We start from the raw sequence: 126,187 nt of genomic DNA on the forward strand, positions 1-126,187 counted from the left end.
TCACCAAATTGGTGGTTTAGATCTCTATGTTTCTCACCTTTTTTTTCTTCTCTGTTTTGTAATGTTAGAGTCTACGCTGATAATGTGTTGAGAGTAAATAAGATTGAGAATGAAATCCGTGTGTGATTCATTGACGTGGTGTTGCATATATACAATTTTAAGAGATGCATGCACAGGCGTCCGTAGTTTGAGCACAGGCGCCCGTACGAGAGAAAGGCAGGGGAAAGACGTGGGAAAAAGGAGGAGGCGTTGGTTGCTAATCAACCGTAATTACGCTCAATTAAAACGTGGTTAAATTAATTGATCACATGCTAAAACTAATCTTAAAAATTTATAGGATCACACCTTTCTTTCTAAGTTTTTTTTCACAATTTTCCTTGCAGGAATTTTCCATCGACTAAAACCTCTTAATTTGTCTTTCTCCTATGGTACAATTAAACGACATTTGGTGCAAACTCAATAATGTAGGAGGTGGTCGTGACATTGCAATTATACTCATATCTTGTCCGGCATATGGTATAGGAAGCTTCTCAAAACAGGCTAAGATTCGCTAAATATCAGCTTGGATCAGCTTGAAATTACCAAAAAAAAAATGTTTTTTTGAACGCACAGTATTGCCTAATTGCACCAAAGTTGTGGCGGTCAATTTTTTTCCCCACTTGTTCTTCTTTTTTTACTTGCCACAGCATAAAAGTACGGCAAAAAAAAACTGAGACAGGCATGCCCTTGGAAAACTTGATTTTCAACTCATATACTGTACATTCCCTGGAGAAGAAAAGAGCAATATAACTAAAACCAACCCGCAAAAAAATATATATAACTAAAACCTGCAGAAGAAGAGGACCATGGAAGCATTATAACTAAATCCACAAAAAAAAATTCTGAGATGAAATCCACATTTTCTAGCACCGTCTTTTCCTAAAAAAAACATTTTCTAGCACCGGCATCGAGGAGGCATATTAGCGCATTAGCCACGTCACAGCTAACACGTGAAAAGTTCCGGTGAGACGGAAGTTCGTGAACGACTTTGGACCGACCTGACGTGAACCTCGTCGAGCTGCACAACACGGATGGGGAGGCAGAACCCGCGGAACGTGCCACGCGGCCGGAAAGAAGAAGAAGAAGACGGCGTCTTCATCTTTTTTTTTCCCAAAGAAAGACGTCTTCATCGTCCTGTCCGGAACGCGTCGACAAAAAGACCGTGTGGCAGCTCTGCTCATCGATGACCCGGAAACGCGTAGAGCGCCGCCGCCGGCGAGCAGCTCCGGTGACACAAATGCACACGTGGCTAGCTGGCCTAAACGAGCGTGTTGTTGTTGGGTGATTGGGTCTTAGTTAAAGAACCGAACGGTCTGAACCTACTTCCATTCCATGGGAGACCAGCGTATTGACTGACTGATAATCGATCGATTCGGCAGTTCAAACAGAACATGCTTAATAACCACAAAACATGCAGCTTAGTTTAGTGGACGGACGGACGGCCAGCCGATCGATCGAACTGGAAGTTAGGTCAATTTACCTACATTTGGTTTCCACACGCCGAAAATGGACCGAGAATGTGCAGCGTGTGTGCACGACATTCTGAACTGAAATACTGATGACCCACTGGGAATTGTTTAATCGAGACTAAGGTGGTAACTGAACGTTGTGCAGTTTTTCGCCTGTTTGATTTTGTTTCTTTGTGGCCTATGTGACCTCTGAGATGATCAATAAGAATTCGGAGCCGTCATTTTTTATTCCAATTCTTCTGGAACGAGAGAATGTCTAGAAAGAAAGAGTCGCAATTTTGAGATAGAATGAGAATTTTTAATAAGTTTCTTGTCCCCGGATCTTGGAAAGCGGTAGTACTGAAGATTGTGCTTTCATTTTCGCTTGTTAGATCTTCAGGGTGAGCGGTAGGTATATTCGTAGTCTTTCCCCGGTATGCTTCTAGAATGAGAACGTTCTCAGAAAATGGCATCACCCAGAGAAAACTGCTATCGAGGGAGCACATGGATTCATGCATGGCAGTAAGTAGTAACCCAGTCGTCTAAAAAAAGAAGTGGTAACTCAGATTTCTTTGCAGATTTGTGGTGTTTATTTACCTCTGTCCTCTGATCACACTTGTGTTTAAACATACCAGTCGAAAGCATGGGATGGAATACTGCAAAAATAAGGTTGCTGGCATTTTCTCTATATAGGTTACTTGCTAACTTAAAATTAGATATCTGAAGCTAAAGTCAAAATATGTAATTGTCAGATTGCAAGGAAATACACTCTTTTGTCTTTCACTGCGCCTTCTGACATGATTTTCATCAGTCTGAACATCCAGTATACTCACTATTTTTCATAAAAGTTCGCGTATTTAGTTTTTTTAAGACAAGATTTTGACGGGCAATATGAGTAGTACAGTTCTTTTTCAACGTCTTTTTTTCCTTTATGATTTGCTAAAACATACTCCCTCAAATGCACTAAAACCACGATAATTATCTAGGAACGGAGAGAGTACAAGAAAACTCAGTGCTGTGAGCTTTAATTAATCGTCCGTTTTTCTAAATACTTGTCGTGGTTTTAGTGAAAATTTGTACTAAAAGCACGACAAGTATTTAGGAACGGAAAGATTACAAGCGAACTCAGTGCTGCGAGCTTTAATTAATCGAGTTACTTTCAGGCAATCCATCCATATCGGCAGGAAAAGTATTGCCCTTGTCTGGTCCTGGCAGGGTCTCTCCGGACGGGAGGTCCGGTAGCACCTGTGTTTTGACCTATTACTAGTACCAGTTTCTAGACTAGCTCGCTTGGTTTGAGTCATTCCTGGTGGCTAGTGTGCAATGTAATAAGTTGGAATAAGTTGATGGGAATTCACCACAAGTTACTGCTCGCAATTGGCACGCAATTTTTATAAGTAAATGACGTGCTCTCGTTCACGATTCTTCAGGAGATCGGCAAGTGACGAAACAAATCGGGCCGTAGGACTCGTGTCTTGCAATTCAAAGATGACGATTGAAGGAACCCCGGGACGCAAAGTGCTGAGTTATTCGGAGCAAACGAGTAATCTTTTTTTCTTTTTTTTTGAAACCAGCAAAACGAGTAATCGGAGTTGAAGTTTTCCAAAGACATCCTCTTATTTTACCATCGGAGTTTTCAGCTTCCGAGAAAAAAAAATGAATGCCCTGGTTTCAATACAAGTGTGATGAACAAAATTTGTCCTAGTCAACAGTTTGAAATATTTACGAAAGCCACAAATGGTGATTTTTCTAAGTACACACAATACTCAGCTTTGCTACGTGCTAAACAAATTGCATTTTTTTAATTAAAAAATCAGAGAAATCCTTAACTTCTGCATCGATTGATGCACATCACGCTGATATACAGGTTCAATAAATCATATGCGAGTATATCCAAAAGGTTTCACCCCGAGTTCATACAAATTTCACATCTTCACACCTTGCAGTAGGGATCGATTAGGGATCCGATTGGACAATATATGGATAACCTGCAACGAAAATGAATATTTTATTACTATTTGTTGAACAAGCGACTGGAATCCATTCGTACTTGCAACCATGTTTACAGTCATTGCATGGAGGCTGAAGATGAACGGACCATCACCACCAATGTGATCTTTAAAGGACTAAAATCGGTTTTGTTGTATCAAAGTCGTCTGATTTTTGGTTACACATAAGTCGACTCATCAGTTGGATATGGTTTGTGATCTAAGATTCAGAACAACGATATAAAAGAGAAGAGTGGAATGACATCCAGATACAAATTTAACAGCTCTAATAAGACGACCGAGGATTTGAACATTTTACTTAAAAATCATGCGCGTAAGCATGGGCAGATCCACCATGGGGCTAAGGGCATCCACAATCTTTAGAGGTAGTTTTACCTCTAAGCTGGGACCTATCCCCTACCTCTTACCTTGTCACCAAACGCTGCAGTCTTTAGAGGTAATTTTACCTCTAAGATGAACCCCACGTTTGAGGATAAAGTATTTGGAGTCTCTCTCATGATCTATAGTCTCTCTTTTATTTTACATGCATTACATTACTTAGAAGTTATCTCCATGAAAGAAGGCTACCTCTATAACTTACAGGCAGAGAGCTGCAATGCTTAGAGGCTGCCTCTAATCCTTAGAGGTATCTATAGAGACAGTATTTCTAAAGAGTGTGGATGCTAATGCCTCCACTCAATTATGTCATACCAAAGTAAATCTTAAATTTTCACCATTGATGGCCCCCTAAAATTATTTATATCTACTTAAGAGTGTCTAATTGCTCCCTCTTAACTTCTTTTCATGGCTCCGCGGCTAAGACATAGTTACACCCAACTAAAATATAGAAAAACTGTAATAAAGGAAATATATATAACTTCCCTCTCCTTCTATACTCTCTTAAAGCTATGATGTGAACAACATCGGGACAGGCAGATCACAATTATGGTCAATACACATACTCAAGAGAGATAACGCAAAATTTATGTGACACTTTATAGTTAAACTACACGTATGGCGTGTGTATTCTGTGTGTGTACATGTACTCCCAGAAGAAGAGAGAAAAAAAAGGCCAAACAAGTACTCCAGATCACCGCGGTACCTTAAAAAACGCACGCAAGTAGATCATCACAGCGTTAAGGCATGAGCAACCCGACCGTTTCCTCCCAACCCCGCGGCTTTGTACACCCTTTTTCATTCAAACGTTCAATTCAACGTCAACCTTCCGATTCAAACCCTTTACCCTTCCGTTCCTTCTTCTTCCCTCCCTATTTGAACCCTTCCTTCCCACCACTCCAGTCTTCGCATTCAACCCTTCACACCCCCACCCAGCTGCCACACCACACGCGCCCAACACAACACGTCTGCCGACTGCTCGTCTCCAAGAACACATCGAACCACCGCCTAGCTAATCCCTACCTACTTCCCAATCAAAAATCATTCTTCGCGTCCGGCCGATCAAATCCATCTAATGGCACTGCTGGCGCGGAGGGCGGCTAGGAGGTCAGCGGCCAGCACGAAGGCGGCGGCGCCGCCGGCCGCAGTGGCGGTGGAGCTGTCGATCCCGGCGCACTTCCGGTGCCCGATCTCGCTGGACCTGATGCGCGACCCGGTGACGGCGCCCACGGGCATCACCTACGACCGGGAGAGCATCGAGGCGTGGCTGGACACGGGCCGCGCCGCCGTGTGCCCCGTCACGCACGCGCCGCTCCGCCACGAGGACCTCGTCCCCAACCACGCCATCCGCCGCGTCATCCAGGACTGGTGCGTCGCCAACCGCTCCCGCGGCGTCGAGCGCATCCCCACCCCCAAGATCCCCCTCACCCCCGTCCAGGCCTCCGAGCTCCTCTTCGACCTCGCCGAGTCCCGGGACACGGCCGCCGCCATCGCCAGGGTGAGGGCGCTGGCGAGGGACAGCGAGCGGAACCGCCGCTGCCTCGTGTCCGTCGGCGCCGGCCGCGTGCTTGCCTCCGCGCTGGCATCACTCGCGGCGGACGGCGAGACGCCCGCGGCCGCTCTCGAGGACGTGCTGGCGGCATTGGTCTGCATGACGCCGTTGGACGACGAGGCCGCCAGGATCCTGGCCACGCCGACCTCGCTGGGTTCTTTAGTCGCCATCGCCGAGAACGGGAGCCTGGCGGGGAGGCTGAACGCGGTGCTGGTGATCAAGGAGATCGTGTCGTGCATCCAGCTAACCGGGAACGTGGTCGAAGAGCTCGTGGACGCGCTGGCGAAGGTCATCAAGGCTCCCATCTGCCCGCAGGCGACCAAGGCCGCCATGGTGGCCACCTACCACCTGGCGAGCTCCTCCGAGCGCGCCGCGGCGCACGCGGCCGGGGCCGGGCTCGTGCCGGTGCTGGTCGAGTCCCTCGTGGGCGCCGACAAGAGCGCGGCCGAGAAGGCGCTGGCGGTGCTCGACGCCGTGCTCGCGTCGGAGGAAGGCCGCACCAGCGCGCGAGCGCACGCGCTCACCGTGCCGGTCCTCGTCAAGAAGATGTTCCGCGTGTCCGACCTGGCCACCGAGCTCGCCGTCTCGGCCATGTGGCGGCTCGGCAGGGGCGCCAAAGAAAGCGAGGAGGGCGAGGCGACGAAGTGCCTGGTCGAGGCGCTGCGGGTCGGCGCGTTCCAGAAGCTGCTGCTGCTCTTGCAGGTTGGCTGCAGGGACGCGACCAAGGAGAAGACCACCGAGCTGCTCAAGATGCTCAACAAGCACAAGGGCGTCGGGGAGTGCGTCGACGCCATGGACTTCAGAGGGATCAATAGGCTGTCGTGAACCAAAAACTGCTGAAAGAAACGTTGTAACATACTAGATGGATGTAAGCAGATCGATAGCGTAGTTTTTGTTTTGTTTTCACAGCAGATTGGTAGCGTAGTTAGCTGTTAGATGGAAACATTTTATTTACTTTGACTTAGACTGAAAATACGTTTTCATCCCAAGAGAGTGTGCTGTGCTCTCGTTATATTTCAAGAAACCCGGAGGTTCTACAAAATTATGAATAATATATGCTACAACATGCAAACCTGCAAATTTCATCCAAAAATATTAAATATGGTCGGTTATGTCATGCACACAAGACATCAGAGCCAAAATGCAACAAGTTTTCTTTTCCTTTGCACGTGGGTGCACATGGTCATATTCTTTTTTTTTTTGCAGATTTTTGCATATTGTACCATGCATCGCATGTCTACATTCATGATTTTTCTTCTTCGTAAATTTAAAGACTTTTAGGTGCATCCAAACAAGATAAAAGCCCACACATCAAGAGTGTAAAACATTTTTGACACTAAATCAAACACTACTCATTTACCCAAGCAACAACTAAAAACAAGGTTAGCTTCAAAAGCAGGCTTGCTCCTTGTTCCAAAAAAATGCTTCAAAAGCACGAATGGTTTTGCAAAACTCATCCAAAACTTGTTCACTTGTCTGCCTAACACACATGTTAAAGCCTCATGAGAAAGATAAATAGGAGATTTCATTGGACATTATGCTACTTCCTCCGTTCCATAATTCATGTCTCAAATTTGCTCCAAAATAGATGTATCTATTTCTAAAAAGCGTTTAGATACATGTAATATTTCGACAAGAATTATGAAACGGAGAAAGTATTTTCTTCACCCCTATTTGTCCAAACATCTAAAATAGACAAATTTGGGCTCATCCTCGAAGATCCCTGGTTCATGAAAGAGGAGGATGCCTTAGCTTATGGTCAGTGAGAAGCTTGTATACCAAGGTAATGACAATCTAAATCATCTGATATAGTACAAACGCATGGCATTAACCGATAAACCGAAATTAGTTTCAAATCAATTAAATGATGACCTGCAATTTCCTGCAAATAATTGTGTCAGTTAGTCACGTACGGTCTCGTTTTCTTCGTCGGACAGCGCAAGAGAGGAAACAAAATGTTGCTCAACAAAATATATTCTGACTTTGGTCGATTTTCATCATAAATTTTTGACGTGAAAAATTAAAGACGGATCCAGCTCCAGCTCTCCATTCGTCGAGTGGCTCACAAAATCAAGGCATGAACTTGGAATATTCTGCAGTCAGGACCGGGCGGTCCATTCCACCTGGATGCAGATGCAGGCAGGGGTACCAGTTCTGATACGCCTTTGAAACTTCAGTTCAGGTTTGCGCAGAAGTAGTTAATTAAAAGGGCGTGACGACCCGGTAGTCGGACCCACTCTCCACGCTCATTCTGAAATTTGACCCCTGCCGGCTGCCGCGGCGCGGATAAAACCGAGAGACCGTGACAGCGACAAAACTGGATGATGCAGAAGCCAGAAGGCGAGATCTTCTAGCTGCTCGGCCGGCCGCTCGTCGTCCTCGCTCCTCAATCCTCAGGCGCGTACGCAGGTGTGGTACCGGGCGTCCGGCCGAGCCGGAACTTGAGAATTCCGGCCGCGATTACGGTGGAGTTTGGGCCGGTATAGTTGGCCGGGTCGGGTACTCGGGTGTGATATGTTTGCGTGCAGGGGGGCAGCGGTGCCATGCTACACGAGTAACGCGACACGGTACTGGTGGCTCGTCTAAGGTTGCTGAAATAGGCTACTTTGCTGGAGTTATTTATAATCTGATGTAATGTAGACATGTCATATGATGGGGGTCTGACATTGTAGTTTCTTACTACTGTACTAGCTAGCACCCGGGGAAGATTTTGAACTTCTTAGATGACCGCATCCCCCAAAGTTGATGAGCCATGATCCTTTTTGTGTGATAAGTGATAAACTTTGACGGGACATCGAGGAAAAAAAGATCGAAACGGTGCCAAAGTCGGTCGACACTATTTTGTGTTGATACAAGGATTGACTAGTACGGCACAACACTATAAGTACTAGGGCAGCTCAGCATTCCTGAGGCGGGTGAGGCGAGAGAAATAGGCACGATAGGCAACCTATGCCGGTCCGGGCCTGAATGCCACACCTATCATTTGTTGTCAAACACACATAAAAAGAGAGTCCTTCTTCTCCAAACACAAGTAAGAAACATTCACTCTCCCCTAGCGTACGATGAAATCTCGCCCTCTCCGCCGTATCCTCTCTTGCTATTTTGGTTATTGGCTGGTATGTTTGGTTGCCTACCATGCCTGCTCCCTTCCCTCGGTAAATCACTTTACACCACACAAGAGATATAGCTTTGTCCATTGCATTATGCTTTTTTTTTAGAATCACATAAATGCAATACAAAGTAAAAATGAAAATTTAATAAAAATCCCATCCGATAAATAGCCAGCAAATTTCCATGGTTATTACAAATTCCAGTCTTACAGATAAGTAGCTGGCCAATTACTTGCAAATACTGGTATCCTAGGGTAAAAAAAAATAGAGATCCAATGCATTCATCCTCTTCTTTTGTTTTTTAAATCCTCCTGCGAAGTCTATGTTCAATTAATGCCCATTTTAATTGTGCTGTGCTAAACTTCTTCCATGATATGCTGTAAAAAAGTACTTCCTTTGATTCTAAATTTTGGATTCAAATTTGTCAAAATATGGATGCATCTATTCTTAAAAAGTGACTAAATACATGTAATATTTTAACAACAATATTATTAAAAAGCGTGTAGATACATGGAGTACTACATACACACGAAAACAGACACAAATTTAGTTACTTCCTCCGACCCATATTACTTGTCTCAAATTTGTCCAAATATGAATGTATCTATGTTTAAAAAACGTCTAGATTAATGTAATAAGTATTTCCGGCCGGAGGGAGTAGTTAGATTTAAATATTTTTTTTTTAATCATAATCCATAACTCAACCGAAGTTACCACGGCGAGTCCACGGCGGCCGGCCGCGGCGCGCTGATTCGACCCGAGGCATGACCGGCCCGTGTCGTGCTGGTCCGACTGTCCGACCCGGCCCAACTCCCAGCACTGATCGGAGGGCTATACGAGGAGGATCGGACGGTGGAGTAGGAACGCTAAAAAGAATTTTTAGGAGGTCGATCTGGAGACCATCTTCATATCGCGCGGTCGACCACCAGGCAACCAACCCTATCCCCTTCCTCGCTCCCCCGGCCCTATCCCCCGGCGCTCCCCCTCCACCTCCACTCCCGACTTCCGCCGGCCTCGCAGCTTCACCCAGCCGGCACACCATCTAGATCCGCTCCTGCAGAATTCTCCGGTTGCGTCCGCGTGTTAGGGAGAAGGAAGAACCCGATCGAGATGGCGACGCCGATACCCCGTGAGTGGGTAGGGCTGCAGCAGTTTCCGGCGGCCACCCAGACTAAGCTGCACGAGCTCCTCGGCAAGCTTAAGGAGGAGGTACCTCACGTATATTCAACCCTGCTTACCGTCTCTTACTTCCTTATTGTGTTCGCGTTGTTACGAATTGACGGTAATTGTGTGTTTTCCTTATGTTGCGATGTTAAGAATGTGAGCACATTGACGATTCTGGTGATGGGGAAGGGCGGTGTGGGGAAGTCGTCCACTGTCAACTCCATTGTCGGAGAGAGGGTCGCTAATGTCAGCGCCTTTCAGGTTTCACCTCTTACCGGCCTCTTTGCTGGGTTATACCTATGTGGGAAACGCGATTTTGAGTGTTGTTTCTATGCAGTCTGAGGGTTTGAGGCCTATGATGTGCTCCCGCACCAGGGCCGGATTCACCTTGAATGTTATCGACACTCCTGGTCTGATTGAAGGTGGATACATCAATGAGCAGGCTGTTGAGATCATCAAGAGGTAGGTGTATGTTTAGTTGTAGCCATACTCGTGTATAAATGATGGAATTGGCTGTAGATAGCCTAACCAGCGTTTAGTAATATAGCAGTTTAGATGTCGCTATGGCCTGACCTAGGTTGCCATTTTTGACTTAGACAAGAGAGAATTATTTCATACTGAATTGGATGATCCTATTTATGTAGTCGAACTGGCAAGGCCGTTTACATTTGATATAATGTTATTTTAGTATGAATCACTGCACTGCTAATCCTCAGATGCTATGTAAAAACCAACTCTATGAGGAAATTTCAGTATTTTTATATAGGCCCTACAGTTAGGTCATTTTTATTGTGCACAGGGGTCACATTGATCCGGAGTAACTTATTGCTAATATAATGTCCATAAAGAATGGTAAATGCTTGGGTCTACAACTCTGCATCAATATATTGATTTGTTCCAATAGTCTGAATAGGTAGACTGTAAAAAAGTGAGATATTTTTATTTCTGTCAAAACTGAAATCTTGTGTTCCTAAAACATGCCTGTCCACGCCCTTACCGCTGCTCTCCTTAAATCATTACTGCTATTTTGCTCGAATCATGTCCTCTAGTCCTTGCTGTATGATACTGGATCCAATACTTTTAAAAGTTTAACTTCAATAATTTGCTCTGGAAGTGTTCAACTCTTATAGTCTATGCAGCTATATTAATTTTAATCGAGCACTGTTTCATCAATGTCCTGAATAGCATATAGTGCTTAGCTAACAGTCACCCCACCTTAACCTTAAGCGCATCATATGATAGATATGTGTGTTAATGGCCTCAATGTGCAGAGTGGTTGGTTCACCTGAATGCTGTAGTGGGTGCATCTGTACCAATGATTTGTTGATTTTGTATATCCTGTTTGAGGTTTCCCTTCAGCCTTTGATTTCTCACACACTTCCCAGGTTAACAGCTAATGCATGTGTGCTTACTGCTTCATATACTAAATGCTTTTATCTTATTTGGTTCCATCTTATACAGATTACTATGCTCAACTTGCATTTGACTAAGTTCCCCCTTCTCTGTAACTGTTTATTTATGTATTAGCAATTGTAATCAAAACATAAAATGTGTTGTAGTTCATTGAATTGGCCTCTTCTTTCATAGTTGTCATCAGTGTTGTCAACTTGTCTTGCAATATGTATATATAATATTTAATTACTATGCTTCCATCTTACATGTTATCATTGATATTTCAGGTTTCTTCTGGACAAGACTATTGATGTCCTCCTGTACGTGGATCGCCTGGATGCGTATAGAATGGATACATTAGACGAGCAAGTTATAAGAGCCATCACTAATTCATTTGGAAAGGACATATGGCGAAGAACATTGGTTGTTTTGACCCATGCCCAACTCTCGCCGCCTGATGGACTTGAATACAGTGATTTCTTTACAAGAAGATCAGAGTCACTTCTGCGATATATCCGTTCTGGTGCAGGAATCGGCAAACGAGAACTTGCGGTAATGAGCATCTTCACTTGCTAATTGCTCTATAATCATTTCCATCATACTTTATGGAATATCAGTATGCCTTCAACTATTTGCAGTTCCAATTTGCATGGGGCTTCCTGTTTGCCCGATCTCCACCTTTTCTGCTGTTTTTTATGTGCACATATTTCTATGGAAATACTTTCAGTTTCTATTCTATTATTTATATTCTTGGTTTCTCTCTGCTCTGGAATGAACATCAGAAGTCTAGAATGCATACTAGCTGCTACATGAAGACACGCCTCTTTTCCATCCTATTTTCTTATAATTTTGTTTTTTTTCTGCATTACCAAATTTATTCTCTTGAGTTCCTCCGTAATTCAAGTTCTGACATTCAGCTCTGTTAAACATTTTTTGTGGATTATGATAATACCGTTGTGTTGTACCGCTTCTATAAATTGAGTGTTTCATTCTGCTTATGTTTTAATCAATTTGTAAATGGATAGTCATGGAACATATCAGATGAAATGTGAGAGGACAAACAGTAGTCAGCTGGATTTATCTACATTTGTTATGATATACAAAAAATAGCAATATACTATTTGTGAATTCTTATGTGCAGCAGCTTACAAAACAAGCACATCACAACACTGTTCAGCAACTACAAACTGAGCCTAGTCTTTGCATTATGAAACTGAACCTGCTTTGTAATGGGAATTTTGGTGACGTGTTTTAGTCAACGATACTCTTGCAAGTGGTGCTGTGCTGAGTGTGCTCTGCCAAAAAAAGAAAAGAAACTTTCAATAAAAATTGAGTGCTCTAGCTGTAGGGGTTTCCCCTACAGTTTCCAGTCAAAAAATAAAATAAAATTGAGTGCTCTACTTTGACCATGTTGTCTATAATTGTTCAGGGTGCCATGCCATGATTTTCAGCTCTTTACTTTACAAAATACAATCCAGGATTTGCAACTCTTTGTTTACAGTTTTCATTGTGCAATTGTGCTATTATTTACACCCATTAATGTGTTTTATCAGGCATATATGTCTTCCAGGAGTTTTCATTAACTTCCTCAGTTATGCTTCATTCTCATATGCTTCAGTCTTGGCTAGTTAACAGCATGTCAATTGGATTTGTCAGTATATCATATGGCAGACCATGTCCATAAGCAATCTTACATATTGAATATTTGTCTTTTTTATGGATATTAATTTATATTGGAATCACAATAGTCTTCTCCTTCAGGATTTTCCCTTGCCGTTAGCACTGGTGGAGAATAGTGGCAGGTGTAAGACCAATGAGAACGGGGAGAAGGTTTGTCTGTTTCATGCTGTATTTGACTTGCATTTGGTTGTGCCTAGCTTCCTGTTTTAATTGAGGATTTCATACAACTATGTCCAGATTCTTCCTGATGGAACCCCATGGGTTCCTAACTTGATGAAAGAAATTACTGTTGTGGTCTCAAATGGGAGCAAGCCCATTCATGTTGATCAGAAGTTGATCGATGGTCCAAATCCCAACAATCGCTGGAAGATGTACATACCTCTCATCCTTGCGGTGCAGGTTAGCTCTTCACATGCCATCACATTAGTTGTAAACTCAGCATAAGATTGTCAATTTATATGTAGAAACATGATGCTTCACTTGTATCTTTATACTCCTCTACAGTACTTTTTCGTGGTAAAAGGAATCCGAAGGGCAATTCATTCTGACATTTCGAATGGGAAGCTGGATGACTGGGAGCAGCGTTATAGAGACTTGGTTGGAAGCGGTAACCCTGTAGACCAGAGAGTTTCATCATCCCGCAACCCGAAGGCCTGAGTGTAAACTCAGGCCGGTCTCTGCACCATGGTCTATTTAGCTCTTAGCAATGTTCTTTTCCTGCACCTAATTCCAGTGGTCTGTTTTGGGGACTTTATAGAGTGCTCTGGGACAACTTGAATAAAGTTGCTAGCGTTTTGGTTGCTAAGAAAATGTATTCCATTTTGTTATGCTCTCGCAATTTTGCAGATGTTATTATCTAAATTAAGGTATTTGAATTTCTTGTGTAGCCTGTATATTTGGAGTTGAATGTGGTTGATTACCTGATGTGAGAATCGGGTGCCCCTTAGCTATGCAGTAGGCATAATGGTCATTTGGCGATTGGCGATATAGTTTCTGCACTGGCACCGGGGAAAGATTTTGAACTTCTTGACTGCTATTTTTAGATGACCGCATCCCCAAAGTCGATGAGCATCTTTTCTTGTGATTAACTTTGATGCTTTTCCCTACTGTAGCTGAGTTTCTAATGCTGTGTCATAAAGTGGTTCTTCAACGATAATTTGCCGATAATTTTGACGATGTTTTTGACCAATTTGGTAGAAGTCAGCGTCCCCCTCCCGGACATGCGTTCTCCAAGTGAAAGTATAGAAGAATTATCATCAATATGATCTTGCGATTGGGTTGCTCTCGTGCATCAGCACAGAGCTTCAGAATCTACTTGATCCAACGCTCTGTACGACAGGGATCTACGATAACTTGATCCAACAGTCTGCCTTGACTCTCCTGCGTGCAAACTGCAAAGACAGTGGTAATGGCTGACATGCGGCTGTGGCCTGTCGGACGAAATTGTAGTACGCACAGCACTGTTGTGCAAAATTAATCACTAGTCAAGATGTGAGAATGCAAAACTAGTCATTAGCTATGATTTGAGAAGCATGGACCTTTTAGAGTATACAAATTAAGTTCTTTTGTCACGCTAATTATTTTTTCTTGCTACTTTAACCATTAGAAAGTGTGAAAATAATAAAGAAACTTGAACGAAGCCACAGCAACAAAAGTAAGAAACATGCAGCACTCGACCTGACAAAAAAGCTTGTCTTTGAATTGTTTGGCCATAGTGAGCCAATGTGAACAAAAATCACTTTAAATGGTGCATGGTTAAATAAACAGAATATAATCTGCCATGATAAAGGATTTTCTTGTATTTCAATTACCACGTCAAACATGAAGATACCTCCAAAAGGCAAACATTATACAGGAAAAGCTAGTTAATTACCAAGCGATGCCTCTGATATTACAAGCGCCGCCCATAAATGTTGCACCTAAACATCATATTGAGTGAAATTCCATTGAACATGCCCAAACGGAAAGTGACAAGCGCTGTCGATACGAAAAAGGTTTGAATGCTGAAAATAAAGTTAAACTGCAACCCTGGTTAACGCTGAACTGGATGCAACTGTTAGTTGGTCAGGTTAGATTGCTTGGAGGTCATACAGATAATGCTTGAAGGTGGTCACTAAAGGAGCCCAGCGGCTGTGGTATTTGAGGATTGTTACCAGATGTCTACTGAGTTTGTTAAGATAAGCTTCAAACACTGTCCTCATGAAACGAAGCGTGGCGCCACACTGGTTAGCTAGTAAAGCAAGAGAAGACCCTGCTGGGGCTTGGCTTGATAATCTTCCTAATTATATCATCCCCGTAATGGCAAATGATGTAAAGCTTATTTGCTAGCTAATAGAGTCCAAATTCATATATAAAAAGCATGTGTTCGAAAAAACACAATGATGGCCGCAAATGTTGTCAACGTCACATGTGTTGTGCTAACAGTGGAAGTAACAGTTGAATTCCGGAAATAAAAATGACTTCTATACTACATCTCAGCATAAGCACTGTATAAAATAACATGACAGAAAACTTAACGGTATGCCAATGTATATAATTTGAACAATATTCTTCAAATCCTAACACCTTTTTAAATTCTAGTGCAGGTCAGCCTACCACATCTCACTCCCAACACTATGGCATCGTCACCTTAATACATGAATATGCATACAAAATGTCCCAAAGGCAAACAGCACAGAATGACGATGTCAGGCCAAGTACCTTTTTTTAGAGAATCCTATCAGGCCAGGTCAGGTACCTGAGAGCGGAAATTACCAGTATGCCTTTTCTCAAAAAATTGCATGCTAATTGCATAGAAATATACAACACCTGCTAGAGTCGAACAGAGCATGGAAGGCCATTATGGCAGCTTTTGTATTTCATGGGAGCTACAGAAATCTTGGTATGGCTTGAAATTGTTTTGCCATGTCAAAAACTGCTTCTTCAAGCATTTGTATATTCTTGCCTCGGCAGGCTGAATGTTTATGTCTGTGGAATCAAAATCCATCCTCACTGGGCTGAAATCAAACAAATCAGACATGGGTTGTTCAGATCCAGAATCAGGACTCACAACTTTTCCACAAACAAATTTCATGAAGTTTTCATCTTTGTATGGTGCTGCAGACGTTTGAAAACATGCATCACCCCCTACCTTTTGCTTTTCTTTTTCCTTCTTTCTAGCAGTTTCATCATGAGTGAATTTATTTTCAATCTGAGGCTCGTAAACAAAATATGATTTCTTGTCATTCAACTTTTGTGGAGCTGACCATCCATCACAGTTGTCTGCATCAGCAATGGATATTTCAGGAACAAAGGCATCAAGAATTTCACTAGTTTGTTGGCTTAACAAGTCAGTTTCTGCAGTTTCTCCTTCTGAGAGGCTGCCTATGCCCTTGCTCATCAGTTCCATTGCAAGTAGGACATGTAAAGGGAGCACCGGTCCAACAAAAGCATTTTGAGTTAACACTTTGCTAGTCAGCTTCTCACCTGTGCTTGATGGTTTTGCTAACAGGAAAGGTCGAGGTTTATTACTTGGCGGGCAGCTAGGAACTTCTAAATATTCTAACAAGCCTTCTTTCGTACATGATAGCATGTCCTTGTATTGAGAAAAGGTGACCTGAAGGATATTTGAAGGTAGGCTGTTCAATATGCTTTGACATGCAATTTCGAAAATGCTCATGGGGACACTAGCATTACATAGAAAATCTGAAACTGGTCGCGAACTGAATTTAGAGTTATCCTCTGCAAATGCTGATACATCTTCACTAATGACTAATCGCCCACTCTGTTTGTTAACACTAGTATCATGCTTCGCCAATGCACTGCACAGCTTGCCCTTTAGATGTTCAGATAGGAAATGCAGCTTCAGGAATCTATATCTTGTTGAGAAATTTTCTTCCTCAGTGTTAAGAGAAAGGGATGAAGTAATATTTCTGGATGCATGTCCTGATTCATCACATGGGGTGTCATCATGCAAATCTCTGAATGCAAGATACTGTTGCATTTCTAGCTTTCTGGATGCTGTCAGCCGGACCAAAGTAAATCCGACAGACGTTGCCTCCAACATCGAGAGGTCATTTGGAAGCACATAGTAGCCAACAATGGAGTCCGCATTGTGCTGGGAAGCATAGTTGCCATATCCTGAAGCAGGCGTTGAGAATACCTCTTTCATGATTCTATTGCTGCAGTAACACTGACCTGTCAGAGAAAGCCACGAAGGAGTATCCCAAGCATATAGATGAGAATTTTCTGGACAACCTTGCTCCTTAGGCCCATAACAGAACAAGCCGCACTCCCCGTTCGAGAATGAACCAACCAAAATGGCAAAACCTGAATTTGAAGCCCATTCATAATCCTCCAAAGGCCTAAGTTCAGATAGCCGAAACATAGTAACATGATTTGGGCTCTCAAGCCCATGCTGCCAAGCCAATACAGGTGTCAACGGCTGTCTTACATCAAGGAGAATTAAGTGACGCTCTGTTACCAGGGATATATGAAATTCATCAAATCCAGCCTTGCAGAATGCAAGATAATGCTCAGTCCTGACAAAAGGATCAGTTTCAAACAACCCTGGCAACCCAACTTTTGCTATAACCTTGTATTCACCACTATCCACGGACCTCAAATCAACCAAGAGGACAGCCTTTGTGCTTGCGATAATTACCACCCACGGTTGCGCCCCATAGACACAGCTCAGCCAGTGACCACAATCATCATCATCGGTCCCAAAACCAAGTCTCGTCTTGCCTCCACACCGTGTATCCAGATCAAACCAACACAATTCCCCGCTCTCCAGCAGCACGGCGCATTGTGATGGCAAATGCTTGTTCCAGCACGCATGCACGACAGCAGCGTCAAACCCCTGCTTGGCCACCGGCACGAGCATGTGGGAACCTGAGTCTTGAGTCTTGACGCAGAACCAACTGACTGAGTACAACGTAGCAGCAAGCAGGAAGCCCTCGTCACAGCTGTGATCTGGCTCCGGTGACCAGGACGACCGAGCAGGAATGGCAGCAAGCTGCTGTATGCGGTGCCCAGGGTGCATGAACCCATCACTCTGAACGAAGAGCAGCGAGACGGGCGTGGTGGTCGTCGCAAGGGGTAAGTCCACGGGCTTGAGTGCAACCTTGTCCGCGTTCTCGCCGTACGGAAAGAAGAGGATGAGAGAGCCAGAGGAGCGGGCGCGGAGGGCGGCGAGCAGATTGGAAGGCGCCGGGAACGGCGTCGACGGCGCGGCGAGGAGGTATTCCGAGAGGGAGTCGAGGTCGGAGGAGGGGAGGAAGGAGGTGGAGTCGACGAAGGAGCGGAGGGCGTGGCGGAGGCCACTGGTGGTGGAGGCGTCAGTGAGGGGCGGAGGGAAGGGGAAGGGGAGGGAGAGCAGCGGGGTGCGCGACGGGGCAGGGGAGAAGAGGAGGGGGCCGCGCGAGGCTGCTGCGGATGGGGCGAAGGACGGCGGCGCGAAGACGGAGGAGACGGGGAAGACGAAGCGCCAGTCCTCTGATAGGTTCATGGAGGGCACGCGGAGACGGCGACCGTGCCGGCGCCGAAGTAGAGTCCAGTGGGTCGGGACAACGGGCCGGTGCTAGAGGAGGATTGAAGGCGTCCGCGCGCCGGCTTAGAGCAAGCTACGGGAAACGGCGGCGGGGCTACGGTGGTGGAAGGCGGCGGCAAGTTGGGGCGGACGAGGTTTTGGGGGTTCTTTGGGCGGTCTTCTGGTCTCCTCCGCCACGCCCTAAAGCATAGGCCGCCGTAATTGGGACAGGGTTTGAAGATGATTTTCACAAATTATTTACTCCCTCCGGTAGTCCGGCGTGGAGTAGGCTTACATTGCTTAATATTGAGTTTTTTTTTCGAATTGAGCGATCTCCATTTTCCATTTCATCGAAACGGAAACAACAAATTTCAGTGCACTACAGAAAGTAAGCACAGAAGAAAAAGCGGAGACAAAATGACTCGTGCACCAGCAGCAAATTCAGTGTATCCCAACCGACTCGGTTAGAACTCGGTTAGAACACTAGGGGGGAAACCTGTAGCCACCAAACTTAAACTATCCTAAAACAAGTCATCAGTGTGATCAAAATTTGCATGTGTGTTGAACATTATTGTCGTGATGGTGTCTCCCTTACTAAATATAATATATCATGTCAAAACTGACGTTGTTGTTTTCTTATAAATAAGTTTGTACGTGGTGTTTGGTATGATTGCATCGAGACCCAATTACCGAGAAAGATGATCTTCATCAAGTGAAGCAATCCATTTTGTGCACACTTTTTTTTTGTGTTTTCTCTTGTTATCGGGGGCTCGTTGTGGCAGTCTTTTGGTCCCTTTCTCTCTCCATTGTTTAACACACCCACACACCCACACACACGCACACCAACCTGTTGTGCATGCAATGTCGTCATTTGACGACCTAAATCAGGCTATCAACACCACAAATAGGCACTCCTAGCCATAATCTTGCTCGCCTCATCCATGTTCGTTAGTGCCACCATGACTAAGTACAACCTTTGCATTTTGGTTTTCATTGGATAACTAGGATACAATTTATTGAAATACTTGTATAATATGTTGTTGGTAAGTAAAACAAAAACGCTAATTTGGCATTGGGAGACGAGTGGAACCACGGATTAACATCTGTCAAGTAGTTTGCGTACCTCTTTTGTGAGTTTTTGTGTTTTTTTGACGATGTCCTCCGGCTCTGTTCTCGTTCTAGTGTAGTCTACTCCATGGAGCTAGTGGATCTTGCGGTTTGTACTTTCGTTATTTTGATCTTCTTACTTGAAGGTTTGGCAACGAATTAGCGATTCAACAACCTATCTTGCAATGGGTGTGTCCCCAACCACAGTGCGTTCAACAATTTTAGATTATCATATTTTGGATGAGTGACTCGTGTAGCTATTCAAAATCTATAAGGTTACTAGTTAAGTGTCCTTGCGTTGTAACGAAAAAACAAAATACGAGTAAAACACAATGTGTTTCTATGAACAGATGAAAACAATTCCGTATGTATAGAAAAGTTTTTTGTGTGAGTTGTAGCTTTTGAAATTCAAAAGGATCCAAAAAAATACGCAAAAAAAAGTCAAGTCATTGCACAAAGGACTTTTGGTTAGACCACACAAAAATATTTTCACACTATATATTGTTTCTTTTATATGGTAAAGATGGCTTCCATTCCATGATCAAATATCAAAACAATACAATCTTTGAAAAGAGGTACAAACGAAATTTGGAGCTACTCTCCTATTCAAGGTACATAAGTTAATTCAATATAGCCAGCCTTTGCTTAAATATGAAGTAATGTACTACCTCTGTTCCTAAATTCTTGTCGTGGTTTTAGTTCAAATTTGTACTCCTTTCGATCCTAAATTGTTGTCAAAATATTACATGTATCTAGAAACTTTTTAAGAATAGATACATCCATATTTGGGCAAATTTGAGTCAAGAATATAGGATCAGAGGGAGTACTTTTTAGTTCAAATTTGTACTAAAACCACGACAAGAATTTTGGAACGGAGGGAGTACATGCTTAATTTGCAGTCTTACGAAAACAGTCAACCTAATGACAGTTCTTGTGAATGACACGGGTGGGTACCGTGCATTGCGATGGAGAAAAAACATACATTAAGAAGGCATGTTACAACAACCAGAAGACTCGTGACATCCTTACAGTTTGGTTCACAATAGCACTCTATTCCCTATCTTTCTCCAACATCGATTCACTTCATTGTCATTTTATTTCATAACATCTTTCTTTCTCCCTTTATATTGACTCAGCCCCATCTCCTTCCGCCAGCACTACATGCGTTGCTACGGGAAATGAAATAGAAGAGAAAACTCAAAACCTTCTCTAATGAAAAATAATACTACACAATGAGCAAGGATGATTCATACAAAAATACAACGAAAACACAGTTGTATGACTACAGAAAACAAAACTCTCCTTGACGCAATGAACAAATAAAAGAAATGATCAGGAGGCTAATACACATGTACTTCATCCACATTGTTGTTTTAGAAGACTAATTATGTTTTTCTGCTCTGGCCAGCTGAACAAACCTCCAATTCTTCTATTAGTCGCGTTCAATAAAACTCATAGCTCCTACTAAGTACATATCCTTCTGGCACTTGCCACTCACCCTACACCAACGCCCAGACAACAGCGAAATCACACATCAAAATTCGAATCAAAACCAACCCAGCTGAGACAAGGAAGCCAAGGGTGACGCTACCGAGCCGACCAACTCACTCGCTGGTGACGAAGGAGATGAACTCGGAGACGCACTCCTGCAGGGTCTCCTTGGCGTCACCGGCATGCCTAGCTTGTCAATATCTCCTAGTGCATTTGCCAACAATCTATTCAGCGTCGACCATAGAAATCATAACCCATACTACTTGCAATGAAAATAAAGCAAGCAATCATGTAAGCCCATCTTTAGTTCTAAGACGTGATTTTATATGCCAAATACTGAACATCGAGTAAGGAAACAAAGAAGAGGAAATTTTCAAAAGCATAAATGAAATGCTGAAATTAGTCTTCGTTTTTTTAATCGCCTGCCATATATATGGATGTATCTATGTTTAAAAAATGTCTAGATACATGTAATGTTTCGACAAGTAATTACGGCCGGAGGGAGTACAATTTTTCAATATTGAAACAAAGCTTATCTAGCTGCACAGATCGCTAACAGCCCCAGTACCTGCTTCTAGTGTCATAGATATCATCATCTTTTATTTCTGCTACCAAAACATAAAGAACTGTGATTACTTGACAAGTAAATGACATTAAAACAACTTATTGCAATCCCTTTCCGGATGCTAAACTCATAACACAATGAATCAAACGTCACATAAAGAAAAGAAAGCAGAGCAAATCAATGATTACAATGACAGAAAATGGATCGGTGTCACTTGCATATTTCTGACCAGAATAACAATGACTGAACCCCATATTTCAACACTCCCTAACCATGCACATAACAATGTCCAAAGAGCATATTTGCACATATCACATATGTTGTGCAGACTCACCTTGGCTCGAGCTTGCTGATATTGATTGCAGTCTCGAGCCAGTGTACCACTCCACTCGTGTTGATCCCCCGACAACATGTCTATGTTAGAGAAAAAGAGTGATCAAGGGCACTATAAAAAGTGTACAGAGATGATAAAGCCACCAAGCTCACCTGATAATGCCGCCCATGAGCTTGTTCAAGTTTGCCTTCTCTTTAACCCAAGGCTGTGGCCGCCAATCCTGGCTATGCATTTTGTCAAACACCTTTGGTGCAGTGTGCAGATAAGTACAGAGACCACCTACAGAGCAGCAACAGCAGGGCTAGGGGCGGCTGGGCTGGAGATGGACCAGAGGGGGCTCGGGCCAGCAGCAGGCGAAGGGAGCAACGGCAGGGGCAGGAGGGCGCGCTGCAGCAAGGAGACGGGGAGCAGAGGTGGACGGGTGGCTGGACAGGAGAGGGGCTCGGCGGCAGGCTCACAGCGGTCGACGGCGGGTGCTTGCGACGGCGTGGTCGCGGGTGATGCGGCACGCTGGAGAAGGAGCGCGACAATGGGCAGTCAACGGCAAGGGGAGGCGCTCGCGAGGGCGGATGGACTCGCCCTAGAGCACGGCGGCGGCTGGCGGACTATGCGGGAGGAATCCATCGTACGGCTCGGTGGGTTGTTTTCTTGAGTGCCCGTGCAGGCGAGGGAGGAAGATGCGGTGGGAGGGGATGGCCAAGCGATTGATCGAATCAGCCTGGAGGCCCACGAACCGATCCGAGGAGGCGGCGGCGAATTCGGTCTTCACGAAATCACGGCGATAGGCTTTTGGGATGGCGAGCGGTGGTCTTTCCGAACGCGCGTGCGGGCAGGGGAGGACGTACGATGGACTAACGTAACTGTGAATTAAGGAATAATAAAAATTAGTCCTGCTTGCGCAGGTTTTGTCGTGTGCAGTTTTATCATCAAAGACTTTGAGAGATATCAAGATATAGATACGGATCTAGCAATTTTGACTTGGAAGAATTTTGAAATGATTTTTAGTTCTGTAAGGATCTTTGTTACTCCCTCCGATTCTCAATTCTTGTCTCAAATTTGTTCAAATATGAACGTATCTTTTCTTAAAAGGTGTCTAGATACATGTAATATTTCGACAACAATTTAGGATCGGAGGGAGTATTTTTTTTAGTTTTGTAGACCGTTTGCACACTACATTTCTTAAGTATCTTAAATAAATCATTATAAAGTCGAATGTTTCTAAAAAACCCAACGCACAAACCATGTGAGATGTCATGAGCTATAGCCCAACCCGGCTCAATTAAGACACATCTCTATCACTGTTCCCTCAAAAAAGTCTATCACCGTGTCACACCCCACCATCCGGCCATACCCTATGTCGTGGCAACAACGTGGACGGACACAGCTGTGACGAAGGAAGAGATAGGGCCACCTGTCGGCGCCTAGGTGGGTGCGTGAACCAGGTCCACGATGCAAGGGCCGGTCAGTGCGTATGCTATTGGTTCTCCAGGTGTTGGGCTGGTCTGAACTCTCATCTCTCGCTGCTCTCATCTCCTTTCTGTGCGATCTCCCCCCAAATCCTGCGCCGAACCGTGCAATCCCCTCCCTCCCCTGAGATCGGCCCATCACGCGCCGCCGAGTCGCCGACGCGTCCACAAACCGCCGCCCCACGCGCGTCTCCGCCGTCGCCGTTCCCGTTCTTCCTCGCCGGGACGTCGCGGCGTTCCTGCTGTTTCCACCCCCGTCCGCAGTCGACTTTCGCCATTGGGTTCTGAGGTACGAGGTTGTCTCCATCCAGCGATCTAGCTTGTTAAATCCCACTGACCTTTCACAATTTCCTTCGCGCGGCTGCTTCCGCCCGAACGTGAGAGTATTCAGTGCGTCCGATTGATTTCTGATTGGGACGTTGGGAGGCTTGGAATGGTAGCCGGTTGTGTTTTTTGCATATTGGGCTGGACGAATGGGATAATTGGGGAGAAAACGGAGAGGGAGTTAGGGAATAAGGAGTCAGCTACTTGGTTGAAGTCCTTTTCGAATTATTGAACGTATTTTAGAGTAGCATATATGTATATTATACATACATAATCAATTTTGTTTGCATAAGCTAGTGGGTATATGTACAGTTGTACAACTTGTACCGCTGTAACTCTACCCGTGTATAGTCTGTATCCCTTTGACATGATGTCAGCGTTACAGTACTTAAATATGAATACCATGTTGTTGTGTGAATACCGGGCAGTTTTGAGTGGGTTAGTCGCAGTCACAAAGAACTCATGTCTTTATTGAAGGAGTCAAGTTGGCTACTTTGCCAGAGAAACTTTGTATACTTAGTACTCACCCTGTTCAAAACAGGTTCCTATCTTAGAATGCAACTATTCAAACTATTTGAACGTTGACCACTAATACACCAAAGGTTTTTAGATTGTAAGAATTCGCTCTGTAGCGCTGAAATATCCCTGTTTTAGCAAAATAACACCAAATCGTTCTGGTCCATTTTAGTAAAACAAAAATGTGTGCCAGTTCCTAAGCATCATCATCGCCTGCCTCAATTCTCACTGGCGGCATCCAAAAAGAGCAAGATTGATTCATCACATCAGATCCTCCTTTCCCTTCCTGAGCGATTGGTTCAATGCTAGATTGTTCCATCTCTCATTCTCACCTCAATAACTTCTTGCTTGGTTCTGGTTCAAACATATCTGGTGAGTCCAAGATCCTCTCGGGGAGAGCTTACTGCTCCAGTTTGTTGCTTGGTTTGGTATTCTTTGTTGCTTCTTGGATCGCCTATTCATCAGAATTGGATGGTTCAAGAACTGTAGCCTGTTAGGTTCTGTACCTTAATTTGAATCCAGGAATTTGGTGGGAAGATGTGATGTTTATGGATATATGGAAATAAATTAATCAAATTCAAGAAGCTAATTCAATTATCTGGGAGTTCTCTGTGTGCAACACAAGGATAATTCATTTTCAGGTTGGGTCTGGTCTACTAGTACTACTTGCTGATAAAGTTGTTGAGTTGGTCTTGGATTCTTTAGCACAGGGACAGCATGTTTGTGTATCTTGTCCACATGTGATAGGGTGACGGCCCCATTGTTGTCTTGCTTTGTGACATGCCACCATGTTGTTGTCGAGGCCCCTTGCTGCTGAGTGCGGTGGCTGCATTAGTCAGCCCCCCACGAACTGTGTGCTGGATGGTGATGGCAGCATAAGTTGTTACCCTTGCGTGATGAATTATGGCAGACACCTTAATGCTAGATGCATCTCGCTGCATATGCTGGATGGTGATGTCACCATAAGTTGTTACCTTTCCATGAGCAACTACCAATTATACCTGTATCTCCTTGCCACATGTTGAATGCTCACAATATCCATTTAATCATGCAATGGATGCAGATGTTTCATGTGCATTTGTTTTTGAGCAAAAGTTATTAATATATCATGATATTTATTTGTACTTTAGTGAAGAAGAAAACCTCTGTGGCGTCCAGGACTGCTCGCTCGCGCGCTCCCTTTACCAACAAAATATAAAAGAAAAGGTGCCTGTTGGTAGGAAGCTTATACCTTTTCTGTATATGTTCACCGTCTACTTGATGGGTTTGTTTCATGTATGTTTTTTTTTTAGTTTCGATGCACTTTTGGACTATGCTATGTGACAAAGTTATATCTTCTTTTAAATGGCTGTATCACAATGATCCAGCCTCCTTGCTTGCATAATCATTAATTTTTTACTTCCATTAATATCATGGTAGATCTGATTTAAACACTATGAAAGATATAATTGAAGATGAAACTTTTAAGGTGAGTGATTTAAGATCTATATTCCGAATGTTTTGTTTGCTATGTAGTGCACTTTGTAGAGTAATTCTTGTGAACATGTACTCGTACATGATGGACAGTAGTTACGCAATATAGATCGAGCAACCAAAGTCCTTTCCATGAACAACTGCATGCATACGGTCTTAGTGGGAGGGGGGGGGGGGTGTTGAACCAATGTGGTGTTGCAGTTTTGCTATTATTTGTGTTGATGTGTTAACTTTAATATATCAAAACAAGAACTAACCTCTTTTGGGCTCCCAAATCTCACAAAATGAACATGTAGTGATGAATAAATAAAAGCAAATGTTTACAAACTCTTGTTGAAAGTAACACTAATTAAGTATTTCAATTTTAACGGTGAGTTTACCTTAGATTCCTCAATTTTGTCCATTATAGTCGCCTCTTAAACCATTTTTTTCGTGATTGGTTGAAAAACTAAATAGCACCTGTCTTCTGCCTTCTGAGTATAATGTGGTAGGATACACACCTTTCTTGTAAAAAGTAGAATTTCCAGTCATGCCATTTATTGGGGTTGGACATCACTTTCCAGATGTGACCTTGGTTGGTAGTATATAGGGTGTTGATTTTACCCTCTCTTGAGTTTTGACGGTGCTTATACTTCCTTTCCATACGTTAGACCTGGAGTATATCCCTGATTGATGTTCGTTAGGATAGTGCCATTCTCCATTTTTCTTTGTTCATACAATAGGATATGATGCTAATTCTAGTCTGCGTCCCTGATTCGGAAAATTGTTCTCGTGGACTCTATTTTGTGTTGTTTATACTTACCCAAGTTGATTCCTCTGGCTTTAAAGTGTAAACCTTGCCTTACTTTTTGTAACTTAGGCAGTGAAAGTAAGAGGACTAGACAAGAAGAAATAAGAATGGGAAAGGGAGATGGGACCACCAGGTCCAAATCTCAGAAATCGTCAGCAACACAGGTTTGTATGAACATTCTGAGACTGCAAGAGTAATTATTGGCATCCTCTTACCTTATTGTACTTGTTTCAGAATGAACAGAGTACACCTACTAATCCTCCTACAGCATATCCTGATTGGTCTCAGTTTCAGGTTCATAAATAGAGACTATCTTCCATCCCTTTTGAATTTATCTAGTATCTTTATTTTATAAGAATAGTATAAACCTGCAGGCGTACTATAATGTCCCTGGTACAGCTCCAATGACCCCACCGGCTTTTTATCATTCAGCTGTGGCCCCAAGTCCTCAGGGGCACCCGTACATGTGGGGTCCACAGGTACATTCTCTATAGCTCGAGTGTTTGATTACTGCTATTTCAACACAATGTTGTAACCAGTGACTGATCGACTGCTATTGCTTCATATGTTCGGCAAGAATCTCATAAAATTGTTATGGACCTTGGTCAACAACGGGGTAAATTTGGGTAGATTAGAGGTCCGAAGACCAGGGATAGGGCACTCACCCTCTACTTTCTGACAATTGGGCTTGTTCCTGACGTGGAAGAGAGGCAGCTCTGAGGCTTATGGAACTTTTGTTACACATTAGTCCTTTATATCGGATGGCTAACTTGATCCGCAAATCAGATATCAGCAAGAACTCTTGACGGAACCACAACTCTACCTTTCTAATTTGGTTTCACTCTACTTAATTTAAAGGACACGATTGTATCCAACTTGGATATTTATAAATCTTCCTGTTTCTAAATATAGTAATATACTTTATCCTATACCTTCGAATAGAAACATGTCTATTACTCTTGCGGGCTTGCCGCATGGCTGCTGCACATAGGACTCAACGCCTGTAAGGCTGTAACATCTATACTAAGTAGTGTAAGTGACTGTTGATGAGTAGATATTAGAATGAACCTTTCCGTGAGCATGCGAGTTAGGCAGATCTTTTAACCTTTAGTCATAGGATTTGCTACTAATTTGTTTTATACAAAGGATGGTATTAGCTGGTATAACCCCTGAAGACTGGGGGAAACCAGTGTGTTAACATGTGATGTGAATTTATTTGCTGGCAGATGATGCCTCCTTACGGGACACCACCACCATACGCAACTATGTATGCTCAAGGCACACCGTATCAGCAGGCGCCTATGCCACCGGTAGTCCTCTCTCTTGTATTTTACTTGGGTTTATACTTCTGTCATGCTTCTGTATGGCTCTAACTATTTCCACCTCAGGGTTCACACCCATACAGTCCTTATCCTGTTCAAGCATCAAATGGGACAGTTCAAACTCCTGTAAGTCATTGGCATCTCTTAGCTGCTCTATTGCTCAGAGATCATAAGAGGAATTTCACCTCATACTTTATAAAAGTTTATTCTTTGTCTTTCTTTTGTGTATTTGCAGTTCCAGTGACATTGCTGTCAAATTTTTTACTTTTACTACTGTTATTTAATTACCATACTATATAGGAATCTATTTGTTTAAATTTTTTCCCTTCTGTTTCATCTTATTAGCCATCTGGTGCTGGCGGATCAGAGACAGACAAGTCTAGCAAAAATAAGCGGAAGACTCCTTTGAAGAGATCCAAAGGAAGCTTAGGTAGTCTGGATGTAGTTACAGTGAAAAACAAAATGTCACCTGCGAAACCTTTAGCTTCATCCTCAAATGAAGGTTCCTCACAAAGGTAATTCCCTTTATTGCTTCATGTGTTGCGATTGGATGAGTGATGAATCCTCGAAATCTGATATGCAGCGAGAGTGGAAGTGGAAGTTATTCTGAAGGAAGCAGTACAAATTCCAAAAGTGTATGTCATCCCATCATATTTACCGTTTTATATTTTATCTTCATTAAGCTCATTAGTAGCTTGGTAGGAAATCCAAAACAGTGGCATGAGTAACCACTGAACATTCCAATATTTTACTATTGGAGTTGCTGTTTGGTGGGGTTGCACACTGATTCTTTATACAAGCGAAGCAGGAAACCCACCAAACCAGCCAGGTTTTGGTTCTGACCTGGGTCCAGGTTATTTGCAAAATTCAGAAATTTGAATACTGGTTAAGAGGATCCTGGCCAGTTATTCTCCAGCTCCAGTTTCTTGGAATCTTCAAAAAACAAACATTCTGTCTATTTCATTCTAAATATCCTCAGCCCACCATGCGCACAAACCAAGTAAGCACTAAATTTAAAAGAAAATTAAGGATCATACATACCTCTTGATAGATTACAACCACATAACCTCTTTCAAAGCATTTAAGCAAGGACATGCGTTGGCAATATAGCAACAACTACACTCTTTATTTCTTCAGTGGGCTAAATATTCTGAAACAGGTCATCCCTAGGCTGGGATAGCTATAGTGAGACAGACGTAGTGCCCATTTTATTTTTATTAAAGTCGTTACTGTTGCCCATGCCCAGCACATCTTTGCAGCTGTTCTAATTCTTCTTACATCAGTCACTATCCTTGACATTTTTTGACTTTTTGTTAATATAAGTGCCGATATATTTTTGTGAAGTTCATCGGAACCTAATTTCTTGCATAAGATGCTTCACAGTTTGTGAATCTCTTATGTTGCATGCATCTATGGTAGTTGTAGCTTATTTGTAAGATGCATCCACGTTCTTCATGTTCTTCGAACATATTATTAACCTGCGAGCCTCATTCACATGAACCATTCGACATTAACTAGATGGATGCATGATACCCTCTACTTTCTTGTCATGTATTCTGGATATAACCATTATAATGCTAATCTAAGACCGATATAAATGGATATTTTCCGTGCAGGGTTCACGGACAAAGGATGAGCATGGCCAGGGTAACGGTAGGACTTAAAATTCCCTCTACTGTAATATTTCAATTGATTCTCAGCGCCTCACTGGTGACTGATAAGTGGGCAGGAAAGGATTGAGGAAACACTAATGGTTTTTGTTATAAAAAGTATTATATTAGGTACCAAGTTTTCCTCATTTATTAGGAAACGACTATGATCTAATTGCCTTTTTTTGGCTAGATGCTAGCAACAAAGGAGCCACTGCTAGCTCTGCAGTTGAGCCCACACAGGTGTCTTCTGGGCCGGTTGTGCTTAACCCTATGATGCCATATTGGCCTGTTCCCCCTCCCATGGCTGGCCCAGCTGGCCCAGCAACTGGTGTAAACATGGGGATGGATTACTGGGGTGCTCCTACTTCTGTACCCATGCATGGTAAAGTTGCTGCAGCACCAACGTCAGCTCCTTCGTCAAATTCACGTGATATTATTCTCAGTGATCCTGCCATAAAGGTCTGTTACTATTCAGGCTTTGCTTCTCCTAGTTCTTATTTTATTCCAGGACCCTGCCTTGAACTTAGGGTTGCTTCTTGTCAATGTAGGACGAGCGAGAAGTAAAGAGGCAGAAACGAAAGCAATCAAATAGAGAATCAGCTCGCCGTTCAAGATTGCGCAAGCAGGTCTGTAATTTTTGCATCATTCACATGAACCATAACCATTTGACATTAATTGTGAGAGCCCAAGTTGCTGGAGTAAAGAACCCGTTGGTGATGGTTCTCTAATTCAAGACTGCAATATATATAACTTATTAAACCACTTCTCCATTGCAAAGTTACGACACCTATCAGATCTGGTGTCCAATTTCTCTACCATAGGATGCAGGTGAACTATTTGAACTGACTGCATGTGAATTATTCTTGATTATGCATGACAGCATGACCAGCTCTTGCATGCACGTGTACCTGGAAACTTTGCCAGGATTCTAGGATAGTGCTGGTGTTTTCTGTAGTAACCAGCTATCTTCTATGGATATACCCTAACCAAAATTCTAATTGAACAAAAATCTATGCAAAAAAAAAGGCTGAAAAACTGTGGTTGTCGAACCAGGATCTTAGAGAGAATAGATGCAAAACTACCTATATATTTTGTAGGGCTAAAAAGATTTACTTGATACATCTTCAGTAGGCACCGCACATTTGTTTCTGTTTTCTGAAGTCGTGCATATGGAAGAAAACATAATGGACTGCCTCCTGATACAAGTTTAGGTTGACTGCATATCCATTTGGTTATCCCTAGCTGTAATATTGCATGATTGGTTTGTAGGTTGGTATTGTAATCATGCATTCTGCTAGTATACCAAGTTATCTACTTTCCTGCTGGGTATTGGAAACTGTTGCACACCTTGCTATGTTGGGTGTACATGGCCCAAATTAATGGAAAATTAGTATTTTACGTCAGACGGTGACGCCCGTGGGTCCTGTGGCCCCCCTTTTAGGCATGGGTGAGGCTTTCATATTCTGCCTCGAACCCAGGTGAAAACCCTAAGTTACAAGTCAGACATCGAACCAGGCGGCACTTCGGTGTCGTGGGCTTCCTGTAGAGGCCGCCTTGAGGATGAGTTTCTACTACCGAGTTGCAGCGTGCCGGCAGACTGGTGGCAACTTGACCTGATTATGGTGATGGCACCGGAAGTTGATTTCTGGCTTGGAGGCTTCTTGTGCAGGACGATGGTTGCAGGCAGTGGCGGATTAAGTAGTGATATGTGGGGTAACTTGAGTGATCAAGTTTTATGATGACCTCCCTAAGTTACTAAACTAGTGCAGCTTTGGATGCTGGCCCCTCCTACTTTTTGGTGCAAGCTCCATCACTGCCTTGCAGGCTATGTAATTATTAATTTCATGCTCTATGTAACTTGACACTTCCCTTTGCGTGCACTTTGTTTTTATTTGTAATAATATGGTTGTGTGCATCTTAGGATACAGAGGTCAAGGGAGATCTCTCTTCCATTAAAAGAAATTCTTATTGTACATGTTGCCTAATAACTGGTGTTATTATACTACAGGCTGAATGGGAGGAAGTAGCCAATCGAGCTGACTTGCTAAAGCAGGAGAACAGTTCACTTAAAGAAGAATTGAAACGACTTCAGGAGAAGTGTGATAGCTTGACCTCAGAAAATACATCTCTGCATGTAAGCTGTAAACTTTGCCTTTTGTTTTTATCCATACTTTCTCACAGCTGTTCAGTGTTGACTCACGGATTAGTAACATAGGTCTACAGTCCACTGTTGAATCATCTAAGCCTGCACACTTCTGGGCCCAGCACATTATGCTACCAATTCTGTAGTTCGTAGGCACACTGTTGTAGAACTTTGGAGCTAATGTTATACTCTTCACTTTGAGAAATATATGTGAGACGTTCCTAATGGTGCAGGAAAAGCTTAAAGAGCTTGATGGTGAGAAATCAAATGGAAATTCGTGTAAACAGTGAAGGCTGTGGCTTCACTTTCTGACTGCTGATGTAAGGCATAATTACTTGGCGGTTGCCATTAACATTACAGAATACAAGATCTAATATTTCTGCCATAATTTCCTTGCACTTTTCAGATAAATTGGAGGTGACATGATAGGTCCGACAATTAGGAGGTATTCATATATGCTATTAGATTTTTGGCTGAGATGGTAGGATTGTATCATAGGATTCGACGTGGTGTCTACAGATTCTTCTTCCAGTTGCCGCAGCTGCTGTGATGTATGCCTGTTCTGTTCTTGTGTGAGATGCTACCTAGCACTATGTAAAGATCCCCAGGTGATGTTTGAAACTTTGGGGGAATAGCTTACATCACGAGTGCTTGTTGTAGAGCTGCTCATTAAGCTTGTTGACTTGAACTGATGAGTGTTATAGTTATAATTTATCCATTAAGAGGTACTAATTTGTATACTGTACTGGTGACTAATATCAAAGGAACTCTGTTGCATTCTGCACTCCTGCTTGCATCGTTCTTTGGTGAATGGAAGCTAAACATTCTGAAAGTTGGCATTGTTGTTCTCACCCGGAATACCATAAATACCATCATGTTGTTGCGCAAATGCACCATCGATAGCAAGTAGCAACTTTGCAAATTTATGTGAAAATATAAGTTCACTTTTGTACCAGTCTCAAGCCAATTATGCCATAAACGTTGACCCCATCCGTAGCTCCAGTCCTATCACATCATCTGACCTGTTTCTTCTCTCTCTTTGTATATAGTCCTGTTGGCCTCCAAGCTCAGCTAGCCTGCTTTTAGCCGTCCATAGCCTAGGAACAAAAGGCCATCCTCCTGTTCAAACTTGAAAAAGGCCTACTAGTTGCCTTTTAATCCCTTCTCGTCACAACCAATCTCGTACTTTTGTCCATCACGTGGAGGATGGCCTCCTTTCTCTTTTCATCCTGTTTGTGAGCTGGTAGAGCATTTCGATGTCGTGGGTCGTGACCAAATGGAATGAATGATGTGTGGCAAACACCGGAATTTGGATCAAAAGAAACAAGTGGTCCTGTTTGTTCAACTCATTATCTGTGTGACCAGCGTATGATTGTCTTTAATCGCAAGAGTTTCCAAAAAGAAGAGATAAAGCAGCTGGATACATTTTTGCAATCGATTTTAGCGTGAGCTGCTGCCATTAGAATACTACATGCACTGATGCAGACTTCTTTCCGACATGAATTCCAGATCACACTGTCTACTATCCTGTATAGGCTTGTAATTTTTTACTAGATGTCAAGTTCTTAACTACATACGATAGCAAAACCTTGTCAATCATTTTGACTGAAAAACTAGCCTTAAAGAAAAACTCCCAAGACTCTTTTTTAATATCAATGCCATCATCAGAGGACGATCTTTCCAGTTTTCCTTTCCCAGGCCTGTCCCCCTTCCAACCATCCAAAGGGGCGGCATGGCAGGCACGCATACACACACGCAAACACACAAACACACAGGCATTGCATGGGATCCATCAGAGAACAGCAGAGCATAGCAGAGGCAAAGGACAAGGGCAGTGGAGTTAACTTGCAGGCAGGCATGTTGTGGCAGACGCAGACGACGGAAAAGAAAGAGAACGCAAAAGCTACACTCAAACTGCTTTCTGATAAGAAAAATAACTCACGCACTGCTCAATACCACCGGCACCAAAACCACTAGTACACTAAATTGATAAACACACCCAATACCCAAGTAAAATTAATCGCATGCGCATGCTAAACTTCATTACAGCAATGTGCAAGAGTATGAAAAAAAAAAGGGCACAATCCTGGCTCACCCTTCCTGACTAAAGTATCATGGCACCTTCTGGTCCCCTACGACTCCAACTTGCACACACGCGAGCATCCTTTTCATCTCATCTCCTTTTTCTTTTTGGTTTTTCTTCTCTTTTTGGTCCGAATATAACTACAGGGAGAGAGATGTGCACTATACCTGTGTAGATGGAGCACACTTAATCTAATCCTCCTAGGCTAGGATCGATAAACAATTGCTGCTAGACCTGGAATGAGCAGCTCGATGGTCTCCTAACTGCGTGCACTTTTCAATTGCTTTTGTTGGATGGTGGTGGCGATGGTACATGAGAAAGAAGAAGAAGCAAAAAAATAAGGAAAGCCGGATGTACTGCCAACATCCTTGTGTGTATCTTTAGTGCAGATACATCCTTTTCCCGTACCACTTCTGAACGCGGGTCTGTCTGTCTCGTATCCCTACCACACCAGTAATTTACCAACCCTCTGCATTCCATAATTAAACGCCACAGTGGGGATGCCGCCACCACTTTAACTGAAAGACCACATCGCACCACTCCCCACTTTGTGTTTCTCTACATCTCTATCTCGCCCCCCTCCCTTCCGTGAGCACAAGGGACGGACGATCTTGCCCAGGAGCCATGGCCTGACCACCTCCTTGTTTGGTTTCTTCAAGCTTTCTTCAGTGGAGCTAGCAGGACGTACGGTGCAGGGTTCTGCTCCTTGGTGTTGGAGGTAATTCGGTTGTTTTCCTTGTAGAAGAAGTGATCCTCATCTTGATTGGTTTTCTTCCTCTTCTTGAAGAATATATCTGGTGTTTTTTAGTTACGTTGGTGGGTTCTTGATCCTGTGGGTGGTTCTTTGTGTGCATGATCCATCTAGTGGGCTAGAGGAGGAACTACTATACTTCACCAGAATTTGGGTCCAGATTAGTATGGTGGTTCCTTTCTGGACTTGTGGCTAGTTAAGATCTTCCAAGTAATTCAAGCCTGGGTTTTTCAAGTTAAAAGATGTTGCAGTCGGAAATTCTCTTATGAATCTAGTTCGTGTGTACTCCATGGCCTGGCCTGGCATGCTGAATTATGTTTGGCGGTGGTTAGCACGTCGCTCTATCAGGTTTTTTTGTCCTCGTAGTTCTTTATGGTGCCAGATGCATCTGATGGGATTGGCGATCTCTTCCCTGGATAATTATGTTTTCTTGCTTCCTATGTGTTTGCCAAAATTGTGTCCTGGAAAAAATATTTTACCAAAATTGGCAAATCTCCTGGTCCATGTGAATATGTGCCCTAAATAAGTAGTACTAATACAGTAATACTAAGCGGTATAACAGTAACCCCCCTAATTAATTGCATGAATTGTTCTGGATTAATATCATTCATAATTCCACCTTGAAGAGATGATGATGATGCTTTAGCTTGTTAGTGCTCCACTAGTAATCTTTTATGTTTGCAATGGCATGGACATTAAATGTCCCATCTTTACTGATTAGTATTAGATGAATCTTGTAGCACATGGAAAACACCTGGGAAGTCTTGCTTGTTAGTCTTCTAAAGGAAGCTAGTCTTCTTTGTTGGCTTAGTTATCCAGCATTTACATCTCTGGTCTCATGTAGTGTGATTTAGATATTCAGAACATCATGATTAACTGCAAGGGGTTTAGATGGGAACACCAGAGCTTGCATCTTTTCATGACAACAACTGAATGTGCTATTCTTGGAATTTTTCTATCAGATAAGGTTCCGGTTTAGAGATTCCCAGACCAGAAAAGAGGCCGTGCTTTTCATCTGTTTGTCCTCAAATTAATTTGGCATCAAGCGGTAGCATATCCAGGGCTTAAGAATGAATCAGATGCTTCTCTTGAATGACACTTTTCCCTGCACTGCACTCAGCTGCATTCAATTATTATTCAGCAAACATGACATGTGTCTTTTCCGAGATTATTAGCTCCAACAATTCTGTTATACTCAATGAACAGCCTGCTCTAGTCATCTGGTGTACTATATGTGATTAGTCTGAAATTATTTCCTTAGTTTCCTGCATTAACAGCATAATAATCAAGTGTCATATTCAGAATCACGTAAACCAGAAGCAATTTCGGACCCAAGAGTGTCAGTTCAGACTCCGTAGTGGTTATCCACAAGGCTATCTAACAGTAACTGCAGACCCATCTTTAAACATTCAGTTTGTCATGATCACCCCACACTGACAAGAACAACACATGCTATTTTATCCCTGTACACTAGTACTACTCATGACTTATCTGCTGTACTCTGGTGAGTCAGTGAATTGAGTGCAACTGAGACTAGATACAAACACAGAGTATCCTTCTCAGTTTCTGCATCAAATCATCCCAACCACATGCACTTGCTTACACATGAGCCGGGGTTGTTCTCTGTATGCATGCAGGTGACTTGGAGATAGGCAAACAAGGATTGAGATTTGAGAGAGATTGTTCAGGCATGAAGAGCAGCAACAGCTTCCTGCGGCAACAAGAGCCATGTGACGATCAGCTGTCCCTGTCCGACATCAGCAGCCAGGCGGCGTCCAACTCTTCCTCCGCCGGCCCGCCGCTCGCCCTCGACCTCTCGCTCGCCGCCGCCGCCGCCACGGAGTCGAGCACCACCGACAGCAACGGCAGCGGGGGCTCGAAGGCGGCGGCGGCGACGGCGGGGGCGCGGGAGCCGACGCGGGTGTTCACGTGCAACTACTGCCAGCGGAAGTTCTTCAGCTCGCAGGCGCTGGGTGGCCACCAGAACGCGCACCGGCGGGAGCGCACGCTGGCCCGGCGCGCCGTGCACCACCGCCTCGACGCGTTCCCCTATGGATACGCCGACGTGGCCTCCCTCCCGCTCTACGGATCCCCCGGCCTCTACCACCCCATCGGCATCCAGGCGCACGCCTCGGCGCACCGCCAAGGTCTACTGGCCTCGGCGGAGCGGCAGCAGCATCAGCAAGAAGTTGTCGTGGCCGCCGCAGCCGAGGCGAGGCCGGGACGGGCGCTGCTGGGCCCGATGCCGTTCCTCGTGGGGGGAGGAGAAGAGGAGGCCAGCTGCTTCGGGACGTGGCCGGGGAGCTTCAGGGCGCCGGCCGGCGGCGTGCTCTTCACCCCCGACGCGCGTGCCTTCCACTCGGGCTCCTCCAACCTTGGCGGCGGCGGCAGCAGCAGCGGCAGCGCCCTCGTGCAGGCCGACGAGGAGCCTGACCTCACGCTTAGACTCTAGGCAGCCCGATCCAACCCATCTCCGGACTACGCCGATCGATCGAGTTAATTAGGTTGGTGTAATCCGTCAGGTTCTTGAGATTTGCTAGTAGCTTTGCTCCTGCTCGACACCGATCAGCGATCAGATCACAAGGGCGTAGAGACGCTTGATTCCTATTGCTTCATGCATGCGTACGTGTACGTACGTGGGAGTATTTTTGTACAGTTTCATTGCTGTGGTAGTATAGCGTGTTCTCTAGAACTTCCTGCGGTATAAAAGGATTCATGTAATCAAATCATGTTAGTACTTTGCCATTTGCATTCCAGATTGCTTAATTTAGCCATGGATTGTGTGAAATTCCCATCCCCGCTGTTATCGACACGCCACCCGCCGTCGCTCTCAAACTCCAGCTCTGGAGTACAATGGTGAGCGAAACCGGAACCTGCCACTGCTGTTAAAGACCATGATGCCTTAACAGGAGTTTGCAACTTGTAGTAGCCATGGCCCCCCTTGAGTAAGATAGGATCAAGACGAGCCGAGGAGAAAGCAAATCTACGCTGGGGATCCCAACGCACACACCAACGATGTGTGTTTGTGTGCCCCCGAGAAAAGACATCTTAAAAAGAGAGCAGAGAAATGACATGCCGGGACGTTGAAATATTCTCGTGACGATGCCACTTATAGCATGGAGCAGAATGAATGCATCGGTCGTGACCCAACAACTCCACCCTTGCACACGTCAGGAGAATTATTTGCTTTGCAATGACAACAGGCACACACGTTTGCAACCAATTAACTGAAATGTTGTTGTTCTAGTTATATCTGCCAGCATGAGGTTAGGCCTCCTCCACTTATAATAACAGGTAAAATAACAACAGATTACAGATGGAAACACAACAGCTCAGAAACCATTCTAATGCACAACAACGCATTTCCAGACATTCAGAGCAGCAGCAGCAAGCAGATGATGATGATGATGATGATTCTTACCGGGGTGCTATACCCACATCTTCTTTGTTGCTTCCATCCGCTCAAGCAGGCCCTGGATCTCAGTCTGCATCCGCAACTTCATCTTGTGGTAGTCATAGTGCGAGTTCTCAAGCGCCTTGAGCTCCTCCATCTTCTTCCGCCTCTTCTCCTCCGTCTCTTGGAAGCATAGTTTCGCCAGCCTCGCAATATACTCCTCCTCCAGCTTCTGAGTATTGGAGCGGACGATCTGGCGGTAGTTATCTACTTCTTTCCGGGCATCATCAGCCAGCTTCTGGAACAGTTTTGCTTCAGCCTCCTTGCACTTCACGATGGTCTCGAGGGTAGAGGCGTCATCATCCTTCGAGGTGGTGCTGAAATGTGCTTCAATAGAGAGTGGCTTTGGGCTCGCGCCAAAATGGGAATCAATGGTGAGTGGTTTTGGGCTAGCGCCAAAATGGGAGTCAATGGCGAGTGGCTTTGAGCTGGTGCCGAAATGGGATTCAATAGAGAGTGGCTTTGGTATGGACTTGAGCGCATCGATCTGAGTGTCGAGAATGGAAGTGGTGGCCTTGAAGTTGAAGGATTTCTGTGGAGCCATAGTTGGAGTTAGAAGGGGAATCGTAGATTGGCTCGCCTGAACTGCCAATATACCTTTGGACTTGCTGCCAGTAACAGAGCAATCCGTAACACCATCTGTAAGAACATAACAGTTAGTTAGAGCTGTGGTACCTGATTAAGTTCCGTAAAACTACGCCAAAAGTATTTTCTATTGCAAAAAATACAGTAACATTGGGGGGAGATTGCCTTTTTTATATATTGGGAGATCGTTAGAATATTATTATATATTTACTCTCCACGGAAAATACATTATGTCTCTTAGATCATGCCTAAAATTGTTGTCGTAATTCATCACTCTGGCCGCCCAGCATGTCACTTTAAAACCTGATGGAATTTCTAACACAATATATAAGTAGATTCAAGGCCCCCAAGCCCCCTGATATCTCATGGTTCAGTAGGAGCAATATGTTCTTCAACAGAAATCAACAAAGATAATGTTGGGCGAAGAAAAATAAAAGTTAATATGTTCATTTAGAGCTACTGGTTTTCTGTTATGGTCATTTTTTTTGTTCAATCTAAAATCAAGCTACTCTGTTCAGCTCTGTAGCTAGCATAGTACTAAAATGTGCTAAATGAGGGAAGTTCATTGTGCATGTCAAGAATTTTATCACTAATGTTGACATACATCCATCGTAATGTATAATCACATCCATGAGTTGTCATATCACACAAATCAATTTCCCAAATATGGGACAAATAGAAAATATATGAATACCAAGAGTCCAAAACATGAGTAACAGAGATGTTGTGTAGCAGAAAATATACATAATCTAAGCAGTTTATAGTATCAGATGGCACACAGTGTATGCACCTGCTGCATGACCATGCTACCATAAAACTATAAATGATAAAGCAAGTATTCACTTAGAGAACTCAAGTTTGTAATGATGTGTTATATAATGTAAAGAAGTAAAGAGATCTCACATTTGAAGAACTGTAGCATGTTGTTTGTTGCATCCAAAAGAGATATAGATTTCTTTGCAAGCATGCTGAGGACCTCTTCAGCCTTGGCATGAAGCCCCTTCCCCTCAAAATCATCACTAGCAGCAAATATCTTCCTAACAAAATCTAGCTCTTTCATCAGCGTCTCAGCATTCCAGTTCTCTGCACAGCAATTGAACACCTCCTTCACAAATCCAAACATCTCAGAAGCATGGGTGCATCCAAGGCACTGGAACTGCATCTCAGTTGTCCCCATCGGCCCTTTCGGTGTAGGGCCTGGTCTGATCAAGTTCCTCTCCAGCCCGCATGCAGCATGGCACCAATGCCCGCAAACATCACACCCAACCCAGCTGCAGGTATTTGCAGCACAGTCAAACTTGTGGCACACCGGGCACATACATGCACTGCAGAACCCTTTCTTGGTGGAGCAAATCTTGCACTCACAATCATCCACAGGCAGCATGCTCTTACAGTTCAGGTTGCGGCAACGGGTCATGAGGAACATCTCCACAAGCTCACTGCTTGGTACCCGGCCCTTGCCTGTGACAAACGCGGCCATACCAGTCTTGATGGCCACCAGGATCTCCAGCTGAGTCCTGTTCGCCCGCCCCAGTGCCTCGGCGGTCAGGTCAGACCGCCGCTCCAGCCTACGCTGCAGGCTAGCCAGCTCGTCCCTCTTCTCCGGAGCATCGACCATGCTCCGCACTGCTTCCCGAAGCACCTCCAGCGATTCGCTGGGCAAATCCTGCAGCACATGCGCCATGGAAGCCACAGAGTCCGACACGATATCCTGCAGGATCCTATCAGACCGCGATGGTTGCGTCCTGCTGCGGCCACCGTCGAAGCTGCCACCCGCGCTGGCCGCCGCCGCTGCCATCTTGGCGGCGGGGAGTTCAGTGGGGAAGAAGGAGGACGTACCCTCCTTCATCGGCGGCGTGGCGAAGGCGACGCTGCCGTCCCCCATGGGGCGAAAATTGAATCGGCTGTGGACGGAGCCGTTGGTTCCCTCCCCGGCGGCGTAGATGTCGGTGGAGTTGTGCGTCAGGGAGCAGCTGGGGTTGTGCGAGAACATGGAGTAGGAGTAGGACATGTCGTCCGAGTTGATGCTCCGGGTGCGCCCCGTCGTGGCGCTGTAGGTCCGCCTCGGAGGCGGCGCGGGGGCGCCGGTGGACGCGCCCCTGAGATCTCCATCGGCCGCAGGGGCCGACGGAAGGAGCGACGGGAGCTGCGACTGCGGCTGGGACGACGGCTGCGCGGGCCCGTCGGAGGGGAGGGAGAGCGAGAGCTGGAGGGAATCGAGGCGGGGCTTCTTCCCGCCGACGACGGAGGAGTCGTCGCCTGGAGGATCCCCGCGCTTGGGCGCGGAGAGGTGGAGGAAGTCGCGCTCGACGCAGAGCTTGGCGTTGGCGGCATCCGCAGCGTCGGTTGAGGGCGGGGCGGGGTTCGGAGGAGAGGACGGACCGGCCCCAGCCCCAGCCCCTGCTGCTTCGGCGGCGGCGGCGGTCGCGAGGGTGGGCTTGTCGCACAGGTAGCTGCTGAGGGTGAGCTCGCGGTTGGGGAAGGGCTGGTCGGAGGCCGGCGGCGCGGCGCCGGGGTCCTTGGATCCGTCGGAGTCGCCGTACATGGCCGCCGGATTGGGACCGGATTTGGGGCGATTTCGGGGGGAGCACCGAGCACGGGCGAGCGCCTGCTCTCGATTGTTTGAGTTGACTTCCGCACGCCGAACGCGGAAATGGGGAGGACGGCGGAGGTGGGAAGGAAACAGGGGGCGCAACTTCTTTTTTAATTCCCTTTCGTCTATTTCGATGGGGATTTTCTTTTCCTCTTTTTTTAGCATGCAGAAACGAACGTCTCGGGTTCGAGGAGAGAGGCGGCGCGGCGCCCCTGACGTTCAAAGCAGCGTTGAATTGGTCTACAGAGTGGAGAGTGCCGTTTGCCCGTTTTCCGTGTAAGAACAAGTGAAAAAGAAACTGGTCTATCTACTGCGTTGGTTTGCCCGTTTTCCGTCGGTACAGTAGATTTTTGCACAGCGAGTGGCGACCCGTGAGACGTGACTACGAAGTACTGTAATACGAGCCCGTTTGGTACGCACGGGAGAAAGAAAAAAAGGGTCAAGCCGAATGTGATTTTTGGACAGCGACGACGGACGATGAAAACCGTCCCCCTCCTCCGTCGTGCAGAACTCGGTGCGAGTTGGCAAGAGAAAGTGGGGCAGGCCGGTCTCGGTGGATCGCCGACGCGGCGGCAACGAGCACTCGGGATTTCTTAGCTTATCTCACGCCCCGTGTGTGACAGCCGCGCTGCTTATCCATTTGTTAAGTGCGGCAGCGAAGCAACGTCAATAAGACTAAGCATGATTTGACATTAAAATGAGAAGCACGATTCCCTCTCGAAAAAAAAAATTGTGTAGCACGATTACATTCAGGTTTAGCAAAAACAGAACCAAACGAAGGAAAAAATTCTGCTCAACTGATCTTGGACGTCCTCCAGGATGAGCATAGTATTTAGAAGCATGAGGTGAAGACCACTGTAGTTTCAACGCTGCATGAAGGCACGTCGAACCCTGCCACTTGTGCTCGCCGGTAAAATGGTCCAGAAGTGTCACAGCCGGTTTCAGGGCAGAAGCATGGTCCGTATGGGCAACTTCTCTCGTGGTCTTCTTTCTGGTGGTACGTCATCCTTGCAATGCATCCATGGTTGCTATTGGAGCATGCAACTTTGATGGTCTCAACAAATCGTTCTACCGCGTATTGGCGTTTATAAGTTGTGGTGACGCCGCAGGAGTGGCACTTGTCTGGGAACTTGTCAAGGCAAGATGAACATATGGCGTGCCCCACGGTGCACCGAGGAGGAGAAATGAATCAGTAATGATATATGAATGAGTAAATATGATTAAAAAAAACTTTAGCTGAATGAAGTACAACTGAACTGGTGAACAAACATGGGAATTGGGAATTATATATGTGCATTGAATGGTGTGGAGGAATGACCAAAATGTAGTTTGAGTTTTAATAGAAAAATTTAAGGGAGCAGAACGAAATTTCACACATGTAACTGACATCAGCATCGCTCCCCATTTCATTACCTAAATTCATCACATGCAACAATATTTGATGGTTACAACTACGTTAGCATGCATATGTGTAGTTGCGGTTCTTCTCACCATACTTGATGGATCGTATTCCATATATCAAAGGTACCGTTAGAGCCAAATTTTAAACTTCTGAGTTCATATTACATCTCTTTTACTTTCAGTTACGAAACTTCAGCATTTTTACGAATATATACCACACGCCCATACATATATAGGACTACAAAATCACTTATACTAATAAAGTGAAATTAATGATATTGCTAACATATATATCAGGGTGGACACACGGGCCTAGACCGGGGAAGGCCAGAAATCTATGGGTTGCACCGAGGCGGTCTGGCTCATCGGGAATGCCTGAACCGACCCTATCTTGGCCCAACCGTCGAACGAGGTGGAAATGGGAGCTCGATCGGCTCGAGCCGGGGGAGGGGGGGGGGGGATTGAGAGGTCGGGCCGATCCACCATGGACTCGGGCCCAATCATCCACCCTGACTAATATACACCTGCAAATTCATAATATGCTAATACATCCGTAGATTGTTGTTTCTCCAGCTGAGACGAGACAAGAAGATTTTGATCAGACTGCTATTGGTGTTGACCGAGAAATAACTACTAGATTTGGTAGAGTCTTAGGCACTACTTCATCCATGATAGAATTTCAGTATCATTGGCACATATCGATCAACGCACGGCATATATATACATACCTGGAAAATGGGAGGGTGCAGGGGGTGGAAACAAATTGGGCAGCTGATGGCATCGACGTCTATGGTGGTGTTCATCCTCTTGGCTTGACCGCTGGGTAGATCTAGCCTCGTCCTCTTTGCTTGTTTGGTGAGTAGATCTAGCCTCGTTTTCTAGACACTCTCGTCGCCCGTCCCCATCGGCGACATAGATCTGGCGTGCTCTCCGTAATATGCAAAGGGAAAATAATGGAGGACTAAAGGCTTGCGATAGAAGAGGGGGAGAGGGAGATAAATAGGAGGAGGAGGTTCCTTACATACGGAGGCAAAACATATATGGTAGCTAGGCAACGCAGTTTTTCCACAAGCAAATGTAAGTCTTGGGCTTATCCGGAAGGTTCCTTACTCAGGAAGGAAAAACATTTATAAGAATTGGTCAACATGGTTTTCCCACAAACAGATGGACATCTTGGTGTTATCTACGACGTCCGACCGAGATTGGGATTTGTGCTGTTCTCTTTGCAATTACAACCTTTAAACCAGCGCTATGTACACTTAATAACTCCTTCGGAAACAAACTGTACATAGACACCTTTGCCTCCCACCCCAATGTTCGTCCTTAATGATCCCTCCTCTCTCTGCCTCCTTCACATAGCCGCCCCACCCTCCTTGAGCTCCACCCAAGAATTACAAGATCCATCCTTGGTAGCTCACCATTGCCATCCTACCTAGGCTATCAATTATGCTAATTCCACAACCATGGCGATCGAATCTTCCCCTATCCCACGCCGTCGGGTCCGTACCAGTCCACCAACACAACCACCGTCATGGTGGCCACTAGCAGGAAGGAGGTGGTGAAGGCGACGCTTGGAGGAGCTAGCTGTTGGGGCTCGACAGCCTGCCAGCTAACTTGCGAGGCCAACGATCAAGCACGCTTCAAGCTCCCACCAGTTCCAGATTCTAGAGTTCAACACCTCGAAGCGTGCCAATGCATGCTAGTGGTTTTTTTTTTGGTTTATCCAGATTCTGCGCGGCTTGTTCAATTCTGCACGTAGGGGTTCTTCCGTGCCCCGTTTTTAGAATTTTTTTTGTCCTTAGATTTCTGCAATGTTTGTTTTTTGAGTAATAGCATGTATAGAGTGAATATGTTTCATGTTTTACTATAAACTTAGCATATCCAATCCAGTCATGTCTGGTGAATGAATATAGAAAATGAATATGTTTCTGCGCAATCTGTACACGTTCAAACAGGCCAAGCCGAGCTGTCGTTTGAAGGTCGTTGGACCTTCGTGCCGAGCCCAGGCTTGACCTGGGCCGGGTCGTCAGGCTAAATGGGCTGGAAGGCAGCCCAACCCGACTCGCAGGGCCGGTCCTGACTCATCGGAGGCCCCAGGGCATGAAGATAGTGTGGGGCCTTTTTCATATATATGAATAAATATACACGCCACATTTTTCCTTCGCATACACACACCAATCTACACGACCGTCAGGCCGCCCGCAGAAATCGCTAAGACCGTACACAAGTTTATAAAACATTACTGGCCTCTATATCCAATTAATAAACATGTTTGATAAGTCTAGACTTTAATCAACAATTTGTCCATTCCTACATGAAATTATTATGCTATACCATATGGTATTGGTAGAATAATTATCGATCGTTTTAACAAATCAAAACACACCTATACTTTAGGAGGGAGGAAACTAGTATATTTAGTATCCCGATTGAAACCTCGATCATTCCAAGTCTTATACGCGCAACCTCTGTAGTCTCACCAGCACATAAGTATAAACTACAACACAATTAAATTGAAATAAAATACTAATATGATAGCTAAATAGCTATGGATAAAACAATTAAGGGTAAAATCTTATATATCAATGCATATCCAATATTATTCCAACTTTAGTTTCGAACATCATCACCCTACCAGTCTTTTACAATAGATTTAACCGTTTGCATTACAAAGAGATAAGTAGTTTTTTTTTTACAATAGAAGGTGAGTAGTTTTTTCTTACAAGAAAAGGAGGTGACGGACCGCCATCACCGATTGACTCTTTTATAAGAGTAAAAATAAGAGACATGTATGCTATGGCTAGGATGTCGGTATTTTCTTTTCGATTACGCCGAGAGATATCGATATGGCCATCGTTGCTCTCCAGAAAAGGAAGACGTGTCCGTCGTCAGTGGCAAACGTACTGCTCGATCTGAGAATGTTCTAAAAACTAGCATGTCAGGTAAACGCGACAGATCACTTACCGGAAAGACCGTTTGGCTTCAGCATTATGCTTTGTGAACACTTTGGTTTCATTTAATAAAAATGAAGCCGGGGGCTGACCCCTGTTTACCGAAAAAAAAGTCGTTTATCGGAAAACAGGCAAAACTAGCAAGACGAGAAATGCGACAGGTTGTTTGTAATGGCGGCGATGCACACACACGTCCACTGCTTGGTGAGAACATATATTTTTCCAAACGAGTATCGGTGGGTACCTTGCAAAAAAAAAAGAGTATAGGTGGGTTGAGCAACAGTGTGTGCTTGTCTCTTGGTTTCAATGTCAACTCCACTATCCGCTCCGCCCAACAAACTCCGGTTACGTCACGAACAGGTTGTGCTAAATTTGACAAGCCGTCTGTTCTGATATTTCGTCCGAACAGGTCATACATACTCCAGGCCTCATCCCCTCTCCCTGCAAGGCTTGCAAGTTGCAAGCAGCGTTCTCTGTTTTCCTTTTTCTTTTGAGGGGCAAGCACCCCCTCTTTATGTTGATCCTACCTGATTGGAAGCTTTCAAGCTGAGGATGCCTGGTGCTTACCTGAATACGGAGTATTTAGCAGCGTTCCTCCGCGGCTCCGCTGCACGTGCAAAACGGGCTGTTTACGTTTCTGCGGTCCATCCATTCCATTGGCCAAAAACCCGAAATTGCTTACCCGCTTTGTCTACTCATTTGGCGGATTAGGCTCTCTGCACTTCTATACCGTTCGTGGATCTCTCTCTCTCTTTCGTCCTCAATCCCGCTTCGTATCTCCGCGCTCTACTCCACTGCTTTTATTTTAGAGTAAAGCTCATGTACGGGCAGTCCACTGTGAGGAAGCAAAGACGGCACCAAATTCAGAAAAGAAGAATATAAAAGAGAGCGAGGCAGCATGCCAACATCTATCGGTAATGCCATCAGATGGGCCAAGTAATACCGGCCTGCCGTGGGATAAAGCCCACGTAAGGGCTGAAGGAGAAAGAGACCGCTTAACTCGGGCTAAACCGAGCCAGCTAGGCCGGCCCCAGATAAAAGCAGCGGACCAGGCCATTATCTGGCTAGGCTGTTGTTCTGGAAAAAACTGTCAAGGTTGCTTGCATCTTGCATGAGACCCTCCCGCTGCATGCTTTCACGCACACAGAGAAAGAAAGGAAGAACGGAGAAGGAAGGAACAGTATCGCCATTGACGGACACGGCAACAAGTAGTAGCAAACAAGACCGGAGCGCAGCACTACGCAAAGCAGAAACACGAACCGGGAAAAGATACGCTCCGGGCCAAAGCCTCCAACTCATCGTCGTCGCCCACGCAAAAAGCAGCCAGCCCCCATCCCGGCCTACTGATTAATGCATCTGTCAGTAGCATACTCGTAGCTAGCTAAGCACGCAGCGCCTCGGAGGAAAGCGACGGATCGGCGGCGCTGCCCGTTGGCCATCCATCCAGTTCATCGTCTCGACTCTCGACAGCCTGCCTGCCCGCCTGACCCGGGATCGGCACCCGTGTGGTCCAAAAGGCCAAGCGGGTAAAAGGATTGGCCCCCAATGTCTTCTCTTCCCCCCACTTTTCCCACGGCCGTTTCTTGTCACTGCCCGGACACCGCATTCACTCTCCACTGACAGGTTTACAGCAATCAATCAGTCGTGGTTTAATCGCTGCACTGGACGAGCGTACGTAGTACGTGCTGCCTCCTCTCTGGTTTCACTGTGCGAGGTGGTGGCTCGGCTCTCACATTACATTGCACTACCATATTGATGTCCAGTCCTGCTACATTGAAGCTGGGAAGTTTTACATGTCTCGCTTACGTTTCTGCGCGCAGGTTAATTTACTATACAAAGAGTACACAACGCCGTCATAAAGCTACAGACTTGCCGTTGCCGGGCCCCTCTTGTCGCCGGTTATTATTAAGGTACCTTCCCCCCTAAATTTCCGGCGCCTGTACATGTGCGACAGTACGTCGCACGATTAAACTGAAGCCTGACGGCGAGATTGGAGTACGTACGTACGCGAGACCTCCTGCTTAATATTTCTTGGATTTCTTTCCTCCGGGCTCCGGCTATGACTCGGTCATCTGGCAGATAGATACATACTAGTACAGTACTACATCTGGGTCCTGGAGTACGAGACACACGCTACTACGAATACGATGGCCTGCTTTTGCCAAAATGCCATACGACGTCGACGAGTGTCTGTCGACCAGACTGTCCTCGCTAGCCGTTTTGTGTCGTCTGCGTCTCTTCGTCCAGGCTCTGGGTACGTACTGACATGACATGACAGCAGTAGACTACTTGTAGTATGGACCGAGTCGCAGACAGCGAAACGGGAAGTTGGTCCGAAGATTTGGACGGTATTCGCGGGGAAGGCGCAAATTTGCTGCATGTATGCTGATTGATTGCCGGATCATCCTTCCTTTATTTGGGCACAATACGCAGTCTGGGTTGATTACGAAATTAATGCCGGCTAAACAAAGATAATAAGATATGGACCTGTACAGATTTTCCATCACCGAAGACCGTATCAGAAACCGTGTCCTGTTTCAATTGGAGTCGACGCACAATCTTTTTTCACGCTCTACTACTACTCCGTAGTAGGAGTACTGTAATTTAATTAGTTTTGTCAGTCGAATTAGCATCCCTGAGCGGGCACACGGACGGAAAGCTAGCTTCCTTTCCAATCCATCGGGCTAGAGAGACGAGGCAAGAGAAACAGGGAGCGCGCGATATAAGGGCGGAAAGAAGGAAGGAACGGAACGGACGGGCGGCTAGAAGAGGAAGCAGAGGGGGAGAATAAGAATAGAGTTTAGCGAAGCAGCAGCTAATGGCGTGCCGCTTCCTGTACACCCCCGCCGCCGCCTTGGTCGCCCTCCTGCTGCAGGCGGCGGCGGCGTCCGCCACCTTTCCTGCGGACGGCGGGCTCCTCTCCCGGCCGGCGGCGGCGGCGCTGTCCTTCGAGGAGGGATACACGCAGCTGTTCGGGGACTCCAACCTCAGGCTCCACGGGGACGGGAAGCGCGTCCACATCTCCCTCGACGAGAGAACAGGTATACCTGAATTTGCAGCAGCATCAGAAGAACAGGATGGTCGATTGATCCATTCTTATCCTCACTGCGTTGCGCATTTTGTGTTTGTTTCCTGCAGGTGCCGGGTTCGCGTCGCAGGGCGCGTACCTCCATGGCTTCTTCAGCGCCCGCATCAAGCTGCCCTCCGACTACGCCGCCGGCGTCGTCGTCGCCTTCTACGTAAGTCTTTTTTTTTTAATTCACACCATCGCCTTCGTTGAAAAGGAACGAAAAGGCCGGGGTACGTGGTGCAAAGCAGAGCAGAGCAGATAGAGAGAATAATTTTAGCGTTTGGGGATGGATCGTGTGGTGCTTTCTAGATGACGAACGGGGACGTGTACGAGAAGACGCACGACGAGCTGGACTTCGAGTTCCTGGGGAACGTGAGGGGGAAGGAGTGGAGGGTGCAGACCAACGTGTACGGCGACGGCAGCACCTCGGTCGGCCGGGAGGAGAGGTACGGCCTCCCGTTCGACCCCACCCAGGACTACCACCGCTACGCCATCCTCTGGACCAATCGCACCATCGTGTAAGACTCCCTTCTCTGCTCGATGTCTCGTCCTCACCCAATTTAATTTGCTCATGATCGGCATTGAATTGCCTACGTACACAATTGCAGCATTATAAAACCCTTTTTTTTTTCGTGTAAGCATTATAAAACCCTTGTGCAGCACCATTGCATTTGTTTATTTTTCTGAAGGAACACCATCGCATTCTGTAAATCAGTGTAAGGTTTGAGGGACTGGAGGTGGGTTCAGAACTTCAGATTGTTAAGCTGAAGTGTTGAGGTGTAGTACTCCGTATATACATATACAGCTTCCAAGTACAAATGCAGTGTAGCAAATTAGTGAAGTTTAAAGTACGCATTGAGATTTTCCATGCTTATAGAACAGTACTACATGGTGCTAGCATAGTATTAAGTCAGCATGTGCTACAACAATTTATAATCTTCACTATTTAGTAGCTTGAGATGACTTTTTTTTAGCTTCTTTTCACTCTCTTTTCTCCCCCATTCTTTTTTCACTCTCCCGACATGATTGAGAGATATTGGCTCTTGTTCTTTACAGCTTACAGATTCCTTATGCCGTTGCCACTTTAATAATTTCAAGTACCGAGGGCCCAAATTTGAGTAGATGGCATTGCCACAACGGGTAGGCAAATAATAAAGCACTGCTAATGTGTTCCAACATTGTTGGCTTCGAATAAGAAATGCTTCAAGATCAAATCTGGCCGATAGCTCATTTCTTCCACCTGTAGTTCAGATTCTTGGTCCATTAGAACAGCATGTATACTTTGCGTCATTTCATTTGTGCCCTCAGCGGTGTAGTTGCGCAGTGCTGCAAATTGCTGCCGATGCGCCTTATTCACAATTGCTTGTCCCCGTGTGGGGTTACTAAAGTTGACATGAGAAATGGGGCGTTCTCGGTCGCTTTTACAGTTTCCATCCACTAAAAACCCTGAGCATTCACTCATCATAGCATGTGCAGCATGGACTCCTCCAGACACCTGATCCTTCCCACCAAGATCCCCGTGCCACATAATTGCATCGGGGCAGCACCTGCTTTCCCCGCTAGCTAGCCTGCAAAAACTTATGTGATCAGTCACGAGCTAACTTTCAATGGAGTGTGCGGGGGAAAAAGTCACCACCACCACCAGCACCACCAGCACCACCTCCTCTTTTCTTTTCGCCATGTGTGTTTTCACATGAATCAACCCGGGCGCACAGTTCAGTTCAGGCTCGCCTTTCATCGGTTTTATCTTTCTGCAGGTTCTACGTGGATGAGACGCCGATCAGGGAGGTGGTGCGGAGCGAGGCCATGGGGCTGCAGTTCCCGTCCAAGCCGATGTCGCTGTACGCCACCATCTGGGACGGCTCCAGCTGGGCCACGTCGGGGGGCCGGTACAAGGTGGACTACAAGTACGCGCCCTACGTCGCCGAGTTCGACGACCTCCTGCTCCGCGGCTGCGCCAGTAGCAGTAGTAGTACCGGGGCGTGCGAGCTGCCGGAGGAGGACTACATGGACTCCGGGGAGCGGTCGGCCATGGAGAGGTTCAGGGCGAGGCATCTGACTTACGGGTACTGCTACGACCGCGCCCGGTACCCCGCGCCGCTGTCGGAGTGCAGGGTCGGCGCGGAGGCCGCGATGTACCTGCCGTCGGGTGACCGGCGCCGGCGCGGCAAGCGCCACCGTCGAGCCGGCGCCGAGGACTCCGCCATCTGACGATCTTAGATTCACTGATGATCGGCGTAGCTAGTGCGTGTGGTCTCGAGTGTGTGCCCTGTGTTATGTGCGACGTGATTTATGATTATGATCAGGTTACCGGCTTTCCTCTTCGCATGCCCTTTGGTTGTTCAGTTCAACGTGAACGCCATGAACACAACTACACAAGCCGCGCCCACGCCGTGGGCTATCCCTATTCACCGACTTGGCGGGTGGCAGTAGTAACTTCGTACTCACTCGTCTTGACGATGCCATCTATAGCAGGACTCGAGCAACTGTTTTTGCTTGTCAGGTTGAAGGCTTTAACGTTTCGTCAACCAGGTGGTTGTAGAATGTAGAGACTAGAGGGAGGGCTACCGGATATGACCAGACCAAATGTTCTCGCCGTGCCTCCCGCACATGCCATAGCTAACTATAGTACTGTATGATTCTTCCAGCGTTTCAGCAAACATTATCTTTTGCTCTTGGAGCAAAGTAGCAAACGAAAGGTGAACCGTTGACAAGAACGACCGACAGGCCCCGATTCATGGACGCAGGGGTAATCGAGACAAATGCGCATACCTGGGGTCACTGCCACCGGACAAGGGTTAACTATCCAGTGTAGCTTAGCTTCAACGCATCCACACAACCGAGATCTAACAATCAGCAGCAGGGGAACATTCCGTTCGTTTCCAGCTTTCAGCTACACAGGCCTCTTGTTACTCAAGGAACAAGGACCGTTAGCAACTTATCATGCAAGTTCCTGCCACAATTTAACGGATGCTAGCTATGTGGATAAAAAAGTTAACGAAACAAACATCTCAGAGTAACCCATGCTATTTAGAACATCTGACCCGTGCTTCCACAACGATAGAAGACAATAAGTTAAAGCAGCATGATATATCCAGTTTTACTACAGAGCAGCTACAAAATTTAAGACGGCATCCAGTCTTTTAAACTACTCGACATCGAGGTTCTTTTGTCAAGGATAAGAGAGTTGCCAATGAAGACCGCAGTCCAGCTCAGTGTAATCCAGTGAATGTTCTTTTTGGAATTCCCTCAATCACGATCCAAAAAATTGAAGTTTGCTCCCCTCTTCATGTTTCTGTTGTCTATGTACTATACCTCCCTTCTATTTAGCAGGATTTGGCTCGACCTTGCTGTTTCCAGCCTTCTTCGTACCACCATTTGCCTGATCCTTACCCACAGCTGACTTCTCATCTGCAGAGCTGCAACCACCATTCAAGCTCCCATTGCACTCTGGTTTCGCCTCAGTTGTATCAGGCCTTTTTGTTATTGGTGAGCTCCTTGGAGAAGCATTACCGTTAGCCATCTCCATGCCAGTACCCTTGTTATGCACATAACCGGTCAAACCTTGTGGAGAGTTAGGTTCAGCGTGAGCATGTGAACCTTGTATCATCTGATGAGGCAGTTGGTGGCCTGATCCAGGAGGAAGGAAGACCCCCGTACCTGGAACAGGGAATCGAGGCGGGGCAGGCCTTGGGGCAGCATCTGGCATCCAAGCTGATGTTGTATTTGTATTTGGCAAGGGAACAGCTGAAGGAAAAGGTATGGCTGTGGCAGCAATAGGAGCTGGTGCTACAAAGAGTGGCTGCATTCCATCAGATGGAGGGATATGATGAGGTCCAATAGTTGGTGCTGGAAGTACATTGCTGGTGGGAGTGTATCCATAGTGTTTAGGACTTGGGGAATGTGCAGGCCCCTGCGAATGTGGCCTCATGTTAGCTGGCCTTGATGGTGGACCCCACGGCATAGGAGGTGGTGTTAATGGGGGAGTAAACCGTGAAGAACTTTCTGATGGTATGTGTTTTCTTGCCACAGACTTCCCAAAAGTTAGTAGGATTCGCGGCTTGCGTGTAGCACAAATAGCTCGCTTGGCCACATCAGAACTTTTCCCTTGCAAAACTATAAGCGACCTAGAATTGAAGAAAAAAAAGGAGAAAAATGTTTAGTAAGTGTGGTCAAGGATGGTTTACCTATAAGCTACCTAGTCAAAATCACTTGATATGAGAAATAAAAGAAAGCAAGCTATCCCATTAATCCCATTTAAACTACAAATCACCCATTTCTAGTGCTATGTACCAACCAGCTACATGTTTGTTTCTCCGAATCAGAAAAATAAATGCAAAATTTTCGAGGCACAAGGATCAACTACAAGTCAGCCAACAGTTCAAGTCTCTAGGAGTACCAAGAATGTAACAGGAAATGTTACTGGGGAAAGGCTTACCCTGTAGACAGAGAGAGCTTCAAAGGACCTCTAAAATCGCCTCGTTCTCCTAAAATAACTCGTCCAAATACCATATCACACTCTGTCAGGCAGAGTGTACAAAGAGGTCTGCCATACCAAGAAGGAGCTTGCTGAGGATGGGAATATTCACCCTGGAAATAACATTTGGGAATGATTAAAACACATTTTCCAAACAAGACAGTCTACACCACACAAAAATTACCTCATGGTAGAAGTCAATAACACAATAGTCTGGCTTAGAAGGCATAATTTCCTGCTGAAACAAGCGATCAAACAGGTCATGCAGCAACCCGGGAACAGGCTCCACCCTTGTCTCTGAAGTCACATTTAAAATCACAAATAGTAAGTCATCAGAAAATGAAAATATATAATGTTCAGTGGTAAAAACTGGATATACCTCTTGGATTTTCATCTTCAAGAGGTCCATCAATGATAGGAACTCCAAGCTGAATAATTACGCTCCCATGACCCTTTAGTGGTCTTTTACCAACAACAACAGTCTGCCCCACTTTTTTTTGCCAAGTACGATGAAGTCCAAAAATATTAGTCAAGTCACAGTATCCCAGAGTAAGATAATAAAAGACTAGGATATTATCGGTTTACAAGAATGAAGAGCATTCACTAGAGGCAAATTGCCTACTGACTCTTGCCATGCAAGACAGAGTACCACACTTAAATCTATAGATAGAAAACAAGGAGGTGCCCATATCTGGCAACATTTCCCTACCGTTCGACTATACGATACTTTGGTACTTGTTTTAGGAATAGACAATACCGCGTCTACAGTCACATTCACACAGACAATGCACATACTCAAAGAAAGAAATAGTTATTCGAGCCCACATAATTTACCTTCAAACCCTCCTCGACGAGAAGAAGTTTTTGTTTCATTAACAAAAGAGATGATCCTGTTTGTCTCCATCACATTTACCAACCCTTCATAGACCTTAAGCCCATCAACAGTATTAACCTAAGGAATCATAAAACACGTTTCATCACGACATGCTGTATAACAATATCATGGAGTTTAACTCCACTTCGACAATTCAAGAGAATCTAAATTTGAAGAATAAACTGGAATGCATTCCTTGAAATTCTGAATTGCAGAGTTAACATACCGGCTTTCCATCAATTATTTCATTCGTAGCATACAGTACAGGGGTTGGAACCACTTTGCTGCTTCCTTCAGCGTTAGCTTGCAGCTTGGGATTTTTGTCACCTTCTACAAAATATATAAAACGAGGACATAGTTCAGAAAGGAGTACATTCAACTGCAACCCCTTGAGGTTGTCAAGACAAACAGGTTTCAGAAACATAACAACGAATAGTGACACAGTTATCAACAAATGCACCATGTCGTAAATATGGGAAACAAAGATTGCAGAATATAAATCAACTAACCAAGAATCGTAAATGAAGTTCAAATATGTCAGAATTAAAATGAAGAAAGAAGCCTTAATCGGGAGCATCCGAGCATGATGACAGCCATTTGCTACAACATTGATACAAACTTAAACTTGAGTTTTGGAGTGTGCAACGGGCCAACGGCATATCCACAAAATCAAGATGCTACCATTAAAAGTGAAGATTGCAAAAGATTAAGCATATATGAGTGTGTGTTTGAATTTGTGTACCATCAGTAACAGGGGAGCCCAACTGTAGACTTTTAGCATCAACCACGTTATCCCCTTCCTTCAGTCCCTTCCCTTCTTTGTTATGAAGTTCACGTCCTAGAAGCAATCATGAACACATGAGAACCTATTGTCACCTTTCTCAACATTACATGTCAGTAATAGAAATGACAAATTTGGTGATATATTAGAAAATACACTATGATGGCTGTAAACTTGGAATACAGATTCTAACATCACAGCAATCAGAATATAAGTGCAAACAGAAATACAAACTTATTACTCCTACAGGAATACTTGAACGGAAGACATACAAAATCAGCAGGACTCGCCGACCTGCCTGCACAATTGGGCAGCCAGATACTTTGCGGACATGCACATCAATTATGTTATACCTATATTTATATAGACAAGGAGAAGGACGCGTGTATAGGAAGACTGGACTTATTACCTGTTCTATTCAAATCATCACCTCTTCGCATTAAATCAAAAAGTCAGAAGGCTTATTAAAAGTATACCTTTATTTGTAGTTAGGGTTCACCATATTATCAGGCTAATTTTTAAAGAATTTCTAGCACTTATTTTGTTTGCGCTGCCACTGGAGTATATAATTAGGTAAATTTCTAGCATATTTATATTTTTCTCCTAGCAGTTGTAAAACACCAGTCATCAATTTTATTTTTGTAATAGACTGATACTTAATGCCAGCATAAGTAATCACCATCTCATTAACTCAATCAAATATAGAACAAACATAACTGCAGTTAAATCTGTCAAGATAAGGAATGCGCTAGCACACGAACGGCGCAACCCCCATGCACGTGAAAGCCTTAGCGCACAAGACGACGCATCGCCGATCAGACAACAAAGGCCTGGTTGCGCACTCTGCCATCTGCCTGACTCCGAAAGGCCGTGCCTTATAAATTAGGTAAAGGAAATGCTTCCACACAAGGCAGCTTGAAATGATCCAACACAGAAAGCTATTTTTGGATAACTTTATCCAGTGCCTTAGGACCTCCCTAATTAGAAAATTGTATGGAACCAGACATGACAGAATGCTTTTGGCTTGCCCTTTCAAGACCACAGATACTAATTTAACATAAAAGCCTCCACGAAAGACACAGAGAAGTAACTACACTTTTTTTTCCGAGGAGAAGTAACTACACTTCATAAACTTTGACGACAAACACCTTATTTAAAAAGAAGAGCAGGAGAAGAAATTCCATCCATGCCCCATGATTGAATGACTATTCAATTACTAGCAAGCAAGTGTACCAACAACAGAAATGCATTTGACGGATCGGACCATTCTGAGACCCAACAAAACTAAAGACCGAAAAAAGCGTCGTCCTTTGTAACAACAGACTAGAGCAACTACCAAACACTTTATAGAAGAGAAGGTAATCACACCAATAGCAAGGGATCTCATCTCACCATCTTTATCGGATCCAGTAGGGGCGACGTTGCCGGAACCTCGCATCGGATCGGAGCGATGGTGAACAGCGTTGCGATGGTGGGAGTGGGACGGCGAGAAGGAGGGCCGGCGCGGGGGCGGCGGCGGCGGGGACGGCGAGACGGCAGGGCCATGCCCATGCTGCTGGGGCGGAGGCGCCCGGCGGCGCCAGCCCGACTGCTGGAGGGCGTAGGCGACGTCGGTGACGGGGAAGAACTGCTGCATGTGGATCACGGGCGTCCAGTGGTGGCGGCGCTGCTGCACGGCGGCGAAGACGTGGTCGTACTCGCCAGGGTCGCCGGCGGTGCGGAGGTGGACGACGAGGAGGTCGATGATGGCGTTGGCGGCGGCGAACTCGCCGCGCAGCCAGGAGATGAAGCCGTCGCGCTCGTCCATGAGCCAGCCGGCCGCCGCGGGGTCGACGCCCGGAGCCACGGCCGCGGCGGCGGCGACGCCGGAGGCGGGTGAGGGGATGACGGCCGCGGAGGCCATGTCGCGTTCCCTCAGCGGGGGCCGACGGTCATAGAAAGGCGGTGCCAGGGCCGGCAATGCGGAGGCGAGAGATCTAGGGTTTTTGGCGTGTTTTTTCTCTTGTCCCGAATGGTTATTTTGTCCCCGGTCCGCGTTCTGAGACGGAGAAGAGAGACGAGAGCCGCAGTGGTGCGTGTGTCTGGTAGTGTGCTGTGTGCGAGGGGAGGAGGAGGAGGGAAATATGTGAAGAGGAGGCCGGATCTGGTTCTGGGGGCAGCCAAGATTCCCGAAATTCTTGCTAGGCGGAGAAGTGGGACGGCAGGCAGTAGGCACGGTGAAAATCCTAGCGGCTGACGTGTGGGCCCGAGACCCGCATGTCAGTTTCTATACTTGGGACGTGGCGCGTGGAGGCTTTCGAAATCGGCGATACGAGGTGGGAGTAGGTGGGCCGGGGAATTCTCACTGCCATGTGGGCCCCAAGAAGACCTTGTCAGAGCGCCCCTGCCGTCTGTTGCGAGCTGCACCCTTGCTTTGAGATTCGCGTTTCTTTTTTGACCTGGTAATGAAAAAGCGGAACAGAAGCAGCCCTGCAGTTACGGCCGGGGGGCTGTACGAGAAGACCGTTTAGCCCAGTAGGAGAGGTAACAGCGCTGATTTTCACGCTTCGCTCCGACGGACGGCCGATGTGCGCCGAGCCGAGCCGAGCTGAGCGAGCCCCCGCGGTTGGTGGGTCACCACCTCGCACGCAATAAACGCGGGTTGTTGATCGGTGGGGACGGGACGCCAGCGCCCGCACGAGAGGACGGGATAGCGCTCTCACCCGAACCGCTTTATACGCCACCGCCCGTGCCCCACAGCCAGCCACATGGCGTCATCGGCGACAAACCACGCGTCGGGGCCCCCCCTCGTCAGCCCCTTTGGCTTTTCTTTCCTCCCGCGCGGCTCGTTCCCGCACGAGGCAGAAACGGAATCCGTTTTCGTTTACTGGAGCTACTAACAGGGGAGGATGGAGAATTTCGTGTTGACTCGGGCAACTCCGTTCGTTTTGTTCCCTGGATCTCCGCCTCCCGAGCCGTCCGTACGTTCGCTCCTCCGTTTGGGGGGCAGGCCCAGGCCGTGACCGCCACGGCACGCCGAGAGGCCTTGACGGACGGATCTACTACTACCACGGGAGCAACCGATTAGTTTAACGTTGATCGCGCGGAGCCGTTTGGGTTTGTTGGTGAGCGAGCGATCCTAGGCCGACGGGCGGGGCCCATGCGGGTTTAGATTTCGCCGTGCTCTTTTCGTGAAAGGCTGGTTTGATTTTCGCGTCCGGTCCGTGGAAACATAGGCGAGTTCGAGGAAATCAGTGGCGGCCGGCGGGGCGGCAAAAGATTTCGCAGGGGTGGCCGGCCGCACTAACACATGTTTTGCCGGTATGCGGAAAGCGTGAGGGCAGCCTTTGTTTTGTTCAAGATCGATGCGAAGATTGCAAGGAATGGTTCCACCGTGTAGAACGGGAAGCGTGAACTCGGTCCGAGATTCCGAGTCTACCACTCGAGCAGACGAGCTGCGTGACTGCGAGGTGCGTGCTGCCGTGCGAGAAATGGGCTGCTGACCGACCAGGTGGCGCTGACAATGGTCTTTGTTAAGGCTGATCAAGGGTTACTGATCCAGTATCGTCACTTGGACTTGGCGACATCTCGCTGGACTATTTTATATAGTCTATTCAGCATTTTTAATTGGGACGGCGTTCGGAGCATGTGCTTGTGCACGCCCGGCCTGATCGGTACGGACAATTTGCGCTTGCGCTGCCACGGCCCGCTCCGTTCCGCGTCTTTCGTATTTCCGGCAATTTTTTGCATGTTTAAAAAGTTAGTTTTTATCCATGGGTTGTTAATGTTTAATAGGATCGAATAATATAACGAAGAATCATGGTTTTTTACCTGCGGTGCCACGGATTGCTGCAATCCGCTCGTATTTCTGGCAATTATCTTTGATCCCAATCCGATCAAATCCTCTAGCGGGTATTGTCTCTGTCCCTCCCTCTGTACTTCTCTAGAATATTCACTAGGATAATCGTAGGCACCACAAACCTGAGCACCTTGATCTTATGTTTTGTCCAAACAGTTGTCAAATATACTGCAGACAGACACAATGTACTAATTCAAATAAAACATGGAAAATTTGGTAACCTATCTCCCATACAATTGCCATTGGCTCGATGAAATCCTGTTGAAGCTGCGTGTGCGTCGCCTGTTCTCAATGTTTTGGTAGGTCTGAAGAAATGCTTGGATCCTGTACGCGAAGTAATCGTTCATCAACATGGAATGGCCGAGGCTTCGATTGCGGGAAATGCAGTAACGACCATCCTTTGATCTTCGCCTCTTCTGTCGCTTCCCCTTGAATTCCACCTCTTTCATGGCGAGAATCATCAAAATGTTCTCGAGATCACCGTAGTTGACTTCTTCGTCGGACGAACATGAGGAGTCGAAATATTGCAGCGCGGAAAAGGACAACATGGATGACTGCATCTGAAATCGGCAATTCGCAACATAAACAAAGAGCTAATCGAGATCCCCAAATCCGAAGCACGAAATCAATGAAAAATTTACCTCATCCGGCGGGTGGGTAAAGTTTAGATTCTAGATCCGGCGAACTAGGCCTCTATTGGCTAGACGGCGGTGGTTTTGGACCCCTCCGAAGCTCCTAGACGGCGGCGGCGGTTATGGTGCTCCTAGCTCAGGAAAATTAGCGGCAGAAGTTCATGGCGCAGCGGGCAGACTGTACCGATGCGTTGGTGGGGGGAGGGGGGGGGTATGCGGAACAACGACCGGTGGCGAGGATGTGGGGGGCGCAGCGAAAAATCGCAGGAACGAGGTGTTGGGGAATACAGGAGCGTGGTGACGCAAGATGAAATTTCCTTTTGCCAACCATTTTCCCAGGCCAAAACGGTACCGAGACGGGGGACGACGGGACCGAGGATATCTAGGCTCGGGGGCTCCTATTCGGTAAATCCGAACTTTTTTTCGGTTTCCGCAAATCTTCGGCATCTGTTCTGGACTTTTTTGCCCCCAAAAACCGATAGCTGATGACTATTTTTGGTTCGGCCCTCTGTTCGGTATTTGCTACAGTTACTCATAGCCACTCATCAAATACTCTTTCAGATGCTACTCCAATCAGGCCCTAGGACGATGGCCCCGCAGTGGCGAAAGAAGCCCCTCCTGCGCGCAAGGTCGAAGAGACAGGGCGAGAGCGGATCGCCCTGCCGCAATCCGCGATGATGCCAAATCCGACCAGTGGCAACCCCATTAACAAGCACCTTGGAGGAAGACGAGAATAAAATCATAGAGATCCACTCTCGCCAACGGTCACCGAATCCCCGGGCTTTCAGCATGTCGAGGAGATAGGTCCAGGAAATAGTATCAAAAGCTTCTGCAATGTCAAGTTTAAGCAAAATTGCGGGGATCCGAGATTTATGGAAGCACCGATCAAGATTTTGGATGTGCAGGAAATTGTCTTGGATGGAGCGCCCCTTAACAAAAGCACTCTGACAAGGGTCAACCATCGCCTCAAGCTGGGGAGCCAGAAGTCTTGCCTGCAGCTTCATAAAAATCTTCATTAGACTATGTGCATCAGACTGATTGGGCGATAATCCAAGACACTGACAGGCTGCTGCTTCTTAGGAATTAACACAATAAGTGAATCGTTGACCTGGTGAAGGGATCGTCCACGGAATGAGAAAATGAGGTCGAAGGCTAACAGGATATCCATCTTTGACAATGTCCCAGCAGGAGCGGTAGAAACTCTGTGGAAACCCATCCGACCCAGGTGCCGGAATTTCGTATAGATATCGAGGAGTGGTGTTGTGCCTTGCAAATGTATTCTATTGCAGCGAGCTTATGGTTTATGATTATGAGAAACAATACGAGGATGTGACCATATTTAACACCAGAATGTTGCGCTTGCTCGGCTTTGTTGGCATGTTTCATTGCTTTTTAGGGGACCATAAGACCTAGTTTAGCCAAGTAGTTTTCCTATTGTCATGGTCATTCTTCCTCTCTCTTTCTTTGGATTAACATAGACTTGTAATGTTTTCTTATTGAGGTTTCCTAGAAACCTGACCCATTCATTCTTTGAAAACTGCAAGAAGATATCGCCCTTCCGTGGTAAAAAAAAATCCACCAATTTCAATACCATTAGCTGTGTACGCCTGCGTTGCCGCACGTTTGTACCATTCGATCGGGACTTATTTGTTGTTAAAATTATCGTATTTTTTTGTCGAATTATTTAGTGAGGAAAAGTAAACGTAGTGAGTGTACATGGCGCCCTCGCTAGGAACTGAAACGATTACATGACTTGATCTTTCTTTTCTCACTATGCAGCCCCTACTTTTTTTAATCCAACCTAAAATTAATACTTCCTCCATCCCATATTAAGTGACTAAAATTTATCTAAATATGGATATATCTATACCTAAAAGAGTCTATATACATGTATATTTCGACACTTAGGGAGTACCTATTTCTTCAACACTTCAGATTTCAAACATGACCAAAGTTACATCAAGATCACATAATCTAAATATTTTGTAGTTCTGAATATTAGATGTTTCAAATCCTCAAACCAATAATACAGAACAACCATATGAATCCACGGTTTTCATAAAGTGTTTCATATCCTTTCGACAAAAGGTATTAAGAATACAACGTCCGAAAGAAATTCAAAACAGCATGAACTTCCAACTTAAACTTGAGCTTCACCTCACACGGCTTTATCCTTGCTTCCTCATTTTGTTTTCTGAATTCCTCCTTTTGCCTTTGTTTCTCTGCATGAACACTCACTTAATATGGGAGTGAGGGAATACTACAATACCATAATTGGTTATAGTTTATTCAATAGGAACTACAAAACTAACACATCTAGACTGCATAACTATAAGAAAACTAACTCATCTAGATTGCATAATTGTAAGAGCAAGTCAAAAGAAGAAACTTCAGAGAAAGATAACAAAAGCAAATAACAGTTTACGTTGATGAAGTTCCCTTACTGAGGAGCGTATAAAAAAACGGAGAGGTATGTCATACCACAAGCACTCTTTAATTATTTATACGTATTTATAACATAGATCAATCTTCGTATCATTTTCAAAGTTCGCACATAAGTTAGAAGGAATAAGATGGGTGCCATATTACACAAAGAGCAGAATAAACCTGTTGAAGTGCTTCACTGCATCCATTAGAAAAGAGTGGCAAGAGATATATTAATTTTGCAACGAAAGAGCAAACTGAATGAGTTACTATTTGCTAAGGTGATGCAGAAATAAAAAACAATTGGATATGGTGCAGAGTACTACACACACATCACACTGACAAAAAAAGTTTCCGTTCTCTTGTTTTTGCTCCAGACCTTGTGTATTAAAAACCCATTGACAATGTGAACCAAAGTTAAGCTCCAATGACCATGGAAAGAGAATAATGCACAGACAAGCTGCAAGAAAGGATCATTATATATGCAAAATGCACACAATTCTATTTAGAACTTCGGAAAGTTTAACAACATTGCTATAAGAACTTCAGTCTGAAATCAGTAGCATTTCTTCCAATACAGTGAGATTCATGTGAAGGTCCTGAGAAAGAACTTTGTAAATATTATATTGCCAAAGGGATAACAACCCATTATTAATATTAGGCTATTGGTTTACCCTCTGAATTGATGGCAGGCGCTTTCAGTACTTCTACGCCCTCCCTGTATAGCCCCTGCAATCAAACTGCTGGTTGAAGTGTACAACTCAAAGTATGGTTCACTTGCATGAAGTATGGGTCACTTGCATAGCAAAAAGGTTACTCACGAACTCCACATAGCAGTAATAAAATAAATAGCAAATATGAGAACTGATGTTTAGAAAGAAACAAATTGCTTCATCGTTAACTCGTCAAGATTTCAAGACCAAACGCGTGTAAGCATCAATTTGAAATATAACACATAAAGCTGAAATAAGAGTTACTACCGATTTACCGACCTCTTGAACAATTACTGAACAAAGTGCAGCAGCTCCTTTGATAGGATCAAGATCCACACGAAATTTCAGATAGTCCTATACCATTTGATATATATGTTCATCTTTGATGGACAGACCAATCGAATCATTTGGGTCGCAAGGTAAAGATGTGTAAAAGTGGAGATTTGGCAGCAAGCCTATTTGCCCAAACATACAACATTCTTAACTTCTAAGCTAAGTAAAACGATCAGTGACGACCACGAACGAAATCTCTTACCTGATAGCTCTGTGCTCTGTTTTGCTATTAATTTCTTGTAACCAGAAGCAGAAACTGAAAAAATAAAGAAGAATGATCCTAATAATATCTTCATCTAATTTGATGGACAAACCAATCGAATCATTTGTTGACATCGAAGAGTGGATATCCTGTCCAAACCTGGCATGATCCGCTGCCTGTCGCTGCTGCCTCCGCCATTGTTTTGACGGGGGAGGCGGGGGCGTGGGAGGGGAAATCGAGGTCATCGGCCGGTGACCTGGTGTACCATGCGGCGAAACTGGGCGGCGCAGGCGCTGATGTAGGCGCGACCGCAGCTTCGTCATGAGACGGCGGTGCGCCCGCCGGTGTGAGGTTCTCGAGGAGAACAGCGGAAGGTGCAGCCACGCCAACGGAAGAGGCGGTGTAGCACGTAACTTGCGGCAGCGGTGGTTGAACTCGACGGCGAGGCGGTATCTTACAAGCATACATAGTCGGATCCCCTCATCACGCTACAAACGCACCTACCGCCGGCCGCTACCGCGCGGGCCTCACACCTCCTTCATCGTCGCGCCCGCCCTACGACGGGCGGTGGTCCGTTCCTCCAGAGGCGCCGCCGCGGCCGTAGTCTTCCCGGTGCTCCGTGGCGTTGTCCCGCAGGGTGCACTGCGTCTCGTCCTCGGCGGCGTGCACCCGCTGCTGCTTTCTTAACCTCGGTGGCCTCCCAGTTGATCTTTGCCGCCTCCCTGTGGACATTGGAAGGGGAATTGGGATGGGGTTGGGCGTTGCCCTCCTCGTCGCGCCCGCCCTACGACGGGCGGTGGTCCGTTCCTCCAGAGGCGCCGCCGCGGCCGTAGTCTTCCCGGTGCTCCGTGGCGTTGTCCCGCAGGGTGCGCTGCGTCTCGTCCTCGGCGGCGCGCACCCGCTGCTGCTTTCTTAACCTCGGTGGCCTCCCAGTTGATCTTTGCCGCCTCCCTGTGGACATAGGAAGGGGAATTGGGATGGGGTTGGGCGTTGCCCTCCTCGTCGCGCCCGCCCTACGACGGGCGGTGGTCCGTTCCTCCGGAGGCGCCGCCACGGCCGTAGTCTTCCCGGTGCTCCGTGGCGTTGTCCTGCAGGGTGCGCTGCGTCTCGTCCTCGGCGGCGCGCACCCGCTGCTGCTTTCTTAACCTCGGTGGCCTCCCAGTTGATCTCTGCCGCCTCCCTGTGCACACAGGAAGGGGAATTGGGATGGGGTTGGGCGTTGCATCGGAGCGGACCATGGCGATGGAATGGCGTGCCGGAGCAGGGGGCTAGCGGCCGGCCGGAGCAAGCAGCGGCGCCGACACTGCAGGGATGGAGGGGCCGTTTGGTTCTTGGCTATTTGTGCCCTACCAATTTTTGCCAACTATTGGTTAGCCAAATAATTGGCGAAGAATTTGTTGGCCCATGGTTTGCCAAAAAGTTGGCAAGTTTTGTGAAGAGGGATATGAAGAAGTTGGCAAGATTCGTTTGGCAACCAAATTGTTGGCTACTAACCAAACAAATGCCAAAATAGTATAGGTTGCAATTTTTTGGTAGGGCAAATTTTGGCAAGAACCAAACAGCCCCGGAAATTTGGATGGGGGAAGGGGGGCGATGGAGTGGCGTGCTGGAGCACTAGCAGCCTAAATATAGGGTCGGTTCTTTTCGGCTTCCTGGGCCGGCTTCTTCGAGAAGCTGCCCTTCCCCAACTTTCTAGAGAAGCCGTGACCAAAATTTGATTAGACTACTAAACTAGTTTGGACTAAACTACTTTGAAAGTATAGCAAAATTTATGACGCGGCTTCTCTGAAAGTTAGGTGAGAGCAGCTTCTAGGAGAAGCCGGTTCTAAAAGCCGAAAAGAACGCAGCCATAACGTCCAGCAGAAGGCACCGGAACGAACTCTGACAGCCAACGCATGCGCTCTCGAAAGCTCTGGAGACACGCGTCTGCATGCATGTACACCACCGCATGGCTCGCGCTGGCCGTCCCGCCGATCACTGGCTCGCATGCGGCCCTCAGATCGAAAGGAAGCCAAACAAATCATCCAGACCGGACAAAAACCGAAAAAGTGCCCGCGTAAAGCCGAAGAAAAACCGCCAACGAGCGGACGTGGAGCGTCGAGGGAGCGAATAACTCTTCGGCTTTAAGTTTGTAGAGTTATCAAATGACTATTTATTTTCTTGCGATTGTATATCTTGATAAGACAAAAAGAACCAGTAAAAGAACCTATTTCTAAACAAGTCTGCCAGTCGAATTGTTTTACAGAAATTTTAGAACTGTAGGTTGGAACTAGGCCGAACAAGTTGAAGTTTCTGGCCCAAATTAGGCTGTCCAGTCCAGATCACTCCTCCACCACCACCTGCCCATCATCCACCAAATCTGTCTCTGTACAAAATACCCAAGCCGCCGCCGCCGCCAAGCGCGAACTCCACGATCGAAAGTTCGAAACTCAAAACTCCCCCCCGTTTCCAAGTTCAAACGCCAAGAAAACAGGTCCTGACGCGCCGCGACTCCACCCGGATTCCCATTTCCCTCTCTCTCCCAGTCCCATCCCATCACATCGGCCCCCTTTTAAATTTCGAACGCCTCAGGTAGTCAGGTCACACAGAAACACACGCGCACCGACCCCTCCATCGAATTCCCCCATCTCCTCTGCCTCCCTCCCGTTCCGCGCCGCCGAAACGGATGGACTGCGACGGCGGCATGGACGCGCTCCCGGACGGCGTCGTGCAGAGCATCCTGTCGCAGCTCAGCAACGCCCGAGACGTCGCGGCGTGCGCGGGCGTCTCCCGCGGCTGGCGCGACTGCGTCCCTTTCCTCCCGTCGCTCTACTTCCAGCGCAGCGCCTTCGACGCGGCGCCGGGGCCCGGGGGCGCCTGCGCCGCGGCCGACGACGCCATCGGCCGGATGGTCGAGGCAGCGGAGCGCCTGGAGGAGCTCATCATCTACTGCCCCTTCTCCGCCGCGCTCCTCCCGCGCTGGCTCGCGATGCGGAGCGCCTCCCTGCGTAGGCTCGAGCTCCGGGTCGACTCCGCCGCCGCCGGGGATTCTGGCGCCGGATCCGGCCTTCTGGACTGCATCGGGGTCATCCCTAACCTCCAGGAGCTGAGGCTGTGGGGGCTCACCATGACGCGCGCGCCTGCCTGGGGGAATCTGGAGCGCCTCCGTGTGCTGGAGATTGTCGGTGCTTCTCTCGTGGACCTCGCGGTCTGCGCTGCCGTTGCTGCGTGCCCCAACCTCACCGACCTCGCACTGCTCGGCTGCGAGTGCTCCGGCTCCGTGATCTTCGCGCCGCCCCTGCTCGAGCGCTGTCGCCTTGACTTCGTCGGCAATGGCAGCTGCACGCTCGCCCTCGCTGCGCCCCGCGTCGAGTCCCTCGAAGTCCAGGGTTTCAACTGGATCTCGCTGCAAGGCGGCGACCGCCTCAAACGCCTCACAATTGCCAAAAACTCTGGTACCTACTGGAAGCTCCTATCAATGGCCTTCCAAGGCAGTTTTGGTTCGTTTCATCCCGGTCTAATATTATTTGTTTCAGGGACTTTGTATACTGTGGCGGTGGAGAGGCTGCCGGTATTGGAGGAGCTGTCGCTGCGTGGTGTCCAGTGGAGCTGGGGAGCCGTCAGCGCTGTGCTGCAGTGCGCCATCGGGGTGAAGCACCTGGTGATGAAGGTTGAGTTCTGTGGTGAATTTGATACACTCCAGCCTTTTCCCGAGGTGGACCTCGTTGAATTCTTCAACAGCCACCCGAAGCTCCGCAAGTTTGAGATCCACGGTGCCATGTTTGCGGCGCTGTGCCAAAAGAACAGCCTGAAAAATGTGCGTCATATCGCGTTGCTTATCGATTGCAACCCTTTCAATTCACATTGTATCTGGCATGTCTAACTTATCTCTGACATTGCAGTTGGACTCAAGGTTCTCCATGTCATACTTGGAGGAGGTCCTGATCACCGTGCGCTCCCCCTTGAATGCTGAGCAGAAGCTGATTACCCTTGAGTCCCTGGTCAGGTACAGTCCGAGGCTGCGGAAGATGGTCATTAGGATCTCCCAGATGAAGAATTGCAATGAAGCCGCAGATGATTTCTTTGAAGAGATTTGCAAGTTTGCGCATAAGAATTATGGCAGAGTGCGGATAGAATAGAAGAAGAGGTGGTTCTACATAGCTTTGTGCTTTTTGCTCTTGTGAGTTGCGTCTCAACCGATGAGACTTTTACTGGAAGCTAGTTTTATTGTTTTGTTTGTCATTGTTCATGCGGGCTGGATATCATCAGCAGTCCATCACGGTTAGGGAGATTGTTTGGTCTTTTGCCTGGAAACTTCAGTGCTCCTTTTTTCCCCTGAAAAATAAGAAACTTCTTTATTGCTGCACCTGCAACTTAGAATCGGCCCTTTGTTTGTAAATACAATTTGGTTTGTTGAGTAAAGCCTTCATGGATATGCTTAGCTGTGGATGATTTTAAAAGACATGTGCTCTAGTTGATACACCTATTATTTGGGGCTCAGTTTGTACTCCAGTTGATACACTGCTTATTCCTAAATTTCATTTGAGAAAGAATATGTGGAAATTACTCTGTTTGTTGAGTATGTAATTGTCAAGTTAAATAGTCATTAATTGACCTGCATTTTTTGCAATCCTTTCTAGTAAATGATGATATCACCGGGATGTCCTATGATCCAATGTATTTGAAGGCATCATCAAACCGTATCATCTTTCGGATATCTGAAATCAAATTCATAAAGAAGGTAGTGTAATTGAGACAACTTATAGTGTTTGACGATATTTTGTACCAAATTTCGGCGCGCAATTGGATCGACGCACGAAAAGAAAAATAGTCAGCTGCATGCATGTAGCCACTGGTTATGTCAAAAGGAAAAAAGAATGACCTGAAAATACTACATGCATGTGCATCGAGCTTAGAAACCAGCCGGGCACATATGCATGCATATGTATACGTGTACGTATTCTAGCTGGGCAAGTTAGTAATCAGTACACGAGCAATGTTAACGGGGGCATGCTTGATCGATCAGGTCACAGCACATGCACCTCTGGCCGGTGGGCCAGTGCTGCACCGGATGAGCACATAGGAAGGAGATAACGATGGTTTGAAGTTTAACTGAAGAACATCGATCTCGTCCAATCCAAACAAAAAGAACCAGAAAATCAGGAGGCCGAGCGGCCGCGTGCAGCACGTACGCACGATGCCCTGCCCGGCTCCCTATATAAGCAAGAACAGTATCGATCTGGAAGGGAGGAGGGAGACGCACGGCAGCGCTCCACGCGCGCCCAAGACGGCGGCGCCCACGACAACAAGGAGAACAGGTTATTGATCAAGATGAAGAAGAGGATCGGACGAGAGCCAGACGGAGGGCAGCGCACAACGCGCCCAGGACGGCGGCGCTCACCACAACACACAAGACGAGTACGAACAAGTCCAGGTAGGTGAACAGGAGAAGACAGGGAGCCGGGAAGCAGGCCCTAGTACCCTGGACGGCATGCAGCGAAGGAGCATGGCGGCGCCCTTGATCGAGGCATGGCCGCAGCGATCCGCGCATGAACAGGGCAGCCAGAAGAACTCGTCTAAGGAGCACGGCACAGCAGCCTCGATCGGCCAAGAGGCGCTGGCGGTGCCGACACGCCACGCCGGGCTGCCAGCCGTGCGGCTCAACCTCCACTGGCGTCTGATGACAAGCTGGCCAATTAAGGACAAGCAGACCCAAGGGATTTCTAGGTATATAATCGATCCATCTCTGCACTCTCTACTATCTCTTTTCTCTCAGGTGCATCTGGCATCGTGACGGTGCTCGCTGGAAGATGCCCAAGGAGGAGGCGCCGTTGCCGCTGAGCGGACGCCGAGTACTTACGGCAGGAAGGCCGACCCATGCAGATCTTCAACATCAGAAATCAGCAACGACGCCTTCGTCACCATCGACCCCGACCACCTCCGGCGAGGGTTTGCGGGGCATGGCCGTACATACCGTCGTCGTCAACTCCGGCGAGTCATGCATCTTGCCGGCCGGTGCTCGTTGGGATTGGCCGTCTGTCAATCATGGCCGCCCGTGGTTGAAGCTCACAGCATGAAGCACACGAGAGCTGGCACGTATGCATGCATAGGTGCACGTACGTACGTGCATGCATCAAGCATTAGGTGTGCATGGCTCGTGCATGCATGCTGGTCATGGCACCAGCGACATTAGAACAAGATGGAAGCAGCGCCATCGACGCATGGTGCTGGCTGACATGCCGCGCAGCCCCGCACTCTGCAGCGGCTAACAGGTATGTGTTCTCTATCTACCAGGTGTGTTCCGCAGGTGCAGATCAGAAGCGTGCAGCAACGCGAGGGAGGTAGCACAGTAGTGCCGCCGGCCGACTGCGCTGACCACGCGCGGTTCACAGACGGCAACGGAGTCCGGCAGGACACCGTACTTCATCACCAGCTCGTCGTAAACACCCCGGTTTCACCACCAACACGGGGCTAGGCCGCGCGAGACGAAGGGCAGCGCTGGGACGCGCCCAAGGCGAACCGGTCCATGACGTGCTCAAGGCGAACAGATACATGGACATTAAGGCTATGCGGCTGCCCTGACCGCGGGCACGCGCTTGTCCAAGGCGGCGCCGTACAGGAAGATGACGTTCTTCTTTCATCGTGGTACGTACAGATTCCTCCATTTTTCTACCCAGGTGTCATGGAGGTGCGTGCAGGAGGCATGCCATTGTCTCCGAAACTTAGCAATCTCGTGATTACCGTCCGGACCGTGCACCACATTCTAGCGCCCGACTGATGTGGGGCACCATCTTCATCAACGGCCCGTCAACATCCGCCTGGGCACCATCGTGTGCGACGGTGTGGACGCGGGGGACGTCTACACATTGCCCCCCAGGCGGAGCGCTGTCTTGCTGAACAGGACGTTGTCTTCATCTACAAGCTAGCTGACGTCCATCTGAACACCGCCACCGGTGGCGGCGCAGTTGTTGGCGATGTCTACATTGTCTATGTCAGAGGGAGGCCCCCGTCGGCCTGCAGGTCTCCTCCAACTGTCCAACGCTGCTGCTCGCGGCGGCCTTCTACGTGGTGTCCGTCGAGACACGTCCATATAGGATGCTTGTCTTGGCGCATCCTTCACCAACCCGGCATCGTGCCGTCGCTCATGGCGGCCTTCCGCCCGGTGTCCATCGAGACACCACCACACAAGGCGCCTGTCTTGGCGCATCCTTCACCGACCTGATGTCGTGCAAGACGCCGCCGCTCGTGGCGGCCTTCTACGAGGTGTCACTGAGACACCGTAGCTGACGGCGCCCGCTTCGGCGCACTTTTCACAGGTTATCACCATTCTAAGACACCCACGGCTTGTGGCGGCCTTCTACCCGGTGTCCGCCGAGACACCGCCATACAGGGCGCCAGCCTTGACGCATCCTTCACAGTTTATTAGCATCGTGCCATTCGTGGCGGCCTTCTACGTGGTGTCCGCTGAGACACCTCCATACACGGCGCCTGACTTGGCGCACTCTTCACCAACTTAGGATCGGTACACCACCACTCGTGGCGGCCTTCTACGCGGTCTCTGCTGAGACACCACAATACACGGCGCCCACCTTGGCGCACTCTTCACCAACTTAGGCATCAGCACGCCGCTACTCGTGGCGGCCTCCTATGTGGTGTCCGTCGAGACACCACCATACACGGCGCCCGCTTGGGCACATGCTTCACCAACTTATGGCGAGGTCTCTTGCACCTCCGACAGCACTACATTGTCGTCTTCAACATCAAGTCTACTCTCTCATCCACATTGCCGATGGCGTTCCGACAGCTAACCATCTTCTCCAAGCATCGGCGAGGCAAAGCCACTCCACCGACATGTCCATGCACTGATGAAGTACATCACCACTTCACATGCTCTTGCTGGCACCGACGAGGCAAAAGCAAGACATCATGTCCGGTCCAACGAGACGGACATTTTACAGGCTGGGTACCGACGAGGCGAAGGCCACTTCATTAACCTGTCTAGTTGACAAGGCGCGTGTCAGCTAGACACTTCATCGTACATCGACAAGACGACGGAGCACGTTGTTCGGCACCTGCACGGTCGAACGGTCGTGGCTTAGCATCGACGGAGCGGGGCCGTACCACCCCTCTCTTCCTCTTCATCACCGCCATCTTCTACACCAAGCACAAGGAGAAGACAAGACTTGAAGACGACACCGTTGTAGCAGCTTAATCGGAGGTGGTCTACAGGCCTGACCTGCGGACGTAATTAAGCGGGAGCTTTCCGATGCCCCGTGAACCAGGAGACCACAATCGCCCATGTCATGTTGGCCATGCTAGTAGGCCACACGGAGCGCATTATTTATAGGAAACTTGTAATTTCGTTTCTCGATACGAGATTAATAAAAATACATGTTTCCCTAATTTGTCTTTATTTATTTGTTTACATTAGTACACTGGCACGCCCGCACCCTTTCCTTTCCCCTGGCGCGTTGAGAAATACACTCTCTGCCTTAGAGAGTTTTGGAATATGTTATATGCTGAAGCTAATGTATTTGGGAAGAAGCTATATAGTAGGCAGTATGAGCCTGAGAGTGAAATGAACATGAAATATGTTATATGCAGACCTCTTCAAATCCACATGCTATAGTTTCGGTTTAGGCCAAATAGTTTTAATCATAAGATCTCCAGGCAAATGATTGCGAAATGTTCACACAATACATCTCATCTCCACTTCTAAAAGGCTTTTAGCTTTGTCTTACATGATTACATCAGAAGTACGATCTAATTAAATGAGTTTCTTCTTGCGGAAAAACTGCTTGAGATACCACAATTGCGCATATGAGACAATAATACACACGGCAAGCGACATTAGGCTCAACAAGTGACTTTCAAATTCGTCCATTGACTTATCTCTGCCATGGATTCTTCTCTGCATTGAGATTTGAGAACCAGATTGTTGATCAGACTAGTAGCATCAACATATACAGAAGAGCAAGTTACCTAGCTGTATCTGAGGAGGATCAAGTTTTCAAGGATTGCTTGAACAGCTGATTCTAGCTTAACCAGCTCCAAAGCGACTCCCTGTTCAGGGACAAAGACCGAAATCCGGTACATTAATGAATAAATCTGGCAGGCACATTTATTCGATTGCCGAGTCAGATGCTTTCACCTCAAGCTTTTCTTTCTTAGCAAGAGCGTCCCAATCCTTTGCTGCAATCCCCAATTTCCACTCAAGGCTGAGGTTTATCACCATGTCCGTCATATCAGCCGAAAAGCAGGCTTGGTACATTTCAGCTTCCGCTGGGGTAAATGCAAACTGTCCCTGCGACGCTCTGGAACTGCGGTGTAGGACGTTTCCATAAAGGTGATGTCACCTGCAAGAGCAAAAATTCAGAACGAAATGACGGTGGCAATGGACGACCACCCGCATGCAACGATGTGCATCGGCGAATCGATATGATTCTTCGATCGAATAAATGTGCCCTGATCGTGCCGTCAAATCACTGTTTGACCATGGGGCGTGTGGGCTGCTCCTCGAAGAGGATCGCGTAGTCGCCGGTGACGACGACGTTGGACTGGATCTCCTCCGACAGGCACCTGCTGCTGGACACCGTCGTCGGCAGCTCCAGCCACACCGCAGCGGCGCCCCGCGCCTGCAGCTGCAGCCACCACCGCGCCCGCGCCCCCTCGCGCCATTTTGTCTGGACGGCCCATGACCGATTTGGCCGCTCTCGCTCGTTCCCCGCGGGGTTATTTGCGGTTCGCTTCCACACATTTTTATTAATGAGACCAAAAGTCATACAACGTCAATAGCGCCAACGGCAGACAACATAGTCACAGACCCACAGTGCCAGAATTGAAAAAAAAAACAAGAATGCCCCGAGGTCCTGAAGCAGAGAGAGTAAACGACAGCTGTTGTAGCACTTCAGGCCGAGACACTGTCTGCCAGTTTGTAGTCGCCAGCTGGACGTTTAGTTCTTCAACAGTCCAGGCCCCAGCACGGGGGGTCAGAGCCAGGCAATGCACAACAACTCTATTCGCCTGTGCTCCATCGCCCTGGTGAAGTTCTCCAACATCACCAGCGGCGTTTTCTTGCATCGTAGTTCCCAGCGATGGCAGAACCCCGAGGCCGCGTCCCAGATGACCAATAGATTTTTCAAGCTTTTTGCCTGAAAACACAAAGAGTTACGATGAGTCCAGATTGCCCATAAGAGAGCAGAGGAGACAATTTTATGTTTGACTGTTTAATAGAGTTGGGCACTTTTTTTAGGGCATGTCAGCGACACGACGCCAAACGATATATCTATGGCACGCAAATGACTAAAATGGCCATACTGTTCCTATGTCATACATGCATGGACATTTTTAGTTCCCTGTTTCTGCACGCCACCCCATGTCATGGAAGTTACGGGAGGAATTCAGGTCGTACGAACACCCTTGCTCCCGTACATTAACATTGTACTGTATGATACTCCAGTTGGTACTGCTGCTCTGTGCCGGACAATTTGGAAAGCCAGGAATTTAGTTTGTTTTTAAAAAAAATTCCCCTGGTGATCTGCTAAAATAACATGGTTTTTTTCGATATGTGGTTGGTTGGACTATTGGTCCGGGCTTCAGAAACCGGAGCGTCGAAAGAGTCTACTGGGGGATCTTGAAGCGGCTGGAGTCAGCTGGACCTGGAACATTTTAATTGTTGTTTAGCATCTTATTTCTGATACTATCTGTTTGGCCTACGGGTCTGTAAGCTGGATGAGCTCCCCGACGCGGTACGTGTCGAGGAGCGGCTTGGCCTTGTCGGAGTGGATGGCGTCGCACCCCTCCGTGTAGTCGGTGCCGGCGTTGATGAGGATGCTGTCGGCGCCGCCCGGGTGGTCCTTGAGGAATGCCGTTCAGTCGTAGACGTGGCCGTAGACCACGATCCACGCGGAGTCCTGCGACCCGTGCTTGGTGAACTGCTTGTCGCCTGCGGTGTTCATCAAGCATACGACGTCAGACGGCACGACTGACACTCACTGAAGTATTAGTAAGATCTCTCTGACCGATTATTGTTGAGCATCTTTATTCTTTGGTGCAGCGCTACTGGCAGCAGTTGGCCACACGAATTTTGACCAACAATGGGTTTGTCTTTTTTCTCCAACCTGGCAAACTTGCCAGGGGTCCCCGAATGTTCGGTTCATGGTCAAGACTTTCCAATTTCTAGCAACTCTAGTGCATTTTCCTTCTTAATATTGGTCAGATTATAAGCAAGCAAGACCTTCGACTTCGACCATGAGATTTGCAGCCAGACAACGTGCATGTCATACCTGCACCAGATAGGATACACAGTGTCTGATCTCAGACGAATATTGCTTTCATATCTTTTTGGTTTTCCTGAAGCAACAGACCAACAAACAAGCGCACATACATCAGGTCAGCTGCTCAAGCGCTCTCATTCAAGTTTCTAACCAACTTGAACATAGTTCAAGGTGTAGTAGAAGGCCCATCAGGCAGTTTTGTCTTCCTCTTCCTGCCAAGAATGGATGCCTTCTGCAGCCTCGCACCACCAACACGCCATTTCTTGAAAGCGGCCATCGATTCCCTAGCGGACTCAAACACTTCACGACGAAACAAGACACGTTAACCCAAGCAGTAGCAGGTGATTGGTACACTACAGGAAGACAAATGGATGATGAGTAAGTGACGTAGGGAGGTGGGTGTACCTTGGGTTTCTTCTTTTGTAAGGCGTGGGACAAACTTGGGCACTGTCATTGTGGAAGAACTGTGTGATTTGCTTAGTATCTCCCTGTATCTACTGGTGAATGCATAGCGCAAGAACTGGCCAATGCTCTTGTCACTCACCCTGTCAATGTAACCATGCAATATAATTCAGTTTGACCTTTAAAGTAAGAAAGTCCAACTTAGCTAAAAAATAGCAATCCTGAGATATAAATTTTTCTTCTTCAAGGAAACCAGGAAGAAGCACTACCAAATTATTAAGAATAAGGCCAGAAAAACAAGGGTACCTGTTGATAGTTCTTATATCCTCGACAGTACCACTTGTGGACTGAGAGCGTATCTGGTGCACTGGGGCTTGTGTGTAAGAATATAGGAAAATTCTGAATTTTTTTAGGTGATAGACACAACATATATCCATCATCACGCAAGAGTTGAAATCCCAATCAAAAAGTAACATGAGGTACAAAATAGAAATCCAACTTGGATTCACTACTATTCGCAGTGTGTTTTATCTGTTTGTTTCTCCAGAATTTTTGAAGTTTCATACAATATCAGGTACAAGTCGTGTCTATCACATATAAAAATTTCAGAATTTTTCAATATTTCTAGACAGTTGTTACCAAGTCGGGTGCACCACAAGCCCACGTGCACCAGATATGTTCTCCATACGGCCTACTACCAGAGAGTATGAGCACTAAAAACTTTTGACTTTTTTGGCAAATGTAGCCGTTGCCCTCGTTGCATCCCGATTCATTCATTTAATTAAAATGGTGCAGGCTGGCTTATGCCCGCCGTAGTTCTCCTAAAAAAAAGAATTTAACAAGTTGCCATTCTGTAGCTCCCCCCCACCAGTGACCATTCAGTTCTTCCTTGTGGTTATTGTAAGTTGTACAGCTGTATTAAGGACCATCAAAATTCTGTAAAGCAATTGGGTGGGTATTTTGTATCTAACTAAGATCATATATAAACATATAAATGATAAATTAAGAATTTAAGAATCCAAAATGACAGGTACTGAGATAGAACAAAACCCTGAAACAAAATAGTATTCGTAGTTGAAGCCTTTCAGCACTTACAAAGGAACAATCTTGCATCCTAGCTCATAAAAGTAAGGACACCGGATCCTCAAATCAACACAGGCTGCATCAGCTTGGATCTCCTTCCGAGTTCTGCAGCATTATATGACCGTAAGCCATCTTTTCTAGGAACCCTATCAGAGTACGAAATACGTAGCTCAAGCCACAAAACAACCGATGGGTAATTAACTTAAGAGTGATTATTAACTTGAAGTTTTGAACTTGATGTGAAAACCTTTCATGTAAATTTGTTGAAATGGGAATAGTAACTACATACTATTGCATTCAGCATAATTTAGTGCCCCAAGAAGAATTTTTGTGTATGCAATAATGGAACAACAGATAGCAAAGACACTTACTTCTGGGTGAAGCAAGGAGGTACACTTATTGACACCGCTTGTTCTAGAGACAGCATCCCATGCGCAAGCCAAAATGGAAGGTCTACCTTAGCACCCTTGTCAACCTGAACATAAAGAATGTAAGAAGTTATCTTTTTATACAACAGAGAGCATTTCCATTTTCCGCAGTAGCAAGAAAAGTATTTTAACTCCCTGTTGGTGTTCATTGAAAAATATGGCGCAGGTTACGACATAACGAAGCATCTAGTCTTCCAAATCAGTTTAACAAGATAAATTGAACAACTATGTACAGTGCATATTAGGGTAAACATCATTTACCTAGTGCACAAATTCCAAAATTAATTTTCTCAAGAATAATCAGAGCATAGGCAGAATTTTCAGCAGTACCACATGATCAGGTTTAACATAGACTGAAACATAAATGCACATAAGACACTGGACAGCGACTTACGGTGTTCCTTTCAGCACCAGGATCTAGCAGGCCAACACCATTTGCAGTTACTTGGAAAACAACCGAAATAGACTGCAATTACAGTAGAACATATTCACGACATTTGTACAAGCATAAACAATGCAGAAGATAAGACGAAGATAGTTACCTCCTCCTCCATGAGGATGTCATCTACGTCATAGTAACAAGGCATTCACCAAGTGGGACAGATCACTGTTGCTTATCTTAACCCTGCATGAACAATTTGCACAGCGCAGATGAGCATCCAGATATTTTTATCACTTAAAAAACAAAATAATGTAGTTACTATTGATTCATACTAACTTTTCGCACCAATATCAACAAATATATAGCATCTAAAAGTACATGAACAAGAACCATCATTCACACGGTGTATATGAAAAGACACATAGTTCAATGCTCCAGTCAAGGTAAAAGTTCAAACTTAAAGCTAAATTGAGATATAGTCCAGAACAAAATTATTGCATAAAAGAGTTCTGCTGATATAGGCCCCCTTCTTTTCAACTGCGGTTTCTCCAGAAACCAGCTTCAGCTGAATTTCTGTGGGAAGCTGCTGCCACAGGAAGCTCTAGAAACTGTATTGTCTCCTTCTTTTCGGCTTCTAAAAATTTAGCTTATTTTCTGATTTGAGTAGGAAAAGTCTACGATACCCTTGCACATCAATTTTTCATGTTTAACTAGTACCGATGTATATTATTATCTGATACAATTGCTCAATGCACATAAAATCAAATCCATACATGCATCTGTACATACATTTGCACAAAATTTTCTTGCATCTAATCTGGTCCAAACATTCATCTATAACACTTCCAAATAAAAGGTCCTCGCATATCTAATACATACGTACATCAAGCATCCGGACAAAACACCTCTAAATTGATAGAAATTTACAAAAGCATATGTACGTGCGCAAGCATTGGTACACAAATGCTGACTGTTAGAGCTAGCAATTCCCGTCCACTGTCAAATTTCAGGAATGGATTAACTAGACAAGCACGGGTCAAGGGAAGGAAATTATGAATACGGATGCTCAACAGATCTTGTCTAGAAACGAAGAAGCAAACAAAAGATCTAACAATTCATTCATGTACTACTTGCTTTCCACAAGAATCTGACCCTGTTCTTAGGCTAGCGATTGGAGTGGAGGAAGAAGCGGGCGTGCTGAGGGATCCCTTCGGGAGCTACAACGACTTGGCTTGGGGCACGAATCCGGGACGGTGTGAGGCCGCGGCGGCGGATCCGGGGCGTCGGGAGGCAGAGCGCCGGCGACGAGCTCCTGATTGGGGAAGGCGGCGGCGGATCCGGGAGAGCTGGTGAGGGAGGAGTTTGCGGGGAAGATTGCGAGGACGTCGGGTCCGGGGCACTGGTGAGGGCGTCGGCCGGCGGTCGAGATGGTTGAAGTGGCCGCGGCGACCGGCGAGATGGTTGAAGTGGGACGAGAGAATAGGGAAGCTCGGGCCGAATTGGAATTGTTTGAGTTTTTTTTTTCAGGGATCACTTGGCGGTGGCAATTCCTCCGTTAATATGGCGTGCCCTCGTGTCTTCAAGTGAGAGCGAAAGGGCGCTCAACCGGCGATGCCACGTCGCCTGCTACTGTTGACTGTTGAAGCACTGTGCTCGTCGGGGGGTTGGGCAGGGCTGGCCTCTTTCCTCGCTGTTTCGTTGGTGGGACCCGCGGGCTCTGTCGTTTCGTGAGATATCCCCGTCTTTCGCGATTGCAGCCAGCGGCGGCGGCGGCCCCCTCGGTAAGCTCCCGTCCAATGATCCATCCCGACCCTCCTCGCCGCCTCTAACCCCTGACCAATTTCTCCGGTCGTTCCATCATGCGCCCTTTGTGTCGATCAGCCAATCGGGATTTCGTGGAGTTCGCCCAAGCGTGGCCTGCGGGAGAATTCTGGTTCGTGGCGTGCGATTAGGTTGGTCACTTGGTTGGTTTATGAGATGAAAAAGACATTTTTTTACGCCTTTGTAGACATGCTTTTCAGATTGTATTGATCTGCTTTTCAGGTGTAGATACAATCCATATGCAGGATAGATCAGCTCAAAAGGCTAGGACATTATGTGGATAAGGTTTGTCCTTAAACCAATAGACCATCCTGTCTTAATTTCAGTGATTTCATGCACCATTTAATTAGGTTTGGTGCATGGTAAGTGCAATATAAGTTTGAATATACTTCTGCAGGTCAAGTTCATCTTGATAGGTGGGACTTTCATGTCATTACCGGCTGATTATCGTGATTACTTCATCAGAAATCTTCATGATGCTTTATCAGGGAATACTTCTGCTAATTTTGAGCAGGCGGTTTGTTATTCGGAACATAGTGCTGTCAAATGCATTGGTTTGACAATTGAGTCGTAAGGGTCATTCAACATCTGTCCATGTTTCTCAGTTATATTTGAAAACTCTCTGTGATTTTACCATGAAACATCTAATTAGTATTATTGTCTAAATTCCAGGAGACCTGATTATTGCTTGGGGCCTCATTTGCGGCAGATGCTATCTTATGGCTGTACCCGCGTAGAAATTTGTGTTCAAATTCAGATTACATATGAGGATGTCGCACGTGACACAAACAGAGGCCACACAGTAGCTGCTGTTGCTGATTGCTTTTCGTTAGCGAAAGATGCTGGCTTTAGGTGATCATTCACTGGAAGACTAATTCCTCATGTTTAATTATCCTCCTTTCTGCTTTAGCGATAGCTCCATTGAGGAAAATGAGCTGTCATCTTGCTTGGCTTTGTGACTTACACAGTTCTTTTAATGCCTAATGAATTACCTCTTGATAGATGCTTACACACGTGATGCCAGATTTACCTAATGTTGGAGTTGGAAGAGATATGGAAAGTTTTAGGGATGTTTTTGGAAATCCAGCATTTCGAGCAGATGGTCTAAGGATCTACCCAAGTCTTGTGATTCGTGGAATTGGTCTTTATGAGCTCTGGAAAACTGGAAGGTACTACTTATCTAGCACTTGATCCTCTGTGTCCTGCTAGATCTTCTGTCTAGTCTTGTTGTTCTCTAAAGTTTTTGAGTGAGAAATGGTAACTTTTACATATGTCACATTTGTTGTGTTGTAGGAAACTATCCACCTGAGCTATTAGTGGATGTTGTAGCAAGGATTCTGTCGGTGGTATCACCATGGACACGGGTCTATCGTGTCTAGAACGATATCCCAATGCCACTTCTTATCTCTGGTGTCAGGAAGGTAACCATGGCGCATGATCTATTATGCAGTTTCAGTTTGATGTTACAAAGATGTTTCTTCCTAAACACAATTTTTCAAGCTGGTAAATGCACTTCCTTAGAATTTTTATAAATACGTGTTGTGCGCCTGCAGGTTCTAAAACTGTCGATGCACTTCCTTTTTTTTACAAAATGTTTCATTTCCTTCTGATATGCACACCCTGTGTTGGTGCTCGCATATGTCCTCCTGTTGCTGCATAAGTGCATTGCTAGTTGCTACTTCATAAAATGGTCAGGACAACTTATTTCTTTGTTAGAATGATTTGTTTATGTCTTACGATGGTGAAAAGATAGTGCAGGCAACAATAACACTTGACTGACTTCTTATCTTCTGCAAAGTCAATGATGATGTGATGGTATATTTAAAAGATATTTGTCCTTTTCGTCACTCCAGTTTAATATGGTTTTGACTTGTTTGTTTCCATCATTCTTTTATGATGTCCTATGCTTTCACTTTTCACGTTCAGATGTCATAAAAGAAATATTATGTTTACACCCTCATTTTTCAGTAGTTATTTATCTTGACCATGATATCATTGCTGCTACTACTATTATTATTAGGTCTATTGGTAGGCATTGCTTAATTGCCTTCTCCTAGACTCAAATTGTTGAATATTGAAATAGTGCTAGGCAGGAAGAATACTCTAGGATGTTGTGATCACAGAGCTAATTTGTGTACATGTTCTTTTTTTCAGAAATGAGAAAATAGTTTCCTTACTCTTACTGAATGGATTTTCCTGGTGGTAAATAAATTTCAGTCTAAAAGGATTGTCAAATATGCTTCTGATTATACAGTATGCTTAGCATAATTGCTGCCGCAAACCACATGATCTCTGCTGATAGTTTGTTGTTCGAGTCTTTGTTATGCAGCAGCCTTAAAAATATCATCGTAGAATCCTGGATGATTGTGGCTATAGCCTTCTTTAATTAAGCGGCTACCTGTTGTTGTAAGTAGTTGTAGTACCTAATTTTGAGTGCACGCTTCACACTCACTTTTTACAGTTTTATACAGATTGTAGAGTGGTACACACATTTTATTTGTCTTTTTCTAGAATTAACTTTGGTTATATAATATCAGGATGCTGCCTAGTTTCTCTCGCCACAACTAGGAACCGAGGAGTTACTACTCTTCAATGCATACTGGGCCAAATTAGAGTGTAATATTGGCAAAGATCTAGCCGCAGGCCATGGAGTTCGGGAAAATGCTCTCGAGAAAAGGTTTTACTATTATTATTTTGCTCAATTCCGTGCAATTTCCTTATGTACTCCCTCCATTCCACAATACAGCATGTATAGATTTTTCTCATTTGTTCCACAATACACCTCATTTTTCTATTGGTACCCGCGCCCGGCCAATAACTACTCACATCCTTTTATTATTAACCCAATATGAGTGGCCAGGCACTAGAAACGAGAGCTGCCTTGGTCCAAGTGCACAAATCTATATGAGGTGTATTTTGGAATAGAGGGAGTATATACTCCAATTAGTCAGAGTGGGCAAAAATTGAGCTAAATTTCCACATCTTGCATGTCTGTTCCGGTGCCTTTTATTCATTTTTTAAAGGAATAAAAAGTTTTTTTCTACTTCCTAAATGGTTGTGTTGCCATATTTTATTTTATTTTATTTTATTTTGCCACGATGATTTGCTGAGAGAAACCATTATCTCCGGTGAGACCTGACAATGTTGGTATTTCCTGTATTTGTGATTTATATAGCACCAGTGAATCACATCTCAGGCAACTAAACCTGCTACCTTTGCGATGTAATCATAAATATATGTAAATGTTGCTTCATTGAGGAATCATCTTAATGTGTCAGCTGGGAGAAATGTCACTTAGTTGCTTGTTACTCACCAAGAGATTACATTCTTATCTCTGCTTATACCTCTCGATCAGCTTGTGGTTGCTTCATGCAAGTGTTTGCCGGTACATGCTTTTCAAGCTGGGCAAGCACCATCTGCAGCCTGACCCTAGCTCTGCCAACTCATCTTAGTAATTATTTGGTGCTCTATGTCTCTCTGGTCTTATGGCATTAAGTATTAACCACATCGGTTTCTTGATCTTCCTGCACTAACTTATCCAAACGATTGTATTGATATGGAGAATGAAACTGCCGAATCATAATTGTGTGACTCGTGAGGTTCTTTCCTTCTGCAGAACTTCTGTCTGGAGTCGAGTTCGTTTGATCAAAGGCACGGATGGAAGAACCACCATCACAATGAACTGGGGAAATTTCATGCGTGCAGCCGCAATAAAAAAAGGAGACATCTTTGCTTTCATTTTCACAGTCCGATGCAACAAGCTGCGCCTCACGGTTAACCGCCTTAGCCACATAGATGGACGGTTAGTACAGACATGTGTTCCATCTTCATGCATTCAAATATTTTAATTAACACAATTGTCGGCTCTTTTATTTAATCTTTCATGTGCAGATTTGCGAAGAATCTGATCCACTTAAATAAACTTGTGTTACCCAGCTATGTCTTTTTGAAATCCCCTGTCTATATATGTGTGACCTGACTAATCTCCTAGAATTCGTTACAAACAAGAACTTTCTGTGCTACCAGGAATGAATATGAAAAAGCAAATACTTCTCGAGTAGGTACCCGTTGATCCCCGCCATCGGTTCTGATGCTGATCTTTCCATTGTTCCACATGAGATAGCAGAAGAACAATGGTAGTAAGAAGTTGAAGACAAAGCCCTGAATGCAGCTACTGCTTCCAATAAAGGTCACTAAAATAAGTCATTCAATCATGTTTCATATCAGTCGTTCCTGTTTTTTTTTTGCTCATGTTTCCTCATAGAATTGGGTTCTTAATTGACAGGCGATTTATTCTTATGCATCGCCAATGTGAAGTTGATGGTATCTGTCTAAATCTTCTACGTAGCTTCTTATTTTGATGTGTTGTTTCATCGCGGGTGATGTAGATTGGAATCAGCCTTGCGGGAATGCGGTCTGCGCATTGCCTGTACTTATGACAGTATGTTTGCACGCTCGTGTTAAAACTTAGTCAATGGTGCTATGCCAAGAACTTCCTTCTGAAGCAACTTTAGGCTCCGACATGATGCAGAAATACTGTCGTATTTTGTTGTTTATAAATGTTATTCCTCTGATCCTAAATTCTTGACTTAAACTTTGCCCAAATATGGATGTATCTATTCTTAAAAAGTGTCTAGATACATGTTATATTTCGACAACAATTTATGATCGGAGTATTTCAGTTTCTGCCTTCCTGGATGCATTGCAGGATCAAGCAAGGCAAATGAGCTCGCTTGGTCCATATGCTCATAAACTATTTCTGCTACTATACTAAAAAAGTCATTGAGAGCCTACTGACTGCTCCTCTGAGGCATAATTAGATTTACCAACATACGCTGCTGCTTGTCTAAGATACTATATCGATTCACAGTTTCAAATGGATAATAACCAATATCACCCTGCTGCTCTTCTAAGATACATGAATGAGCAAAAATCAAGCTACACCAAGGAGCCTCAAGTTTCATAAGAAGTGTGCCGAGAGCCCCCAGTTTTTTGTTTTGCACTGCAAGAAGCTGCAGCTGATTTGGCAACCACGAGATCACGCGTTCGCCCTCCCCTATTTCGTATTCCTCCCTCTGTCTCTCACAGCAACTCCTGAAGAAACCCTAATCGGCGGTGTCGATGGCAGGAGAAGTGCGGTGATGGTGCGTTAGGACTGCTGCGACAACGATGCACGGAAGGGAGGCTGTGGGTTGCCTTCCCACCTTTCAGTGCAGTGCAGGTCTCTTTGCTGCTCTTAGAAATTACTACCAAGCCGCCGCCGCTCGCCAGCCAGAGCACTGCCGCCCCGCCCTAACCCCCTCACGGTAAATCCCCTAACCACCACCATCGTCCAGCTCTCTGCCGCCCGTCGACCTGCCGCCGTCACCCACCGGCCCACCCCTTCCGCCGCCCATCTCCACCGACCCAATTCTTGATCTAATTCGCTGGGTTTGTGTAATTCTTGATCTGCTTTATTTGTTTTCCTGTTGATTAAGGCCATTGCCTCCATTGATGCGCATGAACAACATTGTGGTCCAAATGTCCAATGACGTTGACAAAGACCAAGCTGGTGGTGTATGGACGGTGCACTTCAGCACTATCTGGAGCACATCCCCTTCTTCCTTGTCCCCTTTTATGGTGGTACCAAACTACCAATCCTTTCTTTAGCTCTTCGCCGAAGCCACTATTTTAATGCTTTTGATCCGTATGATTTTTTTGGATCATGAACAATTTGGCCTGAATTGCATACAGTTTACAAAGCCGCAATGAATATGAATTATCAGGTAATATATCTGCCAAGAGCTTCAATTAGAAATAGTTGAATTTTTTGTGCAAAAAAAGAAGAAATAGTTGAATATGAAAATAGTTGAATTTGATCGTTTGGATCTAATATCACGTTATGCTTTCTTCTGAACATGCACCCATCATTTTTGCTCTGCCGCAACCCAAATTCTGCACTTAATTTTTTCGGTATCATCTCATTTGAGATCCTTGACTGTTTTTTTAATAGAATTTGGGATACATGGAGAACATGATATGCTGAAAAGCTTTTACCCTTCTAGTTATTTTAGTCTTAGAACCAAGATGTATGTGTCTTTGCCATTAAACTTTGAATTTGGTAGTTGATGTATAGTTGACATCGTGCATAACAAGGGCATGGTCTTAATTTTTCTTGTTTACATTCAAAAACAATGGCATGGTCTTATCTATTCTGCGGATTGTGAGGAACATACAAGTTTTCTTGTTTACATTCAGGATAACAAGTTATGGAATTTCTAATGCGTTATAATGTCAATTATAGTAAAGTTGATGCATTTCTGTTCCATCAGGATGACTATGCAAACTGATCGAGCATGTCAGAATGTAGTGTTTATTGGCTATTAGTACATCACAATGGTGTAACTTAGTGCATACAAATACATATTTATTCTTTCTTAAATTGGGATGTTGGATGATATTATCTTTATATTGCTACCTTATTCCTTATCCAATGCTCAATGCTTGCATTAATGGAATGCAATTATGTTTACCTCATTTTATTACACTGACATCATGGTGCTGAACTTCAACTTTTGTTCTTTTGCTGCAATGTAACCTTGCGTAGTACTTTGATTTTACTTGCCTGATTCCTGAATTATCCAATCAGGTGGCAGGTGGCCCAATATATAACATATATGCTCATGATACTACGTGCTTTGGAGCTCATATCGGTACATACATGGTCAGCTGGGTTGGTTCCTTTTGTTCATTCACATATTTTGCAAGATCTTAGGATCCATTGTTTAACCAAATCCTTCTATTGATTGTGTCGCCATCTTCTCCTTGACACTGCACCACCTCCCTATTCATGGCTTAGTCGGTGGCTTACAACACCGGAACTTCAATACTCCCTCTGTCTAACAAAGGATGTCTCAACTTTGACTAAATTTGTGCATCTATACACTAAGTCACATCTAGGTGCATCCAAATTTTGACAAACTTGAGACATCTTTTGTTGGACGGAGGGAGTATTTGACTTTGAGCACCCTCTGAGCCCTCTCAGAGCATCAGCCGTGTTGACCATACGATCTCATCACACGGGCGTCCCTGGCCTTCAGATCCGATTGTTCTGCGGCCGCTGCTCCAGAAGAAAAATCGGTAGGTTGTGGTGAATTTGTGTAGGCATTTTGTTCTGACTTGAACCGGTGTATGCGTTTTCCTTTCGATCCTCTCCTTTCTCTTCTATTTGGCTGAAATCTGCATAATGCTTCCTGTATTGGAACGCTACAGCACCAGCGCTACATGTGCCTCTATATCTTTTTTAGTTGTTCATGAGCTGTTCAGTTGATCGTTAGATAACTGCTTTCAACGGTTAGCTGTTCCCTGGTACACTTCATAACTTTGATTAGCATAGCCAAATGAAGATTTCCAAGCCTTCTTTAATTCCTTTTTCTGATCATCAATCATTAGGTTTTAATGTGCACAAACTTGCATCAAGATTGTTTTGTAACGAACAATTTTATAATTATTTTTTAACTCTATGCGATTGTCTAACCATGTCGTACTCTTTTTTTTCTGTGGGACTCACCCTCTCAAGTATAGTGGAAGCATTGCAATTAGGCAAGGTGGAAGGTGCCATTGATCCTCTACCGTAGCTTCAATAAAGACATATTTACCTTGATACTCGATGCATTGTTGGCAACATCTCTCTATACGCTATCTGGACTTCCTTTCTTCCTAATATGATTACCGAAATATACCACCCTTTTCTTCACGTATAGTGGTTCTATATAATTTCTGATAGCATTTTTTCTGTAGCAAAACTCTTGACTTCATAATATAGATTCTATAACTCCTTGGGACTTCTAAACCGTGCACCAACAAATTGTTTGTGTAAGTTTATATTGATGTGCCTCCGGTTTTCTCTTGACATGTGTACATCTTAGCAAGTTCTAAGGAGTTATGCTAATTTTGCCCTGTTTACCTACAAAATCTCTGCTGGTTGCACTGTTTGTTGTGGAAACTATCATGCATACTATTGCTAGCACTATGCACTTGAGCTTACTGCAGTTTTTTTTTGAATGGTTGAGCGTACCGCGATGATGTGCAGGCGTTTGTCCATGCCTCGCTCCCAAGGGCTGTGGCTGGATTGTGGCAGCTGGGTGCTCGGGAGAAAAGAACAGAGCTGGCACAGGTCCCATCATACTTATTATATTGTCTGCTTTTCAGTTATTCTGATTTATGCTCTTTGACAGTGTTAACATTATGTATGCCTTATTGTTGATATCTAATTGTCTTAAAAAAAATCCAGTCAGCCTTTTTTTTTTCTCTTTGACATTTTGTGTAATCAAATGATGTTTGCACTCCAAAATTTAGGTGGTAAGCTGGAATTAATCAACTAGAACAATTAATAGGGTTTACTTTATACTAACAACTTAACAAGGCTTGTGTTTCTTTTGCTGGTGCATTTTCAATATTTATGTATTAAATTGCTATTCGACTTGACAATGTAGTTTGACAAAATAGGATGTGATTTATATTTCCTTATTATTATGTTTTATTTATGCTGTGCACTATAGTGCTTTTGGGAAAAAAATATAATGAAGCATCATTGGAATTTTATCAAACAAATAATATGGTGGTGATACAAGCAATGGCATGCCAAGCATCACAGGTTTTACTCCACATTCACTACATGTTATTAACCTTTATTTCTTGTTCTTTTAGTTTGTCATTTAGCCATGTTCTAATTTCACCATCTTTCATTTTTACATGATTCAGCCATGTTATCTTTATTTGCAATGATAATCAGATTAACGTTGTCTTCTGTTAGCGCACTGTTCAATACAAGAATTGTGATGGTATGCTTTTAGCATTCCTGTAATCTCATGCAGAGCTTATTATTCTGGTTGCTTGCCTTGGATGTTCCTCTGTGTCGTAGATGCCTAGAAGGAAGCATAGGCTTATTATTTGTAGATGCCAAAATCGCCGCAGATCACAGAGTTGCCACGGATCGCTGTTTTTATTGTGGGAAACTCAAGCGTTGCATGGCAGTTAATTCAGCGGCCAACAGATCTGGGCGAATTTGAAGGCCGCTCGGGCGCGCTTCGCTTAGCCACGGATCGCTCTCCTTGGTTGCGGTGAAAAGAGAGAACGGCCCGGTAAACCGAAACGGAGGGAGTATTGTACAGGAGTAGGCCATCAGCATAAGACATGTGACTTATGCCCTTCAGTTTTATTCGAAGCATTGTTTTTAAAAGGCGCCCCTAAAGCGTTGCCTAGGCGGCGCTTAGGCGTCAGAGCGGTCTCCAACACCGAAGTGTCGATCTTGCCTTGGAGGGGCACGTGAGGCGTCCAGTGTGTCGATTAGGCGTCATAGGGCGATGCCCAGGGCAAATTGGATGCCATATGCAGGTGCAGCAGCCTCCTGTGCGGAAATTGAGCGCCCACAGGAAATTGGGGAGAACTGGTAGCGGGTGGGAGAATTGGAAGAAGTGTGGGGAGAGAGGGAGGCGCAGCTACCAGACAGCAGATAATCTAGAGAGAGCTTCTCTCTCCAGGCAGCGACCGGGCGGCGGGTCTCAGATTCGCAGGCAGCAGGCCCGCAGCCACAGCTTACTCCTCCGGGCTGGGCCTCTCTGGCGCAGTTATGTATCCCCTCATCTCTCTTCTCCTCCCCCTTCTTCCCGTGCCCTCCCATGCTCTTCAAATCACGGAAATCACTAATTATGATGCCTGAAATCATGGGCACGTAGATCGTGGCGTATTCCTATCCTTAAGATGCTACCTATCAATCATGGTTAGTTACCAATGTATTTCATACATATGAATAGAGACAATTTCGACGAAAGTTCGAATTTGCCAGGGGTACAAAAGGAATGAAAATGAATTCATAAAACATTCTTATAAAAAAATTATGAAGTACTAGAATTCTATAACTACCAAGAAACTTTCAGTCTATTCATTGGAATAGTTTATTTAGTTAATAAGTTTTTGGTACGGAGAAATAAAAGCAACAGTTCGAGTAGTATCTACAAATATTACTGAAAACATTGTAAAAATCTTTAAGGTTGGTAAATCCTATTAATAAGAGCATAAAAGGGTTTCTATTTAATGGTTTTTCTTTTTTCTAGAATAATAAATGCAAAGTTAAAAAATTCCAGCGAATAGACTTATTTTTTCCAAAAGATTAGATTCATGGTTTAAGAAAGGTTCCCTTGATTGCTGTCCCTACAAGTCCTATCCTTCAGTTAAGATGCTATTGGTGGATGCTGTCCCTATGATTGCTGAACAATATCAAGGTATGTATCTATACTCAATAGCTAATATGTTATGCTACTATAGTAGGTCTAAGGCGTCGCCTCTCCTTATGCTTTAAGCGCTTAAAAGTTAAAAAGGGGTCAGGGCGCCTCGCCTCTCCTTACTGCCTTAAAACCATGATTCGAAGGCTATTTGTTAGCAGCAGTCCATCAGCATAATACACCGCTGAGCGTCAGGGCTTATGTGGCCTTATTTTAGGGCTTGCACATACAAGCCCAGACAGACTGGAACTGAATTCAGTTTCAACTGCATAGTGGAGCTCGTCAGTGGTGGCACTTGAGCTATATTATTCATATGGTGATCTTGCTTATCACACATAATTGTCCCATCCATTTTATTTTGGGGCCATTTGTTAGCAGTATTCCATCAGCATAATACACAGCTGAGCACCAGGGTTTATGTGGCCTTATTTTAGGGCTCGCACATTCAAGCCCAGACAGTGGAACAGAATTCTGTTTCAACTACATATTGGAGCTCTTCAGTGGAGGCAGTTGAGCTAATATTGTTCACATAGGGATCTTGCTTATCACACACAATTCTCCCAGCAGTTCTATTTGGAGCCCATTTGCTAGCAGTAGTCTAACAGCATAATGCACAGCTGAGTGCCAGGGTTTATGTGGCCTTATTTTAGGATTTGCACAATCAGGCCCAGACAGCGGGAACAGGATTCTGTTTCAACTGCATATTGGAGCTCTTCAGTGGAGGCAGTTGAGCTAATATTGTTCACACACCGATCTTGCTCACCACACAACTCTCCTTGATGACTGTATAGCATATAATGGAGCTGAGATGGTCACTCAGTTCAACAGCCCACTCTCAATCCCAACGTGTTGTGCTTAGTAGTACTTCTGTATTGCACCCAGTCTCGAGGCCATCTGGAGCAGCTGAGCGATTACAACGTGTCCGCACCAGTGATGGCTGATGTTCCCATAGCTGTTGACTGGAGGAGCCACCCATTCATCCTGCCTCCGCTGGATCAAAGACGCTGTGGTAAGATTTGTTCTTCTAGTGTAACCTGTACTTATTCTCTCTTCTCACTGGCATGACGTGTTTTCTTTCAACATAGAATGCTGCTGGGCATTAGCAACCGCAGCATCTATCGAGGGCCTTTATGGGATCCGGACTGGTCTATCCCTCCAGCTTTCTGCCCAGCTGCTGGTGGACTGTGATGACACCAATCGCGGCTGCCGGGGAGGTTCCCCGCGGAAGGCCTTCAAATGGATCATCAAGAACGGTGGAATTTCAAAGGAGGAGGACTACCCTTTCACTGCTCAGCAGGGTGAATGCAATGAGTCCAAGAAAAAGAACCATGCTGTCAGTATCTCTGGATACACGGCAGTCGGCAAGACAGAGGCTGATCTGATGAAGGCTGTGGCAGCCCAGCCTGTCGTGGCTGGGCTCGCCTTGGAGAAGGATAATGCCTACATGAAGTACAAGGGGGGCATCTTCGAGGGTCCTTGTGGACCTTACCTGCATGCAGTCACTGTCATCGGCATTGGATAGTCAAGAATTCATATGGCACCTCCTGGGGAGATAAGGGTTACATGTACGCTAGGCGTGGGGTTCAGCAACCCGGGGGCATGTGTGGGATCGCTGCGAAGGCCAGCTACCCGAACATGTGAGTGCGACACATCTTGTGTTTAATAATAATAATAAAGTGAACACAAGTGTTGCTTGTGCCTTCTGTGTGACCTTGGTTGCCCTAACTCCTAATCATGCATGCATTCTTGGATGGTGACACGCACACCTTCTGTATAATTTTGTTTAGATGCTGTGCGTTCAGTTTTGTGAGCAGCCGTGTCTGGGTCGATATTCTAGTTGTATGTTTCAGAATGTTAAGGCTGCAGGTGCTGGCTTTGGTTTGCGGACAGAGGAGTTTGCTGGCAGCAGAAGGAACAGCAAATGATCAGAAGTGTAGTATATGCAGTGTTCACTTTTTACCCCAAGCTCCGCCTGTGGTATGAGATGAGAGCAGCTTATCAATGGGCTATCTTTGTTCTCTTAGTGTCAGCCCTCCTCCTGTTTGGGCAAAAAAATTCACCACAAAAGCAGAAGCGGATGCAGCCATGCATGTGCTCCTTTTTTAATGTCCGGCGTTCATTCATAGAGGTAATATTAGTTCCATGTAGATAAGGTTCGAGAAGAGAACAAAATTTAACTGCTTATTTTTCAATTTCTTGAGGATAATGAGCAGATCAATGATCAATTAGTGCCCTCACTGTTGTTAACAAATTGGTTTTAATTATGATGCATGGACAGGATGAGGATCTGTGGTGATTTACTTATTTGGGTATCTATCAAGTTGATGTTCAAATGTGACTTCTTGTTGTCGGTTTGGAGTGAGTGACCAATGGCAAGACTGCGATGGGCATCTTCCTCTGTGGGACGCCATGGCACGATAATATTTGAAACTGTTTCTTCATGGTTTACTTTTTTTTATATTAATACCTCCAAGACGTCTGATAAAATTCCTCTATGGGTTATATCATCTAATTGCTTAGTACGTCTGTTACCACAGATTGCTTTCATGATACACTAGGGAAGAATCAGTCACTTTTGTTTAATGTCTTTGCCAAAGTTGCTTAATGTAATTTTGTATTTTCCAGTGTGGAAATCTCTTGCATTTATGGTCGTGTTGTTTTATTGAACCTACATTGTGAATTACTTGTTTCCATTTTTCTGGAAAGATATTTGACAAAAAAATAATTCCAGCAGGTTAAATGTATCAGATGGGCATTACTCACTGTTCTAGCAGAATTCATCAATAATCAAGCTTCTGGTAGGTTAAATGTATCAGGTGGGCATCCAGTTGCTCAAATTCATGGTCCCAGTCTGGGACGGAAATTGTCAAGTTCAGGAAGAAAGTAGAACAGTAGGATTTCTTAGGTGGCGTGGTACATTTACTTTAGGTTAAGTTCTGTAGTTCTTGAATTTATTTGTGCAACTGAAATTTTAGGGTGATCTTCATGGTACTCTGCAAATTCTGCTCAGAGCTCAAAGTAGGTAAATATTTTCTTGAATGGCACGCTTTATGAATGCCATGCTCTCTGTAATACTTGTATTGAGTTCTCACAACTTTTTCATGATTTTCGTTAAAAGTAGGGAAATATTTTGTCAAGCTGGAGGCGAAGCTGTCCAGTGAATCCGATGGCCGCATTATTGAAGAATGCAATTTTCGCCTTTTCATCTATTCTTGGGAATGCCAGCAAACGAATGTTCTCTAGCTTTTACTATTGTTTGCCCTGATTAGGGCATTAGGCAGCTCGATGAGAACACTGATTTTGTATGTTATTTTTGGTATAATCATTTCCTCAGTTTCTAGGAACATATATTCTTGAATGAAATGACCAAGTGGGCGTGGGCTAGAGCATAGAGCGCGTGTTTTCAAACCCAGCCTCTCCCTTTCCATTATGAACCATAACGAAAACAGATCACAGGGAACGAGGGAAAGGGAGGAAGCTAGTCTGAGAAACCAGCTGTTGGCGTCCGCAATCGAAACACCTGGAAATGGCATGTCGTGTCGTTGGAACGTTCCGTCGCCAGGTCTATCCAAGGTACCATCATTGTATAGTCAGTTAGTCACCCCCATCCGGAAGTACAAAATCCTGATAGACAAATAAATTTAAACAATATGAAATTGCAAATACAGATTTATGGATCAAGCCAGTTGTAGACAGAAACAGATGATTATTTATTATTCCACTTTGACACCGAAGAATTTCTAGCAGAGCTAGAGCAAAGGATTGACCACCTGCCCTGCAAAAAGCACTAGGCCAGTCTTGTCCTCCTTGACGAGGAACAAGAATGGGTGATCCGTCACGAAGTCGACAACTTCAACGTGCTCCTCCCCCTCGATGGAGAAGCCCATTATCATGTCAGCCTCGGTGGATGCAGCGGCTATGGTTCCATCCTCGTTGACCTCAACAATGCACTCGTGAAGTACGTTTGCCACCGCAAGAGACTTGGGGCAGTCAATCATCCCTGCGAAGTCATACGAAAATTGGAACGGACGCTCGAGCCCCAGATCCTTTAGAAGTTTCGATGCCTCTATCTTGAGCGACACCTTGAACCTGGGGATCCTGAAGTCTCCCACTTGGACCGGTTCTGCAGGAACGCAGCTATCCAAGAACCCAGCCATGTCAGAGCTGAGCTCATGGACCAAGGGCTGTAAGCCATCACGCTCATCGGGGAGATAAATGTGCATGCTGAACTTGTGGTCGCCGCCGCCCTCATAGGGCAGCTGCAGGACTTTGAAGCCGGGATGGCAGCTGATAAGTTGTCTGTTTTTGCTCGTCATGAACGGCACGCGCACAGGGGCGCAGCTGCTTTTGTCACTGTCAGGCAAGAAGAAGTTGCCGTCCATGGTGTCATCGCGGTCGAACGGGTCCAGCCATGTGCCTCTCAGGTAGAGCGCATTGCCGATGACAATGATTGTATCGTTGTCCAGCTGGCCTTGCGGAATGAGCTCTCGGATGAAGCCATCCGTTTTGTCCTCGAACCAGCGGTTGATCTCAGCTCTGGCCTCGTCAGCCTTAATTTGGACACAGCAAAGAATGCAAAGAAGAAGAGTAGATATGTGATCCATCAAGTTCTGTCGCACCAACCAAGAGAAGCTGTTCCCGAATAATTAATGGATGGATGATTACCTTATCTTGGAAGGGCATGGCTCGCACCCCGGCCTTGTACTGAGAGGTGACCTTCTTTGCAAAATCGTGCCTAAGCGGGAACGATGAGTCCACCCAAACTCCTAGGGCGCACCGGATGTAAGGCTCCCCGCCGTTGTCCCCAGCGAAAATACCAGAGGCTACCTGAGAGGCGAGGGATGCATGCGCTGCGTCGCTAGAGGAGCCCAGGAAGGACACGATCTGGGCAAAGGTGTGGCCCGTGGCACTGGCAGCGAGAAGGACGAGCACAGAGTGGAAGGACAACGGTGAGATGGCCATGTTAGTTTTTTCGCTTCCAAGGTGGAGGAAGAGCCGCGTGGAGAGGGTGGCCAGGTCCCTGACGGCGCCAGCCATGCCCTCCATGCCCACGGAATGGTGGTGCCGGTGTGTACAGAGTTGCCGGGGAGGCGCAAGCAAGTACCAATTCCTTTATATCGGGAGCAATAGTCATTACAAGGACCGATTGGTTCCAGCCCTACGTGACACGTCAGGCACAGCCAAACAGCAAACCCCAACTCATTCCTATCCTAGAAAAACAGGCAATGTATTAATTTGTCTTTAGGGAGTGAATCACTGAAATAGTATTCCTCGAGAAGTTTCCTGGTTACTAAGAGCATCCACATTTTTTAAAATACCTACCTCTATAACCATCTCTAAGGCTTGGAGGTTGTCTCCAAGGACTGCAGGCATGTGCCTCTAAGAAATGAAGTTGAAAACCACCTCTTCATCTAGAGGCAATCTCTAAGGACTAAAATAGCATATCATGCTTGGAGAAAGGCTGAGTTTGAGATGCGAGGACTAGTTGTTCACGATGAAAATGAGTTTTTTTATATAAGCCGGGACCCAACTTAGAGGAGAAAAACTTTAAGCATTGAGCAGAAGGTGATGCGTGTGGAAGCAGTGAGTGGTCTCAGCTTAGAGACAAAACTGTCGATGGCCGGATGATTCAGAAATGGTATGTATTCTTTCGTGGCTAAGCTATGAAGTGGAGTATAAAATTGTAGCGGTCCATTATTAAGTAAAATTATTGTTAAGATTAATTAGTACTCAAAATAAATATCGGCCGAGGGCGTGGCACCTCCTCCAACTTCGATCAGCGCGCCGCCTTGGGCCAGGCCGCTGCCTTCGACCCCAACGGGCGCCGCTCCTGCATACGGGAGACCGCCGCCGGCAGCAACAGAAGCGATCGGGGCCCTCTGCCTCCCATCCTCTCTCTATGCTATGCGCGGTGGCGCGTGGTGGCGGGCGACAGCGCATGGTGGTGGGCGGCAGCGCAGAAAGGATCGGGGAGAGGATGAATGAACGAAAAAAATAAATCGGCAGGACGACAGGGCGCCGTCGGGCGTGGGAATCGGCAGGGGACCCTAGTCGTTCACCCCGTTCCACCTTTAAACCCCTCTCTATCTCCCCTGTTCCCCCCGAAAGGCCAGCAAGGCCCAGGCCCAGGACGCTGCACAGCCCAGGACGCCATCCCTCCACAGGCAAAGGCCAGATTTGTTGAAAAGTCCGATGTTTTCGCTCATTCGCGATTTGGTCCTAATTTCTGCTTTACAGTAGCATTGTTCATATTTATAAGTCCCTGGACTAATATTAATTTACAATCCAGTATTTTTTTGTTGGATCTCTATTTATAGACATATTACTATGCAAATGTCTATGTAAATATCATCATGTTCAATGTGTTTGTGTAATATGCATTTCCTATTACATGTGATATTTATGCCTCCGCAATTGAAATATATATTTCTTACAAGTTTGAGAGTTTTGTTTCATCAATTAAGTCTCAAATCGCATTATATGCACAAATTTGACTTAATTCAAGAAAAGACTCCTTTCGTAATAAGCAAAAATTATCACTACGTGAGTACCTCAGTTTAATTATATGCGAAACACAAGGTACTATAGACTTCTAATAACGGTAAAATGCTAAATGGCGTTGAATGTTCCGTGCGAACATACACTTTATCGAAAGCGACGAATTATCTCGTGTGCTGAGAGGTCTACATTGTGTCGGATGTACACAATGACTACCTTATTGAAAGCAGCGAATTTTTCGCGTAGAGCTGAGAGATCTACACCACTAATTGGTGACTATCTTCAAAGTGTTATTTGAGGTCTACACCAGATGAATTTAATGTCGCTTAAATTTCATACACTTTTGCAATTTTATTTACAACAATTACCACAACGGTTTTGCTTTACCCACTAGTAATTCACAAAATCCATGGTTTTCAACCCCATGTACGGCGAAATGATCAGGAAAGAGTTCGATGAACTTGCCCTCGACGGCCATAACTATCAAACCTGGGCAATGGACGTAAAAGTGAGCCTTGCGACCCGCAATCTTTCAGCGGCCATCCAACCCCTTCCGGAGGGACAAGCACCCATTGCAGATCTATACAAATATAATTCCTTATACATTATAAGGAACCACATCCATTCTGATCTCGAATTAGAGTATCTTATGGAAGAAGACCCGTACACATTATGGCTCGCCCTTCAAATTAGATATGAACGGCAGAAAGCTGTGATTTTTTCTGAAGCCACACATGAATGGACTCAACTCCGTCTACAAGATTTTAAATCCATTGGAGAGTTCAATCATGCCGTTCATAAAATTTGTTCAAAGTTGCAATTTTGCAAGAAGGAACCCTCTGAAGCGGAACAGATTGAAAAAACTTTATCCACCATGCTTCCGGCCGATAGGATCCTCCAGCAACAATATCGTGCACGCCAATTTAACATATTCTGATCTTATCCATGTTCTACTTCAAGCTTAAAAGCATGATGAACTCCTCATGAGGAATCATCATCAGCGCCCTGTCGGCGCTGCACCTTTGCCTGAGCTGCATGCCAATTTTCAGAAAAATAACAAGTTTGATGAATCATCTCGACGACCCACAAACTTCAAAGGCAAGCAAAAGAGCAACAAGAACTTTCAGCCACGTGTATCAGAAAAGGGAAAAGGTACTTTCAAGCCACAATATGATAAATCTAATATTTGTCAGAAATGTGGGTGCTATAAGAATATCACAAAGAAGTGCCGTACCCCCCGTCATTTGGTAGATCTGTACCTCTAATCCGTGGGACGCAAGCAACATGCTCAACAAGGACCAAGATTTGAATCACACTTCAATCTCCAATCTGACAATTCCAAGGAAACTGGTTGTTCACATGACATTATGGAGGAACCAAGTAACAACCTGCCACTCCAAACGTCCGAGGACCTAATGAGCACGGAGACCATGATCGTTGAATTTACTTCAAATGATATGTATGGAGACCTAAGCTAGTTTACCTATCTCCAAAATAGATATTATCTATATTTATGTCCAAATGTTGTTGTAAATAATTATAGTAAATGTTGTCAACATATTTTAATATTAAATTATTGTATCAACATAGTTTTCTACGGGAGTCAATCCAAAATGGACGAACAATTTTGCCTAGTGGACAGCGGCTCCATGAACTCTATACTTTAATAAGTTTTAGAGATATCCGTCGAAATGGGATTCATATAGAAACCCATGATGACAACAATTGGAATTTCTCATTCTAACAAAGTAACGGATATGGCAAACAAATTCTTGAAAAATCATTTCTTTATCGTCCGGATTGTACTATATATACATCAAACCTGTAGATCATGTTGCGTATAAAATAATTTTTCAGAATGTCAATACATTCCAGACATGGCATGATAGCCTTGTTCATCCTGACATCGGGATGATACGAAAATTATGAACAATTTTGTTGGTCATGCAGTTTTACACACTGCTGACTTAATTCACAAGTGAACAACTGCATATCGTTATAATTCCTCTATCCTATTTATATGTGGATATCTACCAAAGATTTCCCATCTGCGACTATTCGGTTAAATACCGATATCACCACCCCAATGTACATCAATGGCCCCTCATAGTTTTGGGATCTATGTGAGGATAACTGTATTTCCGTCACTTACAAATACCTCGAGCCCCAATCAGGGGGAGTTATTCATGGCTAGTACGCTGTCTATATCACCAAGGAGCATTTCCAAGCATTAGGGGGAGATCTCAAGTACAAGAAAGAATGCCAGAAAATCAATATGAATGTCCAACACATTTTCTCCTCAAATCCACGTACTCAAGGATCTGAACCTCTAGTTCAGAAAATCATTCATTTGCAACACATTGCAAATAATCTGACATACTCTTTTACTGACTACAACGGTATCATAAAAATCCTCTGAATCATGCAACTAATGTGCCTGAAAGAGTGGAGGTACCAATAAAAAACAACTTAACTCCCCATTCAATACATGAGGGGGAGAAATATGGTCACACCACATGATTCAGCTCCTTGCAAGCAACGAAGGAAACTTCTGAGTATACTCTAAAAAATCAGTAAATACAATTCAACTTCACGTTGACAGATACCAAATGGGAGTATCCGCCCAGTGGAAGGGAAACCTCCACAAACCCAGCTCAATAGTGCACACAATGACTAGGACATCGGAATACCTAGACTAAACCGCATTGGGAAACTGTGAATAGTCATCATGGGTATATAATCATCTATACGATGATCTCACGTCTGTCTGATCAACCCACTGAACCATGCACAAATATCTAGATTTTGGAGAATTATCAAAAGACTACAAAATTGTCGACATACATTTCTGCACTATAATTGCAAACAACCTCCCGAATGATCCTGGTCCAAAGACCATGGCCATGGCATAGGGTGTATACACTCGGACTGGATCAATCGTAGGATGCAATGCAAGCAGAATCAACTTCGCTCAATAAAAAGAAAGGTATCAGCGAAAGTAATACCTACACCAATTTTTCTTTCGAAAGAGGAATGAAAATAACGAGGTGGTGAAACTCAAAAGCGAGGCTTGTAGCACAAGGGTTCACACAGATACCCGAAACCAATTCTCCATATATGCATGGAATCATTTTCCGATAACATATTTCAATTGCAGTTCTAAATCGTCTATTTATGCAGTTGATAGACGCGGTGACAAAATATCTTTATGAGTCACTTATTTTGGACATATAGGTTCCTCAAGGAATCTCAATTTCCAAATGCACACGAAAGACGCGACATGTGTAGTGTAAAACCTTCATAAGTCATTATATGGCTTATTAGCATAGTCGGGGAAATTGGTACAACTGACTAAATGAGTTTCTTTCACTGAAGGACTACTCAAACATGATTGTCCAAGTGTATACATCAAGAAGTTTGGTGATACATACAATCACCTAAAGAAAGAATTCAAGATGAAGGATCCGGGTAAAGCCAAATTTACTTGGGTTCTCAAATATTATGGTACACCGAGGTACCTATATTTAGAAAATGTTGGAAAAATTTAGCATAAACAAATCTTATCCACCAAATCTCTCATGGTTGTTCGATACCTAGACGTAGAGAAAGATTCATTTAAGCTATGAGAAGATGGACAAGAAATATCATAACTCCAATACTATCGGATAAATTGACTCTGACTACTTATCAGATCCCACAAAGTTAGAAAAACCACATACAAATCATGTGCTATTGATTCGATTGAATCACCTACAATTATCTATGAAGATAATTCTGCTTATGTTGCATAAATGCAAACAGGTTATATCAAGAGCAATATGAGTAAACATATTGCACCTAAACTATTTTATCCTCATATACTACAAAGTGAGGAAAATAAACGTCTTGCGAACCAAATCATGTGATAACCTCGCAGATTTGTTCACTAAGTCCTTACCCAACTCCACATTTCAAAAATGTGTTTATGGGATTGGTATGCGACAACTTAAAATTTTGCAAGCATCAGGAGAGTGTTCACAAGAATTTAACCTGCTCACAACATCATATTGCACTCTTTTCCTATTATGAGTTTTTACTCACAAGTTTCTCATAAAAGGTTTTTAATGAGGTAATATCAACATAAGATTATATGTCGTATTATCTATTTTCCCCACCGGGCTTTTTAAAGATAATATACAAGACATATTTATTGTTCACAAAATTCAATATGAATTATCAAGAAACAATAATCAATATATGTTGTACCATTTTCTCCTTATTTTTCCCATTGGGTTTTTAGGAAGGAGTTTCACAACATATCAATATTAGTATTACTTTCCTCAATATTTTTCCCACAGGTTTTTGGAGGAAATTACAAGATTACAAGATTCCATGATGTTACAAGCATATACATAGCAACGGAGCAAATTGATCAAGGGGGAGTGTTAATATTAATTAGTATATGATCATTTAGGATTAATTATTAGTTAATTAATAGTTAACATGGTGGTTAACTAGTAACTGCTCGCGTCCCAATTTTCCCAATTTTGGGACGCCAATGCCAAATATTGGGGCGTCTGTGCATGCACAGGCGCCTCCTCTCCTTGTATAAATATAACATCAATCAATGGAACAATCATAGATTCATTCTCAATCATTTCATTTCACAACAATTATGTCTACAACTAGAAACGTGTCCACAATTCTCAAAAAGAAGAAAGCGTGTCCAGATCACAGTCTACCCAACGATACGAGCCCCTCCCCCAGTCACTGCTGAACCCTGCGCCGTTAACCGTTGCCTGTCAAAATACTCCATCCCTTTCACAAAACACATCATATATTTTTTTCTTTTTTTTTATAATACATCTCGTTTTTTTATTAGATACCGCACCCGTCAATAACTACTCTCATCCATTTAATCTTAAACCAATATGACTGCTCAAGTACTGTAAACGAGAGCTGTCTTGGTCAAAGTGCACAAATCTATACGAGGCACCCTTTGAAACATAGGATTACAAAACACAGAAATAGAATAACACAGGAATATGATAGGAATGCAAGTGGAAAACATAGGATTACATAACACAGGATTTTTTTTATAAGAACCGGCTGGAACATAGGGAAACCAAACATGGGAATGTAGAACTTAAGAAAATTAATTGCACCATTTTTTCATGAAGACAACATAATACTACCTCCGTTCCATAATTCTTGTCTCAAATTTGCCCAAAAATGGATGTATCTATTGCTAAAAAGTGTCTAGATATATGTAATATTTTGACAAGAATTATGAAACGGAGGGAGTATTTGATTAGCATCATACCAGCTCTTTAGTCAAGTGCATGTCTCATGTCATGAACTAGTTATATAGATTTTTAATATACAAATGAATTACATGTGGTGTCATTAGGTGAGAGTATCAAAAAATATTCGCCGCATGTATTTTAAAAGCCAATCAATAAGTCCTGATTTTGTTTATCCACACACTGCATGTGAATCTGATTAGAGATTATGGTTGTCAAAGACGGTATAGTTTCTTTGTTTGCCTCGACCAACGCAAAGGATAGAAAAAAAATGAGGTCAGAGTGGATGTTTGGTTTCCTTTGCTTTTCCTATGAAAATACATGTATAGGAAACTTTCCTTTGGTTTTTCTATGATAGATTCCTGTGTTCCAAAGAATCTAAAGGATTATTTTCCATAGGAATCCTTTCCTCCAAAATTCCTTCAAAAAAATTGTGATCCAAAACGAGCCTGAGTTGTTTATTGGAATGGAGGGAGTACTCCAAGAAAACTCCATGGACCGTAGGATGCAGGTTGGCCATTACGGCCCAAGACACGGAACATTGATACTCAACTAGTGTATTTTTTAGTCAACAGTGTTGTTGGTATTTGAGAAGATTAGTTGTTTCTGGTTTTGCGGAGTACTGGGTGAACACCAAATCCCTTCTAATTACTCTGTACCAAACAACCATTTGGGGCTTTAGTTATTTTCAATTTGAAATGGATAATATCTTATGAACATTGCAAAAACACTAGTATTCCCTCGATGCATAAAAAGTGTCGTCCATTTGTACTAAGTTAGTATAAATTTTGTATTAAGTATGCGATACGTTTTATGAATTGGAGGGAGTACCAACCAAGGCCTTAGTTTTTTTTAGACATTCTATGTGAAGTGTTTTTAATTGCTACAGAAATGAAGTGCTTTGTTACGAGAAAGTAGGAATAATTCCTTCTAATCCCTCTCTACCAAACAGTGATTTCTAATTTGAAGTACGGGGTAGTAGATTTTTTGAGAGGTTCTAATGTGGAGCAGATAATACTAAAAAACACTGGTGTCAATGGCCTTGGTAAGTTGGAATCTGAATCCGGCCTCGACCTGACCTCCAAATCCCCAACCATGGCCGCTTCCCCGCCGCCGATTGCTACCGTGGACCACCCCCGCCTTCTCCTCCATGGTTTCCTCTCCCCCGAGACCTGCAAGGTAAATCATACTCCTCTTAAACCCTCTTAAACCCTCCTCCGAATCCTCTTAAAACCCTAAACTCTAGCTTGGAGGGATCCGAATCGATCATCTGACACGGTGCGTGGCCAGGAGCTGGAGTTCGTGCACCGGAGCTGCGGCACGGCGGGGTACCGCCCGTCAGTGGTGTCTACGTCGCTGCCGCACCTGGCTGCCACTGGCTGCGGGCACCTCCTGCTCCCCTTCGTGCCTATCCGCGAGCAGCTCCGCGACGCCGTCGAGTCCTTCTTCTCGTGCCACTTCGACCTCTTCGTCGAATTCACCGGACTTATCAGGTTCTAACCAATCGCATCACCCCTTTCTATCTTGTCGATTGTAGTAGTACTAGTTTCACATCAGCATCGACAGTGTCTTGGATGCTTTGATTAGAGTAAGTTTCTTAAAACCTCTAAACTGTCGCAAAACCACACTTCTAAGAACTGATTTCAAGGAGTTGCTTTCTTTTGGCCAATAATTTTTTGCAATTCGTTATTATATTTTCCCTCTCTTATAATTCTTGCAACTGCATAACAGTAGATAATCCACCTTATAGATCTAGAAAATTGTTGTCTAATACAAATAGACCTTACTGTCGAAGTTGGTGAAAGGTAGCTTCTGACAATACTTGAAACTAGTAATGCTTTCGGTATTGAAAACCTATTTATTGGGTATGCAGTTGGTGCAAGGGAGCTTCTATTGGATGGCACAGTGACGACAATAAACCTTATCTTAGACAAAGAGTCTTCACGGTGAGGACCAAACTGGGCTTGGGAATTCAGCTTGTTAGCCTGGTTTCTCTTCCCCTTTACATGTCGAGTTTTTTATTTTCTTACAGTGATATCACACAACGCTTGGTGCTTAACCGCCATGTTGGTGAGATGTTTAAGTTCCTAATTGTATAGAGTGCACATGCCATTATGTATCCTGCATGGAATTACTAAACCACTTTAAGTACTTGCATGCACACTGTAAGAAATGATCATGACACTATGTATGCTGAAAGTTTGGATCATTGTGCATATTATCCTTGTTGCTAGATAATGACATCCATATGCAATATGGGGATTGTTTTTAGTTCTACTTTGCTTATCACTTATGAGTTTTCCCCCCACCTTGATCAATTGACCTTTTGTTTTCTTCTTTTATATGTAATCTTTTCACACGCTGACCTTTTGTCTCCTCTCCTATCATCTCTTAATACAAAGGCTGTGTGCTACTTGAACAATCATGGAAAGGACTATAAGGGTGGAATTTTGCGGTTTCAGGATGGGGAACCCTCCTGTGTTGTTCCAGTTGCTGGTGTAAGCAGCACACACACAGTACATGCATTTATCAGAATAGTCATTTATGTTGTCAATATATTTTTCAATATTAATTTCTTGCATCTTATAAGTATTTTTTTCCAGGATGTTGTCATCTATACTGCTGACAGTCGTAATGTCCACTGTGTAGATGAGGTACATTTCTTTTTCCTGTGTGGGTCAGCTGCTTTTATGTACGCTTATTCTCCTATAGTAGTGTTGATTATCATTTTTTCTACCTTTATTTCGATATTATGAGAGCACTATTGTTGTTAATGTTTTCCTTTAACGGATCAAATACAAAAGTGTGTAAAAGCAAGCTGTAGAAGTGGCAAGAGCTAATTCTAAACTAATTGTTTAGTTATGAAATGTTTATGCTCTTTCCTTTGCATAGATTTTTGCAGAAAAGAAACTCAGTTCATTAGCAGTCGTGGTGTTATTTCATCAGGAAAATTTCAGTCCATTGATGCAACACAAGCCATTTCTTATTCACTAACAAACTATAGTAAGTCTTTTACAGGTCACTGAAGGTGAAAGGCTCACCGTTACTCTTTGGTTCACCAGAGATAGTGCCTATGATGAAGATCCAAAGCTCCTTGCTTTTCTCTCCCAGACATCATTGAGCTATGAGCCAGCTTTTCAGAATTCTTACATTCCTTTACCAGCCTCGGATAACATGTACTGGTTTTCCTATGATCAGTCTGGTTTTGATATACGATATGCTAGATTGCACATTCTTGGATTTATTTTCTGTGCAAGCAGTGACCAAGACAGTAACAGTAGATCTGTTCCAGCATCTGAAGACCCTATAGAGTTGCTTGGGAAGCCACTACGAGTTGGGAGGAGATACGATGTCTTCGAGAAGATATTTGCCAACAGCTTACATGCTCTTCAGGTATCCACTAAACTTTTTGATAATTCTGCAGTAAGATTCAGTGCATTAGGATCATCTCCGTCACTTCTGACCATTTTTAAGGGAAGGATACAGTAGGGGGGAGTCCTGCTGTTAGAAACTTAGAATATATTAAAATTTGTGGTGAGAGTCCTACTGTTAGAATAGATTAAAATTTGTTAACTGCGCATAGATAGTAAAAAAAACTGGGGAAACAGGAAACAAATGAAACAGCCATCCCTGCTACTGGGAGATGCTATAAAATATGACTTACTATGAAGCCTACTCCCTCCGATCCTAAATTCTTGTAGGATCAGAGGGAGTACCTCTTAGCAAACCTATCTCATTAAGGAACCCCTTTTCCTTTTATACTTTTTTTTGTAGCTGAACGGAAGGGCAGTCCCTACCTTAATTTTTTCTTTTTATAAAATGAATGCTGAAAGAAATACAGAGTCTTGTTTGTACACCGAGAAACACAAAGAGAAGGGAAGGAGGAGAAAAACCTTACCGGATTTGCTTGGAGAGGTGTCGAACTCCAAACTAGTTTGGAGTACGAATTTGTCCAGTTTGATCGGAAGTCACGACCCGATTCTCCATACTCAAGAGGAACCTGAAAAATGGATTCAATGGCTAACCTGATGCAGGCCCGTAGGTGTTTATGGCTTCAAGCAGCTTGGCCCTTGTGGGTAACGGCCAGCGGCGACTGGACGGCGGCACAGACATGATGGCAGGAGCGACGGTGACCACAAGTTACCTCCATGCAGTGGCTCCGCGCATCACCTCCGTCGTAGGCAAAGCTTCATGCCCTCTAGCAAGAATCCATCGGACTGTTCGTGAGCCACTGCGGCTGGAATTCTGTCAAGGAGGCAGTGGCGAGCAGCTTGCCACTTGCCAGTGCTGGCATGTCCGAGGTTCGGGGACCAACAGGTGAATGCTGGCATGGTTGCATGCAGCGGGCTCGGCGTATGGGTGGATCAGTGGAGCTAGGAGGGGGAGGATGGGGATCGCCATGGTTGGGAAAGAACAGAGTCGGCAGCAAATTTTCCCTCCATTTATTTCTAATCCTGGTTTTGGTATTTGTTGGCACTAACTGGACCAGCAACGTGCCATATATTCATTCTGTACACGAAGTGTCTACTAAGACAAAAAAAAATCAGATTCACAAATCGGGGTCATTGGATTCACGAACCAACCGACGGATTCATGGGAAGTGGCGAATCGAGCGAACCTGGCAATTATGATTCCCAGGCTATTTAACTTCTCAAAACTATTCCAGGAAGAGGTTGATAATAAATTTCCAAGAAATATTCTATTGTTCGGAAGTTTCAAGATGTCCTGTTTGAAAATCAATGAATTTGAATTTGATCAACATCTTGTTGTAAGCCAAGTTTAGCCATGTATATCCTAGGAATAAGATTTTTTTTCCCCATTTTCTGTGGAAGGCCGATCAGACAGCTTGAAAAGATGATCCATTTGAACTAGTTCCCAGATGGGGGGCTGAGTTAGGATATGCGCCGAAAAAACTTAACAAAGGGATATCAGAACTGCTGAAGAATTTATGAAGAGATAGCAACCACATTTTATTTCCCTCTTAATATTTTTATATTTTTCTGGCTATGCATTTCCTGCAAGTTTAAGATGCCATCACTTCAATGGTATTGTAGAACTTTGATTTGGAAGTATGACTTATTTATTGTTTGGGCTTGCTTGTTTGACAATTATAGTTGAATGATTACGCCATGGCAACATGTGAAAATATCTGTGCTTGTCCTAGAGAATTGCATCTTCCCCGATTAGCAAGCCGAAACATTTTTTGAGAATATAAACAATGCACTTTTTACCTACATATTTTAAGTGGCCTGCCTTTTCTCTGAAGTGAGTTGCATTCATTACAAATCTCTTAATCAGGTGGTGCAGTTCTACTACTGGAAAGCACCTGAGTTGGCAGCAAGGAGAAAACAGACTGCTGGTGGTTCAGAAACAGTTTGCAATCATACTATACAAATACAACAATCAAGAGGAATGAAACTACCATTGCCGTGCGACCATGGCCTTGCACAAACCATATTTGGATCTTATGACAATATGGAGTTTGCTTTTGAATGGAGCGATTTTGTGTTAGCAGTTGCTATGTGGGAGAGTTATTCAGAAGAATTGAAGAGAAAGTTGTCAACATTTCTGCCCTTTTGGCTGTCCAATGAAACAATTTTTGTTGTTAATTCCTCCGAAACCCAGGTATATTGTGAAGGGAATTCAGCACTGACCTGATGATATGGAAATATAGCATAACGATAACATAAATATGACGTTATCTAGCATTAATCCAACAAATCTTTGGAGAGTCTTGGATTTAAATGTTAGCTCTTACCTGTTCTATTTTGAAGAACGTTCTATATGAGTCGTCAGTTACCTTGCAAGCAGGTTATATTTACTTTTTGCCTGCGTTTTCACAAGTGTAAATTTAGTATACTATTTATAGTTTTCATGCCTGATGTAATAGTTTTTAGTACTTCTTTCACTCTTAATAGTCTTGCACTCTTGTTGAATCCTTACCAATATGCAAAGGTGACTACTTAGTTTATATGCCATCTCTCTAAATGTGTATCACATAAGTAAATCCCTGTGACTGTTTTATCCATCAGAAGTTCAGAACCAATGAATGAACACCAACATACTTGTACAGAATTCACAGCCAGTCTAATATTTATTCAGCAGCGAACCACACACCATAATTAATGCCAATCTATTTCCTTCTCCACTGTTACCACAGTAGCACATTCAATTTTTTACAAATAGCATAGCCGAGCTAATTCTCTGCCATGGTCTGCATCTGCCTCATTTTTCAGTGACATAGATGGAGGGCTGGAGGTGGCTTATTTTACTTGAGCTCCACTGGTACAAGATGTTCCCAGAAACATCATAAAAGATGAAGTCAGCTTGGTCCTGGTTTAGCTGGAGGGACATGAACCCTTGTCCATCATAAAAGAACTGGAGATTATCATCATTTGGCTGGTAGACCCCTCGCCATGCTTTTGAACCACCTCCACTAGTGAAGTATTGGATTGGACTGGAACAACAGATGCGGTTGCATTAAGGTTAGACAACTTCCCGTGCATGTTCTACTCTAAAAAGAACGATTTATATCAAACGATGTTAACCTGTCTTTACTGCTAATGTGTTCCAGGCAGTGGTCGTGCCCATTGATATAGAAGTCAATGCCGTTAACCTGGAATGGCATGAAAGTATCATAAAAAGATCATTTGTCTGGACTTTTTAAACTAATAGTGAGGCTACTTGAATAAACCTTGAGGACGGGAAGAAGCAATTGCAGTAGCTCCTTGGTGTCCCCGTGGTCACTGACACTCCTCATGGTATGATGGCCAATAGCAATCTTCCACTTTGCAGTTGATTTCTTCATCTCCTTGTCCATATCCTAGATTGGAGCATTTACAGAAAAGAAATGTCAGTTCGTTTTGCTTTGTAACACATCTGGTCTTTTGTTTTAACATGGATGGCGATTCTTTCATTCGAAATGTGCACCTTCAGCAGATCAGCTATGTATGTTTCTCGAGGTGCCACTTCTCTCCAGTCGTAGTGACTGTCCTTTGGGTGAGTCCAGTACTTGAGTTGAAATGGGGTGGTGTCGATGAAGAAGATATCCACAATTTCTGTGAAAATCGCGGTAGGTGGTAAAGAGAGTCAGTCCACCAGAGTTTCACATATATAAAATCTTTTTTCCTCTGAAATGAATAAATCTAGCATGTTTTCCCAGCCACAAAACAAAATGATTATCTACCTGCATTAACAATGAATGATCTCATGCAAAAGAATCTCTCATCGAGCTTCTGCAAGACTGGGCTAAGCTGTGCTAGCGCATCACCCCTGTAGTCATGATTCCCTAGGACTGGGAGAAACAAAAACACCCAAGTCTTAGTCACAGACTCAACAGTCACAGCTTAGCAACACAACGAGATAAACATTGAAGTGCATCGAGTAGAAATAAAAGGAGAGGGGAAATAATTGGATCCTACCGAGGTACCACGGCTTCTGCAAGCTCTTGGCGGTGTAGATATTGGTGAAGGATTCTTCAAACTGCTGGTCATGGACGCCCGTGAGGCCGTTCTCGTAGAAGTTGTCCCCGGTGGAGACCACGAAGTCGATGTCCAGCTTCTCCCCAATCTTCCCCATCTACACGGAAAAAATAAAAATAAATAAAATCCCCGACCATGGCTCAGCAGACAGTAGCAGTTCCCGAACTTCGATCTTCCAATCCATGGAGGGAGGGAGACACGCAGAAGGGAGCCAGAAGGATTTTTGTTTAAAAAAGGAATAAAGGAGACAGAGAAGATCAGGCGCAGGCGAAGGGCCGGTACGCGCCTTTCCGGCGGAACAACGACGACCTTTTTTCCCATTAAACAACGGCCGAAACGACAAGTGGCTATGCCAACAGCCTACCAAACGGTTTCATTCCCTCTCCTCCACTCCTCTTCCTCCTTCCCTTCCCCTGGCTGTCCAATCAAAATCCTAACACGAACCAGCGGATCAAATTCAAAGGAGATCAGGCGAAAGATGGGGGGTACCTGCTCGGCGACCCTGGACTGGTTGTAATTGCCCTTCCGGCCCCAGTCGCCGACGACGAGCAGGCTCAGCGACCCGTCGTTCTTGGCCGGGTGCTCCACCCGGGTGAGCTCGGCCGCGGCGACACCAGCGGCAACGGCCAGGAGCGCGAGGAACGCGGCCATCGGAGCGCGGCTTCTCGCCATGGGGATCGATCGATGGCCGGATGGCGAAGGGCTGGGCACGGCAGCAATGGGGTTAAGGCAAGCGAGAAAGCGATGGACAGTACGATGCGGATATATAGTGGTAGCGGATCGAGCCCGCAGGGTTCAAGAGGGATACCAGGGCAAGTTAGTGGTTACATGCACTTGGTTCTGGTTGGTTAGCTGCCTTGCAATCGCAAGCAAGCAAGCAATAGTGTTTTTCTTCGAGAAACACTGGGGCACGCATACACCATTAGGCATACACACGTAACACCTGCTAAAAAGAAAGGTCAGGAGATAATTTTATAGTTATCACAAACGCAGTGCTGCCAGCGGGGTTTGATCTATGCGATGGATCAAGAGTCCTAATTAGGCAGGAGGTACTTTCTAAAGGACAAAATAAAGTTGGCACACGAAAGGCTGTCGAATCGTCGACTTGTCACTTTCCCCAATTGGTGAGTGGCCAGCCTTTCTGTTTGGAGCTTTGTGCTTTCTTATTGCCTCTCGTGGCAATTGGGAGATACCAAGATGATGTTGTTTTTTGTTTTCTACTCCAGTACTCCTCATCTACAGCACGCGATATATAACACGATCGGTGTCATTGTTTTCCATGTGGTACTCGCGCGCATGATTGGGGTATCGTGGAGCGGTTCGCGCAACGAGTCTCATCTCTCATGGGTGGGAGGTGACACTGCTGACTTGGATCACGATGGCTAGAGAATTGTAAGGTTCAAGCGTAATTAACATCAAACTGTGTTACGTACGAACCAATCAGGTTCGTCGATAATTCGCGGTGTAAAAGTAATCTACGGTCTCTGCCTTTTGTCTTGCAGCGAGTTTGGCCCCACCATGTGCGAGCATTATTGTAAGTGCCACCATGGCGCGGCATTTTCTTCGGACAGGTCACAAGTTCACAGCTCAGACAGCTATAACAGCGTCTCCAGCAGAGGCTCAGAGGCTCCCACGCGGTGTCCGGCACAGCCATTTTTAAAACCGTTTGGGTTCCATTGTAACCCACCCGCGGATCCAATACCAACTCCCCCAAGAAATGAAATTAAGTAAAATTTAACTAAACTCGGCGAAATTTAAATGAAGACGGCAAAATTTAACTGAAACTTAATTAAACATAGAGTTTTTTATTACAAAATATTTAACTAAAAAACCCTAGCCTAGTCCTCGCGGGTAACCGGCGCGATGGAGGGCATCGGCCTCCTCCACCGTCAGCCAACGGCGGATCCACCTGTTCGCGTCGACGACGTCTAGTCTGCATCTGAGAAGAACGCTGGCGAGCAGGAGGAGGGCGAGAGGAAGAATGGCGACGGCGCGCCCCCCCGAGGCAACCGACAGGCGCGACGGTGCTTTGACCCGGCAGACCGCCATTACTAGCCTCGGGAGCCGAACGGATGCCGGTGAAGATGATTAATGCCGCTGACAGGGCAGGCCTGCCACATTTACGGGTGAAGCCGGCGGCCCCGCTCGCCTCCCCTTGGGTTGGGTTCGGCCTGGGGGCGCCGGCGCTAAAGTTGGGTCCCGCCGGATGAAAAAACAATTTGGGGGCCACGGCTGGGTCATTTTTTTGGCGCTGGCGCCCCCCAAGCCCGTTTAGGGGTCTTTAGGGGCCTCGACTGGAGATGCTCTAAGAACTGGCGAAGGGAGTGAAAACTGACCCACCCTCCTGTGCACGTACGACGTATGCTTTTATACATTGGGCGACAATATGCACTTAAATGTTGAAATCCTCCTAAATCAGCTTCGAAATAGTTTTGTTCAATGGTTAATGCACCGGTTGATTTCAACTGATTTGGACTTAGAAAGTTAAAACTGAGTGAATTTTGAGGATCTAGAATTTTCAAAGTTTCTGGATCTAATTGACACCTAACATATAATACGAGGATGTGTAGTATACTTTCGGTGGCGGAGCTAGACAAGAAGGTCCAGGGGAGGCGACAGGTTGAAAAATAGCTATTTCGCTAATTATAAATCTAAATATGCACCTGGTAATGAAAGAAAATTTCTGAGCCGGGGGGATGACGGCCCCTCCGAACTGCACTAATTTCCACCAATGCATACTTTACTCATTAGGGCATCCGCAATGGCTGACTCTTAACCACTCTTATTTAAAATTTGCTCGCGTGGAAGAAGAGAAATAGAAGAGAGAAAAGAATTGGCTCTTCGTGAAGAGTCAGACTCTTAGGACATCCGCAATGGCGGACTCTTATTTAAAATTTGTTTATGTAATGAAAGAAAAATAGGAGAGATAAGAGAACCGATTATTCATGGAGAGTCGGACTCTTAAGGAAAGAATCGACTAAGAGTCAGCTAAGATTTAGCTAAGATTCAACCTTTTAACCATTATACAACGTCTCATTTAATGATAACAAATCATCTAGAGTCAGTTTAAAGACACAGGCCATTGCAAGTGTTATTTTATCGTTGACTCCAGATGTCGTGGAGAGTCAGTACTGACTCTACTATTTTGGATGCTCCTAATGAAAGAATTGACCAAGAATCACTTAAGAGTTAGCTAAGAGTCGATTTTTTAACCATTGCACAACATCGCATTTAATGCTAACAAATTATCTAGAGTTAGTTTAAAGATACAAAACATTGTACGTGTTATTTTACCTTTAACTCTAAATGATGTGCAGAGTCAATACTGATTGTACTATTCGGATGTCCTTAATAATCCGGAAGCTATTGGGGTACACACGGTAGCAGAAATACCATTTCCACCGCGTGGACTTTGCAGTTTTGGATATTTCCTTCTTCTTTTTTTCTCATATTTTGCCGTCTAATTTTATGCATGCTCGTAGTGTTATTTGTCTTTTCTTTTTTGACAGAAGGCTCTGATGGTTTTCGCAGCTCTATTGATGGTAAGTGATCGCTACAATGTCCACGGGGAAACTCAAAAGAAAGCTAGACGACCGTTTATATATCGACCCCATTACACAAAGTCTTGCCATGAATTTTCAGGAGAAAACTCAAAAGAAAGCCAGTACGTAAGTTGGCCGGTAACGCAGAAGCTTAGCGCTCTGTTAATTCCTGTACCAAAAGGGCGCAATAATTTCGTTACAATAAGTACCCCTGGTGTGATGGATGCATGACCCGTACAGGCACAACAGCCGTTAATTTCCGTCACGCATGCTGTTGCCCAGTGCGGCGCGCGGGCCGGTGTGCGAATATTCGAGGTACATGTTCCGATAGGTTCGATATATCCGCGGGATATTCTTTCGTACCGTGACAGGCTACTATACACCCTCTCAAAGTCTCACGTGCTACTACGATCTCTTGTTAACAGGGGTGGATTTCTTTTTCGTACGTACCGCTCGACTCGGCTCAACACAACTCAAGTCCGTATTCCATTACCCCTAATGTCCACAACATAATATAACCCCGCCAAGCCAGTGAACAGTGACGTATTCCATGCATCTAAATAGATATGCAAGTTTGGTAGGTGTTGAGATCTCGTAGGTGTTCCAAAAATTCATCTCGTAGGTGTTTAATTTTTGACTAACCTTGTTTTTAGAGGAACTTTTGACTAACCCAACCGTCATGAATGCCCTTCGTGCTTTTCAGCCGCGTCAACGGGCGAGTTGGGCTGAGCTAAGCCCGAGAAGCAGGAACGGCCCCGTGAGATGATGCCCAGTCCGACTAGTGCTGGCGCAGGCGCAGAATGGTATTTGTACGTGGGCCTGTGGCGGGCTAGAAGTTCCGGCCGGAACGAGCTCTCTGCAGCCTCTCTCTATTTTCTCAAAAAAAAAAAAGCAGCCTCTCTCTCGAAAAAAACAAGGAAGTCGCGAAGCTAAGTGCGGCCGTTCCTTTCCTTCCTTGCACGGCCAATTCTACTCAGCAAGCAGCGAACACCGCACGCACGCCGTACTGTACGCGAAGAGTACACCGGAGTAGGACAAAGTCCCGCACGCCCGCGCGTTCCAACAGCTATAGCTCCTCGTTGAAAGCCGATGCGCATGCGCGCGTCTGGTCGCGGCTCGATCTATGGGCCGTCTCGCTTGTCGCTTCGGTGCGGCCCTCCTGCACCGCAGGCCGCATGCAGCAGCTCCCATCCGGCCACGTTGCTCTTTCGTCGGCCCTCTCTCGTCCACGGAACTTGTCAGCACTGGCCGTGTCCCCATACCTTTACGAGATCAGGCCGCGTCGCCGCGACGAGACACCGCAAGAGCCATCAACGGTTATACTTGCACCACGGTGTCACCCCAACTAGACCTGTCAGCTAGCTGTTAAGCTAACATGAACTGATCGATCGAATAACATACGCGGTTCAATGAGCCATCACAGACTAGTCATGCTGTATCATGGGGGTCGCGGTGGGTCTCGACGGCAAATGACACTTCGACTGTGCCGGCTTCTTATTGGAAGTGTCGTGGCGAGGCCTCGGCTGTGTGCTGTCCTTCGGCTACGGCGACGACATAGTGTCATGGCTGAACTTGGCACATGGCTTTTGACTACATCGTCGGTGCACCTTGTTGTGCATTTCTTCTGGGGGGTTTTTGAAAAGGGGAATGCCCCAGCCTTTTTATCAATTGATGCACACAGCCAATTTATTACGAAGTTTGTATTTCTTCTGTAATTGGCATGTATCGAGATCCTAGGTTTTTCTTGTGTTTCTTCTGGCGAATGCTGTCGTTGTAATCGTTGCATCCTCATTCTTTCATTTAATTAGCTTTGTGCCCGTGCTTTGCTACGGAACCATCAAAAAAATAAATTACAACTAAAAAATCATGACAGTTATAGCTTTGAACAAATGTCATAAAGCATGATGATAGGTTTTGCTTAATTTGAATTCTGAATTTAAACTCATGGAGATTGGAGAGGAAAGACAACAACAGAGACTGTAAGGGAGGAATCTGACTTGAAGTTTTAATCCGTGGGTTTGTACAATCTACTTGTCAGGAATGACAAGAGAAATGTTAGGAAGAAGTGAATTGACGACAAACAACTTTAAACTCAACTTTATAGGTAGGACAGATTAGAAGTGGTGCAGGCTGGATTTTGCCCCCGTTTGTTTCCTTAAAAAAAAACTACTCATACTGCTGTACCTACTGGACTGCCTCCCACACCCACAGTTCGTTACCTTTGTAAAAAAAAATTAATCACCTTTGTAAATTGTTACCTCTTTATATATGTACATCGATCACAATCAACCGGACGAAAGAAAATGATCAAGAGATATAGGCGTACGTCAGTGTGCTCGTCGATAAAAAGAAAAACACAACGCCGAGGCTTAGTTTACTTGCATGATTAGCTTGGGAACCCATTCCCATACTTTTATGGAATACATAATCAATCTTCTCTCCCCCACTGCGGTGGCCAACAAACAGCGTAAAATTCCAAGCGAGACGAATGATCGAAGCGTTTGGTGCCCCAAGTCGGCAATGATTCCGATCGGCTATTAACTAACTCCCCAGCATGTCTTCACCCTTCACCACATCGGCCCTATCGGCGAGCACCGGCGGTGTCGACTGACCAAAGGGGAAAGGATCAACTGTAAAAGATACATCAGGCGAAAGTTAGCAAGGATAAGTTAAGTACTACTACTATGTGTGTGCTGTGTATTATCTTATATGTACATCTGATGAGACGCACCTGACGTAAAGAAGTGGCTCCAAACACTATTGCTGGAAAATGTTAAGCTGCCGATGCCACTTGACGATTGACATTGACCTCCTGGGCAATGGACTATTCCCAATCTGCCCGGCCCGGGACGGGCATAAACAACTCTAGATGGTCGACTCCCAAGTACGTACAAAGATCGATATCATGATGGATTCGTATGACAGAATGGGGATGAACTACTAGTAGGTTTGGGCGTGGAAGGTTCGGGAAGCCAAGACTAGCAGCTGTGAGAGGTAAGATGATCGACATCGGTCCTGTGTGTTACACTGAGAGTGGCTCCCATGACAAGTGCAGTCACGCCCATATGTCTGTCAGATGCTAGCTCTGGTAATACTACGGTGCATAAACTATACCTTGAGCTTGATGTCGTCCAATTTTCGGACGGCTGCAACACACAAATCAGGAAGTTAAACCGACTGATAAGTTGAACGAAAAAAAAAAGACGAAAAGGAACAGCTGATCTCTGCAGAAGTCTGAACATATGTTAAGTTATACCGGTTAGACTGGGACCAATTTCAGAGATTACAATTCCGACTCATACAAATTCTGATATGGTAACAACCAATAACAAAGTATAACAAGTTGCTCCAGTGACTGATCGAATGCGTTCTCTTCGTGCCCACCGTTTTGTTGCAGCTTGTTTTGGAGGTACATACACTGTACAGTTTGACTTGGTGGCAGGCTGTCGCACCCTGAAACCAACCGATCTGCAGGTCGATCAGTGTGAAACCTAGATCAAGCATTTGGGATATAAAAATGACAGAATTAGGCGACAAATGTGTTAGTTAATCCTTGGTATTCATTGGTCGCTAGTATATGTATGTACTCAGGTACTTAACCTGTCATAATTTTCTCTCTCGGAAGATCCAAATGGATACGTTAGGCATCAGCACCGGCAACTTGGCAGCTACAATATTCCTGTTGCTTACTCTCTCTTCTCACAAAACGCATACATAATTCCAATCCGTCCCGACTACAATACATAGCGAGCGATGCGTTGTCCTGATGAGAGCTGCTGAAGCACGAGTTTTAGGTTCCTCCTGATATCACACATGACAAAGTTTATTTGCAACTTGAGGCAAGGGGCATTTTGTTAGTCGAGCTATAATGTCTGGCTCGCACGGCTCCACGGGTCCCTTTCGGAAATATCTCCATGACTTGTTGTTTTCTGACATGGATGTTGTTCTTGCTGATCCGATCAAATTATCGAAACCAGTGAGCGAAAACGTTGTCTCTGGCATGGATGTTGTTCTTGCTGATCCGATCAAATTATCGAAACCAGTGAGCGAAAACATTGTCTCTGAGGTCGTTATGATATATATTTTTCATTTGGATCAGAAATATTAATGCTAGTTTATTTTTCCTTGAGGAGCAGATCGTTTTCCAGAGTGGAACATGTGTGTGTAGCAGCATTTTCGAGTACCAGTATTTCAAGTCATAATTATTAGAATTATCCCTGGATCCATGAGTTTAGTTACTGTATCTGTGATGGAAGCAAAGTATTTGCAGCATCTTGAGCAGTTAGGGTTTTTCTCTGATCAATCTTTTATTCAAATGCTATTGCTCCTTGACCCGACTTTTATTCTGCATTCATTGGTTGCAGGTGGATCCTTTTCTGAGTAATCTACAGAAATTCTAAGTTAAGACGATGCGAAGGCATCTTGAACGCCTTACATGCATGGATGTTTCTTGCAAGGTTTCTATAATGTGGTGCCTAGAACGCTCTAATAATTTTATAGAGTTCGTCCAAAAAAAGTACGATGTCTCCAATTATTTTAACAAGATGACATAAGTAAACGGTAGGTTGCTAACATCAAAATGTATTGGAAGATCCGCTCAGGGATAAATCATGATGTTACAAACATCAGCAACAAGGAAATTGTTGAAATTAGCCACTTCCATATTTATTTACCTATGGTCCCTCTCTTCTCAATTTTATTTTTTTAAAGGAGAAAAAAAGCTTTGCCTCATCCATTAAATAAGAAGCGGTTTGGTTAATTACGAACAAACCGAAGGAGAAAAATACGCTCAAAAGTCGACTCTCGTGACACAACGGAGCTCAAATGTTTCGCCCCCACGAGAATCCAATTGGAAGCTTCACCTTCATTTTTTGTGGAAAGGGTAGAGCTTTCACCTTCATTTATGCAAATGTTACGGAAAACTCGAACCCTTCTCTCATTTCTGATTTCCCAAGCAGTTAGTGTTCATCACCATGGAGACAAGTTTCTTCCTTCTTTGGCCTTGCGAATGGAGCACATAAGATCACCATTCACAGCGCACGCGCACGCACATACTAAATACACCCGGCTTCTGCAACAACACAATGTCAAAAATTAATCGAAACAATGCGGATGCACGGACCAAATCATTGAAAAAAATATGAATAGCGGAAGACATGACGCTCGAATGTCTTGCCGAAGCGATCAACGACAAGATGTACATATCTGAAAGAGCCCATCTGAAATGGGCAGGCTTATCCTCTTAGGCTGCGTTCTTTTCGGCTTTTAGGACCGGTTTCTCTTAGAAGCTGCTCTCACCTAGCTTCCTGGAGAAGCCACATCTTAGATTTAGCTAGGTTTTCAAAATAGTTTAGGCCAAACTAATTTGGTAGCCTAATCAAATTTAGGTGACGGTTTCTACAGGAAGCTGGGGGAGAACAGCTTCTCGGAGAAGCCGGTCCAGGAAGCCGAAAAGAACTGGCCCGACGTTGATAAATTAAGGTTGCGAGTTAGCTTGTTGGTTCATTTATGTACATCCGGTGCATGCACTCAACTCAACTGCCCAAATTGCAACATAACTTTACGCATATGTACAAAATTAAGCTCTTTCTCTGTTGTGGCGCGAGATTGCAATATGTTTTTTGTGTTACAATGCTTTATGCTGCTACCTAATACTTGGTAGAATCTCTTTTTTAGGAACTATGCATATTTGCTCAAAGTTGCAAAAGGACTCACAAAAAAAACAAGTATATGCAGTGCTGGGTACAATGATAATTCAGAGACTGACGTAAACATAAATCAGTTTCAGAAAAAGTGTCAAAGTAACCGGCAACGGGCCTTCACTTTTTTTCTAAGAAAAAATATATAGTTTGAGCTTTCACCAAAATATACATAAAATAGGAATTAACGAGGAATCGTCCGTACCCATTGGGATGATTGTAACCACTAATAACTCGGCTTTACATGTTCTAATCAACAAGTTAGTTATATAATTCTGCGTGATTATTGCATACCTTCTGGCTACAAGCCAAGCATGCATACAGCTCCCTTTTCCCACCTTTGCTTGCCTTTTTTCCGTTTCAAACAATCATTGGCCGGAAGGCAATAAAGACCAATGAAACTGATCGCCGATGATAAGAATTAATAAAAGCCAAACGAGGATAGCAAATAATCAGATGGTACATCTTGTCTAAATTGTAGCAGCTCATTGCTCCATTTGTACGAGGAATATATGTACTCAGACTAGCATTGTCTCCCTTGAAAAAGAAAGAAAGAAGTATATCTATGGCTTGTGTCTGAAAAGCCTAACCTTTTCATTTAGGGTTTCCAAAAAATGAGAAATAAAAACCATAGGCGATATATGCAGGGAATGCTGCGAAATGGCTTGCCAAATTAGTTCATCAGGAAATTTCATATTTGTGTCATGCACAAAAACGAAGAGATAAGTATATTACTCTTGGACCTTTTTACATATATAAGACAAACTGCAGGCCCCAATCTATACTTCTAAAACTCCGAAGGTGCAAGACCAACCTTCGTAACTGAGTTAAGATCTAAAGGGTGATTTCATCTTCAAAGGTTCTCAAAAAATTGCCAAACGTGCACCACTGTGGTGAATGCTATAAAGTAAGAACCAACAACAAAAATCATCAACAAATACGATCATTTGTGTTCCATGCCATAGAAAACAAACATAAGAGATGAATCAATTTATCTTGTCATTTTGCGCATGACAATTAATAGTCACACTTCTCGATGAGTGTTCGCATGCTATCATTTCATATACATCCTTCCCCACGAGTATTTTTTACATTTTGTTAGAAGTGCAGATCTGTCGTTCGAATATAGGCCAGGAGTCAGATAAAATAGTGTTCTAGAAAATCCATGGTTTAATATAGACTTTTAGATAGTTTTTATTGATTGTTCAAGATATTTAAAGTTTTTTTTTCCGAACAAGGCAGGTGCTCTGCCGTTTCATTAAAAGAGAGAAACCAAAGTTTATACAACAACAGCCAAGAAAAAAGAATAAGAAGATCCGATGCTGAATGGATCAGCTTGGCTGTACATCAACCAAAACTATGAACTCTCAGTCTCGGATATTCGAAGTTCAGATGATCTTTTCTTCGACTATGTATACAATGGAGCACAACTCTTTAGTATTTTTCCGGTGTTATATTTATTTTTCACAGAAGCATGCATACATATTCCAAATAGCGCACATATATCTAAGAGCATCAACCTGAACAATCGTAAAATATTCTGATTCTAAATTCTTAACTCAAATTTTTCCAAATATGAATGTATCTATTCTTAAAAATCGTATAGATACATGTAATATTTCAACAACAATTTAGAATCGGAGGGAGCAGTGAAGAGGAAAAGGTACAAGAGCATAAGAAAATTGGATAAACGACAATGAAGAAGCTAGCTTGTTTTTCTCGGTAAGATTTACGGAGAGAAAATATTTTGCGGCATATACATACAAGATGTGTCAGCACAAGTTGCTCAAGTTGAGCCCTGAAAACTCTATAGACCTCAACCCCCCTACCCTAGCTAGGCCTATATGTAATAGGTACAATACTTAAACACGTGCCAGAAAAATACACTTATGCTCTCTCTAAAAAATGTGCAATAATACAGCTAGTTGTACAAACGAAAAGATATGCGTTTGCAGGGCACTAACCATTTTACGTAAGTAGAGAAAGGACAATATATCGTGCTGCTGTCTATTAACTCATGTCATGTCATTTATATCCAACATGTATACTAGTTAGTTATAAGTATGTTCTATTTTATTAATGCTTGGTTTACATTCCACTCTCACATTGAGTCTAGGATATTTACTTAACAGCCCGCTTCCTTCCTCTCTTTCTCTTCTCTTCTTTCCAACTCACCAAATATAGTATTTAAAATCTTATAACCTGTCTACATCACCCCCATTAAACTTGCTCGTAGTAGGATTGTAACGTCATGTTGGAATTAGAGCGAATTATTCCCTTATCCGGGAATAACTCAAACTATGCATGCATGACACCCAAGGTCTACTAGCTCGGTAAAAAATAACACCTTTGCTACATCTATGTCGTCTGATTTTAGTTTGAGATAAGTCGATTCCTTGGCCATTACATATGATTTGTATTTCAAGATTCGTAGCAAACGACGAAAAGAGGAGAGTTGAATGGCGTTCAGATACTATTCCAACGGTCCTAATATATCAATTGAGATTTAAGCCTTTTACTTAAAAATCAAACGCTTGAGATATAGCCACACCTAAAAAATAATTGGTGATACGTAAACTTAAAGTAAAATATGTCCAACAAAGCAACTTGACTAACTATATTTTTTTCTTTACAGAATTTAACAATGTATTCCCACATGACATGTGTGAATAAATTTGTCCTGGACTTTGGAATTTCAATTTTATTATGAGCAGTAATACGCAGGTGCTGAAAATCTGAATTCCTATACACTTAATTACCTCGCCCTCTCCTGCCTTACTCCTCCTACACGAGAAATGTGCGCATTTACTCAAACTTTGAAAAAAAAAATTACCATCTGTATCATTCAAACATATTTAGATTCAGATCTTGAGAAGTAAATGTATGCATATTTCTGGAAAGTGTATTCGTCTTATGGGTGTTATAAAATTTAAATAGTAGAAATTAGTGCCGAAAGTTAGATATTGAAGACCTTACCTCTCTACTTTCTTACTCCACTCTATATGAGACATGCACTTATTTACTCAAACTTTGAAAAAGTTGACCATTGATATCATTCAAACATATTAAGATTCAAATCTCAAGAAGTAAATGTGTATATATATATATATTTCTGAATGAGTCTCCACCATATTAATGTCCAAATCATAGTGTGTTTTTTGAATTAAAGGTAAAACAATTTTACAAGCCCACCAGGTCGAAAACTTTTCGCATTTCTTTTTTGAATAGGGGCGTCGTCCTGGCCTCGATGCACATAGACATTTTTATTGTAAAGACTTTTCGTATATAAATTAAGGATACATGCAGGGTCCAGTACATATCCCGCTTCTTGTCCAAAATTTTGAACAACCAAGTCTCTAATGGCCTAAAAACAAACCCCCGCTTGCATCCTTAATCTAAATGCATAAACTACCTTTAATATGCCTGAGTGTAAAGAACTACGGTCCAGAACAAATGCTGATGACCCATTTGGAACAAAGGATATTCATAGGAATTACACAGGAAAAATTTCTATGTTGTCATTTGGACTGTAGGATTGGCATTGAGAATTCCTATAGGAATGTTTCTTTTCCTTCAAGTTTTGGAGGATTCAAAACATTTGCTCAAACCTCATGTTTTTGCTTTCTTTGAGAACGCCAATGCAACATGTGTATTTATCTCTCCTCTTTTCTGTCTTGAAAAAACTTTCATGAGAAATTCCTGTGAAACACCCAAACAGCTTTATTGTATAATTCATGTGTTTTAGATTCCTGTAGTAATCCACAGAACATGACATCCAATTTCTGCAAATTTCCTATCCATGTGTAAAAGATCAGAAAGCTATAGCTACGAAGAAGCACCCCTGACCCCAGCTGGGTGCTTGAACAAATGAATTTTGTCAAGCGTGCATTGCATCTCGCAGTACAGCCACTAAGTACAAGCTACGACTACCTACTACCCCCGGTAGCCCCTCTCTAGTCCGTGGCCCCCGCGATAAAATCCAATTTATCTGCAGTGCGATGAATCCCACTCTTTGACCACCTAGCTAGAACGTTCAAAAGGTACTGCGTCCAGCTTTTTATTCCCCACTGTCCCTCACAGCCATCGTCGTCCCCCTTTTGCTCTGTCGCACATCAAAGCTAGCAGTGCAACGCGCACACTGATGGATCGATCGACATCCCGTCACGCCCGTCCACCGAGGGCTTAAGCTAAGCGTACCGGTGCATGAATGGGCGCCTCCATTTGTCTATTGGCTCCTCGTCCTCTAGCGCCCCCGCGTCCCGCGAGCCTATTTAAGCCGCCTTTCCCTTCCGCGTCCAACGTTTTGTTTCCTTCTCCCTCCCCGATTCCATTTCCATCCCGTTCACTTTTACTACGAACCTACGGTGCGCGCGCTCTCGATCTTGCTGCTGCTGTCACGATGCTGGAGAACCAGAAGCAAGCGGAGGTAGGCAGGCGCACGCACGCGCGATTGATTTTCTCTAGCTGTACTAGCTTGAAATTCGATTCTCTTTGCCCGCGCCGCCGGCCCTGGCTTTTAGTAGCTGGCTTCTTCTATCTCTAGCTAGCTTTGTGCCTGGTCTGCTAGTGGTAGGTGCGTGTAAGCGTGTAGCTAACGTTGCTTTGTGTGTGCACATGCATGGCGGCGATCGGCTACAGGTTCTTTGGCCGAGGCTGGTGGCCAACAAGCTCTTCCGGAAGCCCTCCGGCAGCAACGCCTTCGTCGCCGACTTCCCGGCCTCCGCCGCCGCCGCCGCTGCCGCAGAGGAGCAGGAGGAGGAGGGGGTCGAAGCGGAGTTGCTGGACGACGGACGGTGTAGTCTCGATGCCGATGCCGACGCGGACCGCGGCATCAAGCGGCCGCGCGCACAGCAGCGGAGCAAGACGCTCAAGTACAGGTATGTCTGTGTCTTGTCTGGTCACTTTAATCGCTGCACCACCATCGATTTTGTTATTGTTAACCGGGCGCCATTGGATCGAGCAGGCTGTTCGCGAGCACGTGGAACGTCGGCGGCGTGGCGCCACCGGACGACCTCGACCTGGCGGACTGGCTCGACACGGCCAACGGCACCTACGACATCTATGTCCTCGGGTACGTAACTATCAGGCGATCCAGCAGCTGGAATCGGAATTTCTAGCACCCTAGCACATTCACGCGGATGCATGGTTAGTAATGGCCTCTGTATGCAGATTTCAGGAGGTGGTGCCGCTTCGAGCGCGGAACGTGCTGGGCGCGGACAAGAACCGCATCGGCATGCGGTGGAACGAGCTCGTGCGGGCCGCGCTGAACCGAACTTCGCCATCGGCGGGATCCCATGACCAGCAGCCGCCCGTGGGAGGCGGGGAGAAGCAGAAGGTGCATCCCGTGAGGGACGGCGCCGGCGACCTGCAGCCGGCCCGGGACTTCCGCTGCGTGGTGAGCAAGCAGATGGTGGGCGTCCTGCTCACCGTCTGGGTCCGCGCCGACCTCCGCCGCTTCGTCCGCCGCCCCAGCGTCTCCTGCGTCGGCTGCGGCGTCATGGGCTGCCTCGGCAACAAGGTGCGTGCAGTGCCAGCGTCATATAATTACTCTACTTCCGGCCTTTTCCGCCTTATTGGCATGCATATGCGCGATTTGATCATAATCGATCGGATGACTCTGACACGAGAGGAGATTGGCATGAATGGCTTTGTTGTCCAGGGCGCCGTGTCCGTGAGGTTCTGGCTGCACGACACGAGCTTCTGCTTCGTGTGCTGCCACCTGGCGTCCGGCGGCAGGGAGGGCGACGAGGCGCACCGCAACTCCGACGCGGCGGAGATCCTCTCGCGGGCGACCTTCCCGCGCCGCCGCCACTCCTCGTCGTCGTCGCCGCTCACCTCCTCCGCGCCCCACAAGATTCTAGAACACGAGTAAGTACAAAAGGCGCCCACACATCGACGCCACGCATGGCCAGATCGAAACCTCCATTTCTTTTTCATGTGCGCTACAGTAGCTCTCCGTGCCGCCAGCAAGTCAATGGAAGAAACGCAAAACACCAGTAGTAGTATAGTGCTATACTCGTTGTCGCCGCTGACCGACCGAATCAAGCGATCGAGCCGGGAAAATATCAACGTACTTACGTACGGCAGGCCCTTCTTACTGGTTAAATAACTACGGCCACGACACGATCGCGATTATACCTTACCTTATCTGGTAGTTGAACAGTCTCCGGTAAAAATCAAGAGTAGGTGTATATCGCCGTATCGGAGATACGTATTACATGTAAGCTGTACACGCACGTAAATACCATCTTTAATCGCTCGACGACGGTGACTTTCACTTTCACTGTGCGTACGTTATTCCGCTGGCCGGTGCCGCTCGTGACAAGGACATGCAATGCTGAGATGGTGTTGGTGATCGATCGTGCTTCGTTGGTGCATGCATGTTGTAGACTTTTGACCAATGATCGACCTGCCGTTCAGTTTCTAATTGTTTGTACTGCTGTGGCGTGGCATGCAGCCGGGTGATCCTGCTTGGGGACCTCAACTACAGGATCTCCCTGCCGGAGGCCAAGACGAGGCTGCTGGTGGAAAGGCAGGACTGGAAGACGCTGCTGGAGAACGACCAGCTCCGAGGCGAGGTGTCCGACCAAGGCGGCGCGTTCCACGGCTGGAACGAGGGGCCCATCACCTTCTCCCCCACCTACAAGTACCACCGGAACTCCGACGCCTACTACGGCTGCGCCCAGCAGCAGCCCAAGAAAGGCGACACGAAGCTCAAGCGCCGCGCCCCGGCATGGTGAGAAACACCGGGCCGGGAAATTTTGCACCCGATCGATCGAGGAAGCACGGGGTTTAGAAAGTTAAACTGAGCTGTTTTTTGTGTTTCTTGTGTGTGTTTTCAGGTGCGACCGCATACTGTGGCACGGCGCGGGGCTGAAGCAGAGCCGGTACGACCGGTGCGAGTCGCGGCTGTCGGACCACCGCCCCGTGCGCGCACTCTTCGCCGTCGAGGTGGACGCGCCGCGGAACCTCAACTCCCTCCGGAGCTTCTTCATGTCCGAGAGGTTCGACTGCAGGGCGGCCAAGAGCTCGGTCAGTGACCTGCTCTGCCGTGAGGACGGCGACGGCGACGGCGACGCGACGAGCAGCGCCAGATTCGACCAGGACGTATGAGCGTTCAGGCTGCGAGAGAGGAGAATCGAGACGTGCGGGTCGTTGCTCCCAACTGTAAACAGCAGAAGAGATTGATCGATCTGTTCCGGTGTTCATATATATATCTACAGGAATACTAGCTACTAGGACAGAGATGTTTTTTTTTCCTCCCACCCCCTGTTCGGCTGTTCCTGAGTCCCTGTAAATTAATCACGCCTGTACTCTTGTTTGGATGGATGGACAACCGTAACGATGGAGTCGTCGCTGGCCGTGAACAACAACCGCTTCAGTTGGTCTATGAACGGCACCTTTCTTTCTACAGTGTCTAGCTAGGACTAGGATATATACATGTGTTTTTCCAACCTGTTCCTGACTTTATGCGACTGCGTTTGTACTCGTCTTGATCCCAATGAGCTGTCCCAAGCTAAACTTGTTTTGATTCGATGGCCAAGTGACGAGTTGTCGCTGTAACGCCTGCGAGGATGGGACCTGGTGGCCATAAACAACTGCAAATAGGCCTTGAACAGTGCTTAATTTTCTACTGGGAGTTGATTAAATCAAAAAGTCGTTCATGCATCTTTTCTTCTATTTTTCTGACTTGGATCTTAATTGTTCGCATTGTCAACCTCTAATCAGAAGATATCAGACATGGCTTTAGCTTTCTCTGTGAGTGTACAGTGTATGCACAATGTTTTTTCTTCTCATAGAAAAAGAGCCAATGTGGCACTGTCATGGGCTATTGCAATTGGTCACTACACACTACGGGGAGGTCACAATCCGCCCCCTATATTCAAAGGCTCCGCTAAGATTGTCCCCCTTTCTTGTTCTCTGCTGCGTGTTCCCTTCTCCTTGTCTGTAGTATTGCGCAAGAACAGATGAGGGTGATCCAAGACCAGGTTAATTGATGCTGCCAAATTGCCATGCAAGTTGCGATCTTCCATCTGCGTAGGTGCTGGACAGCGGTTGATCTTCCCTGTACCTGTCATCGGCGTGAGGCCACATGTATTTTTCTGTAGTCTACTAGTCTGTATGATGTGGTTACAGTTTTGGTGACCGGCCGAGTATTAGCTAGTGCAGTTAAATTATCACTCTCCATGTATGAAAATCCTCGAAGACTCGCAATATTCCTTGAAGATTTGGGCGCGAAATCCGAATTCGAATGTTCAGAATATGTGAACAGACCATCTCATGGATACTGTTGGCGACTTGGCGTCTAGCTACTTTTTCTGAAGTTTCATCACTGTAGTCTGATTAATTAGTGCATGATTAGTCCTAAACAAGGGCGCTCCTGAAGATTCTCCCAGGCACCCAAAATAATTAAATCAATCATGGCTTTCTTATAGAAATAGCTAAGTACAGTTGCCATGGACTATAAGGCAATGTCCTACTCGATAACAACACGAAACTCTTGTTGTTTATGACAACCAATCATCTTAAATAACCATCTAATTAACACCCGCTAAACCATATGGGTCCAACTTTATTAGAGGGGTATGAGAAAATTATTAGATCCGTAAGAACAGAGCGCCGCTGATGGACATAAGAATTGGTAGCGAGATAACGTTGCCAGACTACATTAATCATCATACTTTCAAGGGTTTTTTAGGAGGAAGGATTAAGATTGCACCCCCGATAATTCCTTTAACTGCAATCACATCAATAGAGCAGCTATAGCTAAGCAGCTCATGCACAACTTGTATTCTTTTTTTCAGTTTTTCTCTGAAAGCTCCATTTTTCTTCTTCATGTTTAAACCTGTATCTGCATGGAAGAGCATGTAGAAGACAAATACTATTGTTCATCCACTGACAAAACGCAGGGTCAAGAGCATTTTCTTACGAGCGAAATAACACCCCCCTTTTCAGATGATATGAGCAGCTTTGGTTTCAAAAATGGCAAGTTGGTAGGCCATGCATATCTTGATGGTGCAATGGTGGCCCTTAATTAGGTCAAATGCCTCACAACCACCTAGCATGACGAGCAAACAAAGGAACATTTTTGGCAAAGAACGAAGTAGTCTAGTGAAATCAGTGTTCTTCGTTGCCGTTCCTGGCGAAATATCCTGCTACAGCCATACGCATACTCCATAGTCCAATGACGACCGCATATCTAATGTCTAAATATGTGCCAAGCGGAAGGTAAGGCTAAGACAAATCCACGATAAATGATAAACTTTCCAAACATCACCGCGGTTGGTAGGATATACTTGGATTTTGGGTGGCCAGTTTGATGGAACGTGGCATGCAATTGGTTTGATTGAAAGATATGTAAACTCTGAAGACAAATGGTATGTATGTATGTACAAGTGGCCCTGTGGCAGCTTGAATTTCTTTCGTCAT

The 126,187-nt window shown here is 45.1% G+C and overlaps 15 protein-coding genes, 2 long non-coding RNA genes and 1 pseudogene across 38 annotated transcripts; 11 read left to right on the forward strand and 7 right to left on the reverse strand.

The window, feature by feature from the left end:
- Positions 1-4,540: 4,540 nt before the first annotated feature.
- LOC100826072 (U-box domain-containing protein 21) lies at positions 4,541-6,477 on the forward strand. The gene has a single exon (XM_003558342.4). It carries the CDS (start codon positions 4,947-4,949, stop codon positions 6,246-6,248), a length of 1,302 nt encoding a protein of 433 aa, XP_003558390.1. The 5' UTR covers positions 4,541-4,946; the 3' UTR covers positions 6,249-6,477.
- Positions 6,478-9,643: 3,166 nt separating this feature from the next.
- On the forward strand, positions 9,644-13,688 carry LOC100826381 (translocase of chloroplast 34, chloroplastic). Its single transcript, XM_003558343.4, has 7 exons — positions 9,644-9,742; positions 9,851-9,958; positions 10,035-10,159; positions 11,377-11,641; positions 12,851-12,919; positions 13,007-13,168; positions 13,274-13,688. Exons 1-7 carry the CDS (start codon positions 9,644-9,646, stop codon positions 13,424-13,426), a joined length of 981 nt encoding a protein of 326 aa, XP_003558391.1. The 3' UTR covers positions 13,427-13,688.
- Positions 13,689-15,256: 1,568 nt separating this feature from the next.
- Positions 15,257-18,482, reverse strand: LOC100826696. The gene has a single exon (XM_003558344.4). The coding sequence runs from the start codon at positions 18,255-18,257 to the stop codon at positions 15,609-15,611; it is 2,649 nt and encodes an 882-aa protein (XP_003558392.1). The 5' UTR covers positions 18,258-18,482; the 3' UTR covers positions 15,257-15,608.
- Positions 18,483-23,251: 4,769 nt separating this feature from the next.
- Positions 23,252-32,247, forward strand: LOC100827008 (bZIP transcription factor 16). 5 transcript variants are annotated; one of them, XM_010230593.3, is made up of 15 exons: positions 23,252-23,530; positions 25,212-25,297; positions 26,414-26,508; positions 26,579-26,638; positions 26,719-26,823; positions 27,571-27,654; positions 27,733-27,792; positions 28,012-28,181; positions 28,250-28,301; positions 29,283-29,319; positions 29,509-29,777; positions 29,867-29,944; positions 31,327-31,452; positions 31,695-31,781; positions 31,868-32,247. In XM_010230593.3, the coding sequence occupies exons 3-14, from the start codon at positions 26,452-26,454 to the stop codon at positions 31,749-31,751; spliced, it is 1,155 nt and encodes a 384-aa protein (XP_010228895.1). In that variant the 5' UTR covers positions 23,252-23,530; positions 25,212-25,297; positions 26,414-26,451; the 3' UTR covers positions 31,752-31,781; positions 31,868-32,247. The 5 variants fall into 5 exon arrangements, with proteins under 5 accessions (XP_010228895.1, XP_010228896.1, XP_014753065.1 ...); XM_010230594.3 differs by having other exon boundaries at positions 26,418-26,508; XM_014897579.2 differs by having other exon boundaries at positions 25,212-25,287.
- A 1,467-nt stretch (positions 32,248-33,714) lies between these two features.
- LOC100827312 (zinc finger protein 4) lies at positions 33,715-37,083 on the forward strand. Of its 2 annotated transcripts, none has more exons than XM_003558346.4 (2): positions 33,715-34,262; positions 35,933-37,083. In XM_003558346.4, exon 2 carries the CDS (start codon positions 35,986-35,988, stop codon positions 36,745-36,747), a length of 762 nt encoding a protein of 253 aa, XP_003558394.1. In that variant the 5' UTR covers positions 33,715-34,262; positions 35,933-35,985; the 3' UTR covers positions 36,748-37,083. The 2 variants fall into 2 exon arrangements, with proteins under 2 accessions (XP_003558394.1, XP_024312413.1); XM_024456645.1 differs by lacking the exon at positions 33,715-34,262 and adding an exon at positions 34,269-35,799.
- Positions 37,084-37,456: 373 nt separating this feature from the next.
- Positions 37,457-41,020, reverse strand: LOC100827614 (protein OBERON 3). The gene is made up of 2 exons (XM_010230598.3): positions 39,238-41,020; positions 37,457-38,388 (listed from the first exon to the last, which is right to left on the reverse strand). The coding sequence occupies exons 1-2, from the start codon at positions 40,877-40,879 to the stop codon at positions 37,724-37,726; spliced, it is 2,307 nt and encodes a 768-aa protein (XP_010228900.1). The 5' UTR covers positions 40,880-41,020; the 3' UTR covers positions 37,457-37,723.
- A 6,883-nt stretch (positions 41,021-47,903) lies between these two features.
- On the forward strand, positions 47,904-50,677 carry LOC100825072 (probable xyloglucan endotransglucosylase/hydrolase protein 27). Its single transcript, XM_003561788.4, has 4 exons — positions 47,904-48,320; positions 48,418-48,518; positions 48,659-48,867; positions 50,107-50,677. The coding sequence occupies exons 1-4, from the start codon at positions 48,098-48,100 to the stop codon at positions 50,558-50,560; spliced, it is 987 nt and encodes a 328-aa protein (XP_003561836.1). The 5' UTR covers positions 47,904-48,097; the 3' UTR covers positions 50,561-50,677.
- A 666-nt stretch (positions 50,678-51,343) lies between these two features.
- Positions 51,344-56,593, reverse strand: LOC100828230. The gene is made up of 8 exons (XM_003558349.4): positions 55,874-56,593; positions 54,443-54,538; positions 53,927-54,030; positions 53,661-53,778; positions 53,206-53,316; positions 53,011-53,123; positions 52,788-52,939; positions 51,344-52,476 (listed from the first exon to the last, which is right to left on the reverse strand). The coding sequence occupies exons 1-8, from the start codon at positions 56,382-56,384 to the stop codon at positions 51,672-51,674; spliced, it is 2,010 nt and encodes a 669-aa protein (XP_003558397.1). The 5' UTR covers positions 56,385-56,593; the 3' UTR covers positions 51,344-51,671.
- An 8,524-nt stretch (positions 56,594-65,117) lies between these two features.
- Positions 65,118-67,043, forward strand: LOC100828532 (F-box protein At1g10780). Its single transcript, XM_003558350.4, has 3 exons — positions 65,118-66,057; positions 66,139-66,419; positions 66,505-67,043. Exons 1-3 carry the CDS (start codon positions 65,289-65,291, stop codon positions 66,739-66,741), a joined length of 1,287 nt encoding a protein of 428 aa, XP_003558398.2. The 5' UTR covers positions 65,118-65,288; the 3' UTR covers positions 66,742-67,043.
- A 4,326-nt stretch (positions 67,044-71,369) lies between these two features.
- LOC112270798 lies at positions 71,370-72,159 on the reverse strand (annotated as a pseudogene).
- A 1,699-nt stretch (positions 72,160-73,858) lies between these two features.
- Positions 73,859-77,676, reverse strand: LOC100829131 (probable DNA replication complex GINS protein PSF3). Of its 2 annotated transcripts, XM_010230599.3 has the most exons (8): positions 77,326-77,676; positions 76,334-76,416; positions 76,186-76,257; positions 75,735-75,838; positions 75,376-75,468; positions 74,587-74,679; positions 74,284-74,423; positions 73,859-74,178 (listed from the first exon to the last, which is right to left on the reverse strand). In XM_010230599.3, exons 2-8 carry the CDS (start codon positions 76,376-76,378, stop codon positions 74,045-74,047), a joined length of 681 nt encoding a protein of 226 aa, XP_010228901.1. In that variant the 5' UTR covers positions 76,379-76,416; positions 77,326-77,676; the 3' UTR covers positions 73,859-74,044. The 2 variants fall into 2 exon arrangements, with proteins under 2 accessions (XP_010228901.1, XP_003558400.1); XM_003558352.4 differs by lacking the exon at positions 74,587-74,679 and having other exon boundaries at positions 77,326-77,665.
- A 136-nt stretch (positions 77,677-77,812) lies between these two features.
- Positions 77,813-88,001, forward strand: LOC100825381. 8 transcript variants are annotated; one of them, XR_002961857.1, is made up of 11 exons: positions 77,813-77,954; positions 78,055-78,125; positions 78,217-78,279; positions 78,392-78,564; positions 78,667-78,846; positions 79,019-79,163; positions 79,288-79,415; positions 80,532-80,671; positions 81,611-82,183; positions 82,280-85,113; positions 86,066-88,001. It is a non-coding gene; the product is annotated as an uncharacterized LOC100825381 (long non-coding RNA). The 8 variants fall into 8 exon arrangements; XR_002961859.1 differs by lacking the exon at positions 86,066-88,001 and adding an exon at positions 79,548-80,400 and having other exon boundaries at positions 82,280-82,680; XR_002961860.1 differs by lacking the exon at positions 86,066-88,001 and adding an exon at positions 80,324-80,400 and having other exon boundaries at positions 82,280-82,680.
- A 1,188-nt stretch (positions 88,002-89,189) lies between these two features.
- Positions 89,190-89,778, forward strand: LOC100826002 (chymomexicain). Its single transcript, XM_003561791.4, has 2 exons — positions 89,190-89,265; positions 89,342-89,778. Exons 1-2 carry the CDS (start codon positions 89,190-89,192, stop codon positions 89,776-89,778), a joined length of 513 nt encoding a protein of 170 aa, XP_003561839.2.
- Positions 89,779-89,783: 5 nt separating this feature from the next.
- LOC112269788 lies at positions 89,784-91,589 on the forward strand. 4 transcript variants are annotated; one of them, XR_002961865.1, is made up of 2 exons: positions 89,784-91,278; positions 91,375-91,589. It is a non-coding gene; the product is annotated as an uncharacterized LOC112269788 (long non-coding RNA). The 4 variants fall into 4 exon arrangements; XR_002961864.1 differs by having other exon boundaries at positions 91,378-91,589; XR_002961867.1 differs by having other exon boundaries at positions 89,784-91,274.
- On the reverse strand, positions 91,202-94,275 carry LOC100826315 (serpin-Z1). The gene is made up of 2 exons (XM_003561792.3): positions 92,922-94,275; positions 91,202-92,806 (listed from the first exon to the last, which is right to left on the reverse strand). The coding sequence occupies exons 1-2, from the start codon at positions 93,300-93,302 to the stop codon at positions 92,006-92,008; spliced, it is 1,182 nt and encodes a 393-aa protein (XP_003561840.2). The 5' UTR covers positions 93,303-94,275; the 3' UTR covers positions 91,202-92,005.
- Positions 94,276-101,008: 6,733 nt separating this feature from the next.
- LOC104581832 (prolyl 3-hydroxylase 1) lies at positions 101,009-106,133 on the forward strand. Of its 3 annotated transcripts, XM_024456935.1 has the most exons (8): positions 101,009-101,215; positions 101,327-101,529; positions 101,910-101,982; positions 102,439-102,552; positions 102,640-102,690; positions 103,055-103,212; positions 103,297-103,429; positions 105,335-106,133. In XM_024456935.1, exons 1-8 carry the CDS (start codon positions 101,132-101,134, stop codon positions 105,692-105,694), a joined length of 1,176 nt encoding a protein of 391 aa, XP_024312703.1. In that variant the 5' UTR covers positions 101,009-101,131; the 3' UTR covers positions 105,695-106,133. The 3 variants fall into 3 exon arrangements, with proteins under 3 accessions (XP_024312703.1, XP_024312702.1, XP_010228908.1); XM_024456934.1 differs by having other exon boundaries at positions 101,017-101,215; positions 103,055-103,429; XM_010230606.3 differs by having other exon boundaries at positions 101,022-101,215; positions 102,439-102,534; positions 103,055-103,429.
- LOC100829740 (purple acid phosphatase 17) lies at positions 106,083-108,454 on the reverse strand. Of its 3 annotated transcripts, XM_014897505.2 has the most exons (8): positions 108,326-108,454; positions 108,007-108,220; positions 107,458-107,614; positions 107,223-107,330; positions 106,967-107,094; positions 106,731-106,859; positions 106,585-106,652; positions 106,083-106,493 (listed from the first exon to the last, which is right to left on the reverse strand). In XM_014897505.2, the coding sequence occupies exons 1-8, from the start codon at positions 108,445-108,447 to the stop codon at positions 106,262-106,264; spliced, it is 1,158 nt and encodes a 385-aa protein (XP_014752991.1). In that variant the 5' UTR covers positions 108,448-108,454; the 3' UTR covers positions 106,083-106,261. The 3 variants fall into 3 exon arrangements, with proteins under 3 accessions (XP_014752991.1, XP_003558401.1, XP_024312704.1); XM_003558353.4 differs by lacking the exon at positions 108,326-108,454 and having other exon boundaries at positions 108,007-108,286; XM_024456936.1 differs by lacking the exons at positions 108,007-108,220; positions 108,326-108,454 and adding an exon at positions 107,804-107,853.
- A 12,491-nt stretch (positions 108,455-120,945) lies between these two features.
- On the forward strand, positions 120,946-124,246 carry LOC100830356 (type IV inositol polyphosphate 5-phosphatase 9). 2 transcript variants are annotated; one of them, XM_003558355.4, is made up of 7 exons: positions 120,969-121,184; positions 121,397-121,635; positions 121,722-121,829; positions 121,928-122,276; positions 122,418-122,626; positions 123,216-123,494; positions 123,601-124,246. In XM_003558355.4, exons 1-7 carry the CDS (start codon positions 121,158-121,160, stop codon positions 123,869-123,871), a joined length of 1,482 nt encoding a protein of 493 aa, XP_003558403.1. In that variant the 5' UTR covers positions 120,969-121,157; the 3' UTR covers positions 123,872-124,246. The 2 variants fall into 2 exon arrangements, with proteins under 2 accessions (XP_014755941.2, XP_003558403.1); XM_014900455.2 differs by lacking the exon at positions 122,418-122,626 and having other exon boundaries at positions 120,946-121,184.
- The last annotated feature ends 1,941 nt before the right edge of the window (positions 124,247-126,187 follow it).

This window comes from Brachypodium distachyon, chromosome 1 (assembly GCF_000005505.3).
Source record: "Brachypodium distachyon strain Bd21 chromosome 1, Brachypodium_distachyon_v3.0, whole genome shotgun sequence".
Taxonomy (NCBI): Eukaryota; Viridiplantae; Streptophyta; class Magnoliopsida; order Poales; family Poaceae; genus Brachypodium; species Brachypodium distachyon.

What these genes read in the sequence shown, in the direction of transcription:
- LOC100826072 (XM_003558342.4), top strand. Translation starts at nt 4,947, where the DNA reads ATGGCACTGCTGGCGCGGAGGGCGGCTAGGAGGTCAGCGGCCAGCACG.
- LOC100826381 (XM_003558343.4), top strand. Translation starts at nt 9,644, where the DNA reads ATGGCGACGCCGATACCCCGTGAGTGGGTAGGGCTGCAGCAGTTTCCG. An exon ending in TCGGCAAGCTTAAGGAGGAG is followed by an intron (nt 9,743 to 9,850) that starts GTACCTCACGTA and finishes TGCGATGTTAAG; the next exon opens with AATGTGAGCACATTGACGAT. An exon ending in CTCTCATCCTTGCGGTGCAG is followed by an intron (nt 13,169 to 13,273) that starts GTTAGCTCTTCA and finishes ACTCCTCTACAG; the next exon opens with TACTTTTTCGTGGTAAAAGG.
- LOC100826696 (XM_003558344.4), bottom strand. Translation starts at nt 18,257, where the DNA reads ATGAACCTATCAGAGGACTGGCGCTTCGTCTTCCCCGTCTCCTCCGTC.
- LOC100827008 (XM_010230593.3), top strand. Translation starts at nt 26,452, where the DNA reads ATGGGAAAGGGAGATGGGACCACCAGGTCCAAATCTCAGAAATCGTCA. An exon ending in ATGGGACAGTTCAAACTCCT is followed by an intron (nt 27,793 to 28,011) that starts GTAAGTCATTGG and finishes TCATCTTATTAG; the next exon opens with CCATCTGGTGCTGGCGGATC. An exon ending in CAGAAAATACATCTCTGCAT is followed by an intron (nt 31,453 to 31,694) that starts GTAAGCTGTAAA and finishes CTAATGGTGCAG; the next exon opens with GAAAAGCTTAAAGAGCTTGA.
- LOC100827312 (XM_024456645.1), top strand. Translation starts at nt 35,745, where the DNA reads ATGCTATTTTATCCCTGTACACTAGTACTACTCATGACTTATCTGCTG. An exon ending in GACTTATCTGCTGTACTCTG is followed by an intron (nt 35,800 to 35,932) that starts GTGAGTCAGTGA and finishes GTATGCATGCAG; the next exon opens with GTGACTTGGAGATAGGCAAA.
- LOC100827614 (XM_010230598.3), bottom strand. Translation starts at nt 40,879, where the DNA reads ATGTACGGCGACTCCGACGGATCCAAGGACCCCGGCGCCGCGCCGCCG. An exon ending in CATGCTACAGTTCTTCAAAT is followed by an intron (nt 38,389 to 39,237) that starts GTGAGATCTCTT and finishes ATGTTCTTACAG; the next exon opens with ATGGTGTTACGGATTGCTCT.
- LOC100825072 (XM_003561788.4), top strand. Translation starts at nt 48,098, where the DNA reads ATGGCGTGCCGCTTCCTGTACACCCCCGCCGCCGCCTTGGTCGCCCTC. An exon ending in CTCCCTCGACGAGAGAACAG is followed by an intron (nt 48,321 to 48,417) that starts GTATACCTGAAT and finishes TGTTTCCTGCAG; the next exon opens with GTGCCGGGTTCGCGTCGCAG. An exon ending in GCGTCGTCGTCGCCTTCTAC is followed by an intron (nt 48,519 to 48,658) that starts GTAAGTCTTTTT and finishes GGTGCTTTCTAG; the next exon opens with ATGACGAACGGGGACGTGTA.
- LOC100828230 (XM_003558349.4), bottom strand. Translation starts at nt 56,384, where the DNA reads ATGGCCTCCGCGGCCGTCATCCCCTCACCCGCCTCCGGCGTCGCCGCC. An exon ending in GGGCTCCCCTGTTACTGATG is followed by an intron (nt 54,031 to 54,442) that starts GTACACAAATTC and finishes TATATTTTGTAG; the next exon opens with AAGGTGACAAAAATCCCAAG. An exon ending in TCGTCGAGGAGGGTTTGAAG is followed by an intron (nt 53,317 to 53,660) that starts GTAAATTATGTG and finishes GGCAAAAAAAAG; the next exon opens with TGGGGCAGACTGTTGTTGTT.
- LOC100828532 (XM_003558350.4), top strand. Translation starts at nt 65,289, where the DNA reads ATGGACTGCGACGGCGGCATGGACGCGCTCCCGGACGGCGTCGTGCAG. An exon ending in CACAATTGCCAAAAACTCTG is followed by an intron (nt 66,058 to 66,138) that starts GTACCTACTGGA and finishes TATTTGTTTCAG; the next exon opens with GGACTTTGTATACTGTGGCG. An exon ending in AAAAGAACAGCCTGAAAAAT is followed by an intron (nt 66,420 to 66,504) that starts GTGCGTCATATC and finishes CTGACATTGCAG; the next exon opens with TTGGACTCAAGGTTCTCCAT.
- LOC100829131 (XM_010230599.3), bottom strand. Translation starts at nt 76,378, where the DNA reads ATGCCTTGTTACTATGACGTAGATGACATCCTCATGGAGGAGGAG. An exon ending in CCTCCTTGCTTCACCCAGAA is followed by an intron (nt 75,469 to 75,734) that starts GTAAGTGTCTTT and finishes ATAATGCTGCAG; the next exon opens with AACTCGGAAGGAGATCCAAG. An exon ending in GATATAAGAACTATCAACAG is followed by an intron (nt 74,424 to 74,586) that starts GTACCCTTGTTT and finishes TTACATTGACAG; the next exon opens with GGTGAGTGACAAGAGCATTG.
- LOC100826002 (XM_003561791.4), top strand. Translation starts at nt 89,190, where the DNA reads ATGGCTGATGTTCCCATAGCTGTTGACTGGAGGAGCCACCCATTCATC. An exon ending in GCTGGATCAAAGACGCTGTG is followed by an intron (nt 89,266 to 89,341) that starts GTAAGATTTGTT and finishes CTTTCAACATAG; the next exon opens with AATGCTGCTGGGCATTAGCA.
- LOC100826315 (XM_003561792.3), bottom strand. Translation starts at nt 93,302, where the DNA reads ATGGAGGGCATGGCTGGCGCCGTCAGGGACCTGGCCACCCTCTCCACG. An exon ending in CCATGCCCTTCCAAGATAAG is followed by an intron (nt 92,807 to 92,921) that starts GTAATCATCCAT and finishes GTCCAAATTAAG; the next exon opens with GCTGACGAGGCCAGAGCTGA.
- LOC104581832 (XM_024456934.1), top strand. Translation starts at nt 101,132, where the DNA reads ATGGCCGCTTCCCCGCCGCCGATTGCTACCGTGGACCACCCCCGCCTT. An exon ending in GAATTCACCGGACTTATCAG is followed by an intron (nt 101,530 to 101,909) that starts GTTCTAACCAAT and finishes TTGGGTATGCAG; the next exon opens with TTGGTGCAAGGGAGCTTCTA. An exon ending in ATGTCCACTGTGTAGATGAG is followed by an intron (nt 102,691 to 103,054) that starts GTACATTTCTTT and finishes AGTCTTTTACAG; the next exon opens with GTCACTGAAGGTGAAAGGCT.
- LOC100829740 (XM_014897505.2), bottom strand. Translation starts at nt 108,447, where the DNA reads ATGCCTAATGGTGTATGCGTGCCCCAGTGTTTCTCGAAGAAAAACACT. An exon ending in ACATAGCTGATCTGCTGAAG is followed by an intron (nt 106,860 to 106,966) that starts GTGCACATTTCG and finishes GCTCCAATCTAG; the next exon opens with GATATGGACAAGGAGATGAA. An exon ending in CACATTAGCAGTAAAGACAG is followed by an intron (nt 106,494 to 106,584) that starts GTTAACATCGTT and finishes CTGTTGTTCCAG; the next exon opens with TCCAATCCAATACTTCACTA.
- LOC100830356 (XM_003558355.4), top strand. Translation starts at nt 121,158, where the DNA reads ATGCTGGAGAACCAGAAGCAAGCGGAG. An exon ending in TACGACATCTATGTCCTCGG is followed by an intron (nt 121,830 to 121,927) that starts GTACGTAACTAT and finishes CTCTGTATGCAG; the next exon opens with ATTTCAGGAGGTGGTGCCGC. An exon ending in TGGGCTGCCTCGGCAACAAG is followed by an intron (nt 122,277 to 122,417) that starts GTGCGTGCAGTG and finishes TTTGTTGTCCAG; the next exon opens with GGCGCCGTGTCCGTGAGGTT.